The 122,768-nt window shown below is 57.8% G+C and overlaps 1 protein-coding gene across 1 annotated transcript; it reads left to right on the top strand.

The window, feature by feature from the left end:
- Positions 1–53,227: 53,227 nt before the first annotated feature.
- Positions 53,228–121,856, top strand: ELFN1 (extracellular leucine rich repeat and fibronectin type III domain containing 1). The gene is made up of 3 exons (XM_045075179.1): positions 53,228–53,681; positions 92,722–92,859; positions 118,694–121,856. Exon 3 carries the CDS (start codon positions 118,961–118,963, stop codon positions 121,433–121,435), a length of 2,475 nt encoding a protein of 824 aa, XP_044931114.1. The 5' UTR covers positions 53,228–53,681; positions 92,722–92,859; positions 118,694–118,960; the 3' UTR covers positions 121,436–121,856.
- The last annotated feature ends 912 nt before the right edge of the window (positions 121,857–122,768 follow it).

Here is a 122,768-nt window from a genome sequence, read left to right as displayed (position 1 = left end):
GCCCTTCGTCCCCTCTCCCGGGGACCCCAGCCCTTCCTGGGCGAGCTGCGGGGCGGAGGCGAGCCCTCCCCACTCTGCCGAGGTAGTCTGCAGGGCAAGCTTACCGCCCCACTCCCCGGGGGCACCCAGCTCTGCGTGTGTGTGTGTGTGTGTGTGTGCGCGCGCGCACGCGCGCGCAGGCGCACGCGAGCCCTCCATCCCACTCGCCCGTGGGCCCCAGCCCTGGGGGGCCATCTGAGCCAGCCTTCCGGCTCCCATCCATCAGATTCCTCAGGCTGCGGTGGGTGACAGGCATTGTGCTAAGTGTCCTGTAGACAGGCTGTTCAGGTTGGGAAAGCTTGCCCCGGGTCCTAAAGCTGGTAAGGGTTGGATCCGGGCTTCTGTTGCTCGCCCTGAGTTACTGGTCTGAGGGCTCTGCGTCCAGGTGCCCAGGTAGGGGGAGAAGGGGCCAGGGTGGCCCCTGTGGCAAGAGGATGTCTGGTCCACCCCCTCCTCTGAGCGCCCCCGAGGGCTCATCCTTTCTCCACGCTGGCAGTGTGTTGTCAGGGTGGGGGAGTCTTGCACTGATACTGGGGTAGCTTGAGCCTGCCGACCCCTCCTTAGGTGAGTGACAGCACTTCAGCACCCCCCCCCACTCCGAGGCCTTGCCCTCCAGTTTCCTGACAGCTCCTGCGGGGGTGCCGTTCCCCTCCACCTGGTCTGCCCACCCCACTGAGCCCTGGAGGAAGCCTTGGCATCCCTAATCTTTGCTTTAATGACTCCTTAGACAACCCGTGTCAAGTCCAATGAAGCATGTGCCTTCCAAAACGATTTCTGGTGGCATGTATACAAAACATTATCAAAATAGAAATAAAAAAATAGAAATAAAAATCAAAAGGAACCCGCTTTTGAGCTTTCTTGCAGCAGGCTCACAGAGGGAAAGATTATGACTTTCCAGGTGCCAATACTCAAAAAGGAGGAAGGGTATCAATTTCTCTGGAGAGTGTTTTTGTTGGGGCTAAATTTAAACCCACATCCACCCACACACACCTCAAAGCAAATGGCCAATTCCTTGCTCTGCGGTGGTGGGAAACATTCCAAAGGCGAGTTTACTGCTGTTCACCTATTCACGCATTCTCTCTATGCAAATAGACACAAGTTTGACACCCCCCCCCCAAACCCAACTCTGACATAAAGTTCTCACCATAAAAGATGGGCAAGAGCAGAGCGGCGGGTGTCTTGATGACACTTAAGCAGTTATGTCAGGGTCTGTCGCCTGTATGTTGGTCTAGATCTGGGGAAGAGGCTGCATATGAAAGAAAGGAGCTGGAAAGTCTAGGAGGGGCTTCCTGGCAGCGGGAGTGGATGTGTGGGCAGGACGTGGGCACTTAGAGTAACTGGGCCCAGCTCATTGCCTGCAGTTGGCTGTTCTCCAGGAGGAGGCGAATTCCCTTAAGTGAGTTCACTTAAAATGAGAGCTAAGTAGCAATAGTGTCACCGGTGGGGCAGAAGGGTTCGAGAATTTATCTTAAAAAGTGGTGACCAAAGAAAATATCTTGAAATTGTCTTGTATTCAAGGAATTCTAGGTTATGAATGTCATCCTCTGTTAATTTGTGCCACCAAAGAACCAAGCGCTGGTTTGGCAGGGTCATAATTTTTCCAACAAATCCTCCAACAGCAACGTTCCCAGCTGTGTAGGGAAGAGGGTGGTCCAAGGGCGCCATCCATTTACCCCAGAGCCTCTCCTAATCTTGTGATATGCACGTCTGCCCTTGGAATGCTGTCCTCTCACCAGCCGGCCCCGCCGCCTGCCTGTCTGGCACTGCCAGGCCCTCCCACACTTGCCGCCACGTTCCCCGGTATTGACCTTCACCAGCTTTCTGAAATCTCGCATCTTTCCCCATGCGCCGCTCGCCCACAGCCTCACAGCGTGCTTTCCAGAACTTGCAGCTCTGTGCCTGTGCATGGGGTGGGGGAGACGGAGGGGCACTTCAAGGGAGCCCAGTCTTGTAAACGGTCAATGCATTTGGGAAACGCTCTGTGTTGTGATGACTCTGTTTCCCTCCGTGGGCTCATGTGCCCAAGACGTCAGCCTTGGAAGTTTCCGGAATCTACCCCCTCGGCCCTTACTAACGGTGCTGTGGGGCAACTTTCCCTATGGGCCTCAGCTTCTTGGCTCAGAAATGGAGAGGCCACGTGTGCCGGCCTGGCAGTAGTGATTTCCTGGAACTTTATGGAATTAGCTCTGACTTTACGTATTTTCATACTTACTTACACATATGTGCATTATTTATTACCTTTATTATTAATCATCTGTCTTCTCATCATCAGGTGAGTAACATCTTGCTTCCACATGCCCGGTGAGGAACGGCTTGAAAGCAAATCAGCCTCGGGGACTCCGAGACCCTTGATAGGCAGGTCTGCACGCTCCTTGCCTGCAGGAGGCTCTCTGAGCTGCTGTCCCCGGGTCTGCCAGAGGGAGGGTCTCTGCTGTCCATGCTTCCCCCCCCACCCCGAGCCCCGTCTGCCCCAGCGAGGGACTCTGCTGCGGCCCGGGAGTCTGACCAAGGGAGGGGCTCATAGACACAGCAGTGTCTACACCGGCAGTGAGCCGGTGTGACAGGTGGAGGTGTTACTTGTGGAAATGATTGCCCCTCTCACGTGTCCCGGCCAGTCTCCTACGAGGACCTGGGGATTCGGAGAGCTGGAGATCATGCCTGTGATGCAGGCCCGAGACATGGCATCAGATAAGTGCATTTTACCCCCGTGAGGCGGTGGAGACTTAGGACTGCATGAGGGGAGGTGTTTCCATTAGGGTGCTTCCAGGCAGAGGGGACAGACACCTTTGCTCCAAAGGAGGACAGACGGGCTCACTGGGCAGCTGGGAAGTCCCAGGCACTCTGACAATTCTCCCCATCTCTCAACTCCAAGATTGCTGTTGCTTTCTTCCCCACAGTTGCTTTCTTCCCCACAATCTCCGGGGAACATCCAGACCAGTCTCCCTAGACCAGCCTGGGCCACACACCTGTCTCTGAACCAACCACCCTGTGGAAACTTGGGGAAACGAGCTCATGTACGAGCAGCTCCCCCAACACATGAGAGTCAGCCAGTCCTTGTCAGCAACCACATCGAAGGAGATCATAATGGACCCAACCAACTATCTGAGCGCCCCACCCTCCCAACCGCCCGGAAACCATGCACCCGCTTTGTGTTTCCACAGATTTGCCCATGTGGACAACGCCAGCAAGCCCCCCCCCCCGCCTCCGCAAGCCACGTGGCCTTCGTGGCTGGCTCCATCCACTCAGCACAGTGTGGACCAGGGTCATGCACACCCCTCAGGCACTGGGGGCTTCTCTCCTTCAGACAGACCAGCTCTTGGTTGCTCGGTAACTGAGACGATTCAACGAGCTCACATGCAAGGGCCTGGTGGACACCCCAGCTGCGTTCCCTTCACGGGACTTCGTGCGACTGGTGGCCTTTGCACTGGGGGCATTTGTGGGGGGCGGACATCATTGCATGGCCATGTTTACCCATCTGCCCGGTCCCCTAATGCCCCCAAGACGGCTCGGGAGACATCTAACTGCGGGCCCTGATGCTGCCAAGGCTGTGAGGTCCTCATGCCTTGATCCTGTCCCTGGGGAAAGGTGGTGGTGTTTTGGAGGATGCCCGGGCAGGGTTAGGACAGAGTGGGCATGAGAAGCCCCAGGGGTGGCAAGGGCAGGCACGTGGGCATGTCCACCTCACAGCCATCTGCGAATCTGAGTGGTGTCCCAGCTGCCGCCAAGGCTGGGGACACCCTGCCCTGGGGGGGTCCCACATTTACCCCAGCCCACGTCTGCCCTTTCTGTGCCTCAGCAGGGAGTGATGCCATGCATGACGGTCACGGACACCCTCGAACACACAATGGCACGGAATCAGAAGCGGTTCTAATTAGGGTTCTCCACAAGACAGAAATTACCTTCAGCAGCACCCGGTTTTCTGGAAAAACAATGAACAATTAACTTTTTTTTTCCAAACCAGGCTTATCCAAGCAGAGGGAGGGGGGCTGGGGATATAAGAAACACAGGCCGCCAAGGTTTTCGGAGAAAAAAAAAAAAAAGATTAAAGGCAACCAATCGACAATTGCATATATTTTATTACAAAAACAAAACTCCGGGTGACTGTGAAATTCAAATTTTTCCCAAGGGAAATTAATGAATACCATTAAAACTGAGTCCAGTTTATAAGGATCTGGGGAGCGGTTCCTCCAGAAAGGGGATAAATCCTCTTCCCAGGGAGCATTTAAAGATCTTTTCTGGAACGTCTGCAGCACAGGGTAAGAAGGAGCAACATCATTTTCCCTTGGAGGCCGGTGGTGTTCCCCGTTGGGTGTAGCCTCCGCTCAGCCGTGGGAGGCAAGGGCTGTGTGGGCTACCCGGGTGGGACTGTTTTCACTTAACGCCGCACAGTAAACATTAAAAAAAACCCTTGTTTTTGGATCCGGTTCCCTGCCCGCCTGGACCCGGGAGCTCTGGACGGCGCGTTGACCCCCCCTCGAACTCAGTAAAGCTTGGCCGGTATAACGTTCTGTTCCCAGAGCGAGACTTTCTGGCCTCCTTAGAAATGCTGACAACGGCCTTGCACCCATGTATTTGTTTAGCTCCTTAATAAATGAAACCTTAATCCATGCCCAATTTCGGGAAGCCTTTCTTTCAATAATTTAAGCAGTTATTTCCCCCGGCGTGGAACCTGTTGCAAAGCTCGCCTGTCCGCATGGAGGCCCGGCTTCCGCTCTGTTTCCAACCAGAAGAGGGAAGCCAGTGCTGAGTGTCACGGGGCCTCAAAACACGCTTGTTGGACTGGACCGCATTTGGGGGGGGTCGAGGGGCTGCCAAGCCTCGGCTCGAGGGGCTGGGGCTCAGGAGCCAGGAGGACGAGGTTGAGGGAACCCAGGTCTCCAGGGTGGGCTCACTTGTGGCCTTGGACCATTCCCTTCCCCTCCCTGGGCCTCCAGCTATAAACCCTCAACTGTAAAATGGGCACATGGGCCATGTGGCCCCCAGGTGCCTCTCATCCAGTCTTAACGGCTGCGCAGCACAAAAGGGGCCCTGGAGGAAGAGGCAGCCCAGAGACTGTGGCAGAAGGGACCCGGCAGGGACCGGATGGAGCTGGCCGGGGAGGCGGGAGGCGGCCTCATGGCTCTGAAGCCTGTTCCACGTCTGTGGACTGCTCCACTGCTCCAGGTGGAGGCTCGAGGAGGGCCGACCTCGGCTTGAGGACCTGCCGACCAGAAACTCCAGGACCGCGCCTGGGAGGTAGCGAGTATGCTCCCTTTCAAGGGGATGGAGACCAGGTGATCGGTCGGCTGGGGTATGGGGGGGATATCTGCATTTGGGGGGCTGGACGCAAAGTGTTTGGGGGATTTTGAGTCCAAATTGCCTGTAGTTCTGTGCGTGCAGAACTGATAACACAGGGAGACACTTAGTCCTGCTGGAAGGTTCCAGATGCAACAAGACGCAGACCTGAGCCAAGTAAGAACCGGCGGCATGCAGGGCCGGCGGGAACATGGGATGTCACGGGCACTCTGGAGAGCGGGTTAGCAGTTCCCTGGAGAGGTGACCACCACCTCCCATGTGTCCCGGCAGGGCCATTCCTCGGTCTACAGCCAGCAAAAGACCCCCATGCACCCCACGCGCCCTCGGCAGGGGCGTGCCGACACAGAGGGGTGCGTCCATGTGATGGGAGGCTGCTGTGTATTCGCAAGAGGTGAAGGACTTAGTGGTGCTTGCAACAGCACGGGGGACCCCCAAAGCCTGTGCTGAGAGCAAGGAGCCGAGTACAGAATCTGTGAGGCCCGACCACGCCTCTGGGGCTCTGCGAGGGCCCACTTATTAGAACCGAAAGTGGGTTCCCGGGGCTGGTTGGGATTCAGGGATGGCTTTGACAACAGACTGCAGAGGGGACCATCGGCACCTTGGCCGTGGCTGTGCTGACATGACTCTGAGGGTTCGTCTGCACCCGTGAAACCATACCTCGCCAACCAGCCTCAGGGTCTGCGCAGAAAGGAAGAGTGAACACCATGTAGGAGCAAACAGACATGGCCCCTGACCAACAGAAGCGACGGGAGGTCTCACCCTGCCTCGGGTCCCACGTGGAGAACGTGGCCTGCCACTGACGCCAGCAGGGCCCTGCCCGGACCACGTCACTCACAGCCCCTCGGGGCACACGGGTCTGATTCCTGCCGCCGCTGGGGCCTGCCCTGCCTCATGCCCTGAAGGGGCTGCAGTCGTCCGTCAGTCCAGGAGAGAGAGGTTTCTCAGGCTGCCACGGGCTGAGCATTTGCAGCCGGGAGCTGGCGCGAGGGTTCCGGGCTGCCAAGAGAGGGCCGGTGGCGAGCCTGTGGCCGCAGGTCCCGGCAGAGAGGTCGGCACTGAAACAGCGCTGGCGGATCGGGGCTGAAAGAGGAGGAAGGTGCCCGAGGGAGGCCACAGTGGGGGGGCCCTGGGCACACAGGGTCTGCGGCCTGGTGGGAAAGGCCGGTTGTGACACTGTCAGGAGCTGGTCCTGGGGGCGGGGGGCAGCGGGCGTAGATGTGCCGGCATTTCCCGTGTCCATCGGCACACGTGGACCCTGTTGTATTTTGTTCTCATAGTCAGGAAAGGACTTGGGGCAGGAAGCATGCTTGTGACCTCCGTGGCCCGAGGATGTGCCCACAGTCCCATGGAGAACCCAGGCGGTTTGGGTTGGGTCTTGGCCCAGAAGGAGGTGCAGGAGGGCTGCAGGCCCCCTCCAGGGAAGGCTGGGAGGAGAGAGCCTGTGTTACCAGCGAACACCTCTGGGGGGCAGCAGAGGCCACAGAACGCTTGAGGCCTGCAGAGCCTTGTGTGGGTGGAGGGACCCTGGTGCCTGTGCTGTGGTCCTCACTCGCCCTGGGGAAGAGGGGCTTCTGCTTCCCCCGGCGATTCCTGCCCCCTGGTCCTCCAGCCTGTCTCTTCTCTGGGGGGGGGCAGATCCCCGAGGAGCCCATCTGCTCTCTCACTCCCTCCGTCCTTCAGGTCTCAACTTCTCGCTCCCCCTTCCCTCCCCGTCTCTGTCTGCCTCTGCCTCTGTCGTATCTGGGTGTCTCCTTCCCCGCAGCGACACGGTCACCTAACCACAAAGACCTTGAAGCTGTTGTCCCCGGCACCCACTGAGTCCGTCCCCAGGGCCGGACCCGGTGCCGCTGCGCTGTAAGAGGGGCAAGAAGTTCCCCGGGGGGACTGTCAGGTGCGTGCGGCAGGAGGGACGTAAGTCCTCAGATGGGGGCATCTGAAATCAGGAGCAGGAATTGTAAGCTGGACTAGACAGTCAAGGCCACGATGCAAACACAGAGGGGTGCACGCTGGTCTTTGCTCCCACCCCAGACTTGCTATTATGGGGCCTCAGGTGTAGCTCTGACCTTCCTGGGAGCCACAGAGAAAAGGGAGACAGGACCAGGTCCCCGGTGTGTGGGTGGTGGCACAGGGGACCCAGGGCTGCGTGGGGTCAGGATTCAGTCCAGCCTCCCGTTCCCTACCCCGTGCGCCCTCGGTAGCTGCCGGCCCCCTCCCCAGAGCCCCTTCACTGCCTTCCTTCCCCTGTGGATAACCCCTTGGGGACTCCCGCCCACCCTGCTTCATTCTTCCTGACCTGTCTGTTGGATCACAAGCCACATGCTTTTTTTTTTGGAGGATAATTTTTTTTTTTTTTAGATTTATTTATTTATTTATTTATTTGACAGAGAGATCACAAGTAGACAGAGAGGCAGGCAGAGAGAGAGAGAAGCAGGCTCCCTGCTGAGCAGAGAGCCCGATGTGGGGCTCGATCCCAGGACCCTGAGATCATGACCTGAGCCGAAGGCAGCGGCTTAACCCACTGAGCCACCCAGGCGCCCCTGGGATAATTTTTAACTGTGGTAAAATCAATATAAGACTTAACCCTTTAGCCATTTCTTAGTGTTCAGTTCAGGGACACCGTCCTCATGTCCAGCTCCAGAATGTTCCATCCCCCCCATGGAGACCCTGTCCCCGTGACGCACGCTCCCCCAGCCCCGGCCCCACCATCTGCTCTCTGTGTCTGTCAGTCTCATGACTCCAGGTCCTTGTGTGCGTGGGGTCCCTGTGCATGGTGCTGTGGGCAGGGGCTGCTCTGGGGAGGGAGAACCCCCCACTCTAGGCCTTGGACTTGGGGGGCGCCTAGGGCCAAAGGAAGGTGGGCTTGGCTCACGGTGGCGCTGCAGGGGGTCTGGGCCACAAGGACAGTTCGGTGTCTGTTGCCAGCACCTGCTGGTCTCCTGGGAAATCAGGCTGGGCTCTGTCATCGTCCCCGGGAACCAGTCCTGCAACAGCCTCTTGTGCACGAGGGGGGTGTCCCGCTTTCTCTCTGTGCCGCCGTGCTTCTGGTTTCCCTCTGCAGCACCCCCAGGGGCCGCGGCCCCCCAAAGGCTGCACTCGGGGAGCAGAGCGCCCTGAAACCAGAAAAGAGAACACCGGAGATTTGGCTTAAACTTGTTAAAGCCAATGAACCCTCCCGCCAAATGATCCCAGTCTGCGCCAGGCCTTTTAATCTCGTTCGGGCCTCAGGATAATTTGTTTAGCCGTGCTGATCAGTTGAAGGTTAATTCAATTGGACTTGGGTTATTTATTTGTGCCTGGATTTGCTAAGTGTCACTGGAGGTACATGAGGTCTTCATTATGGTGGTAGGATGGCTTCATAAGGGGGTGGGCCATGCCTGCCGGGCCCCCTTTGCTCTTCTCTGAGCATCTGGGCCCCTTCCTGCCTGGGGAGGGGGTGGTGGCCATGGGGGCTGGGGACACTGGGGGAGGGGTGCCGTGCACAGCGTCTGGAGGAGACCTGATATAGCCTCTGCTCTGGTGGCGGCCCTCCTGTGGACACCGAGCTGTCCTCTGTGGCTTTGGGTGACCTGCTTTCCTGGCCTCATCCCCCAGGCAGACCCTAGAGGCAGCCAGGGCCTGAGCCACAAGCTGGGGACCACCGCCGTCTGCTGTCTCGCTGCTGCTCCCGGGGCGGGCTTGGCGGGCTGAGCTGGCTCAGTGAGTGCACCTTCCACACCCACGACTTGTGCACATGGACACCAGGGTCATGGCAAGGGCAGGCTGGGTCCCTGCCCAGAGCTGGGATCTCTTTCTGGGCGGCTGTGAGTGATGGATGGGGCTGTGGTACCCACCCCGGGGGGGAGTGGGGCCTGGCGGTTTGCTGTTTCCTGTGCTGGGATCAGACGCCCCGGTCAGTTGCTCTTCCCAGTACCATGACCTTCTAGCTGGTCAGTCCTGTGGCGCTGACGGTGCGGGCACCAGGGCCTGTTCCTGGGACACATCCCATCCTTGGGCTCTTTGGCAGTGTGCACATGTGTCATGGAAAGATAAGGGGTTCTGGGTGCAGCTGGAGGGCTCAGGTCACAGGGTGTAGCAACTGAAGTCGAAGGAGCTGAGCTTGAGCGAAGGGTGGCAGGGGTCCCCAAGGAGGGCCCCGCACCTCCCGGGGGTCACCAACTGGGTTGAGTGTGGCCAGCCAGGACATACACCATCTTGGATTAGGTGCCCAGAGCAGGGAAAGGTGGGGAAAGCGCTAGAACAAAGATCCACATTCATGTGCCTCTGTCCCAGGGCTCCCCACACAGACCTGGGGGCTTGTCCTTCTGTCCTTTCCAAAGACAAACCAGATTTAGGGTGGAGGCGGTCCTCGGGGCCTTCTTCCTGAGCAAACACCCTGTGTCCTAAGAGCTCGGGGCGGGGGGGATGTCTCGGGATAGAGGCCAGTCCCTTAGCTGAATAGTGGAGGAAGCTGAGGCCCAGGGAGGGAAAGTGACATGTGCCCCAGGAGTTGAGGGGGACCCATGACAACAGTCAGACAGGAAGATGCTGGCAGTGACCCAGGAGCCCAGCCCTCCACGTGCAGATGTCTGCTTGTCCCCACTTCACGACAGCCCTGTGAGGGGTAGTGATTACTGCCCCTGTGGTCGGGGGAGGACAGAGAGGTTCAGAGAGGTTGGGGTTCTGGTCGAGGTCACACAGTTGCCCCACTCTAGAGTTGGCTGGGGCCCTGTCTGCTTTTCCCGGAGTCCTCTCCCTGCCTGTGCTGGACAGGTGTCAGGCTGTCCTCGAGAAGACCTGGGGGTCCCCAGACATAGACCCCGAAGGCAGAGACCCCCCCAGTGTGGGTGCAGCGAAGCAGGGGTGACAGGTGAGGGCCATTGAGGGTCTCTTCTTGGGGTTCCTTCCACCTGGGGTGGGATCCCTCTCTGGACCCCGGTGCTGCGTGGTGTTTTCTTCATGACTGCCCCAGTGACACTGCCTGGTAACCTGCATGTGTCCCCCTATGGCAGGGGATGTTGCTGATGCTCCCAAATGCCCCCGCTTCCCCGCATGTTGTGGTAACAGGGAGAGGGCCTTCGTCTGGGTCTGTGCCTTCACACTCTGTCTACCCTGTGTTCCGGGCACCCCTGCGGCATAACACACCTCTGTCCCCACCCCAACCATTCTGTTAAAGCTCACGGTTTTGCAGGTCTGGGATTTGGGCTGGGCTTGGCTGGGCGGTTCTTCTGCCCCATGGGTCATTGACCAGAGAACACCAGGTGGTATTGAGGCCAAGGGTGGGCAGGTCTGGAGGGCCCCTCCCATGCCTGGCACCTTGGTGGGGCCTGCTGGGGGCTGGGCTCAGCCGGAGCTGTCCCCTGCGGTTCCTGCCTGGGGCCTCTCAGGCTTGGCCAGACTTCCGACGTGGCCACTCAGGGTTCCCGGAGCCCGTGTTGCAAGAGGCGGGAGCTGGAAACTGCTGGTCCCCCTGAGGCCAGGGCCACAGTGCCCATTCCTTACCCTCTGGCTGTTCTCATTGTGGTAAACACAGAGCTCCCTGCCCATGGGAGGCTGACAAGAGTTTGCAGCTGCCTTCCACTGCCAACGTCATGTTTTGCAGAGAGAGAGAGAGAGAGAGAGAGGAGGCTGCTGCAGAGACAGTCGCATGATGGGGGGTAGGGGAGATGGGGCCCCCAGGGTCTGGGGAGGCAGGAGAGACCAGGCTGGGTCTGCAAGGCTAGGCTGGAGGCCAGGCACCGGGCAGGGATGCCCCAGGAGGGAAAGCAGGCCCGGAGGCTTCTGCATAGGGCTGGGGCCTGCCTTCTGGAAGGAATAGGGCTGTGGCTTCCAGGGAAACTCTATAGGGGGTGAACTTGAGTCTCTCGGTTGAGGGGGAGGTGATGAGAGGGGCCGGCCTGGCCTTGCTTTCTCGTGCCCGTGCAAGCAAAGTTGGGGTACATTGGGAGGGTGTTTCCAGATGTGCTGGGGGAGCTGGGGTTCTGCAAGTGGTTATGTGGCCGGCCCTCGTGCTGAGCGGCAGTGTCTGGGGCGGCCCGCGTGGGCTGGGGTTGCTGCTGGGCCTGCGCTCCTCTGTGGGGCCTCTGCCTGCAGGAAACCAGACCAGCTCCCTCGTGGGGCTGTCTTGGAGTGGACTTCCAGGGGCCCAGACCAAAACCACAGGCCTTCTTGAGGTCAAGCCATGGACACGGGGAGCCTCGAGGGAGACCTCGAGGGAGGAGAGAAAGACACTTACTACCCTCTTGGTGGGGAGCAACTCCTGTGTCCATCTCTGAGGGAAGTCTGCCCCTGGGGTCATGGCTGGCCAGTGTGCAGTGACAGGGTCATGGGACCATGTTGCCATGGGGGTGGGACATGGGCAGGAGTGCCCACTTGGAGGAGGGTGGGCAGGGGCAGAAATGCAGACAAGTGCCTGAGAGCTAGAGCCATGGCCTGGGATCCACATGGGCCAATGTGAGCATTTAGGGGACACTTGGGCTATACTGGCCACCCGGGGAACCAGAGATGGGGGACCGGCCAGGCTGGACCCCAGGCAGGTGTGGCCCGGAGCTCCTGCTGGCTGTTGTTCCAGGGACAGCAGCCACCAGCCAGTGTCCTTCCCTGCCCCATGGTGCCCACGGCACAGGTCGCCCCCTCCATATGGCCCACCCCCTTACCCCTCCTGGGCTGGGTCTTCCTGGCCCGTCAGCCAAGCCTGGTTCCCCTGATGGCCTTATCCACAGGGCGAGATGCACCTGGGCTTCTCCCAAGTCTGCTCGCTTCTCCCCCATGCTTCAGTTCTGGGTGAGGCAGGCTTGAGAGGGGCGGTGGACAGGGCTGGGCCAGGCCAGGGCGGCCTGGGAACACTTTCCCTGACCCCGTGTGGGGCGGAGGATTGCGGGTTTCCAAGGGAACCTGCAGGGCTGTTTGCTGGTGATGGTGGGACTGAGCTGTCCATCCCTCTGTCTGCACTGTCCAGGCACTGGGCTCGATCAGGCCGAAGCAGCCCTTCCTCTGGGAAGTAGAGAGCCCATTGGCAGGCCGGGCGCTCTCCACGAGCATCAGTGGACTTATTGCATGGAATCCTGAAGGTTCACCCTCGCCCCTGGGGACCCCATTTTGTCCCCAGGTAACCATGGCTCAGGAGGGCCTGTGATAGCCCAGGTCACCCGGACAGGGATGAGCCCAGGGCGGGGCCAGAGCCTAGGTCTCTGGAATTTCAGTTTTTTCTGGAGGAGAAGACATACCAGCAGGGAGCTGGCAGACTCCGGGGATCGTGGCATTGGGATGGCCTCCCTGGGGGGTAGAGGGGCCTGCCTGGGGCACCAGATCGACTGCAGAGAGGGGGTTGGGCCGCAGATGGGGGCTGCTGTGCCAAGCCAGCTGCTGCGAGGCTGAGGCAGGAATCCTCAGGAGGTTGGATTGAAGCTGGAGCCCAGCCCAGACCGGGCATCTTGGACCTCGAGAAGCTGTCCCCTGGGCAGGGCTGGCAGGAAACCCCACAGGAGAAAAGTCCTGACTGACGCAGACCCCAGGCCCAGAAGCACTTGTGCTCATAGCCCCCTAGCTCCCCGCCTTTCTGAGATGGTCCCAAGGCCCAGCCACAAGAGGGTCAGCGCCCAGGACTAGGGCAGTGCTCCTCCCTTCTGCCGGCCGGCCGGCTTCCTTCCATCCCCTCTATCAGGACCAGGAGGGGCCAGGCGCTGGAGACACAGTGGCGGGGAGAAACCACAGAGGTCATGCCTTGGGAGAGCCTCTGGGCGGTGGGAGAGAGAGCAGGAGCATGACGGCTGCTGAGCCCAATGGGGCTGCTTCCCTGGGGGCCCCGGAGGTGGTGGGACGCAGGCCGTGTAGGGAGGTGGGGCTGGAGTGGGGGTGACCACATAGGACGGAGACCCGGCCCCTCCCAGAGCTGCTAGTGAACGAGCACGAGCACGCAGATATTCGGGAGTCCTGGCCTGGTAGATGGTTCAGGGAGGGAAGAGCCAATCCTGGGGAGGGGAGGGGGTGTGATGATGAAGATAAGCCCTGCCCTCCCCCCCGCCCCCCCTGGGCCGGAAGCATCTCTCTGGTTTCTCAGGCTGACCTTGGGGGGTCAGGCTCTCCCAGGGTGTCTTCAGCCCATTATGCAGATTATTTTGCTCGGGAAGTCACAGTGGGAACTGAGGGCTTTCATCTCTAGAAGGCCTTGCAACCATCCATCAAGGAAAGTTAATTAAAGCATTTTCATCTCCAGATGCCTCCAGGCTGCACTGTTCCCTTCCCGCATCCGTCCACCCGCCAGGAGAACAACAGCCATGTTTGCCCGCGATGGTGGGGGGGGGATGCGCCCAGCCTGCCGTCATAGTTTGTGCTCTGCATGGGGACTGTTCACAGCACGGCACGGCAGGTGGCAGGAGTTTGGGGAGAAGTGGTGGAGCCCGTGTGCTCCAGGCTTGTGCTTTGTCCCCGGGGCTCAGGTGGCCAAGAGTGGGGGTGTGTCCAGCCGTAAGGCCTGGGGGCTATGGGCATCACTGGGCTTCCTGGGGACTTAGGACCCAGCTGTCACTCTGCCCCATCTCCAAGGCGGGGGGTCGAGGAGGAAGGCAGCGACGCTCCAGGCAGAGCAGATGGTTCCCACATGCAGACGCCATTCCTCCTGTGAAGCCTGAAACCTGCTCCCCGCGAGTGAGGGCCTTCTGCGGGGCCCCCTGACCCACACTGGTCCCTGAGTGCACATGCTGTGGGGCACACGCAGGCAGGGTGGTAAGCAAACCTGTTGGACATGGGGATCCCCCCACAAAGGGGCTACCCAGGAGGCAGGCGAGGGTGTCGGGGGTGGTGGGAGAGATGGGTGGCATTTCAGCTGAGACCTAGAGGCCGAGCAGAAGTCAGCTGGGTGCAGGTCAGAAAAACCTTCTGGGCAGAGGGAACAGCATGTGCAAAGGCCCTGAGGCCTCTGTGTCTTCGTTCCCTGGGGCTGCTGGAATAAATGAGTGCAAACCAGGCAGCTAATGCGACAGGAATCCACTCCCTCCCAGTCCTGGAGATCCAGAGAAATCCAGAGAGATCCAGAGTCTGACCAGCGTGTGGGCCCGGTAGTTCCCCTTGGGGGATTTGGGGGACAGTTGGCTCTGGGTCCCTCTCCCAGCTTCTGGTGCTACTGGCCATCCTGGGCTGTCCGAGCGTGCACTGCCCAAACCCCACAGCTGCGGTCACCTTGTGTGCTTATGTCTCAGGCCTCGCTCTGCCCCTCCCTTGTTGGGTTCTCCCAAAACCCAGGGTGGCCTCACCTTGAGACCCTTCACTCGATGATGTTTGCAAAATCGCTTTTTCCAAATAAGGTCCTTTCTGGGTTCTGCACTTGTAGGGTTGGACATACATCTTCAGGGACACCATTGGAATCCCTGCCAGCCGTGTGCAGTCAGCGTGTTGTAGGGATAAGAAGAGGGTCATCTTGATAGGAGGCATGAGTGCGGGGGCAAGCCCAGATGACATCTGGCTGTGGCCCAGGGAAGGGCTTCCCATAGTTCCCAAGCGGCTGGTGGTCGTTGCAGGGTTTGCGAGGGTTGGACCCTATCTGATCTCCCAACACAGACTGGCCTGGCTGGAGGGGGCAGAGCGGCTGTAGGGACGGGACAGCAACAGCGGGGTGACTGGGGCCGCGGCATGAGACCAGAGCCGGGGCTGGATTCCAGACTCGGTTTGGAGGGAGAACTGGGGGATTTGCTGGGGGAGTGGGTGTGGGGAGCTGGGGCCTCTCCCTGTGGCTTTTGGGAAAGCAGAAGCCCTGTGGGACATGCGGACACGCAGACACCCGGCCCCCCGTTTGTGGAGGCGAGACCCAGAGGAGGCTGGCTCGAGGCCCCAGGGCTGGATGGGACGTTGCACGATTTTAATACATTTGCTAAGGAACAAAACCACTCCCGACCCTGAGGGGCCATATCACTCTGCTTCTGCTCTACTCTGGGGGGCTGGCGGGGAGGCAGATGCGCTCTGTGACCCCAGTCTGCTGGGGTCTGCTCCCTCCCCCACACTCAGACCCCATCCCCCCCTACATGCGAGGGAAGCTTCTGGCATACCGCTGCCTGGCTGGGTTTGTGCTCTCGTGTAAAGTCTGTGTCCACGGAAAGGTTGAACTAGTCATGAAGTTTCTCTGGATTCCATCTGCTCTCCAGGTTTCTCTCTCTGGTGAGACCATGAGTGTCAAATGCAGCCTTTGGAAAGTAGAGGGCTGGCCAGGGCAGGCTCAGTGGGTGTCAGAAGATACGAGAAGGTGTGTGCAGGGGACCACACACATGGTGTGCGGGCGTGTGTGTGCATGGGCTCCTTGACCCAAGACTCAGCCCATGTCGCCGAGGCCTCCAGGGCCTGGCGGGTGCACGGGGACCGTCCTCCACAGACCACACGCCCACATGCAGGGTCTAAGCAGAGGGACTCCTTGTTAACATACAAGGAGAGGGAGCAGGACCTGGGACTATCAGAAAAACACACACAGGGCACCGTTCCTGTATGCACCAGGTTGGAGAGAACCCTCCCGGCAAAGTATAGCAGGTGGGGCTACGGGATGGGTCATGGAACATTCGGTAGGTTTCAGGCTGCTCTGACCTCTGGGCAGCTGGCAAGACTGGATCGCGCTTCTGGTGACCGGAAGGAAGTCCAAGGCCAAGGGTCTCCCCTGGGAGGCTGGTGTGAGGCCAGGGTGACTCAGAACCCCTCTGATGATGGTGCCACCACCCCTGGGAGTGACCAGTGATGTCTGTGTGCAAGTCGGGAGTGGGGGTGATTCTGGGGATCAACGGCCAGGAAGGGAGGCCCCAGAGTGATGTAGAAATAGCTGTAGGAAACCAGACCCCAGTGTGGGGAGCCAGGAACCAGAGCCACAGTGATGAGCTGCTGTGCCAAGTCTGGGGTGGGGGAAGAGTGGCCTTTGGACCTGGCGTGGCCTCTGGTCCTGGCATGGCCTCTTGGAGCTGTGCCGCCTGGGGTAAGTCACTCACTGTCCCTGCACAGCAGTTTCCTTGTTGGCACAGGCCGTATGCTCTAAGAGTTAGAAATCCTGTGGGTGCGCAGGTCCTGTCATCGGTGCATGTTTGTGCATGGACCGTGGGTGGGCCCTCTCTGGGGCTGGGGTACACAAGCCTGGGCAGGGTCACCTTCACAGAGCTTACCTCCTAGTTGGAGGACAGACACTCCAACAAGCAGCTTGAATCTAGTGTCCTCAGTGCTGTGATGGGGAACGGGGCTCAGCCTCACTGAGGGCAGGGGTGGGGGTTCTTGGGGGAAAGTTCTGTGAGGAGCTCTGCTAGCGTAGACCTGACTATTGAGTAGATCTTCAGGCGAAGGTATTCTAAGAGTTCTGGAAATGGAGACAGCATAGGCCTTGGCCTGGAAGTAGGAGAGGGTCTGCTTAGAGCATGAGGTGATGATGGCAGTGGTGATGATGATGGTGATCATGATGATGATGGTGGTGATGGTGGTGATGACGGTGGTGGTGATGATGGTGATGGTGATCATGATGGTAGTGATGGTGATGATAGTTATGGTGATGGTGATGATGGTTATGGAGATGATAGTGGTGATGATGGTGATCATGATGGTGGTGATGGTGATGATAGTTATGGTGATGGTGATGATGGTTATGGAGAGGATGGTGGTGGTGATGGTGGTGGTGATGATGGTGATGGTGATCATGATGGTGGTGATGGTGATGATAGTTATGGTGATGGTGATGATGGTTATGGAGATGATAGTGGTGATGATGGTGATGGTGATCATGATGGTGGTGATGGTGATGATAGTTATGGTGACGGTGATGATGGTCATGGTGATGATGGTGATGATGGTGGTGATGATGGTGATGGGGATGATGGGGATGATGGTGATCATGATGATAGTGATGGTGATGATAGTTATGGTGATGGTGATGATGGTTATGGAGATGATGGTGGTGATGACGGTGGTGGTGATGATGGTGATGGTGGTCATGATGGTGGTGATGGTGATGATAGTTATGGTGACGGTGATGATGGTTATGGTGATGATGGTGGTGATGGTGGTGATGATGGGGATGATGGTGACGATGACAATGATGGTGGTGGTGGTGATGATGGTGATCATGACGGTGGTGATGATGATGATCATAATAGTGGTGATGATGGTGATCATGACGGTGGTGATGATGATGATCATAATGGTGGTCATGATGGTGATCATGATGGTGGTGATGAAGAGGAGGTATGGGAATTTGGAAATATGATCCTTCTGGGGTTGCTACAAGCCCTCTGGTTACCGCCTGTGGCCATGGCACAGTTTCCACAGGGAAGGAGACTTTGAGCTTCTGCCTCTCATGGGCCATGTGTGCCCACGTGGGGCCTTGCCGGGGAGGCCGTGGTCCTTCCCCCTGTGATGTGAGCTGGCTGAGAATACAAGGCACGGTCCCCTGCCCAGGATGGGTGCCTCGGTCATTCTGCCCACTGTTACTCATTTTCTTGGGACCCCCTTGGGGTGTCTGGACCCCATTCTGCACCCACCCATCACGTGCTGTGTCAGGGACCCAGCGGGCACCAGACAGCATCTTTTTTACAGGACGCCCTTGGGGCCAAGCGCACATGCTTGCCTTCTTATGACGAGAAAACTGAGGCCGCAGGGGCAGACCTGTCACACTCCAACCCCAGATGCTGAGCCACAACATCACTCATGTTCCAGCTCACCTTGCTCCCACTGCAAGTGATGGAAGAAATGCTGGCACTGCTGAGAAGGTCATGTTCTTGTGTCCCCTCGACGTCTCCATCTCTGGTGCTGAGCCCCACACCTCCAAGCCCCCAGGCTGGGGAAGGAGGGCGGAGCTCATCACCTAGAGTCCTGTTGAGAGTGCAGGGTGAGCTAGCTCCAACGTGGATGTGGCTGCACAGAGGAGGTCCTGGTGGCGGGGGAGGTGGGGACGTGAGGAGGAAGGAGGGGCAGAGAAGTCAGGATCTTGCCCCGCTTTCAAACCTGGGATCCAAGGGCTCTTAGAAGCCTCCAGCTGGGTGTGGGGACCATGGAAACATGGAGAAGGTGGGGTCTGTCCCAGCTGTAGCTCTGGGACACCCGAGGCCCCTTCCAACATGACAGGGCAAGGAGGGTCTGTGGGAGGAAGCCAGGACAGTGGGACCAGAGGGGTCCTGGTTCTGTGTGCCCTGCGTGGGCGTTAAGCGCATCCTGAGTTCCCGAGAGGTCGGCAGGTTGGCAGAAGTGGGGGTGTCAGGGTGCAGAGTCCGTGGCCCGGGAGGACGTCGTGACCAGAGCAATTGGCCTTGAGAGAGGGCGATGCAGGCCATCCTCGTGAATGTGGCTGCGGGGCAGACGGCAGTGCCCCCACCCCCGGATGTCCCTGCAGAACTTGCTGTGCTCATGAACTTGGCAAGCGTCTCCCAGCTTTTAATTTGTGGGAGAAGTGACCTTTTATATTTCAGATCACATGAAGTTAATTTGCACTCCAGTTCAAGAGAGCTCCTGAGAAGGTACGAATGTGATTTCTTAACAGCTGTTACTGTAGGACTCAACATGACAGAAATGATGAGAGGCAAGAATTCATTTTTAGACAGGAAGACGCATACGCTTTCTCCCTGGAGCTCACCCAGGATGGAGCAATCAGACGGGAAGGACCTGAGGGAGTGTTAGGGCCAGCCACTCACCTTGTGTGATGTCCCTGACCCACAGCTGTCCCACCTCTGCTTGCATACCCCCACCAATGGAGAGCTCACTACCTCAGGAGCAGCCACATCTAATGCTGGTCAGCTTTGGCTGTGAGAAAGTCTTTTCAATGTTAGGTACAATCTGCTTTTGTTGATTCTGTTCTGTCACCTGAAGATGCACGACATCACCCCCTTCCTCCTTACGGCAGCCTTTCCAGCGTCTGCGTGGGCTCCACAGCCAGCTGGTCTTCCTCTCCTGCCGACTACCTCTGATTCCTTACCCGTGTGTCCCCGAGCTGATGTCCAGGCCTACCATCCTGTCCTTGGGGATGTCTTGGTTTGCCAGTGTCCCTAAAATGAGGCGCTCAGGACCAGACATCCTGTTTCTTTTTTCCGAATGACTGGCCCAGATTCCCATCACGTTCCTACTTCCGGACACCATACCTCCAGCCAGAGGTCACCTCCATTGCAAGACTGCTTGGCCATATGGTTGGTATCCTTAGAGAAACTGCCGCGTGCCTAGTCCTGTGCCTGTCACCACTGGGGGCCAGAGCAAGGGAGGCGGCCTGCAGGAGGCTGAGTCTAGTCCGGTGTCAGCTGTCGGTGTCTGGACGAACCCCCTAGCCCGTGCTGGCCCAGCTAAAACACATTCCTGGGCAACCACCCTGGGCCCTGCTGCTTGGAGCAGAGCTGGTCACGTGACTCAAGCTAGACCATTCCCCTCAGGAGTTGGGGACAATGGGTCTGTGTTTGCAGGTGGCCATGGGGCATCTGAAGTCTGCAAAGGAAGAAGAGAGTTGGGGGGCGGGGACATAGGAGGCAGAGAAGGCTAAAGCAGGTGCACAAATGCACAGAGAGGGGCGGTGGGCACATGCCCAGAGCCCGCCTGTGACACCTGCTCTCCCGGGTGCCGAGAACCAGGACAACCCACAGTGGGGATGAGGGTGCTGAGGAGCTGGCCCTGAGGTCCGGCTCCAGCCCCTGTCCCAGTCCTCCCCGGTGCCAGGATTCCCCAGCATCCTTGAGAGCCGGCTCAGCCCTGTGGCAAGATCTGAGCCATGACAACAGCCCCCAGCCTCACAGGGTCCAGCCCTCCATGCTGCCCAGGGTGATACAAGTCAGCGCCCACGAGAGACCAGCAGCCCGTCACCTGGGGCTCCTCCTGGCTGTGTTGTCTGTGCCTTTTGTAGTTTGTGCCCAGCCACTCCCTGAGGCCATTGACTGGCTGCTGGCCATGGACCTGCCCAGGTGTGGGGCCAGCCAGGCAGGGTGGCGAGGCCAAAGCAGTGGGATTCCCAGCATAGCCAAGACTGCTCAGTCCCATCTGTGCCCTCTCCGAGCCTCCTCTGTAGAATGGGGACCAGAGTGCCTCCGCCCCACAGACCTCCTGGGACAGTTTGGGAATCAGCACGGGTAGAGTGCCCAGCACTGACAACCGTAGGAGTGTACCTTCCAAGATGGCGATTCATGGGACTAGTAAGTTGTCCTTGGCTGTTGGCAGGGAGTTTGGCCAGATGGGGTGGAGGGTCAGAGGCCTCTGGCTCCTCTCCAGGTGGCCTCCCTGTATGGCCTGCACTCCCAAGGCCAGTGGACCAGGTTCTGTGACCCTGGTGTCCTGGGTCAGATGGCATCTGTCACAGGCTGAATGGGGTCTCCTCCTGAGGTGGCTGAGCTTTGATGAGATCGTTCAGTGGCCCTAACGTGATGGGACTGGTGCCCTCTGGAGAAAAGAAGAACAGGACACAGGGGTGCCCAGAAGGACAACCACATGGGGACGTGTGGAGGAGAGAGGCCTTGCCGGCACCCTGATCTCCTGGCTTCTGGAACTCTTGGTCTGAGCTGCCCAAGCTGACTGGCAGAGTGTCTCTCCACAGCTGCTCTGTCCATCGAGGGGATGACAAAGGCCTGTCCAGGTTGATGGGGGGCGCACAGCAGACCCTGACTCCTGCCGGGGAAGGCCCTAGAGGAGCCTATCGCAGGGGCACAGCGTTTGTGGGGACATGGTTGGTCCCGCGGCAGCTCCCCAGCGAGTCCGAGAGAGGGGTGCGCTCCCAGGGTGGGGGGTTCAGGCAGGTGGTGTCAGGAGAAGGTTAGTGGCCCAGACGCAGCGGGAAGGGACGCGTGAGACCAGAGGGGAGCTCAGAACCCCCTGGGCCAGGCCAAGGTGTCCATGGAACATGGCCTGCTGTGGCGACTGTCACCCCGTGTGATGTGGGCCTTGGGGCTGTGGCTGGGGACACTTGAGAGCACAGTTCTAATCTCTGTAAATGAGAAACGTGCATCTTGGGAGAGAGGAGAAGCTCTCCACCCTCTCGGCCCCCAGGTCACAGTGCCCTGGGGTTCCCGGGGGCCAGTCCTTGGAGGGGGACACCGCTCTCCTGGCTTGGACATGTTCCCCGGGACTGGGGTCTCCTGTGAAGGCCCTCCGGGCGCCGGGTCATAACCACGGTCCGTAGTGCAGACAATGCTGTGTGGGAGGCCTTACTGGAGACACAGGCAGGGGTCTGGGCTCCAGTCCCCAGGGCAGAGCGCAGCCCCAATGTGGGAGACGAGGTGGGTGTCCAGGGGCCAGTGGGAGCAGAGGGTCCTGGACCTCTGAGCGGGGGAGGCAGACCTCAGTATCGCAGCCAAAATAGACCAGCACCCACCTTCACGCCGTTCTTGAGTGTGCTTGCTTTTGTAAAATATATAAAACGGTGCCTGTCACATGCTTAATGCTCCATAAATGATAGCTATTAAAAAATGACAAATGTCTTACGAGCCTCTGCAGCTCTGCCTCCTCCAAGAAGCCCGCCAGGCCTGCACGGGCAGGGGCTTCCTCCCTGCCTCCCATCTGGGGCCACTCCCCCCCTCTCATTTTTTGCGGCATCTCTGTCTATAGGCTCCGCAGCCATCCCAGAGGGGCCTCCCCCCACACCCCACCCCCACCCCTGCTGCCCGTGCCCTTCCAGTCCAGGGGAGGCCAGCAGCCGAGCACAGGCCGGGGGCTGCCTCCGTGAAGCGTGTGGATTTCTGACCCGGAGGACAGGCTGGCAAATCCACGGGTGAACACTTGCAGATATCATTAAACTGGCAGAATGGCTAATAATTCAGATGATATTAAAACTACCCAGCTTCGTCTGTGTAAATTACAAGAATAAATGAGATTTATTAAGGGGAGAGCCAGAGCAATCCAACAAAAAGAGAAAGAATCAGAAATAGAAAAAAGAAGAAATTGGAAATGATGGAAACACAGGGAAGAACCAGGAGGTCGTCTCTGATGAGAAATGGCATGTTAAGCATCGTAAGGAACCCTCCAGGTCCGCCGGGATGTGCAGAGCCCTGGGCGAGCCGGCCAGGGCCTCGAAGCCCAAGGGACCAGAGGTCCAGACAGAGAAGCAGGCCCCATGTAGCGTGTGCCCCAGCACGGTCTTCAGAGGTACAAGGACCTACTGTGCGCAGGCAGGGGCTGGAGAGCTTGGTCCTACATTGTCCAGCACACATTATGGGTGGGGCTCCTTGGAGGCAGCATGTCAGATGACTTGAATAGTTCTCTACGCCAGGGGTGCCCACTCCTAAGTTACGGATGAACAGCCAGGCTCAGAGAAGTTTGCCCACTTGCCTGAGGTCACACGGCCAGGAAGTGGTAGAACCAAGGTGTGGGCCCAGAGTGGCTGGATTCTGGAGCCCGTAATTCTTCTGACTGTTTGACAGCTGAGTCGAGTGCATGTTATGCACAGGGGCGGGGGGTGGGGCAGGCACCGGGCTGAGTGGGGCTCCCGCCCCAGGGGGTGTGGCGGAAAGGGAGACGGAGAAACCAGCAGAGGGTCATGCTATGGTGTGATGGGTCTTCTGCTGGCTAAACCTGGTGGCTTTGGGGGAGCGCGGGAAGGCCTCATAACTCACCCTGGCCTGTGAGTCAAGGGAGGCTGCTGAGCAGAATGGCCAGGAGTTAGCCAGGTCTTGGGCGTGGGTCATGGCAGAACCCCTCTGAGCAGATGAAACGGTCAGTTTGAAGGCCAGGTGTCCTGGGAGGGACATCAGGAGCACATCATTGCTCCTGATGCAGGCCTCTGGCATGGAGGGGACAGTGGGGACAGATACGGCTTGGAAACCATGCCAGGGCGGGAGTGTGGGTCACGTCTTGGACCCTGGGGAAACTTGGGGGTGCTGTTCAACAAGCAGGGCAAGAGGCTCACATGTGCACTTTAGAAAGATTCCAAAGAGCAGACTGAGGGCTTCATTCGGAGGCGGAGAGATGGGCTGGGGGCGGCCACAGAAGCTATCCCTGAGGACTTGCAAACCAGGGGAGATCACCTCCAATGAGAGTGTGTAGAAAGGGGGACCTAGTGGGTCACCTAAGGGGGGACAGTGACCACCAGAAGTCCCCACCTCCCATCCTCCTGGGAATCCTTGTCTCTGGAAGAGAAATCTTGGAAAAGATGGAGGCATGTGACATCCCTGAGCCGGTTGCTACGCCCAGAGAATGGATTCTTCAAGGGTCAGGTTGGTCACCAGCAAGGTGGGGTTGAGCCCGTGGCTGACAGCCCCAGCTAGACCCCTTGGCCCCAGGAGCCCCGAAGGCACACTGATGCCCAACTCGCTGAGGTCAGGGGGGCAGGTGGGAGAGGCCTGGGCTGGCCCCAGGGAGCAGGGCAAGGAACAGCTTCCAGGGACACTTAGAAGGTCTGTTTGGTGGATTCGGAAGGATTGGCAGATGTGGGAAGAGGGTGGGAGCTGGAAATGATTTCTAGGGTGCTGGTTTGATCAGCTAATTAGGTGGTGGGGCTGTCTACCGATGGGGGTGATGGCACGCATGTTGAATTTGAGGGGCCTGCAGACATCTGGGGGGCTGCTGTCCAAAGAGAGTTCCAGGGCAGAGAGTCACGTGGGAGACCATCATTGGGGTGGAGGTGGGTCATAGTGTGTGTGGAGGAGGTCCTCAGGGGCCAGGGAGGGAGGGAAGGAAGGCAGGAAGGGACAGGAGAAGTGCGGGCGGAGACAAAGGGGGAGATTCGGGGGAGAAGGTGGTCAACCAGCTGTCTCATTGCCCAGCAGTGTCCACGCGTGGGCTGGGGACCCTATGCCCACTCACTCCTTCTTGGGACATCTTGGGGGGACTCGCAGCAGCAACAAAAGTTCGTGGGCTCGAGGGTCCCAGGCTGGAGTCTAGCAGATGGTGCTGGTTGCCTTCTGTGTGTGTGTGGGGGGGGGGTCGCAGCATGGCCTGCAGGCCTGTTCTGGAGGGCCTGATCCCAACAGGCAGCCCTGTTCCTCAAGGGGTTCCTCATGGGCCCCTTGTGCCGGGTTCCCGCCGGGCTTGGGAGAGCTGAGCGTGTTACCAGCTTCCGAGTCGTCAGGAACCCCGTTAGGGGAGTCTGAGAACGGGTCAGGCTGCTCTGCCGGTTGTTCAAGCCACGGGGGCTGCACTGGGGCACCTGCTGCAACCCGACCAGCTGTAATGGGGCTTTGCCGGGTGGGAGGCTGCATTCCGTCAGGAACCCAGGGGCACAGCCAGCATGGGTAGGGGCCCTGGTGGATGACTGGCCAGTCAGCCTGGGTCTCGGCACGAGTGTCTTTTCTGCCCAGCAAGGGGGGATGATGGGTGGGGTGATGAGCTGGGCTGCTTGGAGATCCACCAGGAACCAGTCCCAAAGGTTACAGTTCCACTGGACGTGGCCCTGAGGGGCCGTCGGGTTGACCCTGCGGTTTACAGTGGGAGAGACAGAGGTCCTCAAGATGGGGGAGGTGGAAAGGTGGGCCTGGTCCCTCTCTGTCATCCCAACCAAGTGACCGTGGAGCTCAGACCCTTTAGGACGGAGCCCACTTACTACCCAGTTCATTCTGCCGTGTCCATGCTTACCTGCAAACAAGAAGACACCCAGCTTGAATTTGCTGAGACAAGGAAGGGATTTACCGGAAGGCGGGATTCTGGGGTTTTATACACAAAGGAAGGCTCTGTCAACACGTAGTCTCCTGTAGAGAAGCGTCTTCGCCTGGTCTGGGGTGTGGGAGGCGACATGGCCCCGGGCCCACGGTGCCCAGAACCTCACACTCTGCGAGGTCTGCCCCAGGCAGGCTCCGCCCCTAGATCCGGTCAGGGTGCACTCCTCTAGCTGGTTTCCCCGGGAAGAACCGCCCTTAGTCTGGCTCAGCCAGGTGCTCTGCTTGAGGCTGCCGCTGGGCTGTCGTTAGGGCCTGAATCCTGTCCCCTCCCAAGTCGGTGTCAAAGTCCTACATGTGACCGTATTTGGAAATAGGGCCCTTACGTTGAAATGAGGCTGTCAGGTTGGCCTTGTCCATTGCATTCTAGGCAGAAGAAACTGCCCGTGCAAAGGCTCTGGGGTGGAAACAGATTTGGAGTGGGTGCCAGAGGTGGCCTGTGTGGTCCCTGGAATGTGGCAAACACAGGGCAGGCAGATGGAAACAGGAAGCCGGACAGAGTCATTAGTGCCTTGTCCATAGGCCAGGGTGGGCAGTGACGTGAGAAGCCGCTGGAGGTTTGAGCAGGGCAGGCACACGATCTGTGTTAGGAAAGACTGAGCTGACATCTCACTGGGGAATGGAAGGTATGGAGAGGCAGGGAAGGAGGGAGCAGCCGCCAGAGTGATCTGGGGTGATCCAGGGCCCTGGCCCCCTAGCTGGAGCCCTGGGGTTTGGGGGCTGCTTTCAAGCTGGAGACTTTTGGGGTTTGCTTCTGGGTTGGAGGGGAGGTCAGACAGGGGCAGCCACTGAGCTGCGGGGGATGCTGGTGCCCTGGCCCAGATGGAGAGAATGTCCAGTGGCTTCGGGCACCTTCCGTCTGAGCAGACCTAAGGTGTGGACCATTGACTCTGGGGCTCTGGCTTGAAGGAGGGAGTGGGGCTGAGTGGAGCAGAGGGGCAACCGCCCTTGGAAGAACTCAGAGCACCCTCAGTCCGGCTGGGAAGCTCAAGGAGGTGGCAGATCCCTGTGGTCCCACCGCCCAGAGGGAATGGGGAGTAACAGGAATAGTGCTCCACAAATCCCACCCCCCACGGCTCCCATGCATGGACAGCATGGGCTTATATCCCCGCGGCCCATGGAGCTTCATGGAACTGGGTCTCACGGTCCTGCCCCTGGGCACGGGCTTTCCGCTTCGTGTCCACGACACTGTGTGCTCGTGCCTTTTTGCAGGGTCCATGCATGAGGCATGACGGACACGGCTGCAGTGGACTGCCTGGTGTTCTTCCTGGACGCGTGTGCGGGGGTCTGGAGGGGCAGAGTGGGGCCACTGGGTCCTGGGGGTTGTGTGTGTGCAACGGTACGGAGCAGCCTCCCCAAATGAGGGTACCCGGTCAGCCCCTGGCCACCTCTCATGGTTTCACACCTAATGATCGTGAAGAGATGTCTCACGGGGCCGCTCTGGACCACCCACCCCGCCCGGTTCCCTCCCTGCCGGACTGTATAAGGGTGATGAGGAGGGGTCCCGTGCATGCTGGGCATGAACCCTCTGTGGCTGATGGGAGTTCCAAAGCCGGCTCTGGGTCCAGGGCTGTCTTACTGCCTCATGTGGGCCAGGCTTTGTCATACAGACTTTTCTAATTTCACTTTCATTGGATTTAACCATCTTTCCCTGCGTGGCTTGTGTGTTCTTTGTTTGTTTAAGAGATCTTGTCCCACTGGAGGTCGTAAATAGGTTTGCCTGCCCACTGACTTCTCTGGCCCACCTGTAATGGTGTGAGGTAGGGATCTCATTTATCATCTCCCCGCGGCTTAGCCAATTTCCCCAGATCCAGTTATAGCGTAATCCAGCTTCCCCTTCCTGATGGTGTGGCCGTCCCTGGGAGACCCTGTGTGCGCCTCTCCATGTGGCCCTCCTTCTGGGTCTCCCTCTGCTGGGTGCCTCCCCGTGATGAATGGGGTGATTTGCATTTCTGACAGCCGCAGGAGAGGAGCCTGGGAAGCTGGAAGCAGAGGGAGGTGAGGAGTCCACGTGGGCTGTTGGTGGCACTGTGGCAGGGAAGAGAAGTCCAGCAGGGATGGGTATGGGCATCGCTAAACAGCATGAAATGGAAACAGACTATTAGAAGGGATAGGCAACACTGGGGTTCATTGTCCATGTTCTTGGATACAAGCTTCCTTGCCCCCCCCACCCCGCCAGAAAGCTCTGATGAGTCTACTTTGCACACAACAGTGTGAGGCCTGGGCTCACTCAAGTTAGCAGGGTGAGGACCAGCCCCAGGAGCCTGGGCCCCTGGTGGGGCTCCCCAGCCCACCCGTGCAGGACAGCTGCCCCAACCGGTGGGGAGGGGACACTGGGAGACCCCCCGGTGGGGCCCCCTCCTTCCTGAGCACTGTGGCCTCACACTGCAGGGGTCCAGAGTGCTGGCCTGTCCCCCAGCCATCAGTGGGTTGCCCCAGCAGGTTACTAGGACAAGAGCCCTGGAGCCCTGGGATGGGGGTGTCAGCCCTGGGTGTGCAGGGACAGAGCACTGTAAAAGGGGTGGCTGAAACCACAGAAGTGTGTTTGCTTACATCCTGGGGGCTGGAAGCCAGAGGTCCAGGTGTGGGCTGGGCTGGTTTCTCCTGTGGCCTCTCTCTGCAGCGTGTAGATGCTATCGTCTCCCCGTGTCCTCATGTGGTCATCCCCCTGTGCAGTCTGTGTCCTCGTGTCCTCCTCTTATAGGACCCCAGGCCCACTGGATGGGGACCCACACTTGGGACGTGTTTTACCTGAATTGCCTCTATGTTGTGCTGGGGGCTAGGACAGTGACGTGTGAACTTGGGGAAGATACCGTTCAGCCTTGAAGGTGGGGTGCGCCGGGAGGGAGGAGTGTGAGGGTGGTGGGACTTGGCCCTTGTTACCTGCTCTGAACCCTGGTCGAGGTTCTGGGGCTGGGGGTGCACGTGCAAGGTGCGGCAGACTGTGTGGGTGAGGGGGGTCTGGGGTGTGATGGGGGTGGCAGGTAACGCCGGGGAGAGATGGCCTGCTGTCCCCCGGCTGCAAAGCGGAGCAGAAGGAGCAGAGAGAGCCCTGGAGGCCATGTGGCCATGGGGATGAGGATGCCTTGGGGGCCTTTGAGGAGCAGGGCAGTGCAAGGCCCCGGCAGCAGGTGGCGCAGAGAGCCAGACTCTCTCACACACACATTTAGGAACTCAGACCCAAGTTCGTCAAGAGAAGGGAGGGGGCCCAGATGAACTGAGGCCATGGGCCTGCCCCCCAGCCCCCGCCCGGGAAGAGAGGAGCCTCAAGGCTGCCCTTTGGCGGAGTCACAGAGAATCCTAATTGTTCCCAGTTCGGGGCCGGAGGCAGCCCTGCTCACGGTCTGTCTTATTGCTTCTCCTGGGTCTTTGTGTTTGGCCCAGAGCTTGGACTTCAGCCACCGAGAAAGGCCAGTCAGACAAGCCAGGACAGAAGGGTCCAGCATGTGGTGCCTGGGAAGGGAGGAATCCCGGGGGGCCATCTCCCCGCCTGCTCCATCCTGGGCCTGTAAGTGGGTCTGAGCCCCGGGAGCTTTAGCTTGGGGGTAGGGGTGGGGTGGGCTGGGTTCCCAGGGTGGCTGGGTGGGTTTAGACCCCAGTGAGGAGAGGTGGACAGCAGCCCCTTCCCCGGAACCCAGGAGGGCACAGAGTGCAGAAGGGCCCCTCCTGGGCCTGCTTGGGGCTCCTCCAGCTTGGCATGGGCCTGACACAGCTCTCCCAGCCTCTGCAGAGATTAGCAGAGAGGCCCCCCCTGCGGAGCCCCTGGGAATTAGGCATCTCCTTCTGACCTTGACAGGATTTGACGTGGGCTCCTAGGCTGGAGGCTGGAGAGTTCACCAGAGATCCCCAGCGGTGGCCCAGACACTCCCATTGTTTGCAAAGTATAATATTAATTAAAAAATAATAATAAAAAAAAGAAACTAGAATGACCTGCCAAGATTAGAAATGGAGAGATTTTATACTAAAATCTTACTTCTAGCTTCTTTGAGGGAACAGAAACCCAAGGCCTGGGAACCCTGGGGTCATGTTTGGATTCTGTTCAGACCCTCCAGCTACTCACCTGGGAAGAGCCCTTTGAAGGCCCCCTGTGCCCCCATCTGGCCCCACTTCTCTGTCTCCTGCCCCTCCCTCCCGCTCACAGCTCGCACCTGCCCCTTGCTTCCTGGGCCAGGGCCCTGCCGCTGCCTGTCCCTAGCCTCACGCCTGATTCCATTCAGATCATCACTTCCTGTCCTGCTCCCCCAGAGGCCGGCCCTGAGCAGCCTGGATCCCACTTTCCATGTCTCTCTTTCCTGCTCCTGCTCCCTTCCTATGCTTGTCTGCCCTGCATTGGGCTGGCTGGAAGAGACCCAACTCCTCACCCAGATGGGACAGGAGGCAACAGGACATGCTTTTTGGGGGGAGAAGCCCTGGTCCTAAAGACCATGTGGGACCAGCAATATTACCGGGGCCACTTCGGAAAATCGTCTTGGAATCCGCAGTGCTCAAGGAGCTGCTGGCACGTGGACAGCTGGCCACCTGCCGGCTGTGACCTTCCTTCCTGTGACCTGCTGGGCGTCTGAGCTCTTGTACCCACTGTTTGAGAACCTTTGTCCCTTTCTTGCTCCTTGGCAGGGAGCTCTCTCTATGCCAGGTCCTGGGATTCAGACCTCACCTTATGACTTGAACCTCAGAGGCTTTTTGAAAGACTATGGAATTCACCCTTCGGCGTCCAGTCCTGTAAATTTGAAAAATGCAGCCGCGTTTGGCCATTTCCAACGCACCCAAGAGTTGCATCCTGCAGCCTCCTTCCTCCTGAGCTCCAGCCCTTATAATTACCCATCTGTGCCTGTATTCATGGTTTTAGTTTTTGTAGGACATCCTGTAAATGGAATCATATGTGATGTGGCCTTTGGAGCCTTTGTAGGATCTGTAGCAAATTTATGTTGCTGCATTTTAATGGAGTTGTATGCTGTGTGGCCTTCTGTGTGTGGCTTCTTGCACTTAGCATGTGCTGTCAAGGGCCGTCCATGTTAGAGCAGGTGTCCACACATCATCCCTCTGCTCGGCCGAATAGTATCCCTTTCTGGACACATCACAGCTGATGGAAAGTTGGGTTGTCTCTACCCTTTGCCTGGGGAATATGACACCACAGACGTTTGCTCACAGGTCTCTGTTCTAAGAACAAGTTTCAGTTCCTTCATTTTCCCAGGAATGGACTTGCTGGGCTGTGTGGTGAGTCTACATGGAACATTCTGGAACTGCCACGGTGTTTTCCGCATTGGCTGTGCCATCTTGCCTCCGCGTTAGCTTATAAAAAGGTTCGGGTTCTCGGCATCCTTGCCGACACTTGGCATTTTCTTTCTTCTTCTTTCATTAAGGCCAAATTAGTGGGTGTGACATGGTAACTTGTTGCAGTTTTGATTGCATTTTCCTAACGACGAATGACGAGCATCTTGTGTCATCTCGGCCATCTGTAAGTCCTCTAGTGAAAGAACATTTACTCAGATCATTTGTTTAAAAAATTGAGTTGTCATTTTGTTCTTGAGCTGTGAGAGTTCTTTATGTGTTCTGGGTCCTAGACCCTTACCAGACACATGTTTTGCAAATGTTTTCTCCCATTCTGTGCATTGTCTTTTCCCTTTCTTGGTCGTGTCCTTTGACGCACAAAAGCTCTACAATGTGATGAAGTCCAATGTATCTTTTTTCCCCTTTGTTGCTTGCGTTTTTGGTGTCGTATTGAAGAAACCATTGCTAAATCCAAGGTCATAAAAATTCACCTCTGTGTTTTCTTCTAAGAGTTTTATAGCTGTTATATTTAGGTTTTTACATTTTATTTTGAGGGACACCTGGGTAGCTCCATTAGTTAAGCATCCACCTTCAGCTCAGGTCATGATTCCAGGGTTCTGGGATCCAGTCCCACATCGTGCTCCCTGTTCAGTGGGGAGCCTGCTTCTCCCTCTGCCTGCTTTTACCCCTGTTTATGGTTTCTCTCTATCCCTTGGACAAATAAATAAATAAATCATAAAATTTATTTTGAGTTAATTTTGTTTCTATGGTGTGAGGTAGGGGTCCAACTTCATTTTTGTGCATGTGGATGACCTATTGTCCCAGCACTCTTTGTTGAAGAGAATATTTATCCCCCACTGAGTATCCTAGCTTGCTTCTTGGAAATCAGTTGGCTGTGGACATACAGTTTTCCCCTGGCCTCTCACTGATTGTTATCAGTATTGGTATCAGTATCTGTATTGGTGCCATGCTGTTTGATGACTGTGGCTTTGTTGTAAGTTTTGAAATTGAAAACTGTGAGTTGAATCCTCACCCTTTACTCTTTTTAAAGATTATTTTGGCCCTTTAGGGTCCCTTTACAATTCCGTATGGATCTGAGGATTCGCTGGTCCATTTCTGCAAAAAAGGCGGTTGAAATTTTGGAAGGAATTATGTTGAATCTATACATCAATTTGGAGATGATTATCATCTCAATATTAGTAAGTGCTCCAATCCATGAACATGGGATGTATTTCCATCTGCTTAGGTCTTCTTTCATTCCTTTTAGTAATGTTGCTGATATCACTGTACCTGTTTGTACCTCGCTGGTTAAATGTATTCTTATGTATTTTATTCTTGATTTCTTATTCAGAATTGTTTTCTTAATTTCCTTTTTGGATGGCTCATGGTCAGCAGATGTTTGTGTGTTGATCCTGTATCCTGCAACTTGGCTGAACTTGTTTGTTGGCTCTTACATGTTTTTTCAGTTCTTTAGGATTTCTCTACATAGGATCATGTCTTTCATGACTAGAGATAATTTTACTTAGCATCTTGGAACCTTGAAATGCACTTGTGGTGTTGCATATATCAATAGTTTGTTCCTTTTTACCTCTGAGCAGTATTCCATTGAATGGATAGGTCACTGTTATTTATCCATTCACCTGTTAGTGGACATTGGACACTTTTCATTTAGGCCATTTCAAATAAAGCTGCTGTGGTCATTACACAAGTCTCTGAATGGACATATGCTTGTATTCCTCTTGGGTAAATACCCAGGAGTGGAATGACCGGATCCTGTGGCTGTATGTATTTAACTTCTAGCTTTTATTTTCTGAAGTGGTTAAACAATTTTGTATTCCTGGCAGCAGCATGTGAAAGCTTCTGGTTGCTCCAAATCCTCACCAATACTTGAGATGGTTGGTCTTTCAAATTTTAGCCATTTGAATAAGCACCGAGGAGTATCTCGTTGTGGTTTTAATTTGTATTTCCCTAATGACTGTTGACCTTGAGCATCCTTTTAGGTCCTTATTTCCCATTCCGGTATCTTCTGTTCCAAAGTTTCTGTTCATATCTTTTGTCCATTTCTAAGTTGAGTTGCTGGTTTTCTCATCTTCGAATATTGAGCGTTCCTTGTATGAATGTGCATGAATCCTTTATCAGATACGTGGTTTGGAAATGTTTTCTCCCTCTCTGTGAGTTGTCCTTTTCTTCTCTCTCAGTGACTTTTAGAGAGCAGGTTTTTTTCATTTTGGTGGTATGCAGCTTATTAATTTTTATTTTATAGAGTATGCTTTTCATGTCATAGCTAAACAATTCTTATCTACGCAAAGAAAAAGATTTTTTCCTATGTTCTCTGCTACTTTTTTTTTTTAAAGATTTTATTTATTTATTTGACAGAGATCACAAGTAGGCAGAGAGGCAGGCAGAGAGAGGGGGAAAAGCAGGCTCCCTGCTGAGCAGGGAGTGCGATGCGGGGCTCAATCCCAGGACCCCGGGATCATGACCTGAGTCAAAGGCAGAGGCTTAACCCACTGAGCCACCCAGCTGCTCCTCTCTACTACAACTTTTTTAATCTTGGATTCTACACTTAGATTCATGAGCCATTTTGAATTAAATTTTGTATATATGTGAGGTATGAATTTCTACCTGTTCCTAACCCATTTGATAAAAACACCATCTATTAAATTGCCTTTGCATCTTGTCAAAAATTAGTTGTCCACTCTTGTGGGAGTTTATTTCTGTACATATTCTGTCCCACTGATCTGTTTGTCTCTATGTACACCAATACCATACTGTCTATATTCTTACAGTTTTATGATCTGTCTTGAAATCAAATCCTGTTCATGCTCCACCTCTGTTATTTTTCAACCATTTTGGCTCTTCTGGGTCCTTGGCAGCCCATGTGAATTTTACAAATTGTTGTCAGTTTCCAAAGACGCAACCAGACCAAAGCTAAAGCACGCTTGCTATGATGTCAATCATTTGCTCTTGATTCCTTTCTCTCTGGTGGGTTGATCTTTCCAGGAGTGTCTCCTGCTTCTCCCCGATGTGGTCCCCCACTCTCTGACCCTATTCCCTCACTTGTGTCTCCTCCCCATACAGAGACCCCAGGCACCTTGCATCACCCCCTGCATGTCCTGGAGCTGGGGACCGCCACTCTTTCTCTGCAGTCCAGCACGAGCCCCGGAGGCTCAGGTGCCCAGAAGAGGTTTCCAGGCTTTGATTATATTTCCATACAAGTCCTTTCCTTTATATTTTGGACTAAAATCAGGTTACTAGTGGGGATATCTAATGCTACGAGTTCCCACCTATCTGTCCGTCCTCTACTGGCCCCCTTCCAACTCCTGTCCATCTTCCCATTGCCCACCCATCCTGTCCTGATCACACACCATGCTGGACACCAAGGCACAGAATGCCTCCCAGGACCTCAGTTGCCTGTCTTTAATGGAGACGCTTGAATGAACTGCTCTCCCAGGGTGCTTCACACTCTGGTTTTCTTTGACTGCTGTGCGAAGACAACCTGAAGCTCAGGCTGAGGGGGTTACCCTCTTCCCACAAGGACAAGGAGCTGGGCCAAGTCAGAGATACAGTCTCATGCCCATTGATTCCTGGACGGACACAGATTGCTCCTTGCCCCTGTTTAAGCCAAGATCCTGGGAACTGAGATCCCCATCACAGGGGACATTCCAGAGATGGCCTCTAGTGGCTATAGGCAGCACTGACTGGACACCCAGAGGGTTTCCTTCTCTGTCCATGTGTTGCTTGTGTGTTACATCCTGCTGACGTCTGCAGCAACAGGACCCCGAGGAAGCAGGGGGGTGAGCATGGAGGATGGAGACACCAGCAGTGGGGGCCACTCAGGGCCTGGGGGCAGAGTAGGGGGCCTCAGGAAGCCTCAGGCTAATCTTTCCCGGGGCAGGGCACAGGCCCACCATGTGGACAGCCTTTGAGCTGACATCATCATCAGACGTGATGCCCTGCTCTAGCCACTCCCACCGCATCTCTGCCTGTACCTCCCGCCACACCTCTGTGTACCCAGCACTGTTTGCAGCCCCCCACCCCCCGCCACCGTGGCCCAGGCTGGGCTGTGCACAGCATGTGGGTGGGCACAGCTGACATCCCAGGGGCTGGCCTCCAAGTTGAAGGGCATGGGGGGGCAGAGGGGGTGTGGGGGGCAGTAGACCCCCTTCCCATCTGCCCCAGCTGCACCGCCACCAGGATTCCCAGGGTTTGCCCGGACCTCCTGAGCAGCCTGGGCCCCGTGGTGGCACCGTACAGTTTGGAGTTAATAACAGACGTTTTTCTCTGTTCACAGTTTTCTTGTTGCTCTGTGGCCTCTGCCCATTGAATCTGGGCCCCAGCTGCCTCGCGGGGGAGGCAGACACAGCTAGAACAAAGAAATCAATTGACTTTCTGGATGAATTTTTAAAAACTCACAGCAGAGGCCATAATCTGAAAGCAGAGAGGATTTCTTTTGTAAGAGCAGGGCTTTTTGAGAAAGAAAGGGTTTCTGAGTGAGAAAGCAGACATCGCTGGCACAAGCTGCCGAGTGGGGGAAGCCAGCGAGGGCCTTTCTCCTGCCCAGACAGGGGCAGTACTTGGACTTGGGGGGAGGCAGAGATGGGGCCTCTGAGCCCTGCATCTTGTCCCTGCCCACGAGAAGCTGCGTGGAGGCAGCTAATGGGAAATCCATGGAAGCTGGGGGCTGTCAGTGCACGGGACCCATGCTCGCCCCATGTGTGCCTAGGAAAGCCTGCACCTGCCACCATCATGGTGGTCTCCATGGGAGGAGCCCCTAGCCACGTGCCTATGAGATTTTAGCATTGTGATTATCGTGATGTTTGGTTCACGTGGTTTGTGCACCGGCTAGCTCCTGCCGCGTAACAAATCAGCCCCCGGTTCAATAATGTACAACGGGTTACCTCACACAATGTCTGGGGCGAGGGATTTGGGTATGGGTTAGCTGTGTGGCTGCCGCTGGGGTTCCCCTGGGGGGTCCAGCATCTGAAGGCTCGCCTGGAGCCAAGGAAGGACCCCTACCACACACTCATCTCCTCCAAGGTAGCACATGTGTCCATATCTTCCGCTGCTGGCTGGGGCCACAGCTGCACCATGCTGACTTTCCCAAGACGAGGGGCCCTCGGGGGCAACAAGGAAGGGCTGTTTTTTGTGCGCTAGGGGGAAGGTCACACCAAGGCCAGTTCGCTCGGTGCTGGGGAAGGCTGTACGAGGCCATAAACTCCAGCAGGGAGGGTCATTGGAGGCTGCTGCAGGCGACGGCAGCCACAGTTAGTGGTGGGCTTTTGTGATCTCAAAGCACTTTGCGGTTTGCAAAGAACTACCGTCCGAAGCAGAGTTCACGCATTAGCTTGTTGTTCCCCGACATGTTCCTGTTTTACCTGTGAAGGGGCTGAGGTGGGGGCTCTGTGAGTCACTGTGGGCACTGCTATGCCCTGAGCTGGGCCTCTGGGATTAGTGCAGCCCTGGAGGGCATCCTGGAGGAGGTGTCTAGCCCCAGCCCCAAAGAATAAGGCCAGAGCCAAGAATGAAAGGGGTCAGTTCTGGGTCAGCCAGGAGCAGAGCGTGCAGCAGAGCCCATTATGGAGGGCTTGGGAGGCAGGGCTGCGACATCTGCCTGCAGATGTCATGTCTCCAAGTGTCTCCTCCTCTGTGTACCAGCTCCCAGTCCAGGACTTGGCCCTCAGAGCTTCTGTGCAATTTGGGGCCATGCCCGGTTGGGGAGTGGGAGACAGAGGTGGGCTAAGTCTGCTGACCTCTTAGGCTGCTCTATGGCCCTCCTGTGTTGGGGAGGCCCAGAGGCAGGGAGGCCAACCCCCGAGGCACTGAGGTCCAGGCGGGGCCAGGCCTGAGAAGCCCCCTGGGGCGGTGGGGCTGGTGTCCAAGCTGGCCCCAGCAGCGAGGCCTCTCTTTGCCCAACATGTGGGGGCCCAGTCCCGAGGTCCTCTCCCCTCTTGGAAAAGCCCACAGCCTTCTGCTGAACTTCTTCCTGCAGGGGAAGGAGGGGAGTTTCCAGGCTCCTGTCTTGGCTGGATTAGGGCAGCATTAACTGGACGGACTGGGAGCATGCAGCCCTCCCCCAACCACCCAGCTAATAAGTTCGCCATTACAACGGAACTTGCAGCACCCTCCTGAGAGCTCTTGCTGGTTTGGGCTAAATTAATCCAAAAAGAGAGTCATCTGATGCTGAGGCCCATCTCTTCTGGGCAGCCTTGACAGGGGCAGAAAAGACAGAGGGCGGGCGGGCTCCCAGCATCCTCTCTGAAAACTGGAGCCTTCCATTCTCAGTTCTCAGGGCGGACAGAAGTCTCTGCCGCCCATCCCTAGGCAATCCCGGCCTCTCCTGCTCCAGGAGCTGCTCAGGCCAGGGCCGGAGGGGAGGGCAGTGGGGGCCAGGCATGTGAGAGCCAAGCCTACCCTCTCCCTACTATTCCCATGTTCTCATTACCCATTGCCACATACAAAGCACCCCAAACTCATTTATTGGGCTGGCAAGTCGGCTACATGGGCAGGGCTGAGCGTGAGCTTGCAGACATCGGATGTGGCAGCCTGACCAGGAGCACTCAAGCTGGGGCTGCCCACGGGTGTCTCCATGAGGCCCGGGCTTCCCCAGGGCAGGTGTCGGGGGTCTCAGGACAGGGGTCCACAAGAGAGCAGGTGGCAGGTGTAACGGCCCTCATGAGCCAGCCTCGAGGTCAGAGCATCACACGTCTCAGACGTGCCAGGTCTCAGACACCACTGTGCACGGGCTGGGACCAAGACGCCACCTCCGGGCCTGGGAGTGCTAAGGTTCTGGAAAGGGCTGGCTGCATGGGAGAGTGACGTTATGGCCATTTGGAGGTCCCCTGCAGGGACCTCAGGCCGAGCAGCAGAAAGGTCCCCAGGGTCACCTGGCTCAGAGCTCCCCCAGAAGGCCGGCCCTGCCCAGAGCTCTGCAGGCAGTGGGGAAGCCTGGGTGAGCTTTCCTGGGGCTGCAGGTCCCGAGGCGAATGGACACGGCGGGGCTGCGAGCGGGTGAGGAGGGCTAAGACTCGGAGGGGCTGGGCCTGGGAGCGGGTGAGGGGGGCACGGCCTATGGTCCCACAGCTTCGTCCCCCTTCCTTGGAGGTTGAAGTACGTTTCGGGCAGTAAAAACCCTTCTCCTTCCGTGTTGGGCTTCCCCTCTCATCCCCAGACTCCCGCTGCCCACCCCTCTCCTGGGATTGTCCTTGCGAGGCCTGGGCTGGGTGATGCGGGAAGCCGTCATGTGGGCCAGCAGCCACACAGTCACTCTGAGCTCAGAGTTGCTAAGTGTCACCCTGAGCCGGTGAGCCCGAGCCCCGAAGGGTGTCCCCAAACCTGCCCTGGGGTTTTCCCAAAACAGCAAGGCCTTCTAGGGCAGGGCAGAGGCAGGCCTTCCCGTGCCCCTGCCTCGTGCTCTCCCATGCTAAGACCAGGGCCCCTGAGGCCACAGGTCAGGGTCTCCTTGACCATCTGGGGGGACACGCAGCCCGGACACAGGCCGGTGGTGAATCTACCCGTGTGTCGGGCTCCCGGACGTGGTGGCCACGACCTTGCTCAGCTGTGTTCCATGTGAGTAAGACGAGGACACCACGTCCTACACGCTGCCAGGGCCGAGGGGGGTACCCCAGGCTCCCTTTCAGGGTTGACAGGAGCCCCGCATCCCTCGGCCCAGCGCCACTGCCCTGCCAAGTCTCCAAGTTAACAAGTTCCGTCGGGCCTTGGTGATTACATAGATTCACAAAGTTGATGAAAAAAAAGATCCCGATATAAATAAATATTCCTGGAGACACTCCACCCCCTGCAGGCATGAACTTTGAATAATTGCCGCGAATTATGCTGAGGACTAATCAAAACTTTTTTTTCGTTTGCTAATTACCTCTGGGCTTCATCAGCGTCAGAATCTAATCAACTCCAGACATCTTAATCGACCCTCGGGAAACGCTAGAGCTGGGGAGGGACTGGTGTCACACCAGTGCAGCCCGGGGGGCCGGGGTGGGGGGGCGGGGTCCTGGGTCTGGGGCCACCCTGGTCTGGGAGGGGGGGCGGCCCTGCCTCCGCTCAGGGTGAAGGACGCCCCCATCGTCCCTGTCCCCTCCTGTGGAGTTTCTCAGAGGGAGGGGGCCTTGGGGGTGTCCCCAGTGTCGGGCTGACACGTGACAGGCCCAGGGGGCCCTTCGGGATCCTGGGCAGGGAGTCTCAGTGGTGCCTTCAGGGGTAAGGAGGCTCTGCTCCCCCCACCGTGGAGGGAAATCATTTGCATCTGATGAAAAATTCCTCCGTGGAACAGAGCGCTGTTCAGGAGCCTGGGCTCAGAGGCCCTCCAAGCTGTGGGCTTGATCATGGTTCTCTCCCTGGGTCCTGGGTGCAGTGGGCACTCCAGGAGCCCTGATGGCTGGGCCAGAGACATCCCTCAGCCCCTCTGGGCCAGGTGCCCACCCCTCTAAGCCTCCCCTGCTGGCCAGGCCACTCTCCCGTCCCCTCTCTCCTGCCCTCACCAAGAGAGCCTCTGACCAGAATGCCTTCGAGAAACCCAAGCTTTCACCCTGCGTCCCTTGCCCCCTCCTCCTGCTCCCCTTCCCCGCCCCTTTCCCTCAAAGCTCCTAGGAGAGACCCAGGAGGCCCGCTGTTCAGGACAGATGGGCCCCTCCCGGTTCTTTGTGCCCAGCAGCCCTTGGATACAAGCCAGGCGCCGTCACAAGCAACCCTGTGGGAACAGCCTTGTGGGCCCGAGGAGGTAAAATGCCTCTTGAACCCCTGAGTCCCCGAAGGAGCCTGGACTTGAGGTTCCCCCCAGGCTGGCTGGGGAGTTGAGGTGCTGTCCTGCAGCCTTCTCTCGGGGCCCACATCCACCCAGGGGGCGCAGAAGTGGGGTGTCTCAGACATCTCTCTCCCTGGGATGCCAAATGGTCAGGACTCCCCCCACAGCAGGCAGGTGTGGGCCTCCCAACTTCCCAAGAGAGGCCGGTTCTGCTCCCCATTTCCAGGTGGAAGCCCTTCTGTGCCCACTTCTTCAGCCCGGCCTGTGCTGGGACCACGACCCCAGATGCTTCTGCGGCAGACAGCAGGGGCCCAGGGGTGGGGCCATGCCTGGGTCCCAGAGCCCACCGCAGGCTGCCCCTCGGGGTTGGAAAGCAAGTGTCCCTGCTCTGGTCATAGTGACACGAAAGCCAATTGGGGTTTTCACCAGACTTTCCTGAAAGGGGTTGGGATGGCCTTTAGTTTCGGAGCAGAGGGAGGGGAGAGGGTTGGGGCTGTGCAGGGAAGCTGTTCCCACAGGTCCAGCCCTTGTAGGTGGGTTGGGGGCAGGGAGATGGCGGGAGTGGGTACTGAGTGCGGGAGCCCCAGAGAGAGCAGGGGTCCCAGGGAGGCGGGGGGGACAGGAGTCCTGACAAGGGGAAGGTCCCCGAGGGGTAGGGTCCTGGGAGAGGGGGTGTCTTGGGGAGTTTGGGGAAGGGGATCCCAAAAAACATGGGTCCCGGGGAGGCAAAGCGTGGGTTTCCTAGGGTTGAAAAATCTTGGGAGCTTGGGGTCCCATGTAAGTGAGTAGAAGGCAAGAGGAAAGAGGCCCAGAAGGGGGGACCTGGGCAGCTGGGGGCCCCGGGGGGGGGTCTCTGTCTCATTTTTTCTGTTGTCTGGTATGGTTTTGGCCTTTTGAGTCTGTCTCCTCACTTGTCAGGCTCTTGGCCTGCCCCACGGGGCCTTGGGTATGCGGCTGAGCAGGGCAGCCTAGGGCCCTGTGGGTAGAGGGGGGCTGTAGGGAGCTCATGGTGTTTCAGGCGACAGGTTGCCCCAGCCACCTGCCCGAGGGTGCTGGTTGTCCAGGTGCCACCCCCACAGTGCCTGTCAGCCGCCCGCTTCCCAAGGTCATGGGCAGGTGAAGAGAGGCCCAGAGCCCCTGAGCCCCAGCCACTCTGGCCCTTCCCCTACAAGGTCAGCTCGACCCCGGATGTTTCTTCCTGGCCAGAGACAGATGCTGGGGCTGGAAGGGCCACAAGCCCCTTGGGTCCTCTTCTCCCGTCTTTATAGAGGTCAGGACCTGACACCTCATGGGACACCCTGCTCTGGGTCAGGCCCTCTACACATGTCACCCCTTCCCCTCCCAGACTGGAGTTTCTGGAGTCACGCAGCTGCCGAGGGCAGCCTGGGGACCGAACTCAGACGGCAAACCCTGAGGGATTGGGGGTCAGCTTCCCCATGTCGGCTTGCTGGGAGGATGCGGGGGGCTGCAGGGACCCAGGCCTCTCCAGGGGAGGCCCCCTCCTGCCTCGTGCTGACATCAGCTTGCCGTGTGACCTTGGGCACATGCCTTCTTCCCTCTGGGCCTCAGTTTCTCTTCTCTCCTCCCGACCGATCAAATTCCAGGTCCCAAGGGCCCCTCTGGCCCAGACATGGGTAACTCCCCCGGGCAGCCCCCTGCCTCCGGGCAGAGCACCCCCCTCCTCCACCCCCCGGACCCCAGGCCCGGCTGGCCCCTCGGGCTTTCGCAGGAACATCCATCACAGCCGTGATAGATGATCTGTTCCTTATCCTGCCGCGGCTCTTGCTATTTTAGTTGCAGAATAATGTTTATCGCTTCACACAACAGTGGCATCCTGCCTCCTCCCTCTGTCCTTCCCCTGCTCCTGCTTCCTCCCTCTGTGCGGTGAACTCCTAGCCGAAAGCAGGAGATTTCTCAGGCCACTTTCGAGATTTTAATTTTCTGTTCCCCTTCCTCTTGCTTCCCCCTTATTACATTTCAGGCTCTTTCCGGGCTCCTGCAATGAGCATATGTTTTCCCGGTGAGATATATATATATATATATATATTTAATAAAAACCATCATTTATGATTTTTCTTCTCTTCCACTGATGGTCGGCCGTCTTGTTTCATTTCTCAGCAGCGCAGCTGCCCACCTGCTTTGCACCACTCCCCCCCCCCCGCCCTACGGACTGGGGTGTGGGTGCCTGTGTGCCTGGGCTGGAGGAAAGGCTCCCCTGCCAAGAGCCGCGCACAGCACCGTAGCTCCCCTGTCCCTCTGCTCTGCAGGCCCCGCTCCTGGGATTGCGCCTTCCCTCCTTCAAGTAAGTGTCACCTGCCCGCCTTTCTCAGCTCCCCTTCCTAGAGGCACTGAGCTCATGGAGGAGGCAGGCGGCTCTCTGGAGCCTGCTGGGCTCCTCGTGGGCCCTGAGGATGGTCTGTCCACCCTGCGGATGCTATCCAATAAAGCAGAACTTTCTGGCCCACCACCAGGGCGGGTCTCTTCATTTCTGAGACTCAGTTTCCCCATCTTTACATAGAGACACACATAGATAGGGTTGTAGATCATTCATTCATTCAACAAACACCCACTGAGGATCGAATGTGTGCCAGGATGAGCTCCGTGCCTGTCTTAGGGTAGGAACCAGCTCAGATGTCCCCCCTCCCTGCAGACCAGAGCCCCGGGCTTCCCTCTGATTTTGCTGTGTGGCTTGGGCTACTCCTTGGCTCTCTGAAACTTCCTGCATTTCCTTCTCTGGACTTCCTCCACCGTGGACCCGATATGATCCTTTCCCCATTGGGCCCCAGAGGGTCCTGTTTCAGGCCTCCCCCCACCGCCTTCATGGCTACCTGCCCCGTGTTCGGGTTCTGTGACTGGCTGGGCTCTAGAGCCCGTGTTCATGGCCGGGAGAGAGGACATGTGCCTCTCAGGCTTGTCTGCTCCCTGGCGGTCCTTGGAGAGGGGACCTGGCTGGATCCAAAGCCCAGGGCCACTGTCCCCGATTCTGAGGTTGGCCTGAGGGGCGAGACAGAGATGGGCTCTGCCTCACAGCCCAGCTTCTCCCAAACCAGTGGGAGAGGTTTCATGAATATTCACAAACTCATATGAATATTCACGGTGATAATGAGGCATCTCCTCTCTATCCCCTTGACCTTGGGCACCTCCCTTGCTTTCCGGGGTGCTCCACACCTTCTTCCCCCGCACTGACCCCTGCCTGCAGGTAGCTTTACCTCGGCTCCCAGGGGCTGCCTCGGGGAGCCCTTGCTCCAAGGAGACCCCCATGTGGAAAGGTTCCTTTGGAGGGTGGGGCTCCCATCTCCACTCTGGCCCCACTATCCAGGCCTCAGTTCCCTTCTGACCTCTAGGGCCCTTCTGGCCCCGAGAGGGTTCAGCCAGGCTCACTGTCCCAGGAGCAAACAAGTCCTCTCTGATTCCCCGTTCCGAGCACTCCATTGTGCTGAGACAAAGCCAGGAGGCTCAGGTTCCCAAGGACCCACCAGGACCTGACTTCGGTTACCTGTAACCGGAGAGAACTGGGGTCAGGTGTCCCTGTGGCCCTCCACACCTGCAGCCAGGCTCTGCTCAGCTGGCTGTCCCTTGGGACTGGCAAGATGGGGCTGGGGGGTGCCAAGGGCCCTCACCGGCAAGGCTGCATGGGCAGCAGGGAAATGCTCGGACCCGGGGAACTCGAGGGAGGAGGGTTCAGGCTGAGTCAGGACTGGACCATCTATGGGGCTGGCCCTGCTTGGAGGGAGCTGGGCTCACTGCTCAGGCCGCATGACCTTGAGCAGACCACTCAGCTCTATGCCTCAGTGTCCCTCTCTGTGAATGCCTTCCACCCACTGTGCTCCGGGCCAAGCCACCCTGCCCTGAGAACCGGAGGGTCACTCTGTGGGCACTTGGCCATTCGTCCAGAGAGGACCCAGCTTAGGGAGCAGGGCCCAAAGCTTTCAGACAGGGGCCAGCCTGGCCCTGCTGCTGGCTGTGCTCTGTCGGTCCCCCTGTCTGTGCCCCCAGGTGCTCAAGAACAAGCCCATTTCCTCTGCCCAGGCTGAACGCCATTTCCCTGAGTCTCCTTCTTCGCTTACCTGGCTCTCCCTGGGCTGTCAGCCATGAGCGTTTGGGGTCCCCAACGCTTCCTGGAGGTATGGCCCCGTCTCCCACTGGATGGCTCCTCCTCTGGGGGGTGGGTGGTGCTGGGCCTGCCGGACTTGCCTAGAGGAGCTCCGGCAGGAGCAGATAAGTTGCCTGGAATTGTCAGAGAGGATGAGATCCACCCAGCACCTTCTGGAAAGTTCCCAGACACTGGGGCTCCATGGCCTGTGCATCCGGCTGAGCGCTGACTTTGTCCTGGGAGCTTCGCCTAATCATCTGTGAGCGGCAGCTTCTGTGCAGTGCCCGAGTCCTTGCACACAAGCAGATTCAAGGCTCCGGGAGACCCGAACCCTCATCCCTGTGTTTCCGGGTGCACACTCGGACCTCTGTCCTTGGGACTCTGCCCTGACCTCATTGCGCCGTCCTGAAGGAGCCTTGGAGTGTCTTGGTGCTTGTCCAAGGTCACACAGGGAGCAGTGGGAACCAGGCCCCCTTCACTGCAGCCTGTACTTCGTGCCCCTTCCCGGGTGGAGGACAGATGGAGGTCCCTTGCCTGTGGCTCTTGCTCAGGCTGACCCTGTGTGAGCTCCGTGGCTGGGGCCCAGCCTGCTCCGTGCTGTTTGCCTAAATTTGTTCAACCTCGTCTTCCCACGGGACCCACATGGCCACCACCGACATCTGTGGGGACACAGCCGAGGAATGCCTAATGAGGACTCGGCGTGGCCCCACCATGGAGCACAGGCTGGGACAGATGGTCTATCATTACCCATTTTTATTAATTACTGGCTCCACGTGCCTCGACTGGCTCCCGAGCCCCAGGCTTGCCGGCCGTGCGAGTCCCAGCTATTCTGGAAGTAGAACCAGCCCTGCATTTAGCTCAACGTGCGTTTCCTCCCGGCTTCCTTTGAGACCAGACGTTTCTGGCTCCGAATGGTCCCCGGGGTACGAGGCCGGCCGAGGAGAAGCAGGCATGCAGCTGCCACCTGCCCGGGAGGAGGCTGCAGAGGGCCCGGTGCAAGGACAGCCCGCGGTGTGGGGGGTACAGCCAGGCGCTGGGGGGCCCCTGGGGACCTAGCTCAGGGCTGGGGCTGCCCGGAAGCCCTCCTGATACCTTCCGTCTGCTGGCCTCTGGGAACAAGGGGATCGTCCTCTCCATCTTGCCACGGGGCCCTGCGGACCCCTGAAGCTGTGGCAGGCTTGTGCTCCGGTTGGAGTCCCTCCTGGCACTGGCAGAACCTGGCCTGCTCCGGGCCAGCGCTCCAGTGTCTCATTCGACTTCTGGCAAGTCCCTCTCTGCCCACGGCCTCTGTGAGGGGTCCTCGTGTCCTGCTGGAACCCCCGTGAGAGGGAATAGAAAGGGACAGGGACCGCCCCTCCTTTGGGGCTGGGGAGAACCAGGATCCCCCCAGGCCATGTTGGGACCCACGGTTGGGGGCTCGCTGCCAGCCAGGGCACCGAGTTCCTCCGGCTCTGTGTCCAGCCTGTTAGGCCGGGAGATAATGGGACATGAAGCCCAAGATTTCTAGTCAATAAAAAGGCGCCTTGGAGGCTTTTTATATCCTGCTGGTGTCACGCTGGGTAGGCGTTTTATGTGCTGCCCACCTGATGGTCTGTCATAAAGCTGGGTCCTTGCCCTGCTGGAGTCTGTCACCGCCTGTCTGTCCTGGGCTGCTGCCGGCAGAGCCCAGGGAGCGGGGACACCGCAAGAAATGGGTTCTAGGAGCAATGCTGGTGGTCCCGTGACCAGAGGAGTGGGGGAACGTTGCAGAGATCTAGGGGAGGCGATGAGGTGGGGGGAGGGGCACGTGGGACATGCCCTGGGAGGCTTCCGAGGGAGACCTGCCTGTCTGAGCTAGGCTGAGGGCCCGGAGGGGCTGGCCTGAGGAGCCACCCTATGGGGGTGGGAGTGGGTGTTCAGCCCTGTCCGAGACAGAGCCTGGTAGGACATGGGCGGTGCATAAAGCCAGCTGCCTCCAGGGTGGGGCAGTGCTGAGCTCCCTGACACTGGAGGAAATCAAGCAGGCCCGGATGCCCCTTGGCTGAGGAGGTTCAAGTGGGAGAAATAGAAAGGCCAGGGTCACAAGGGGAGGATTTTTACCAAAGTAATTATGGGGTGGGTAGAATGTCCTGGAAGCAAACAGTGGAGGGGATGACCTCTGGGGCGAGGGGAGGGGCCCCTGTCGCTCTCCTGCCTCTCACGTGAATTGGTACTTTAATGGAGGCCATGGGCTCTGGTCCACGGCAGGCAGTGATCTCCACAGAGCGGTTCCAGGTGGGATCAGAGCCTTGTAGCTGTAGATGACAGGCCCGCCACGGGGGGTGGCTCCCAGGGCCTGTGTGACCCCGAGCAGCCGAGGCAGGTAGCGATGGCTGTGACTGGGGGCCATGGCTCCGGACTCTTGTTCCTACGTGTCTCTGACCTGCGATCAGGCCAGAGGAGGGGCTCAACCAGGGAGCAGGGAGGTGCTGGCCTCCTTCCCGAGGAACCTGCTCCCTTGCTCCCTGCAGTGGAGGGAGGGCTGGCTAGGATTTCCTGCTTGTGCCTGGCTTCCCAGCACCGTGGGGGCCCCAAGTAAGTGGCCTTCCTATGAGGAGTTGGGACGGTCTGCTCGTGGGTGGTGGGCGGTTGGCCCTTCTCTGGGAAAGCCCCCGCTCTCTGGATTCCCCCGCTCATCCCTGTCCCAGACTCCCAGCCCATCCTTCCCCAGACTGGGGCTTCAGAGTGGGACCTGATGAGCCCCTCCCTGCAAGGTACTCTCTGACCCCACAACCACAGCCCAGGTGACAGGCCATGCCTGGCACCCTGCCCAGCCCAGGACACCTATGCTTGTCCTGAGGACAAAGAGGTAGGACCAGCCAGACCAGGCGTGGGCACACTAGCTAGACAGAGGCACCACCAGCAGCAAAGTGTGGCAGTGCACAGGGGATTGCCTCTATGAGGGGGATGATCAGTGGGGGCCGAGGCCCTCCAAGGATCCAGGCTGCTTCTGAGGGTAGGGAGGGATTGGGGGAAGGCTCGCTCCAGCCGCGGCATGAGCTAGAGAATCTCCCCTGGGTCTAGGCCGGCTGATATCCTGGGCACACTGGCTGCCCCCACCTCCACTCTTCCCCACTGGGTCTCTAGAACCTGCTTCAGGCACAGTTGGATCTATGTGTCTCATGTCTCCAGGCTGCACAGGGCCAGCCCACAGACCCACAGGCCCCTCCTCGCAACTCCCGTTGTTTCGGGTAGTGACCAACCTCTTGAGGAGGGGTCACAGGGCAGGGGTGGGAGAGGTATTCTCGGGGGTGTGGATTGGGGCAGAGACTCATGCTCCATGGCTAAAGTACCAGATGCTTCCTGAACATCAGGCACGGGATGTCTGAGTTCTTGGGGACAGGAGTCCCTGGGCAACTGTGCTGCCTTGGCCCTGGGGACTGTGGGAGGCCCTGCTCAAGAGAGTGTGGAAGGAAGGCCGTAGGAGGTGCCCCAAAGTCAAGAGCAGGCCTTTCCCCTGTAACTTGATTCTCAGAGCTTTTTCTCCAGTCATTTTGCCACCTCCTCCAGGAAGCCACCCCGGTTGCCTGGGACAGAATTCATATCCTCCCGGCATTTGCAGCACCTGCTGGTGAGAATATTAGGGAATATTAGTGCCCAGGCTGTGTGACCTTGGGCAAAGGGCTGGAGGTCTCTGAACTTCCTTTATAAAATGGGACTAACGCATGGACTTTCTGGGTGACTGAAGTAACCCAGATGGGGATTGTTGTGGTTGAATTGTGTTCCCTCCCAAAAGACATGCTGGAGCCCTAACCCTCAGCCTCTCCAAGTGTGGCCTTATTTGGAAATAGGGTCTTTGCAGACGATCAGGTGAAGATGGGGTGTTACGGCAGGTCCTCATCCAATAGGACTGGTGTCCTTAAAGAAAGTGGGGGACAGAATTTGGTCATGGAAACAGGCATGCTCAGAGGAGGAGATGCCATGGGACTGCAGTGAGGTAGGCACAGGCCATGGCACGCCGAGAACTGCGTGGGAGTCCAGACCCCTGGGGAGCTTCCGTGAGAGCTTAGGGAAAGGACCCCATGTGCTGTGGGCTCCCATGTGGCCCCTGGTTGCTGCCGCCAGCAGGGAGCCTCCAGAATGCACTGGGGACCCTTGTGGGGCTGTTCACTCCCCCCCCCACATCCTTAATCCACCTCCCCAGAAGAGAAAACCTGGTGGTTGAAACTATTTTTAAGAAACAAAGTACATCTCGTGCAAATGCCTGTTCTGTTACCTTCTGATGAAGGCCTGTCTTAGTAGGATGAGTGGCAGAGGGGCAAGGGGGCGGGGCTGGGAGCTTGGGTCCCGGCCCTTCAACACACAAGGGGTGTGAGGCCCTTCAGGACAGAGAGGAGGCAGCCTTCCCAGCCCACCCGGCCCACCACACCTCTGCAGCTCCTGGGGTGTGAGGCCCCGTGCCTCTGCCCATCTGTCTGTCCTTCCTGCTGCCATCTAGCCTATGAGTGTTGGCTGGTCATTGGCCCTGTGCTGGGTCCCGTTGCTCCGAGAGAGCCACACATTTGAGAATTCAGGGTGTCTGCGGGGCGGGGCGCCCGTGTCCTTCCCCATGGCTGCAGCACCCCACGTGACACACATTCTTGATAGCAAAGCCAGACAATTTGGAGAAATAGCGCGGCAGGGGTAGAAAGAGAACCACAAGCACACATCATTCTGCCAAGACTGCCCCCATGTGCCTAGATCCTTTTTCTTCTTACAAACTCGGAATTAGACTTGCTATGCCACAGGAGCCAAAGCCATACTGAAAAAGAACAAAGTCAGGGCATTTGACTCCCACTGTCAGAATTTCCTATGGTAATCAGGACAGAGTGGTACTGGCTGGAGAGAGTGGCAGGAGAAACGTATACATCAGTGGGGTAGAACTGAGGGTTCCAGGGGAAGAATCATTTATTTACAGTCACTTTTTTTTCCAACAAGGACACCAAGACAGTCCAGTGGGGGCAAGAAAGGTCTTTTTGACAGACGATGCTGGAACCACTGGACGTCCACAGGAAAAGAATGAAGCTGGACCCCTACCTCACACCATATGAAAAAAATGAACTCAATGGATCAAAGACCTAAACAAAAGAGCTAAAACTATAAAACTCTTAGAAGAAAATATAGGAGTAAATCCCGGTCTTCGGATAAGTCTTTTTGGATGTGACACTGAAAGCAGAAGCAAGAAAAGGAAAAATCGGTCTTCATCGGAATTAAACACTTTTGTCTGCAGACAATCCCAGCAAGAAAGTGAAAAAGCAACTCATACGAAGGGAGACAATATTTGCAAATTATACGTCTAATGATGGATTTGAGCCTAGAGTATATAGAGAACGCATATAACTCAACAATAAAAAGATGAATAACCCAGTTTCTAAAATGGGCAAAGGACCTGAGTAGGCATTTCTCCAAAGAAGCACATGGAAAGTGCTCAACATTATTAGCCATTGAGGAAACGCGAGTCAAAACCAGGGAGAGGCACCAGGATGGCTAGAATCGAAAAGACAGATAATAGCAAGTGTTGGTGGGGATGCACCATGTTGCTTGGGCTCTGGAAGACAGTCTGAGAGTTCTCCAATAGGCTAGACAGAGATACCACCTGACCGCGCAAATATACCCATAGGTGTGTTCCCAAGAGACAGGACAACCCAAGCTCGTGCAAAACCCTGCTTTTGAACATTCACAGCAGAGTTGCTGGTCGTGACACAAAGGCGGGGACAACCCGAACGCTCATTTGCTGATAAATGGACGGTGTGGTCTCTCTATGCAAAGGGATCTTATGGCACCATTTCAAGGAGTGAAATTGTGAAATGCATGACATTTAGGACTCATGAAAACTATAATGTTAAGTGAGATCAGCCAGTCACAGAGGGTCGCACATCGTATGATTCCACCGATGTGAAATTTCCAGAGTATTGAAATCTACAGAGACAGACAAGAAATCAGTGGTTGCCTAGCGTTGGGGGCAGGTGGTTGAAGTAGGGAGTAACTGCTAATGGGCATGGGGCGGGGGTTCCTTTTGGGCTGAAATGTTCTGAAGCTGGATGGTAGTGATGGTTTTACAACTCTGGTAGACTCAAACCCACAGAATTGTACACTTAAATGGGTGAACTGTATGATGCGTAAGTTACACCCCAATAACGGTGTGGGACAGAGGAGTCTGACCTGGTGCTTGGGAACCCCTTAGGCAAGTCTTGGCCGCCTCTTGATGTTCAGTCTTCTCTGTAAAATGGGGCAGGATGATCTGCCTGCCTTGTTACTGTGGGGACCAGATCAGGTGACAGATAGGAACCCATTTCTCAGTTTAATGTTTCATTTGAAGATTTCATTTTGTATTTACATTTATTGCGAACGGAAATGTACGCGCATTATACAAGATTCAAATGGGGACATGGTGGAAAGTCAGCTTCGTTTTCTGGGGTGATGGAAATGTTCAATATCTCGATAGGGGTGGTGGTTACCCAGATGTGAACATTTGCCAAGACTCATAGAACTGAGCCCATAAGAACTGTGAATTTCACTGTCAATAAATAACACATTAAAACATATTTTTAAGTAAACCTCTTCCCTCTCTCTGCTCTGTGTCTCCCAGCACCCCACCCCCACTTTCCAATTTCCCACAGGATGCACAGTTGTTTCTTTGCACACACAAGAAGAGAAAAATTTTTTATATCCCTTTGGTACACAATGTAAAAAAAAAAAGCACTACATACACAGATCTACCCTTGTTTTTTCCCCCTAAAAACATACCCGGAGATAAACTCAAACACTGGGTTGGGAGGGGGAGGGGAGAGAGGCTCACAGTGCTGCTGAGGTACCCGTATGGCTGTGCTGGGATACGGCTAAGTGCCTCTGTGGTCAGCGGATGTTTTGGATCTTTCCAATCTGCTGTTATTATGAAGAGTGTTTCAGTGAGTGACCTTGCGGATAGGATTCTGTCATTTTTCACAATTGTGAGCAGTATCTGGAGGATAGATTCCTAGAAGGAAATGCTGGGCCAGAGGGTATGTGCATTTGGAATTTTGACGTCGTTTCGGAGGTTCCAAGAGTGTCTGCTTCCCTGCACTATGGCAACGGGGTGAGTTATTAAACTTTTTAGTCTGCCCATGTGACAAGCAGAAAATCTCTCAGAGTAATTTTAATTTGCATTTCTGCTGGCAAGTGTGAGACTGGGCCCTTTTTGGTACATTTCAGCATGCTCTTCATTTCTTTTTCTGTTCATAACCTCTGACCAGTTTTTCCCCCTTGGGTATTTTTCTTATTGATTTGTAAAAGCTCTTTATATATGGGGACATGGGCTCTTTGCTTGGGACATAAGTGGCCGTATTGTTTCTTTTGTAGGTTCTACGGATGTTTGTTGTGACTGTAAAACTCTGAGCACAGGGAAAAAATTGTCACTATTTTTCTCTGAGTACCATTTTTTTAGGATAGGTGTGGCAGGGGTTCTGGTCCATATGAGTCCCAGACCCTTGTGTTCCTGCCCCATGTCCAAGCACACCCTTGGGTGACTGATCGACCACCTGGACCAGTTACTTGCAGCCAGGCCATCTTTAGAGGAGAGAAGAGTTGACTATAGGGGGGCGGAGACCTTGGCAAGTCCTCTTTTATTCTGAAAGCATGCTTGATCACCCCCTCTGTGCTGGTGCAGTCTGTGGTACAGCAAGCCCTAGGTGAGTCAGACTCTCCGGCTCCCCGAACTAACTCACAGTCTGGTGAGAAGTCCTGGGTGGCCGGTCCTTGGCTAGGGAGTGCCAGGGCAACTGGGGGCACCGGCACAGATGGAAGGTGGCAGCCCCAGAGCTCCAGGGCCTCCCTTGCTCAGCTCGCCTCTCCCTAAATGGCATGGGCAGGGTGGGTTGGTTTGAATACAAGCAAGAATCTTGCCGTGCTAGTTCCTTCTGAGGGTTGGTCTCCCTGGCAAATGGGACCTGATAAAGGGGCTCACTTGTAGGGTGGCTATGGGGTGGAACTGAGTTGAAGGGAGCAGCACGCATGTGCCTGACACATGGATGGGCCTGAAACTTACAATTCCTCATGGGCCTGCTAGCCCGTGTGAGGGCGAAGTGTTTGGGGGTACACAGAGCTGGGTACCCCTACGAGTGGCAACAGCAGCGGCGGGTGGAAGCCGGGCTGTGAGGTGGGAGGGGGCGCTGGGGTGTTTCCCACCTGGGCGGTCCTCCTAGCTCCAAGGGGATGGGGTGGGGGGGGCCTGGCAGGGTGAGATTCGGGCTGTGTTGAAACATGCAGTGTGTGGGTATGCAGTGTGTGTCTACAACAGAGGCTGTGTGGGGGGCATTCAGGAGGAGTGTCTGAGAGAGAAGACTGAGATCTTGCCTCACAACAGACACACAGAGGGTGGGGAGGGCTGTGTGTGTGGGGGGCTCCAGCTTTATTTAGCCCAGAGAAGGACTCTCTCCAATCTACCCCCTGGGACCCCTCTTCCCAGCTTGAGGGCTGTCTTGCCTTTTGGGGGGCAGCAACCCAAGTCTGCCCTCCCCGAGAAAACAAGGGCATATTTCAAGACCTCAAGGAGCTGGAGAGGGAGTCAGGGGGTGAACGCAGGAAAGGGCCGAATGCCTGGCGGGAGGACAGTTCCTGGGGAACCAGGTCAGGACTTTCAAGGCCCTGGCTCACTGGGCACAAAGGACTAGGGGAAAGGGGCTGCATGCCGGCCAGGGCTACAAAGGAGCAGTGCACCTCCATTAGGGACCTAGGTAAAAGAGACCCCGAGGCCAGCCTCTGTCTCCACGCCTGTTCCCAGGAGGTCTGAGCGCCCCTGCGCCTAGACTCAAGGACAGCACAGCTCCAGACAGTGGCTTCGTCCTTGACCATCAGCCTCTGGTCCAAGAGTCCAAGCGAAAGGTGGTGGCTTCTCCCCCACGCTCCCAACTATCCCCTTTTAGGGTATCACCTGCAGGGACTTGACGAGGCCAGGGGTGGGATAGGAGGAGCACGGAGGTTGGGCGGCCGGCGCAGCAGGCTAGATGGAGTTTATGGGCTGCGGAGAGGCCGCTGGACCGAACCCGGACCAGAGCCCCGCGCCGATCCTCGGCAGGACAGCCTTGGGCCCAGCTGCTCGAAGCCTCACGCGTAGCTCCCACCCCGCCCCCGGCCTCCTCTTGGGGTGGGGGGGAAGGGCACCCCAGGGAAAACCCCCTCGCCCTCCAACAGACCCCTCCCCTTTGCCGCGCGCGCTCTCCCAGGCACGCAGTCTGGCCCAGGCGCCTCCCTCCCTTCGCCACCCCGGGCAGGAACGCGCAGCAGGTGCGCAGCGCCGGGGGCGGGGTCCGGGGGTCGTGCTGCGCGCCCGCTGGGGTACCCACTCCGCAGCTCCAACGCCGCGGCTCGGGAAGCGGCGCGCAGGCCGTGCCGGGCGGGGGCGCTCTTGAGCCTGGTTTGGAATTTTTACCCACCGCGCAAGCGGCAAGCTAGGGCAGGGGTGGTGGGCAGTGGGCGGTGTGGTCGCTGGGTGTGGGCTCGGGGCTTCTAGGGGGCTGTGGGTTTAGAACCCAGTTTAGAGGCCAGCCGAGTGATTTCGGATCCCCGGGTATTCCGGAGGCGAATGAAAGGGAAGGGGGGATCGGTGGGAGGGAAGTCTGCCAAACGGAACCTTCCGGGAATCGGAAGGGGCCTGGGTGATCCTGCGCCCCCACCTTCTCCTCAGCTGAAGGTGGGGGTGAGCAATGGGAGGGCTGGGGGGGAGATCAACTATTTGGGGGAGGGCACGTCCCTGAGAGCCCGACCACCCTTTCGCCCCCGCCCCCCACGTGCCTAGCCCTCCTCGTCCCCGGATACGCGCGCCCCTGCGGGCTGTGCATTTGCACTCGCGGACGCGCGCGCCCACACAGGGTCTGACTTCAGGTCAACTTTCACGCGGCTCCCGGGTGTGTGTGCACACGGCCGGGTCCGCACGCGCGTGCACACCCTCCGTCCCCGGTGCCCTCCTCCCGTCGCCTCCCAAAGTCTCGACTCCGAGACCTTGGGGGCTTCAGCTCCAAACGGTGGCCTGGGGCGGGGGACGGGGGCGCGCGGGGCGGGCCAGGAGCAGGGGGCGAGGCAGCCTCTGGGCTCCGCACGCCGCCCCCACAGCGCGATCCAACTTCCCCTCCCGAGGCCCCCTCGGGACACCCCCAGTCCGCCGACGTGCGGGAGCCACACAGCCGCCCGCCCTCCGGCCGCCCCCGCCCGCGTCCCCCGCCCCTCCTCCAGCCCTCCCCGCTTCGGCTCCTACAGGAAACCTTCGATCACGCTCAGAAAGAATGTGCTACAATCTCGGCGCTGCCGCGGCCGATACCGCGCCCGCGCCCGCGCCGGAGCCGAAGCCGAAGCCGGAGCCGAAGCCGGAGCCGCCGCCGCCCCGCCTGCCCGGCCGGCCCCGGGCTCGCAGCGCGCGGTCCCCGCCGCCGCCGCCGCCCCGCGCTCGCCCCGCGCTTGACGCAGTGAGCGCCGCAGCCCGGCTCCCGCCGGCTCCGCTCCGCTCCCGGTCGCAGGCCGAGCCCAGCCCGGCGGGCTCCGGGAGGGGCGGGCAGGGCGCGAGGGGGAGGAGATCTGTCTGGAGCCAGCGAGCCCGGCGGAGGAAGAGGAGGAGGAAGGAGGGGAAGCCGCCGCCGCCGCCGCCGCCGCGCTCCGGGGATCTGGGCGCGCGCGCTCCGCTCGCCGGCGACGGTGGCGCCAGCCCCCGGCCCGCACCCGGGCCCAGGTATGAGGGGGACGGTGGGGGAAGGGGTTACGCGGGGCTGCAGGGGCGGGGGTCCCCTCTGCCGCAGCAGCGGGGCTGGTGGGTCCCCGCCCCTGGGGGAGGCGGGGAAGATGCTCTCCCGGGCGTCAGTGGGGGCGGGCGCGGGGTCCCCGGCGGCTCTTGCGGCCCGGGCCGCTCCAGCCCCCGCGCCCTGTCCTGGGCGTCCGCGCCGGGGCCGAGTTCCCCCGCTCGTGTGGCTTCGGTTGCGGCGCTTTGGGTCCGCGATTTCGGGGCACCCCCCAACACACACACCCTGGGTTCCGAGGCGGGCGCACCCGAAGTTAGCGGTCGCCGAGCGCCGGCCGGTCAAACTTCCCTCCCCGACGCCGCGGCCCGAAGGCCCGGGACGCCGGACCCCTCGAGCCAGGAGGCGCCTCGGGGACCCCAAAACTTTCCTGACCGCTGTGAGAGCGAAGGACGGGCTGGGCAGGGAGGGGGACAGGGTGGTCTTGCCTGTGAGTGCGTACTGGTAGCCGCGGTGCCCCAAGTTGGCCCCGGGACTGCTCCCCCAACCTAGAACCCCATCTCGTAGCGGAGGGCGGAGAGGGAGCGGACTAAAGGCGCCTAGCATTCGCGCAGCCAGGATGGGGGAAGCAGCGCTCCTCCCCGCGCTTCTGGAGCCCTGGAAGGGGTGTTGCAGGACACCCGCCCCCCCCCCCCGCCCCGTTCGCCCGGCTCTGCCCGCAGCTGCCGAGCCCGCGGAAAGGACCGGGTTCGCAGCTATTAATAGGAGCCTGTGACCCAAACCTTTCCAGGCCCTGAAAGCTGCGAAGCTGGGCTTGGCTGCGGGGTGGGGCGGGACCCCAGGCCCGGAACTGGCTCCCTTCCCGGCTCTCATCGTCTCTGTCCTGTCGCTCTTCCCTCCACGCCCCCCCCATCCCTGCTCTACTCCCGGCCTTTCCATCCCGGTCTTGGGGTGTCCCCCCCAACTTTTTCTCTTCCCAAACTGCACGGTGTGGCCTGTGGCCGCCCAGTCAGTCGGGGGCCCGAGCCAGATTGGCGCGATCTGAGCACAGTCCCCAACAGAGTCCTCCGCCGGATGGGTGTGGGGTTCCTGGGGCCAGATTGCCAGGGATGAGCGGGGATTTCCTCCCATCAGCGCCTCTTCTCCCAGCCTACACAGTGAGCCGCGACACCTTCGAACGCCCCGCCACCCTGCAGGCCGGTTGCTGCCCCATTTGAGGGGCAGTGGGGAGTGGGGTGGTCGCCCCAGGCAGCCTTGGGGCAATGTGGAGGGCATAGGGACTCGCGAAGCTCGGGAGAGGGTTTGGGGATGTAGCTACAACTGCCTGTGCAGGGGTGGAGGCAGTGTCCTGGGGGCTTCTCTTTCAGCGTCTCTTCCGCACCCCCGAAGGCCCAGGAGGTTTCCGTCTCCTGCCGCCATCCCATCCCAACACTTAGATCCGAGCTTGAGTGGATTTGAGGATTTGGGGGGGGGGGATATGGAATACTTCTTCCCGTCTGCGTATCTGCAGAGCTCAGCTCCCAAGCGGCTTGGGGGTCTTTGTCCCCCGGGCCCGGCCCCGCCCCCTCCATTAACTGGGGGACCCCCAAACGCCTTCTAGCGCTCCCGTGCGGCTCTCGGCAATCTCAGCTTTGGTGGGCGAGGTGTCGCATCCTTTCTCCTTCTCTGGGTCTGGGGGTGGGGTAGGGGGCGTGGATCGCAGTCCTGGGTCCCTGACAGATGTCCTCGCCGCGGCGCCTGCGTCTCTGTAACAGATTTAATGACTTACACGCAGACCGCCAATCGGCGCGGACACGGGGGAGGGGCGACCCAGATGAGACTCAGGGGACGAGGTCACAGCCAGAGGCGCAACCTCTGCTCAGGGTGGGGGACACAGTGGTAAGGACCCTGACCCTAACCATTGGGCCCCACCTCCTACCTCTGCGCCCCCCATTCTGGGCTTTGCTCTCTGCACCTGCCCACCGATCCTCAATCCTCCCATCCTGCGGTTGAGGGACCTTCCAGCGAGGACTTCAGTCCCGTCCCCCTCTTTGCCCCCCATTGACCTCTGAGTCCCTCCGTGGAGCCCTGACACTGGGCACACATATACTTGCTTCGGGGATGGCCAGTGTGGGTCAAGGGCGGGCTGAGGCCTCTGGCCTCTGCTTGCAGGCTGCAGAAATGGGCTCATAGCCCTTGCTACAGCGGAGTAGTGAGAAGGTCCTGATGTCAAGTCTGGGCAGGAGCCTAGTACAGTCCCTGGCACGCTGGAGACGTGCATCAAAAAGCCTGCCTATCCTTCTGGAACCAGCGCCGCTTGGCCAGTGTGGGTCTGGGGGAATCAGTCAGAAAGGGAGCGGTCGGTCACCACTGGCAGGGGTTTGCCTCGGAAAGGCTGCATGGGGATCTCCGGTCATTGCTGTGCGTTTTCTGTGTAGAGTGAGGCCAGAGGCTAGAAGGTTGCTTTCTGAGACCTACTAAGAGGGAGGGACCAGAGTTGTCTCTGGGGGAGGATGAGTTTTGCCCCCATTCCAAGTGGCAGCTGGATAGACCTTGTGAACAGCAGGGAGGAGAGGGGAGACTTGTCACCACGCTCTCTGTCCCCTGTGCTCAGGACTGGTATATCTGAGGCTTCCAGTACCTATTTGGTGATAAATGGGGGGCCTTGGCCTCCACCTGCTGGGACAGGAGTGTGGGTAGGGGGCAGCCCAAGGAGAAAGGCTACACACAGCTCAGATGTCCTAAATGGCCTCTTCGCCTTCTTCCCCATGCTTCAGCCCTGACCCTGGAGCCATATGTGAGTGGGGTACACTGACCCCCACCCCCCATGAGGGGCACCAGCTAACACCCCCTTTATGCATCTACCCTCAACAGAGCTCCAGCAGACAGGCAGGAGGGGGCTACAAAGCACAAATTCTGGCCTGGCAGGGGGTGGCCAGCTCAGAACCTGCTCCCCCCTTTCCTGGTCAGCCTTCTGTGCCTGGGCAGGGCTGGGGGGTGACTCGCCAGTCCATATAGGACTTGCTTGTGCTGTGGACGTTCATTCATATTCCCTTTTCTGTCCCCACACACTATAGGATTTATCTTGATTTGCTGCCTTTGAATTGAGTCAACTCTTTTGTATGCTCGGTGAATTGCCCAGCTGCTGGCGGGGAGCGGAGAGCGTGCCGGGGGTACTGAGGCCGGGAATCATAGGCGGGCGGGGACAGGAAGCGGGGAGGGGGCGCTGCCCTGGCGGGGACTCTAGTGAGCTAGCAGGCCTTGAGCTGGGAACCTGGCTGGCCGAGGGGCATGCTCAGGCCTGCCCGGCTGGAGCCAGAAGTCCGGAGGGGTCGGGAGGCTCTGTCCTGGGGTCGAGGCTGCCCCTCGGCCTCTGCTTTGGATGGGCTGTGTGGCGTGGGGCAAACGTCGGGGTCCCTCTTGACTCCGTTTCCTCGCCTGTAATATGCGGGAAGAGGGGCTTCCACACGCAGGTTGTGAGGGTCAAACTGAACGGGAAGAGTGTGGGAGAACCCCCGGAGTCATCCCAGAGGTGGGGGTGAGTGAGAGAAGGAAGGGGAGCTAGGGCTGGGGAGGGGGGCGGCCCTACCTGTCCCCCCCTCCTACCGCGTTCTCTGCGCCCAGGTCTTCGTCTTTTCCTACGAGGGCCGGACCCACGGGCCCACGCGGGGCCTGCGAACGCCCTGGCTTGGCTTCATGTGGTGGGGGTCGTGGGTGGCTCAGGTCAGCACCAGCAGTCGCGCGCTCCCCTACCCGCGCGCCGCCCTCCGCCCCCACCTGGATGGGGGAGGAAGGGCAGGAGGGATCGCGAGGAAACCAGCCCTCCTTCGCTTTCTAGTACCCCCTTCCCCGGCCTGCCCCACCCCCCTGCACCCTGCCCCCCCGCCCGGCGGCCGGGAGGGAGGGGAACCGGGCGGGCGCAGGCTCGGAGCCGGACTCGCGCGGGGAGCTAGCGGGCGGGCGGGCGCGGGAGGGGCGGGGGGAGGCGCGGGGCGGGGCGGGGCCGCGCGCGGATCGATGGGCGAAGCTGGGGAGGAATCTCAATCCCCCGAGCGAAGTTAGAGCCTGGAGGACGGCGGCGGCGGCGGCAGGCGCAGCCGCGGAGCGCGGCCCGGCGGCAGGTAAGCGCGGCGCCGGGAGCCCGAGGCGAGCGCGGCGGGCGCCCAGCCCGGGACGCGGGACCCAGCCGGAGCCCGCGCGCTCCCCCTCGCCCCGGGCCCCGTGCGCCCTCGCAGCGTGGCGGGCAAAGTTGGAGGAACTTGGGGCGGGCGCGCGGCTCAGCCGGCGAAGCGGGGTCCGGGTTGGGGTCTTGCTCCCCCCACCCCCACCCCCGCCCCTGTCGCTGCTTCCCGTCGCACCACTGCTTGCTCGCGTGGTCTTGCTCCTTCTTCGGTCTTCTCTTGGCTGCACCCTTCGCCGTCCGCGGCAGGTCGTGTGCCCCAGAGCTGCTGCTGCTCCCAGCGGCCCACCCTCTGCGGCCTTGGGTCCGCGACCCCGGTGGGTGTCCGCGGCACCATCCCCGCCCGGTCTGCCTTCCAGGCGTCTTGCTTCTCGCCACCCGGCGGCGGGACGGTCCGGGAGCACTCGGGGGAGGGGCCGCGTTCCGTGGTACCCCCCGGGGGAGTTGAAGCCCCGGTGTGGGGGTCGCCGCCTTTGCCTCTGAACTTGGTGAATCTTCTCCACCCCTCCCCCGACCTTGTACCCGTTCTCATTGTCATGGCTTTTGGGGGAGTGCAGCTGAGCCTTCTTGCCCCAGTCTGCTTCTAAAGACAGGCATCTGCTTTTCATCCTTTAAAATCATCGAATCACCTGCTTGAGGGCCTCTGGCATCAAAATCAGACTTCCAAGCATCACCTGCGTGACTTTGGAGGCACATGACTTTGGAGCCTCAGTTATCACATCTGGAAAATGGGGGTAGGATGATAATGTGTAATTTATGGAGGAAACACCACGATGGAGGCTTAACACTGGGAGGGCCCCCGGAGTCCTTTCCTCCAGGCTTGGGAGACCAACCCAGGTTTGCACTGCCCAGCAAAGCCTCAGGTGTGAACTGCTTCTCTTTGGGCCGGTGCATCATGGAGTCCTTGCTTGGATGCAGCTGTAGCTGCCTTTTCCCTGCTATATTGGGCTGAGGGCTGTGCAGAGAGCATTCCCTGGGTCTCAGATCCTACAAGCCTTGGGGACAGAAGCCTTTGAAGTGTGCGGAGTGCGCGGAGTTAGGAGAGCAAACCTCTCCACTCTGTCTTTCACAGGGGCCATCTCCAAAGAGACCCCCAGCCTCTGCCCAGCCCCAAAAGGGAAGGAGAAATTGGGGCTCTATTGTTTTAAACCACAGAGACTCTGATCTTTCCCACCTAGGCAGTCCCCTGGCCTCCCCTGCCCTGGGTCCTTGCAGCTTTCAGCTTTTAACTGAACAGCCTTGCGGGGTGGGGGTGGGGGGCGCAGAATCATTACCCCATGCCAGGTTTGTGCTCCACTTTGTCTGAAGAGGAGAAAACCCCAGAACTAGAGAGACAAACTTCAGACAGTGGGGCTTGTTAGAAGGGAATGCCTGTCTTTACTCTGGGTTTAGGGTGTTGGAAACAGGCCAGGACCCAAGCCAGCACTTTGGTCCCTCGTATTCCTGGGCACATGCCCCCGGATTGGGGGTGGGGGGCTCTGAACACCTTCCAGTGGACAGACGATGTCGGAATCAGAAAGGTTGGGAGCCATGAGTTCCTGGCATTGGCTGGACCCTCCCCTGGGGACAACTGTGCAGCCCTCCTGATGGTGATAGGCTGGTCGCCTATGTGGGATTGCCGAAAGCAAGCAATTCTCGACTCTCAGAAAAGCCGGGATAGGCACCTTATCTGAAGGCCTGGCAAACGGGGTTGCGGGGGTGGTGGTGTATGCCTTCACCTGTGGCCAGAGGAAGGGAGGAAGAACAATGTCCCTTTCCTCATCAGCCCCATGGAACTCTCTGGAAAGCTCAGAAATTCTTCCAAATGCCTTTGGAAGCAGGTGCCTCACACCTGGCCTGGGGAGAGGCTTCTGCTCCCCGCCCCCCCAAGGAACAGGTGGTCGTAGTCCCTAGAAGAGCCTAGGGCCAGAGCCTGGACCTTCTCTTAGACTCCGGGATTTGACTCTTTGGACCCTAAATGTCTCCTCGTCAGCATCACCTGTTTCAGGGAAGAAGCATTAGGCCAAAACTGTGGCCGTGACTCAGGTCAACGGAGTGAAATGGAACTGTCAGCCTGGGTCCCACATCTGTGTGTCTCTAGCACGCACACGTGTGCACACATGCACACACACCCCATTGTAGGTTTCAGAGGGGTTTTCTAAACACCCAGGAGCCGGGGCCCCTGCCCCACCTCCTGTTTCTTCCCCCTTAGGGGCCCAGGGCCAGTCAGCAAAGGACCCTGTTCCCAAGGATGTCGAAGCAGCAGGGAAATTGAGCAAAGCTGCTTGGATTTGGGGTGTTCGTGTATCTCCGTAGGAAACAGGCAGACCGACCCTGTGGATGCCCACCGAGTGGGTGGCGGAGAAAACATACAGAGGGAGGACACAGGATAACAAATGCCCATGAGTGACAGGCAGGAGATAGATCTCTGGGGCCGGGTGACAGGGCCATAAATTTCCGGGCGTGAACCTGGAGCGGCTGTGGTATTGCCGCGGACGCTGGATCCGTTTATCATCTCCGCGGTCCCTGCCGTGCCCCCCAACAGCTCCCTTCCCTTTTTGTTTGTCGTGGATTCTGATTTCTTCCAACACAGGCTCGGGTGTCCGCTGGCCTTGGGTGTGTGGCCGACGGTGCCGCCCACGAGGCTGGGGGGACTGGAGCTCTGACGTGGAAGGGACCTTGCCGCCATCCATCCCAGCACCTGCTGTACATGTGGGGAGACGGAGGGCGGGCTGTTGTCTGAGGTTGCAGAGTGAGTGGGGGCAGAGAGGGCGGTAAAGGGGTCCCATCTCTGTGTAGTGGTTCTGGGCTTACTGGGCGGGCATGGATAGCCTTCACGGCTAGGGACAGCTCCTGTTCCCTGTGCACCCCTGACCTCCCAAACCCCCTGTGCCAGCCGCTGGCCCTGGAGGGGAGCAGGAATGGGGTGGAGCTGTGTCTGCTCGGTTCCTTTCTCTGGGCCTGCCTGTCCCTCGCCCTCCACCCCACCTGCCCAAGTCCGGCAGGCTGAGACCTGGCTTCGTCAAGCTCTCCTGGGGAAGAGGAGAGGTTATAGGGACTATCCTGGGACCTGGTGACCGTATGGGGGCAGCCCTTCGAGCTGGAAAAGTCCCTGAAGGTTTGCTCAGCAAATATATTGAGGACCTACTGTGCTCTCTGCCTGGAGCCTTGGGACGAGACTGCGACAGAGCTCTGCTGTTGGTGGGGCTTGTGTCCAGGGTGGGGACCCATATCGTAGACACAACCATACAAACGTACACACGCAGGCCTATCTTCCAGAAGGGTCTAGCATCAGCTAGAGGTCACACAGCTACAGGGGGGTGGAGCAGGGCTGGAATCCTCCTGCGAGGGAAGCAGGACCAGGTAGGTGCTTGCCTCCTCCAGGCTGGCCTCAGGCTTAGAGACTAAGCAAGAACAGAGAACCCAGGGCAGCAGGGGCTAGGGTTGACCACTTTCTTAGGGTCAACAATGGGCAAAATTTGGCTCCCTGCTCTGGGGGAGCAGTGGGGAGACTGAGTCACAGAGGCTGGCCCAGCGTCTGAGTACTGGGGCCAAGGCCACACTGAGGCCTTTCAGTGGCAGCCTCCACCCCTCCCTGCCCAGACCCTGGGGCTGTTCCATGGCACTGTCTGTGACTCAGCCTCCCTTCCTGCCTGACAATGAGCCTTAGTTCCTCAGAATTAATGGCCAGCCTTGCCTTCAGGGTTTCCCTCCTCTGTGAGCTGGCCTCCAGCTCCTCCTTGGGGGACTGCCCTGCCCTAGGTCTGGGGGCTCCCAGAAGAGGGGTTGGGCCAGCCCCCTAAATGGCGGGCAGGATTTGGATGACCTAGAAGAAAGGAGCAGACATCTGGGCTCAGAGGCCTTTGGGGGAGCAGTGAGCGGAGCTGGGGGAGGGGCGGACCCCACACCAAGGCCTGAGGATGCCGTTCAGGGCACCTCCCTCCGCCAGGATGGGCTCCCACGGCCATGGGGCTTGGCGCCCCCCATCAGCAGCCGTCAGTGTGGGTCTGTGGCACTCCACGGTGCCTCTGATTTGGCCCTTCCGTATAACAGATGGGGAGACTGAGGCCCAGATAGCACAGCAGGCCGGTGTCAGAGCAGATGGGGGTGTCCGGGCTCAGCCCTGCATCTTGCCTTCGCTCTCCCTTGCAGTGAGCACGGGGTCTTTGCACGGCTTCCCTGCCTCCCAGATGGGGCTGCGGAGGCCCTGCCTGCTGCTCTGTGGGGTGAGGGTCAGGGTGTGCACATGCATACTGGCCTGTGGGCCGCAGCCCCCCTTTAGGTCAGCTCTCTACTGTCTGCCCCTCCAGTGGCTACTTCTGCAGGTCGGCGTTTAGGAAGCCCGGGGCCCTGAGAGCCGTCTGTGTCTGCAGATGGGCACCGTGAGGCAGGAGCCCTGGGCCGTTCCTGGAGACGTGCGGGGGGAGGGCAGCCTGGAGGCTCCCCTGTGTTCACCGACAGAATCTGATTTTGTTTCCAGCAGGATCCAGCCAAGGCACCTCCCTGTCATTAGATCCCTTTAGTTTAAAAACCACGGAGACACAAGGGCAGGGCATCATGCACTGCCCCCCGCTCAGGCATGAGGACCGTGCAACTGGCTGGGGGGGGGTGCTAGGGGGAGAACAGCAATTAGGCAGCGGGCTCTTGGGGGCCCTGACAGCACACTGTCTGAGCCATGGGGAGAGGCTGCAGACAGGCAGATGTCGGCTCCTGGCCCCTCCCTAAAGGCCACATCTACCAACCCGTTCCCCCACGCCCATCCCGGAAGCCCAAAGGGCCGGGGACCCCCCAGATGTGTGTCATGAGCCTGTCCTGGGCCTCCCCGCCATCTGCACTGAACGGTATGCCCTGCCTCTGAGCGCCCTCAGAAGCTTCTGGAAGGACCCGGCTGCTGGTCAGGGGTTGGGGGGTGGCTGAGCCTGGTGCTTTCATCTGTCAAATGGGTCTGAAGCACAGCCCGGTCTTCGGATGCTGGGGCTGGGGTGTCACAGGCCCTGGGCAGGAGGCCCAGGTTGTGCGGTGGCTTTCCTCCTCTCCTGGAGCCTGGTGTTCTCTGTAGTGGGAGGGCAGCTGGGCTCAGCGTCCAGCTGAGTGTGAAGGGATGTGAGCTCCGTGGAGGACAAAGTTGCTGCCACTCACGGGGCCCCCAGAGCCTGTTTTCTCCCGTTGGGGCCTCAGCCCCACAATCCTAGCTTCCTCGGGGAGGCCTTGGCTCGGCTCTAGTGTCCCTCTGTGCCCTGCCGGCTCTAGTGTCCCTCTGTGCCCTGCCGTGCAGAGGCAGGGACAGAGGGTGCCGGGGAAAGGGCCAGGAAGAGCGAAAGCCCTGGGGAGCAAGGTGCCTGGTGTTGGAGGAGGGGCAAGACCAGCGGGCCAGCCACCAGGAGCAAGAGGCCGGTAGGCGGGGTCAGGGGGCCCCCCACGTCTGGGACGGTGGCAGAGCTCTGGGAAGAGCTGGGTCCCTTTCTGTTTGCCTTGGGGAGCTTTTAGGGGAGTTCGAGCAGTAAGCAACGAGGATAGCTTCTCTGTTTAAGGGATCCCTCTGGGGGCAAAGGCAGGGTTTTAGGGGTGCGAGTGGGAATGGGGCACCCAGCTGGGAGTCTCTGATGTCTGGGAGAAATGGGGTGGCCCGAATCAGGCTGATGGCACTGGCGATGGAGAGACAGAGGCATAGGCTGCCTGTGTTTTGGCGTCACCTAAAAAATCAGAGCTGCGTTCCTATAGAGAAGGATATCCTGTAAAGCGAACCGTTGCCTATGAGTGTCCGTTATGAAATGAGGCATGCATTGTGCAGGGAACCGGATTGTGTAAAGCAAATCTTCTTGGCCCTTTGACATCCATTAGCATTTCAGAGAGATCTTTCCATGGGAGCTGAACGCCCCCCCCCACCCCGCCGACACAGATGGGTAGGAGGCCCCCCAGGGTGGACGTGGTGCCCAGCCCTCAGGGGGCCGGGTGCAGGTGAAGTGCCAGAATGTTCGTGGCCACGGGCAGGTGAGCTTCCCCTTGGAGACACGCTCCTCAGGTCTGGGTTTGTGAGTGATCGCCTGTGTGCCGGGGCGTGCATTCTGTGTGCACGTGTGTGTATATGCGCTCACACACGCATCTGCACCACAGCCACCTAGGGGAGCTGCCCCCTCTACCTCCCAAAGACAGGAGCAGGAAGCGGCTATCGCCCGACGAAGGGCACCTTCCCGGCCAAGTCCTCGGGCTCAGGGCTTAGATGCTGGGACATGAATTTGTTGTCTGCTCTTTTTATTTTTTGCAAATTCAGTAGAGCAGACCGAGGGTTTAAAATGAAGGGTGCCTGTCGGGCTCCTGGAGGCCCCCCGCTCGGACTGCCCGCGCCTGTGGGCCTGGGGGAGGAGGGCAGGCCAGACGCGGGCCTTGGAGGCGTCTGCCGTCTGACAGACACAGGCTTATTTTGGTGTCCTCATTATGCTGTCCTCACAGAGAAAGAACATGCTAGGTCTAAAGGAACGTGATTCGCCAGAGACAGCTTTTTAGAAAAACAACTCACCAGAAACCCAGTGTTGCCACCGGCCTTAATCCATACTCGTCGGGGCTGAAGTGGGCAGCTGTGCCCGGAAGGCCAGGACACCCACGCTCTGCCAGGCACAGCGCACACGCGTGCACACACGCATGCACTTACACAGGGCACCTCTTCCACGCTCGTGTGCAAGCACACCACATGCTCTCATCTCTCCGGTGCACGTGCAAACCTGCCAGCCGGCTCTCACTCGGACACAGGTGTGGGGACACATGCACACTCACGCCCAGGCCCTGGACGAGTCTGAAGCCGTCGGCACCGGCTCTGGGGTTCTTGAGCACACGCACTGCCGTGCCCAGCCGCGTCCTCTGTCACACCCCTGTGCCGTTGGACGTGGTGCTGAAGTTTCCACACATCTTCGTGCAACCCCCCCAGCGTGCTCCAGCAGGCACACACGCCAGGTGTGCTCACGCCGTGTGTGCCGATGCACACACAGGGGTGCATTTCTCTCTGGCAGGGCTGGGAGGAGGGCTCCAGTGTGCCGCTGGGTCCGGGGCTGTGGGGAAGCCCAGACTCTCGTGACGCCGGTGCCTCCCCGCTTACACAGCCGGGAGGGGACAGAACCAACCACACAGCACTTACAGCTCCCACCGTCTTGTGAGGGGAAATGTCTGCAAATTCTGAATTCGGGGGACAGTCCCCATTTGGGGGGGGGACAGGAGATGGGAGGTACTTGATGGGAAAGGGGAGAAGCTGGGCCATGCTTCAGAATCAGAGCTTTGGGGCTGTTCCAGCTGGGGACCTGGGCTGGGAGGGGCAGGGACTCAACCCCTGGTGCTCGGCCGCAGCTGTCTGGCTTCCTCAGCACCAACCCCCTGTCATCTCCCAGCAGCTCAGGACCCTTCCCTCCTGTCCCACCTGCTGACCCTAACCTCCATCTCAGGGGGGCTCCTGCAGCCACAGGACCTTGCACCCCGTGTGCTTAGCTCACTCACAGGCCACGCACCCCGGTCATCTTCACAGGGACAGGGAGGGAGGGGCTGTGTGCCCATTTCACAGACGAACAGACTAAGGAATGAGCCGGTGACTTGGGCCAGGCTTGCTGCTCACCAGAGCCCAGATCTGCCCATCACAGACACCTCCCACCCCAGCCCACTGCAGCTGGCCCTCTGCCCATTTTACAGATGCATAAGCTGAGCCTCCCTGAGGAGGGGGAAGAGTCACTGGCTGTTGACAGCCTGGAGCTGGCTCTGGCCCTCGATGCAGAGGAACCAGGCCCTGGGCGAGGGGCCGCAGGAGGTGCTGGTGGGGCCCAGGCCACCCCCTGTCCACCCCGCCTAGAGTTCTTTGTCGGACATGGTCAGCAGGAGTCCGGGACCGAGGCAGCCTTGGATTTCGATGGTGGGGAAGCAGCCAAGATTGTAGGGAAATGACCCCGAGGTCATGTTTGGAGTGAAATCCTAAGGGGGACAGGGCAGCAGAGGCCGATGGCCTTTGGTGACTCATACGGTGTTCTGGAGGGACTCTGGTGGTCAGGAAGGCCGGGTCGAGCAGAGGCTGCGTGGTGTGCGTGCAACATGGCCTTCAGCCGCTTGTCGGAGGGATCATTCACCTACTGTGACATTGGAGGTGCGCGAGCCTCCTGGGGGGTGCTCCTCCTGGTTTCCGCACACTAGCAAAGGTCCCCCCAGAGGTCCTTGTCCTTGAGCACTCTGCCCCCCTGGCAGGGACCCACGCTCTCTCTATAGACTCCCCTTTTCTGGACATTTCCCATCAGTTGAATCCTATAGCATGTGGCTTCCTTCCCGTTTTCCAGGTTCCCGAATCTGTAACCCAGGGTAATAGCTTGTTTACTTTTGGGGCTGAACAGGATTCCATTTTTCGCTGTACCGGGTTTCATCTATCTATGCGCGGATCTCCGGCGTTGGGATGGTGTAGAGTTTGGGACAGGCATGAATGATGCTGCTTCCTTTGGTGTAGAGGCTTGGCGTGGACGTGTGTCTTCATTTCTCGGGCAGGGTCCCTGCGGTGGGACTGTCCCATTGTATGGTAAGTTCGTGTTTAAATTGTTAACATGCAGTCAAATGATTTTCCCATCAACACAGTTGAATGTTTTTCATGCACTCCTGAGATATTCTTCTTACTTTTTGGATACAATTTCTATTGAAATCTTTTGCCCACGTTAATTTGTCTTACTGAGTTTCGAAACCATTCAAAAGCATTGAGTGAATTCTTTCTACATTTCGGATACAAGTCCTTTATCAGAAGTATGACTTGCAAATACCTTATTCCCAGTCTGTAGCTCATCTTTCAGTGTTTTAAAGGTGGCTTTTAGAAGTTTTTATTTATAGTAGACTCTGCTTTTGTCCATTTTTTTTCCCTTTACTGTGTTCCGTTCTCATTTTTGGTACTTGAGAATTCTTTGCTTAACCCAAGGTCACCAAGATTTTCCTCTACATTTTTTGTTGTTGTTCTATGAGTTTTAGAGTCTTAGTTCTTGCATTTGAGTCTGTTGTCTATTTTTTTTTCCTAAAAGATTTTATTTATTTATCAAGAGAGATAGAGCCCAAGCAGAGGGAGGGGAGCAGGAGAGGGACAGGCAGGCTTCCCGCTGAGCAGGGAGCCCAATGTGGGACTTGATCCCAGAATTCTAGGATTATGACCTATGTTTCACCGACTGAGCCACCCAGGAGCCCTGCTGTTGTCCTTTTTTTTTTTTTTTTTTTTTTTTTTTTTTTTTTTTTTTAGAGAGAGAGAGCAAGAGCACACAAGCAGGCAGGCAGAGAGGCTGGCAGAGGCAGAGAGAGAAGCAGGCTCCCTGCCGAGCAAGGAGCCCATATGGGACTCGATCCCAGGACTCTGGGATCATGACCCGAGCCGGGCGGCGGCTTAACCCACTGAGCCACCCAGGCGTCCCACTGTTGTCCTTTTTGAAGTGACTATTTGGGCACAGTGTGTAAAGGTCTGAGTTTAGTTTTCAGTATATGGAGACCTGATTGTCCCCATACCATTTTTATGGAGGACTAACTTCTCTGCATGAAGGACTCTGGGTAGCATGAGGGTAAAGGTTTGTTTGTGGGGTCTTGCTTCTATTCCACTGATGCTCCCGTCTGTTCTGATGTCTGAACAGCCTTGACAGCATTGTGGTCAAGTTTTTCAAGTGTGTAATGTAAATCTTCCACGTTTGTTTTTCTTCCTGAAAAACTGTTCTGGTTATTCTAAGTCCTTTGCATTTCCATGTAGACTTAAGGATCAGATGGTCAATTTCTTTTTTCTTCTTCATTTTTAGAGAGTGAGAGTGGGGGAAGGGGGAGCAGGGAGTAGCAGAGGAGGAGAAATCCTCAAGCAGACTCCCCACCCAGTAGGGAACCCAATGTGGGGCTCTGTCTCATGATGATGAGATCATGACCTGAGCCGAAACCTAGGGTTGGATGCTTAACCTACTGAGCCGCCCAGGCCTCTGAGTTGGTCAATTTCTTAGATAATTTAGATGATTTAGAAATTGAGAACAATTTAGGGAAAAAAAAAAAGGCTGCTAGGATTTTGATGGGCCCATGTTTAATTTATCTGTCAATTTGGGTATATTAAGTATCCCAATCCATGAACATAGAATGTCTCTCCATGAATTTAGACCTTTAATTTCTCTTAGCAATTTTTTGTTTTCCATGTGCAAGTCTTGCTAATTAAATCTCTTTTGTTAAATTTATTCCTCAATATTTTTTGATACTATTGTGAGTGGAATAATTTTCTTAATTTCATTTTCAGATTGTTTGTTACTACTACCTAGGAATAAAATTGAGTTTGATATATTGATCTGTTACCCAACGGTCTTGCTAAATCTAGTTATGAGCTAGTTCCAGTGGACTTTTTGTGGACTCCTTCAATTTTTTTCATACAAGATCATGTCATCTGCAAATAGGAGAGTTTAACATCTTCCCTTTCAAACTAGATTCCTATTATTATTTTTCTCGTCTTACTGTAGTTGGTGGAACCTACAGAATCATGCTGAAAGGCAGATGTGCTTTGCTATTGGCCCTGGCTCTACAGGGAAAGCGTTTGGTTTTCCACTGTTAAGTAAGATGTTGGTCATGGTTTTCATAGATGGTCTTTTTGGGCTGAAGAGGTGCCTTGTACTCCTGGTTGTGCGGTTTTATCACATGGGTGCTGGGTTTGGTCAGGTAATTTTGTTTTGTTTTGGTTTTTGCTTCTGCGACATGGTCATGGGGTTCTTGTCCTTTTGTCTATAGTCGTGTGATATGGGACTGGTTGATTTTCAGACACCAGCCCTAAACCTAGCCTAACTTGCCTTCCTGGGATAAGTGCCACCTATATAATCCTCTTTATATGTTGATGGATTTGGTTTCCTAATCGTGAAGGATTTTTGCACCTATGTCCGTGAGGGATATCAGTCTGTTCTTTTCTTATGATGTCTTTGACTGGTTTTGGTATCAAGGGAAAAAAATGCCAGTCTCAGAGAATGAGTATGGGTTTTCTTCCCTGTTCTTTTCTGAAAGAGTTTGTTAAAGTTCAATATTATTTCTTTAAATATTTGACAGAATTTACCACTAAAGTCGCCTATGCTTGGACTTTTCTCGTGGGGGTATTTTAAATCATTCATTTAAAAATGGTTTAAATCTATCCAGGTTTTCTTGCATCCGTTTTGAAAATTTTTGTCTTTTAGGAATATTGTACTTCATCTAAGTTGTCTAACTTGTTGGCATCAGGTTGTTCATAATATTTCTTGAACCTCTCTTTAATTTCTGTAGGACTGGTAGTGATGTTTCCTCTTTACTAACTGCTTTTATAACTTGGGTCTTCTCCCGCTCTCCATTCTTGGGCAGTCTAGCTAAAGGTTTCCCATTTCTGTTGATCTTCTAAATTAACTGAATTTTGGGTTCATTGATTTTTCTCTATTTTCTTCTGTTTTTTATTCCATCAATCTCAGCATTATCTTTATTTTTTCTTTCTTTTTTTTTTTTTTTAAAGATTTTATTTATTTGAGAGAGAGAGATAACAAGAGAGCATGACCAGGGAGGAGAGGGAGAGGCAGACTCCTGCCAAGCGGGGAGCCCAACACGGGACCTGGTCCCAGGACCCTGGGATCTTGACCTGAGCCGAAGTCAGACACTCAGCCATTGAGTCACCCAGGCTCTCTGTTTCTTTATTTTATTTGCTTTGCATTCAGGTTCCTCTGGTTTTCTTTCTTTCTTTCTTTAAAGATTTTTAAATTTTATTTATTTGACAGAGAGAGATCACAAGTAGGCAGAGAGGCAGGCAGAGAGAGAGAGAGGAGGAAGCAGACTCCTTGCTGAGCAGAGAGCCCAATGTAGGGCTGGATCCCAGGACCCTGGAATCATGACCTGAGCTGAAGGCAGAGGCTTTAACCCACTGAGCCACCCAGGCACCCCTCCTCTGGTTTTCTAGTTTCTTCAGGTGAGAACTTAGGTTATTGATTTTTTATCTTTTCTGATATGCATTAAAATCTATACATTTCAAGAGAAGACCTACTTTTAACTTCTTCTCATAGATTTTGGTACATTTTGGTTTTATTTTCATTGAATTAAAGACATTTTCTAATTTCCTTGGTGGTTTTTTTTTTTTTTTTGACTCATGGGCTATTTAAAACTCTAGTTTACTTTCCAGATATTTGAGGAGATTTCTCATGATTTATTTCTTTTGTTGATTTCATTTCAGTTCCATTGTGGCTGGAGACAATACTTTCTACAATTTCATTCATTTTAAATTTATTGAGGTTCATCTTACAGCCTGGCACATGTCTGCCCTGGAGAATGTACCATGTGTATTTGCAAAGAATGTGTGTTCTGCTGGATGGAATATTCTATAAATGTCAGTTTGGTCAACTTGGTGATGGTACTGTTTGTTTTCTACAACTTTGCTTGTTTTCTGACTATTGTTCTTGTCAGTTATTGAGAGTGGAGAATTGAAATCTCCAACTATTGTTGAATTGTCTGTTTCTCCTTTTAATTTTGTTGATTTTTGCTTAATGTATTCTGGGGCTCTTTCATTATGGGCATAGTCACATAGAATTATGTCCTCCTGAGATATGGACCTGTTTAGCATTATGAAATGTCACTCTTTGCCTTTGGTTTTCTTTCTTTCTTTCTTTCTTTCTTTCTTTCTTTCTTACTTACTTACTTAGCAGGAGAGTGTGGGGAGAGAGAGAAGGGGTATAGTGGGGGGAGAGAATCTAGAGGCTCCAAGCCTAGCATGGAGCCCGACACAAAGCTTGATCTCATGACCCTGAGATCATGACCTGAGCTCAAATCAAGAGTTGGTTGCTTAACTGATGGGGATCCTGGGTGGCTCAGTGGGTTGGGGCCTCTGCCTTCAGCTCAGGTCATGATCTCAGGGTTCTGGGATCGATCGAGCCCTGCATTGGGCTCTCTGCTCTGTGGGGAACCTGCTTCCTCCTCTCTCTTTCTGCCTGCCTCTCTGCCTACTTTTGATCTCTGTCTGTCAAATAAATAAAAATAAAATCTAAAAAAAAATGTTGGATGCTTAACTGAATGAGCCACCCAGGTGCCCAAGCCTTTGGTAATATTTCTTAGTCTATTTTGTCTGATACTAATGTGTTCAGTCCCGCTCTGTTACGTGAACTGTTTGCACATATTTTCCCATCGTTTTGCTTTTAACATGGTTGTATGTTTGAACCTAAAGTGCAACACTTTTAGATAATCTGTACTTGGATCTTGTTCTTTTAATCTGGTCCAACAATCTCTGCCTCTTGATCAGGCTGTTTAGTCCCTTTAAATTTAACATATTTTGTATTTGATATGGTTACACTTTTCTTATTTTCTACATGTCTCCTCCTTTTCCTCTTCTCTTTCTCCTTTGTTGTCTTCTTTTGTGTTTAGGTAAATAATTTTAGTGAGCTGTATTAATTCCTTTGTTAATTTTTAAAACTACATTACTTTAAGTTGTTTTCTTAGTGGCTGCCCTGGGGATTAGAATGTGCATCTTAACTCATTGCACGTGATTTCAGATTAACACTAATTTAATTATGGTGAAATATGGAAACTCTGCTTCAGTGTAGTCCCATTATCTCTTTTGTCCTTGTTCTGTTATTGTCATATATACTACATTAATATCTGCTAAGGCCCAACAACATAATGTTATGATTATTGCTTTATGTAATCTTGTTTTAATTCTAATATATAATCTTTTTAAAAAAAGTTGTTTATTTTAGAAAGAGAGAACATAAGCTGGGGGAGAGGCAGAGGGAGAGAGAGAGAATCTCAAGCAGACTCCACGCTGAGTGTGGAGCCAAATGTGGGGCTCAGATCTCAGCGCTGAGATCATGACCTGAGCTGAAACCAAGAGTTGGATGCTTAACCAACTGAGCCACCCAGGTGCCCCTAATCTTATGTTTTTAAAAGAAGTTAAGGAAAGGGAAAGAAAGACATTTATATACGCTTTTAAAAAATTATTTAAACTTTATTAAATTTAAAATTATCCATGTGCCGAACATGGAGCTCGAACTCACAACCCCGATATCAAGATCTGCACTCTCTTCCAACTGAGCAAGCCAGGCACCCTTTATGAACTCTGGTGGCTGCCCACACATTTGCCATTTCTTTTTTTTTTTTTTAATGATTTTATTTATTTATTTGACAGAGATCACAAGTAGGCAGAGAGGCAGGCAGAGAAAGAGGAGGAAGCAGGCTCCCTGCTGAGCAGAAAGCCCGATGCGGGGCTCGATCCCATGACCCGAGATCATGACCTGAGCCGAAGGCAGAGGCTTAACCCACTGAGCCACCCAGGCACCCCACATTTGCCATTTCTGATGCTCTTCCTTTCTCTCCGTGGATGTGAATTACAGCCATTGTCTCCTTAGAGCCTACAGGACTCCCTTTAGCATTTCTCCTGAAGCAGGACTGCAGCACTGTCTTCTCTCAGTCTCTGTCTGTGATGGTCTTTAGTTTGTCTCCATGTCTGAAGGGTAGTTTCATGGGATATGGAATTCTTGGCTGACATTTCTTCTTCCAGCACTTTGAAAATGCTACTCCACTGTCTCCTCCCCTCCATAATTTTGGATGAGAAGTCAGCCATCAGTCATACTGTCTTCACCCTGCACAGGATGGACCACTTTCCTCCATTTTCTCTATATCTTTTAGCTGTTTGATGATGGTGTGTCTAATGTGAAGGTTTTGTTTTCATCCTCCTTGAGATTTGTTGATGTTGCATTTGTCAGGGTCATGTTTTTCATCAAATTTGGGAAGTTTTCAGCCATTATTTCTTCAGATATTTTTCCTGCTTCTCCCCGCCACCCCATCCTGGGACTTCCATCACATGGGTGTTGGTGTCCCTGATGTCCCACTTGTGTGCAAGGCTTGGTTTGTTTTCCTTCCCTACTTTTTCTGTCTTAGGTTGGGTAATTCCATTTGATCTGCTTCAGGTTTACTCATTCTTTCTTCTGCCATCTCTTGTGAAGTTCCCACTTCAGTTAGCATACTTTGGAATTTCAGAATTCTCATTTTTTGAATAATCTCTCTCTTGGGGGTTCTCTATTTTTGAGTCATTGTCATACTTTGGTTCTTTCTTTTTTTTTAAGATTCAATAAATTTATTTATTTATTTATTTATTAAGATTTTATTTATTTATTTGACATAAATAAAGTTATTTATTTATTTATTTATTTTATTTATTTATTTGATAGTGAGAGAGGGAACACAAGCAAGGGGAGTGGGAGAGGGAGAAGCAGGCTCCCCGCTGAGTAGGGAGCTCCATCCCAGGACCCTGGGAACATGACCTGAGCCAAAGGCAGAAAGCCGACATTCAATGGCTGAGCCACCCAGGCACCCACATACTTCCATTCTTCAAACATAATTGTCTTTCTTAAAAAAAGTTTTGTGATCACTGTCTTGAAGTCTCTGTCTGTTATATGCAACATCTTGTGGCATTCATGGACAATTTTTATTGACAGTTTCTTATTCTGAGTATGTTTTACCCTTTTCTGTTTCCCTGCCTGTCTTGCAATTTGGGGTTGAACAGGGGCATTGCAGATAATATTTTGCAGCAGCTCTAGATTCCGATCTCCCCCATCCTTGACCCCAAAGTTGGTATTTTTGCTGGGTTTTGAATAACTCTTCTGGACTAAAACGTTGAAATCCATTTCCCCGTCGTATAACTGTGGATATTTCTGTTTTGTCCCCCTCCCCATTTTAAGTCCTGCTATTGTATTGAATTCTGGCTTCCCAAGGATCGTCTCTGTGTCTGCTTTAGCCTAGCGGTCAGTTGGTGATTGGTCCAAGGTTGTGTGCAAACACCTGGAACCGGTCAGTCTTCCACTCTCTGCCAATGAATCTGCCTGTGGGTCTAAGAGCACATTTAAAGACCAGGCAGTTTTCAAGCCTACCTGGTGCTTACTTTCTTCCAGAACCTCTTGTGTCTCCTCTGTGTTATGTCTGCATGCTCTCAGTAAGCCAGGGATATGTGAATTTCATGGGCCCTCTCTGCTCTCTCCTGTTCATGTGCACAGCCCATCAGCTGGGTGCACATGGAGAGCTTATAGAGCATTGCTACGACTGTCACATTTCATGTCTCTCTCTGTCAGAGTTCCGACTAATCCACTGGGGTGTTGCTGCCCAGTCAGGATCACAGGCTCTGCCTGGTAGAATTTCAGGCTTTCCCCATTCCCTTGCGCCGAGAGTGCCACTTATCACGGACACCACTGCTGCTGTTCATGAGTCTTCTGCTCTGAATCAAATCAGCCTCTGGCAGTGAAGCTTCTAGTTTCGTTGGCCTTCCATGCCCTTTGCTGCCCTATTATGATGGTGCACCAGCTGAGTTGGGAGTGGGGAGATGGGAACAGTTTCAGGCAATAATGCCCCCTTTACCCTGTCTTATTCAAAGTTCAGCTGTTTTTCATGCTGAAATGCCTTTGGTCAGTTTCTAGGATGTTGAAAATGTTATTTTTAATCGTTTTGACTCTGTTTATAGTTGTTTTGGTGACAGGATTTAGTGACCTTTTCACTCTAGCATGCTACGAGTCCCACCCTGTGGTATTTATTGTCTTTGGAAAACAAAACTCTGAAAAACTTAGCCTATGCAGCTCCGTAAAATCATATGATGGAATTCATAGAAGGAGCTTCTAGATCAAGAAGTGAGACATCACCCACGTCTCATAGTGCTTCTGCTTCTCTGTTATCACCGCTCCCCTTTCCTCCTCAAAGGGAAACACTTCCCTGATTTTTCACACCATAGATTAGTTTTTCCTGTTTCTGTGCTTTATAGGAACAGAACCACACCATATGTGTGCTCTTGAGGCTGGTTTCTTTTGTTCAACAAGATATATATGCGTGGTCCCTAAACGCCGGCGCGACGCTGTATTGTATCACGTTCATCTCGTCTACCATGGACATACATTTGGGTTGTTTCCGGTCTCTGGTGCTTACGGACAATACTGTTGTCAGCCCTCTTGTACTCGCCATTTGTGGGACAGATACCCAGCAGTGGGGTTGTGGGTTTGTTCCGATGTTGGATTTCAGTAGCTACCACCAAACAGATTTCAGAAGTGGTTATGCTGATTTTTACAGGAGTGCGCCTCACCTGCTGGTTATCCTAGGTCCTTGCTAACACTTGATATTTGCCTGTCCTTTTAACATGAGCTCTCCTGGTGAGTACCTTTTCATAAGTAGATTGGCCACTTGGATATTCTCTTTTGTAGTGCATCTGTTCAAAATCTTTACCCATTTTTCCCCCTACCGAGCGGTTTGTCTTGATTCCACATTTGTAGAAATTCTTTGTATGTCTATAAACATGTCTATTCTTGATTATGTAGGTTATAAATATCTTCTTCTATCCAACGTCTTGGCTGTTTACTTTCCTGGTTCTATCTTCTAAAGAGAAGAAGTTCTTGGGGTACCTGGGTGGCTCAGTCATTAAGCATCTGCCTTTAGCTCAGGTCGTGATCCTGGGGTCCTGGGATCGAGCCCCCTATCAGGCTCCCTACTCTGCGGGAAGCCTGCTTCTCTCTCTCCCACTCCCTGTGCTTGAGTTCCCTCTCTTGTGGCCTCTTTCTCTCTCTCTGTCAAATAAATAAAATCTTAAGAAAAGAGAAGAGAAGAAGTTCTTGATTTTATTGTGGTCCAAGTCATCCTTCATGGTTAGTGTTTTTCATTGGCTTATAACAAAATGTTTTCTCATTTCAGGTTCTCAAAGATGCTCTTCCATGCCATCTTCTAAAAGCTTTATTGTTTTACATTTGACAGCTAGATTTGTGGCCCAACCGGCATTAATTTTTTAACTACAGCTGGAGGTAGGGATCAAGTTTCAGGTCTTTCCATGTATTAATCCAGTTGATCTTACATCTTTTATTAAAAATACAATTCATTTTTTATGACATCATTTATAGGAACTTAATCTTGTTTTATGTTGGGGTTACTGTAGAGTCCCATGAAGTCATGAGAAATAATTCAGAGAGATCCCGCATGCCCTTTGGCAGTTCCCGACAGGGATGCCGTCTTGCAGGACTGTAGTACAGTGTGACGACTAGGATAGGGACAGTGACACCGTCGAGATGCAGAACATCTCCACTGGCACAAAGTTCCATCTCATTGCCCTTTATGGCTACGTTTAGCTCCCTGCCCCCAGCCCCGTCTCTGATCCTGGTAACCACTACCATGTTCTTTCTGTAATGAGGTCTTTCCGAGTATGCTCTAAAAGTGGAATCATATTCTATATAAACTGGGGATTGGATTTGTTTTCAGCCAAAGTCCCCAGAGATTCACCCAAGTTGTTGTTTTTATCGATAGTCCACTCCTTTTCTTTTCTTTTCTTTTTAAAGATATTATTTATTTATTTGACAGACAGAGATCACAAGTAGGCAGAGAGGCAGGCAGAGAGTGGGAAGGGGTGGGGAGCAGGCTGCCCACTGAGCAGAGAGCCCGATGCGGGGCTCGATCCCAGGACCCTGAGATCATGACCTGAACTGAAGGCAGAGGCTTTAACCCACTGAGCCAACCAAGCACCCCAGTCCACTTCTTTTCTGACCGAGTAGTAATTTCTGACTCAGTAGTAATGCTTTTTTTTTTTTTTTTAAGATTTTATTTATTTATTTGACAGAGAGATCACAAGTAGGCAGAGAGGCAGGCAGAGAGAGGAGGGAAAGCAGGCTCCCTGCTGAGCAGAGAGCCCGATGTGGGGCTCGATTCCAGGACCCTGAGATCATGACCCGAGCCGAAGGCAGAGGCTTTAACCCACTGAGCCACCCAGGTGCCCAGTAGTAATGCTTTTTGACCTTAGCCTCTCCTTGTAGCACACGGTATATGGTAGGTATGCAGGTGTGTGTGCTTTGGAGTAAGCACAATTTCAGTCACTATCCCCAGCGTATAATGTGTCCGAGGGCTGAGAGTACAGATGAACAAGTGAGGGGACCAAAGCATGGAGGGCCACACAGGGAAAAACACAGATTCCCAGCTCAGTCCCTATAGCTATGGTTGCTAAGGAATCCTGCACGTATTTCTGGGTGTTTGGTATAATTGGGATTTGCCAGCCGAACCAGTTGCCCTGGGATCTGCAGAGGGCTCACCCGGGGAGGCCTAGTCCCACCTTTGCTGGTGGCTGGAACCCGGGGCGCCACAGACTCTCAAGAAGTGTGGAACTGGTGGCAAGGGGGAAAATGTATCTTGTTCCTCTATTTGTAGTCACTCTGTTGGATCTCCTAACCATATCGTCTATTCGTGGTCCTCCGAGCCCGCCCGTTTTCCTGGTGGGGCCCAATTCAAAGCCTGTGCCATCGCGTGCCCATTGTAGGCGGCAAGTCTGAGATTCTCAACCTGGTTCACGTGGTCCTGAAGCAGGGCTGGTGGGGGCTGTGGGGCTTTGCTGGTGCCTTAACTTCCGGTTTTCTCCAAGGGATCTCGAGTTGGGGAGAGGAGCTCTTCCCCAAGCAGGCAGGGCTCGGAGGCAGAGCTCTTGAAGTTCCTGGCATCGTGGAAAGGTCAGGGTCAGGGTTTGGAGACTGGGCTCTAGCCCTGACCCACAGCTGGCAGACTGTATGCTTGCCGCATTCTTTGTATATCTGTGATTGGACACGTGGCTCGGCGAGGTGGTGAGTATATAGACAGGTAGATGAATTGGATGATGGGGGGGCGGTGGACTGTGGAAGGATGAATGAGTGGATGGGTGAATGACTAGACGGGTGCATGGCTGAAAGCTGGATGCACCTATGTGGACGGTATAGATAACAGATGCTCCTGTGGGGATCAGGAGGGACAGCGTCCGTATGGACGTCCAGGGGCTGGAAGAAATGGGAGCAAGAAGACTTGGCTGAAAAGATTAATGTTGTCAAACGGCAGATAGAGACCCTGGGCCCCCTAGAAGTGGCTTGCCCAAGCTCACAGAGCCCAGTAGGAGCAGATCGGGGGCTTGACGCCCCCACTCTGCCCCCTGTCCACACTCAGGTTTCTTTCCACCAGCAACCTCCCTGGAGAGGCGGGGTGGAGACCAGGGGTCAGGTCACCGCATGTGAAAGCTGGCAGGGGTCCCGGCACACAGGGCAGGTCGAGCCCCCCACAGGCCAATCTGCAGATCCAGGGGCTTCGGATTCTGGATTCTGGGCTTCGGAGCCCCATCCATGACTACCACTATGTTCTCCGCACGTCCAGTGAGCGCCTCCTGGCAGCAGATCTTCATTCAGCCCCTGCTGTGTGCCTGGCCCCATATTAGACCCCGAGGGAAGCAGAGTGGGTAAGACGCTGTGATCCTGGACATGAGGGGGTTTATCACTGCCCGCTCGGGTTTCTTATCTGTAAAGGGGAAGGTTTGGGGTGTAGGCAGCTGAAGGTTACACTGAGCTGAGATCCCCAGCTCGCCAGACCTCGTCTACCTTGGCTCTGCATCCACGCGCTGGCTACTGGGGCAGGTTTTCTGTGGATATCAGCGGGCCATGGGAGCTGACCGTGTGATGGGAATCCATGTGGACGACAGCCTCCCCCGGTGGCTGTCTTGGCCCCGCACTGGGGCTGCATCTGAAGGCTGGGGCCAGGGAGCCCGGGAAATGTTTAACTTTGAAAAATGGACCTTCACAGCTCATTAGGCCTCAGCGGCGCGGCCCGGTGCCTCGGGCGGCTGGGGAAGAGGGAGATGCCACGGCATGAAATCACTGAAGTATTTAAAGGCCAATTCTGCATTCCTGAGCAGCAGCGTCGGCTTGCTGAGCCCGGCCGTCCTGGGCCCCAGGATGGGCTGGTGCATGGGTGCCCTGGGAAGCTGGGACAGCTGGGGTGGCTGGCGGGGATGGTACTGGGACCAGGGACTCCTATCATCTGTCCCTGCAGGTGGTGACCCAGTCCCAGGTCAGACCCTCCTGGCTCTGTGACCTTGGATAAGCCATGTATGACTCCAAGCCTCAGTTTCTCCACCTGCCACCTGCACTGTGACTTGTGTGCCAAGCAGAGGACAGGAAATGGACACTGCCCGTGAGTGGTGGGCAGGGGGCTTTGTAGCCTCCTGAGGCCGAAGGAGCCTTTCTCCTGGAGGCAAGGGGGCTGGGCGCACCCTCCTCCCCCAGGCTGCAGCCATATTCCAGCTCTCAGCCCTGCTCACTGGACCCGGCAGCCTGCCCAGCCACAGCTGGGTTCTCAGAGGCCCCCTCATAGCACTCTTGCTGGTTGCGGGGACAAGCGAGGCTGTGCCGATCGGGCCCGAGGTCCCTCCCTCTGTCCTCATGGCCACTCACTGTCCACCCTGGGGCAGTGGCTTCTCTCTCCCCAGCTGGGCCAGAGGGCCCTGTGGCCTGGAGGCAGGGAAGGGGAGTGGGTTGTGGGGTGTCTGAGTGGGGCTGAGGCAGCGAAGCAGCACTAGAGCTGGTCAGTGGTGGCCACGGCTGCGAGCCCAGCCAAGGGAAGTCGTGTTGCATGAGCTGCTCATTGTGTCAGACGCAAAGCGGGATGCAGGAGGCGCCCGGGGCCAGGGACCCGCGTGCCGGTCTGCTGCTGGAGGGGCCGCGTTCCACCGGACTCTTGGGGCCCTCTTGGCCCCTCCTCCAACCCCAACCCTCACGGCTCTGGAACTTTCTGGGGGCTCAGCGACCTTGCATAAAGTGAGCGCTTTCTCTGAGCCTCTGTTTCTTTAATTGGAAATGGGGAGAAGCTTCCTGAATCCCTCTCCCGGAGCTGTGGGGATGAAGGAGAAGAAAAACAGGCCTCCTCCCTTTCCCAGCAACCAGAGGGGACCATGGTCAAGGCTATGGGCGTGTGCCCAGCCTGCGCACTCCCGTGTGGACATCTCCGCGGTGGCCGCAGCTCCGTATGAACACAGACAGGTGTGTCCACACACTCCCCGTGACCCGTCCCCATGGCAACCCCCTGCGCAGAGCAGGTGTCTGGGAGACCCGAATTGGTGCTGACAGGTGGGGCCCACGTGACAGGTTCCCCGGAGGTGGGCCGAGCCAATCAGGGGCCCTGGGCCGGGGCTTCAGGAAGATGTGAAGGTGCTTTCCTGTTCCCAGTCAATGCTGCTCACAGACACAGCCAGGAGCCCTGTTTGTAGTCTCATTCTGCTTTGGGGAAAGGGAAACTGAGGATAGAGCCAGCTTGGGGTGGGGGGCCCTGCCTAGCCCTGCAGCTGTGGGCCCCACCCACCTCCCTCTGGAAAGAGCCCAGACTCTGCCCACACCCACCGCGGGCTCCCAGTCTTGGAACTCCCTCCCCATAGGGCCGAGTTTTGCCTCTGCCGTTTGGCTAATTGTCCAGGACCTTTACTGCAAGACCAGGCGGGCCCAGCCGCGCTTCTCCCTTTCTGCCCTGAAGTCCGGGCTCAGCTGGCAGGGTTCCCATGGCAACCGTGGTGCGTCACAAAGGGCCAGGACGGAGGAGGGGATTCCTGGCTTCTCCGTCCTCCGGTCCCTCCTCTGCAGGCATGAGCTGTGTGACCCTGGAAGTGGGTCCCGAGCATTCGCCTGCTGCCCAGAGACAGGACACTGTCCCCCCCCCCGCCCCGACCAAGGATGCCCCCACCTGTCCACCTGCAGAGACCCTCACAGGATCAAGGCCGGCCACCACACTTGGCCGGCCCAGCTGCTCTTTGGCAAGCTTCACCTGGCTTTGAGGGCAGCTGGCCAACACACCTGATCTACAGGGGTCCCATGACCACCCCAGCGGCAGACCCTGCAGGGCTGGAGGCCTTGGAACCTGCCCTTGAGTTTCTTGGTCTCATTGGAACCGACATAAGATTTGTTCCTGAAAAAAAAAAAAAACCTTTTCAACAGACTCTTGCCTCCCTGACGTCTGCCACAAGCCAGGGTGTGGCTGCTGACCACACTTGCCATGCTGGGGCCCTCGGCTCTGCACGGGGACATAAAGGACCCTAGAAGCCAGCATTGGGTCTGTGCCCCTTCCTTCTCCATCAGCATTCTGAGACATTGCAGGTACAGGTTACTGTGAAGGCCATCTGCGTCCCTTGTGTGCTCTGGGTACGCGCAGGGAGGGACCGGCCCTGTGACTTCAGTGCTCACCTTCCAGCCGGGCCGGGCCTGTGACGTGTTGCTGTCGCTCAGTGGGTCCACGCAGATGCTCCTGCTGACATGGGTGCCGGCAGCCTCTGTTCCCTCCATGCTTGTGACCCCGGGCAGAGCTAGTCCACCTGGAGGGGGGTCCCACTGGCTCCATCCAGCCCCCTCCCAATGCCAGCCCTCATCCTCTCCCTTTGGGTTGTACTTTCAAGGGTCATGGATCCAAGTGCAGGGCAGGAATGAGCTCGTTGATACACGTCTAGGGCAGACGCTGCCCGGAGGCAGAGAAAGGGATATGGCTCTCCCCACCACCACCCTCCTGCCCCCCAACATGGCCCCTGCTTTTAAAGCCTGGCTGGTATTGGCTTAACTGGTCCCCATTCACTCACCCACAAACATATTCCCCAGCAATAGCCCCAGGCCTAGGGGCTGCAAGACAAAGTCCGTATTCTTATGAGGTATGCGTTTATTGAGCTCCTACTGTGTGCTAAGCCCTGAGCTAGTGTAGACCCCGGGGCACAGCCATGGAGGAGAGGGCACTGCAGCCGGTGGGGGTGATGTGAGTGAGGGAGGAAGGGAGACAGATGCTAGAGTGATCGGGCTCTGCAGAGGTCCCCTGGTTGGGCAGTCTACCAGCGGCCATTGTGAGGCTCCTTGAGGTGGGGCAGCCTGGGAAGACATCTTGGAGGAGGTGGCATTGCACCCCCTGACACTCAGTTTGAGACCCTGGAGAAGCCATTGCCCTTCGTGACCTGGGCTCGCTGGCAGGGGTAGGGAGAGTGTGCTCCAAGCTAGGGAGAAGGGGACAAGGTGGCCTTCCTCCTGAGGTATAGAACAGAGACACTGCCACCATTCTTGGCGAGAGAGATGCTGAGAGTCAGGTTCCAGAAGGGGTAGGGACTGTGTCTCACGCCTGCATTGCCACCCGCGGAACGCAGACGAGGCTTTAGACAGTCCTAGGACAGCTGTCTCTACCTCCCCCTACCTCCCCCGCTGGAGGTTATCCGGGCTGTTATTGGGGCACACGGATGGACACCAACCACAGGCCTCTCTGAGCTCCCGCTCCTTCCACAAGCTGGAATGGGTGGCCCCAGGGGTGCAGGGAGTATCTGGTCGGGGTTCCTATCCCAGCTGCCCTCCCACTGGCCTTGGGGCCTCTGACGCTATTACCTTATCCATCGAAAGGATCCACAGTGAGAAGACAGTTGGCCCGGGGACACATCTGTGAAAACCAGCATCTGCCAGATATGCAATATTTTCCCTATGATTTCAGGCCCTTTTCAGGGGTGACCCCCCCCCAGCCCTACCCGTTCTTCTGGGACTACGTAAGGCATTTGTCATCTCCGGTGAACCACTTGTGGATCTGGGAGCAAGGGCACCGTGAGGAGCCTGTGGGCCTTCCCACGGGGCACCATGTCCAACAAGGAGGCAGCCGGTCTAGTGAGGGCTTCTGAGCAGGGTGAGAATTGGGAAGGCAGCGACTTGTTCCTGCTCCTCAGTTTCCCCACCTGTAGAATGGGTCTCAAGAGAGGCCTCACCCCCCTGGGGTCGGGCTGGTGGTAGATGAGAGATGAGACTTGGGCGGTAGTCAAGGTCCCCGACGGTTGCTGCCACCCTCATCACCATCAGCGCTAGCCTGGAGGTCAGCTTGGAGGCGGTGGGCAGAGAGACAGGTGCCCAGGCTGGCTGGATGTGGGCTGGGGTCGAGGCTTCAGTGCTGGCCTGGACGGCCTTTAGGAGGGGACAGGAGGGGGTGAGGGTCATGGCAGACTCCCAGACCTGCTTCCTAGGGGCTTTTCCAGGGTGCCTGCTGTGGGCTCTGCTGCGGGTTTCATGTCCTGTGTGCCTACAGTGCAGTATCTCACCAAAGTTTTACCCAATTACAGTCCAAGGGGACCTCAGCCTCATTTCAGCAAACAAGAAAATTCTCAGCCTCATTTTCGCGTCTCTAATAAGCACGTATCGAATTTACGGCCTTTACATACCACCGGTGAGGCGAGTGCCTGCTGAGAATTCCCGCCTCAGGTTGCTGTGGTCTCTTTTCCCTGCTCGCGCCCCGAGCTCCCTCTGACTTTGCTCGGCAGGTCGGCACGTGGGTCGCGTCGGAGGAAGGGTCCGGCGGCTGTCCGGGTCCACAGTGCGCCGGTCAGCACAAACGCAGGTGATTTGGGCCAGGCGTGTAAATATACATGATAAATAGTCTGTTACTTATTTTTTTATTTCAGAAGGGGTCCCCGTATTTCTTCCCTGAAGGAGGTTTGGAGACGCTGCTGCAGGGTGGAGGCAGGAGTCCTGGTCTGCCGCTGGGCGCTGAGCACGTCTACGCTTTGGAGAATGTCCTTCTGGTCTTTTCTTTCTTTCGACACGAGAGTTTGTTACAGTGTCAGTATCCATCTCTCCTTTAAAAAACAAAACAAGGGGCACCTGGGTGGCTCAGTGGGTTAAAGCCTCTGCCTTCGGCGCAGCTCATGATCTTGGGGTCTTGGGATTGAGCCCCGCATCGGGCTCTCTGCTCCGCGGGGATCCTGCTTCCCCCTCTCTCTCTCTGCCTGCCTCTCTGCCTCCTTGTGATCTCTGTCAAATAAATAAATAAAATCTTTAAAAACAAAACAAAACCCTTGTAAGAAATCGAAGTGCACAGATAAGTTCCCGAACCGCAGGTTACCGCTGAACACATCTTTGCAAGGTCTGACCAGCATCCCGGTCCGGAGGCAGAACGGCCCGGCCCCCGTGGAAGCTTCTCGTTCTCGTGCCTTCCCGGGCCAGGCCCCTCCCCGGGCAGCCATGGTGTCGGCTCACCAGCCACCTTCTGTCCATCTCTGTGTGGAGTCGGACGCTATGTGCTCTGCCTGGCTTTGCTGGTGACATTCACTCGGCCTTGTGGGTTTCCCGTCTTCACTGTGGCGTGGTCCTCCCAGGCACCGAGATACCCACTCTGGGAAGGAGCAGCCCATCTCCCACGGCTGGACACTGAGGCTGTCCGAGACTGGGCTGCCCGGGATAGCCTTGCTAAGAACCTCCTTCCTTGACCATGTGTGCATATGGGTATATGTTTGTGTGTCCGCCTGGGAGCGGACTTGGTGTGTCCGGTTGTTTACTGACCCTGAACGATTTCCCAGTTGCAGAATATCCATCAGCATTACCGAAATGGCCGGGCTGCGTTCAGTAAGGCTGTGCTGCAATTGATTTAGTCATTCTTCTGCTCACTTAGGCTGCTTCTCACCTTTTCTCCTTTTCTATAATAAGTGGCCGTGGAAGTCTTCGGCCATACATTTTTTTTTTCCTCTATGGAGTTATTTCCTTATGAGAGTTTCTTAGGAGGAAGACTGTTGGCTTGAGGATATGAGCTTTTCTCCTACACCCCATGGCTTTTACAGTATGTACAGGAGAAAACAGAAAAACCTCCAGGAAGATAAGGAATGATTATTGAGAGGACATCAGTGTCAAGGGGAAAGCAGAGAGAGCCCGCCTAGCACTCCTCCCCGATCGCAGCCCTATTTGCATCCCGAGCAAGGCAGCCGGCATCCCCAAACAGTTTATCCTGGCTCGGCCCGTTTTTGACATTTACATAAATGTGTCCGCAGCGTACACAGTTTTACCACCACCTTTTGGTCGACATCATCTGGGGACGAATCCTAACCCATCCCGAGGTGCTGTCTGTCCCTCCTCATTGCTCTGGAGTGTTCTGTTCCAGGACTAGCCCAGGATCGTCGTCCCCACTCTGGGGCCAGGATGAGCCTCTCTGTGTCTCTTCTGCGCGTGGGCCACCGAGGCAGGTTTACACCAGGGAAGGGGATCGCCACCGTCCGGCTGTGCGGCTTCGCACCACCCTGTTTCCCAGCACAGGGCACGGGGCTCTCACCTTCCCTGACGCACCGTGTCGCCAGGCTGTGGAAGCTTCTCCGTCTTCCCGGCTCATGAAGTTGAGCATCTTTTGGGGTTTGGGTTTTTTGGCTGTTTGGAGGTCCTCGCTTATGAAGTGCCATTTCAAGACCTCTCCTCATCTTGTTACTGGGGTGTCTGTATTTTATTCATTCACGTGTAGGAGTTCACAGATTCCGAGTGAGAAAGCAAACATTCTCTCCGCATGGAAGGAAGACATCCACCTTGTAACGTTTGTGGCCTGCGGTTTTATTCTTTTTATAGTGTATTTTTAAGAGCAGAAATTCTTCATTTGTGCACAGTAAAGTTTATCCATATATTCTTGTGCGCGTAGGTGGGAAGAAGTCCTTCCTTGCCTCCAAGTCATCAGTGTATGTTTCTGTGTCTCTAAAATACATAGTTCTTTTCCCGTTTGGGTCTGCAATCGACCTGGGATTGATTCTGCGTGTGGTGTGAGGTAGGGGTTCAAGTTCATTTCCCTCCCCCCACCCACACACAACCTAATGATTGGACTGTCCTTTCCTCGCGGGGCCTCCTTTGTCACATCAAGGGTTAATTCCTAGGTCAGTTTCTGAGTTTTCTGTTTTGATCCCTGTGTTCATTTGCCCAATCTCCTATGAAGACCACACTCTATCACTGCAGCTGCATAATAAATCATAATTATCTGATAGAGTGAAGCCCCCGCTCAACATAGTTATTTACGGCTAGAACTCGGAGAATCAGCTTGTCAAGTTCCATGCAAAGAAAAAAAAAATCTGCTGGGATTTTGATTGCAGTTGCTGTGAGTCTATGGATCAATTTGCAGTGTTGACTTTTTAATAAATGTTTATTTTCTACTTACTGCAGATGTATACACATCCAGTCCCTGTTTGTGTATGGGTTTTATACCCAGCGCTCTAAGTAAGCCCTCTTATCCATGACTGTATTTAGACATTCTTTGGGATTTTTTTTTTTTAATGTACACAATTGTAGCACCTGGGAAGAGCTACAGTTTTCTTTCTTCCTTTTGAAGGCGTATCATTTGTGTTTCTTTTTCTTGTCTTACTGTAGTGGCTGAGACCACTAGCAGAGTGTTGGAGAGAAGTGGTGGTAGTGGGCATCCTTGCGTCATTCTTGATCTCAAAGGGAAAGGCCTAGTTCACCATTTGGCGAGTTGTCTGCTGTAGGCTGTGCTCCTTTTATAAGCATTCAATTGGTATCACTGAATGACTCCCAAAGAATTGTGCCGTTTTCAACATAAGCTTACCAGCACTGGGTATTATCTTTAGAGTTTTTTTGTTTTGTTTTGTTTTTTTGTTTTTTTTTTTTTCCTGGAGGGTTGGTTGGTTTTTGTTTTTCGATCATTGTTTCTCTGATGAGCCTAAATGGTGTCTTACTGTATCTCTTTTAAATTTGCATTTTCCTGATTATGCAAGAGGTGGAACATTGTCCTACATATTCATCAGCCACCTGTGTTTTGTCCTGGGCTTCGCTTCCTCCCTCCATTTGTTGATACATTGTTGGTGTTTCCCTAACAAATCTGAGTGCGTTCTTTACAGAATGAAGATAGGTGTCATTTCCCTGTCACATTTGCTACAAATGTGTTCCCGGTGTATGTTGTATCTCTTTTAATTTTTGTTATTTTTCTTATGCTCCCTTTCCTTACTTTTATATGGTCAAATCTGCCTCTTTTATTTTACAATTTATTCTATTCCTCCTGAGCGTGGAAGGCTTGTCTCCCTCCTGAGGACTGAGAAGTATTGAATTCTGTTTTCCTCTAGCTTTTTTTTATGGCTTAATATTTCATATTTAACTGTTTACTCCGTCTGGAGTTGGTGGGGCTGTGGGGTGTGAAGCTGGGAGTTAATTGCTTCTGCTCTTTACCAGGGGAAGGGGCCTCATTTGCACTTCCAAGTCTCAGGGCTCTGGCTTCCCCACATCTAGGCTGAGCGGGAGGAGATTAAAGGGAGGAGGGAGTCAGCCCCCGCATGCAGCCAGCCCTGGGACTGTGGTGCTGTAATTACCTTCGGGACAGTCCCGTCAGCTGCCTCTGCCTCTTTTTAAGTCGAGAAAGCAGAGAGCTGTGAGCCCAGTTCAGCAACATCCTAGGGCAAATCTCTTAACGTAATTGGGACTCAGTTTCCTTATCTGTGAAGTGGGCATACTAATGACGCCCGTCCGCTGGGAGTATATGTGTCGGGTGCGTCCTGCAGAAAGCAAGAGGTCAGGCAGCCCTGTCCAAATCCTGGCTCATCTGTGCGACCTTGGGCATGTGATGACACTTCTCTCTGGGCCTCAGTTTCTCCATCTGGAAACCAGAGTGACAGTACTGTAGTTGCTCCTCGGGGGGCCCTGGGCCATGTGTCTGGTTCTTAGTTCTCCAGCAGCTAGGCATTGCGGGGTTGTCACTGCTGCTCACCTTTGGGAGAGGGTGAGGAGCGTCTTTGTGGGGAGGGGGTTTCCAGTGTGGTCTCTGGGGAGGGCCCTGGCCCAGCTGTAATGGGGAAAGGAGAGTGGGGGTGGGGAGAAGTGGCATGGCACAGAAGGCCCCTCCTCTTGCAGCTCTAAGGGGGTGGGGCATGCCCCCCCCACTTCCCTCCTTACTCCCCCAGCTATGGGGGGATGGGCACGCAGAGCCCAGTCTCTTCTTCCTGATCTGGGCAGAAGTAGAACACGGTGGCACACACACACAGTGCCCGCCCTCCACAGCCACACATGCCCGGATAGCCATGCACACATATCACAGACACACGCAAGCCTGGACACACACGCACAGACATGGAAACACATGCACGGATAGACCCACCACCTATGTAGACTCACGGGTCAGAAACACATGTGCTCTAATACACAGAGGTGCAGAGACAGTGCGCCCAGCACACATGTGTGTGCACGTGCACACAGGCCACGCACACACCAGGCATGCATACAGCCATGCACACAACACAGGCACATGCACACATACCAGGCACACATATACACACATGTGTGCACCATCCCAGATGCATGTGTGCACGTGGGCACACACTCACACCAGGCACACACACACACACAACACATGAACACATGTGTACACAAACACACCAGGCACACATGTACATGCATGCACGCACACCCCGGACACACACGTGCACACACAGTCACACTAGGAACGCATGCACACATGCACATGCAGTGCATGCACACACCCAAGACACATGTATGTGCACACATTGCACACACCAGGCATGTGTACACACATGTGCACACACATTGCACACACCAGGCATGTATACACGCACACGCACACACACGTGCACACATGCATGCATGCACAGAAGTACACACACACATACACACGACGTACGCATATGACTGGCAGAGCTGTGCTCCGGGCCACAGCTGGTTTTCAGCTCTCCTGCTCCCATCATGCCTCTGCCTCGCCCTTGCAGACCAGGGCCCTCCCTGGGCAGCTCCCACTCCTGTCAGCCCTCACCTGCCCCCCTGCCCCGCACAGTCAGGAGCCTGGCTTGTCCTCTCTGGCACTTCAGTTTTTGAGGTGATGCGGATGGCCTTCTCTCTTCTCCTTGCCTCCCCCCCCCCATCCCCCCTTCTCTTCTTACCTCTCCTCCCTCCTGGCATTCACTTTGTAGGAGACACGGCAGGGGTGGGACCTGGGGCAGGAAAGGCCACCGAACCGTCTGCACCCAGGGGCCGCGAGAGCCCATCCAGCTCCCTCCGTAGGGGTCTGCACATGCTCACGATTATCATGAAGATCTGGGACCGGCATGGGACCTGCTCCCTGTGCCTGACCTGCCACCTGGAGCCTTGCAGGGGTGGGTGGAGGAAGGGCCCATTAGCCTCCCTCAAGACCCCTTGGGATGGAGCAAGGTCACTGGGGGGCAGAAGTGAGCTCAGGACTGGCTCTTTCACCATAGCAGCACCATAGGGGTCTGCTTGGAATTCTGAGGAAGACCCAAGAAGACCCTAGACAGCTAGGCTTGCCTGCCCAGCCTTCCCACTTGCTCCATGGCTCCCCTCTAAGTGGGAGGATTCCCCCCCCCCGCCCTCTCCCCCCAGCATTCCACCTCCAGGTGTCAGTGCAAGTCCCCAGCGCACAGTAGGGGCCTCACTAATGCTTCTGAATGGCAGGCAGGGGACTTGAGTGGGTGTATCACGATTGCTGAGGGCCTGTGTGTCCCAGGCTGTGGGCTCTGCTGGCCTTCCAAGGCTCCAGGTCCCCTTAGGCCTGCTGGAGTTCTTGGCCCCAGTGAGGGCAGCCCTACCTGTCCCATCAGGGCGTTGGGGAGGGAACATTGGACTTGGGCCCCAAATGATAGGGATCCAGCTGTGGGTAGATCTGGGAGGAAGCCTTCCAGGCTAGGGGGTACCTATGCAAAGGTCCTGAGGTGGCCACATGCTGGGGGAGGAGGAGGGATGTGTTGGAGAAACAGAAAGGCAGAGGAGTGACGGAAGGACAGAGCCTAGAGGAGTGAATGGTACAACCTGAGGTTGGTAGGTGGGGTGGGGCCCCTAGGAGAGCCCCAGGGCACCCAGCAGCACCCTCATTTCCCAGGTTGGGGCCTGGCTCCTCAGAGGGGAGGCCGAGCCAGGTAGTGGGGCGAGTCCGACCCGACCTGGGATGGGCATCTTTCTGCTCGCTGGGGTTCCTCCCTTGCCCAGCCTTGGTGGGTGGTGGGGGGCGGGCTGGAGACTCAGGGGACCCCGTGGGTGGGGCAGGCACAGCTGTGGGGAGCCCAAGCTGCTGGCATCAGCAGGAGCCCCTCCTCCTTACCTCGCCAAACAATCATTGCACAAAATATGCAAATGGTATAATTACTGTTATTTGTTTTGCTGATATAAGTGTTTGAAATGCAAATGTCAAGTTTGGGCGCATTCATTTTCCCCACCCCTCACCCTGACGTTTGCAAGTCTACTGTTCAGCCCTGGAAGCAGGATTTGGGGCCCCCCCTCCTGCCTCTTCCTCCTTCTCCTCGGAGGCGACTGCTCCCCCGACAGCGACAGCAGCTCCCTCTGCAGCCTGAGGGACACCCAGGCATCCCACTCAGTGGTGTGTAGGGGTTGGGGGAGGCCTTAGAAGGGAGACCTCCCATTCCCCTCCCCTCCCCTCCTTGCTGTGTGATCAGGGGCCAGTTATACTTGGCCTCTGGGAACCTCGGTTTACCTGTCTGTGTAATGGGCCCCCCCCCCCAGCCTCCCGCTGAGGTGTGTCTGATCGCCGTGCTCTCTGGCTCAGGAGTAATTCTATCGATGGGTTTGGGCCTCAGTTTCCCATCTGTAAAATCCTGCACGGATGTGTTCCCAGCTGTCACGTGGAGACATAGGGCTCCTGGACGGGTGCACCCCCAGATAGCATGCAAAAGATGTGTGTGTGTGTTTTCCAGGGTGGGTCCCTGCCTGTGGCTCCTCCAGCCCGGGTGCTCCCTGAGGTTTCAGGGCTTCCAGGCCAGTGGGTTCTGACAAGCCTGGGCTTGTGTGACCCAGTGGGAGGTACCCACCATCATCCCCATTCAACAGGAAAATCTGAGGCATGGCCTGCCGGGGTTTGTGGTGGTCTCCCTCATGAGCGTGGTCGGATGCCAGCTCTGTCTAGTGCCTGGTTCCTTTCTGGCGGCTCCCTGCACCATGAGGCCTGAGGGCCGGCTCCTCCTTTGTGGCCTCAGCAAGCCGCTCCCCCTGGAAACCCTCTCCCCGATCTGCCTGCACCTCGCAGCCCAGGGCCAGGGAGGCCCCCTGTGTCAGATCACCAGCTTCACCCGAACCCCACCCGCCGCAGATCCCACATTATCGACAAGGTGCTGGGACCCCTACGTTTCCAGCTGCATTGCCGAGTGAGGTCTTAAAAGCTCTCGGACCGACTCGGTTCCAGGAGGAGCTCAGCCCCAGAGAGGAGCGAGGCTTCCTGCCAGGCCCTGCGGGTCGCCGGGGCTCAGGGCTTGTGCCAGGGATGGCACCGAGAGATGCCCTGGGTTGGGCCGATGAAGGTGAGAGTGGGTGTGATCCAGGGGCCGGTGGGTCGGGGCGGCCCACGCGCGACCTGCCAGCCCGGCCACACTCTCTGGACTCAGCCCCTCCAGGCCGCGTGCCGGTGGTGGCGGGGCGTGGGTGGTGGGCTACCACCTGGATCCAGCCTAGAGCCGGCATGTGGGAGGCCTGGGGTCCAGTGTGCCCGTGAGGAAAGTGGAGGGTGTGTGTGCGTGCACAGGCGTGCGTACACATGTGTGAACAAGCACGTGGGATCCCAGGGGGTGCTCGTGGACAGTGAGTTCTCTAGCCCAGGCACCTAGTCCTCGGTTCTGAGAACACAGCCCACTTGCAGGCCACAAGGCACCTCCGCGCTCAACTGGTTTCCACTCACACGCGCGGTGCCCCGGCTCATGTTCCACCTTCCCAGCTTTGCCCTGAGGTCTGAGGGTGGCCAGGAGCCCGCATCCCAGCCCTTCCCATGGCCCGCCCAGGCTGCAGCCACGCCTTGTGGTTCCAAAGCAGTTTCCTTGTGTAAAACCTGGGATTCTTGGCAGAGTGGGGCTGGGCATCCCGTGAGCACTCCAGAAGCTTGCATCCCTGTTCCCCGCCGGCTTCACTCATGGAGCGGCTGGGGAGGCCATTTTCAGGCTCCCAGGCCCAGGAGAGGAGAGCAGGCCCTGGCCGGGTGGGCAGCAGGGAGAGGGCCATCCCGGCAGGTGACCCATGCGGGCAAAGGCCCAGGGGGCAGGAAGGAAGAGGCGTCCAGGTGCCTGGGCCCTGGGCCTCAGCCTGGGGGCCTCCTCTGGGGCCCTGCATGCGGAGAGCGCGCTCATTCTGTCCCAAGCACCTTTTCCAAGACAGGTTTGCCCTTATTAGCATATTCAAACGCAGTCCATTATTATTTCAATTAGCTGTTAGGTAATTAGCTCTAATTGATGAGCATTCCCCCACCTCCCCACATATTTTTTGGTTATTTACATCTGCTTCTAAACCACAATTTCAGGTAATTACGTGCCACTCACTCAGACGTTTGCGCGTGCGCACACATACACACACACACACACACACACACACGCACGCACGCACGCACCCACCAGCTCTTCCTCACACCATGGGTTCTTTCTTGCCTTCCAATTCCTGCTCCTGGCCCAGGAGCCTGGGGGTTCTTGGCAGGGGTGGTTTGCACAGCTGGGGCAAGGGGCCCCTCTGGCTCCTGTCCAGGCCCTCCTGAGGGTCACCACCTGGCCTGCAGGGCCTCAAGGGAGTCCCCTTGTCCCGAAGGTGCCACCTGCCCCCTCATCCCATGCTGCCACGCGAGTCGTCGGCATTGTGCCTCCGGGTTTGGTCTGACACTGCACTTTTGTGCTGTGGCCTGGGGCGTGGACACCATTCCCAGCCTCCGCTTCCCTGTCTGCAGAATGGGGACACAGTGTGCAGGAGTGTGGCTGAGCGGGGCATGTATCCAGGTCCACAGTGAGCCTGTGCGCGGCTGCCGGGCCTGCTCCAGGGAAGGAAGGGAGCAGGGAGGGATGCAGCCTCATGGGCAGGTGGGGGAACCAGTGGTGGGCGGACTCACTGGGCCAGCGCGAGCCTCGGCTTCCTGGCTGGTGCCCTCCCATGTCGTCGGGGACCTGGTCTGGAGTCCTTGCCCTCTGCTCCCAGCAAGCACTCGCTTGTGGCGTGGAGGTGGGGCCTGCAGGGAGAGGCCTTGCCCTGGGTCTTTGTGTAGCCCACCTCCTTGGGGGGTGAGGGGGTCAGGGAATCAGAGCTGGTCCCCCACACACCTGGGCTGCAGCAGTTGGGGGACCCACCAAGTGGGAAACAGCAGCTGTGACCAAGGCCCCTCCACCCACTCCCCCCCACCCCGCCCCGCCTCCCCCTCCCAACCCGTCTGACCTGCCAAAATCTTGCCTCAGGCCGTGTTCCTCTCCCTGCCCTCTGCCCTTGGGCCGTGGGCCTCCGTGGTGTTGGTGCGCACGTGGAGGCCGACTCTCCTTGCATGGGGCCAACAGGATGGATGTCCCCGTGGCTCCTGCAGATGGGATCTTGCTCAAGCTGCGATGGCTCCCAGCACCCTTCTCACCAGCGTCCTATTCTGTCTCCCTGCAGTGGCAGCTGCCTGGGTGTCCATGTGTTGTTCCTCTGGGTCCTGGAAGGTGGAGAAGACGTGCATGACCCCCGCAGGGAGGAGCCCGCCAGCCTATACTGCCCCGGTGTGCCGTGTCGCCGCCGGGCCCTAACCGGAAGGTAAGGGGCGCTCTGGCCCATCCGATGCGCTCAGCGTGTTGGGGGTTGGGGGGAGGCCGGTCTTGAAGACCTGTGTGCTGGGGTCACAGTGCAGGCGTTGGGGGAGCCAGGCTCAGGGTCAGGCTCAGCTGGTCCACGGAAACAGAGGTCCCCACATGGAGCTGCTGCCCAGCCGACGGGGCATTCGGGCCGAGGAACGGGCCACTTCAATGTGTGCACAGTGGGGTTGGGGCTCCACCGTCCCCCCTGGTGAGTTGGGGTGCCGTGTGGGTTTCATCCTCTACCACCTCACGGTGCTGGGCGCCGTGCTGTGTGCTTCCGTTACATGTTGAAGGCCAAGTGTACGACGCGCCGTGTATTAATAGGGACTCAGCCCGTGTATTTGAAAAACAGGGTCTCCTATGGAAAAAGTGACCCGGAATGCCGACTTGAGCGCCTCAGGAAGGGGAATCGGGCAGCCTTCAGGTGACACAGTGGGTGTCCTCGCGGCCTGGGGCGCTGGGCGTGCCCAGAGTTAGCTTCCTCAGCACTGTCCCAGGTCACAGAACCCCTCTTGCCCCCTGTGCATTGGACTCCGCCGTTGGGGGCCCTTCCTGCAGGGCTGGGACTGACTTCTGTTTGCAAACCCAGTTCTGGCGCAGGTGCTCCTACCCGGGAGGTGGCCCGTCTGTTGGAGCTGGGTTGTCCTGGCTCGCGTGACCAGAAGGGGGTGAGTGACTCAATACCTTGAAATGTGTGTTTTAGGGTTTGGAGTTTTGCGACATGTTGCTTGCCTGCTGCATCCGGCCACTGCAATCGTGATACTCAGGCTCTTCTAATTCTGATGCACCGAGAGAAGAGAGGGAGCATTTGGGAATACAGGGCTCTGTCCTTGGTAGCAGGGAGGAGCAGAGACTCCTAGAACTTCCAAGGGCATGCCTTCTTCTGTTGGTGTCTTTAGCAGGCTCCCCAGCCTTCTCCGTGGCTTTAGCAGGAGATTTCCAGGAGGGGAGTGCCGAGGGGGGAGGAGAGCCCCCCATGAGAAGAAAAGCGGGGCGTTTTGGGCAGAGGGACTGGCTGGGGAAGCAGAGCTGAGGCGGGACAAGCTTAGTATGTGTAAGGTTCACAGGGAGACCAGGCTCGCTGGAACCTGTGGGTGTGGGAGCCACGGGGTTGCAGGGCGGACAGGGGCTAGGTCACAGGGCGGGTGAAGCTGCCTGGTCAGGTTCCTCCAGATGTCCACGGAGTGCCTGCCATCTGCCAGACACTGTGGAGCTAGAGACACACATCCCTCTAGGAGCGCCGAGTCTAGAACGAGGGAAGGGGTGTGAGGTCATATGGTTCATTCCATGTGACGGCTGCGACCCTTCAGCGGACATCAGGAAAGCCTGGGGTGAGGGGCTGGGGTCTGAACCCATCCCTGCCTCTCATTTCATGGGACAGTGAACAGCACCTACCCCTCCACAGGCCTCAGTTTCTCTGTCTGAAACATGATGGTATCCCCAAGGACCATCCTGAAGGATGTCCCCTGAGGCTAAGAGTTGCTGAGAGGGCAGTGTGTGTGGTCTGGGGTCAGGGTCAGCTCTGACCATGCCAGGACACAGAGACTCATGCAGCAGTGGGGCAGGCAGGCCACCACAGGCTGACAGCACCCCTCAGAGGTGCTGGGGCAGTTGGGTCTAGGCTGGGCGGACTTGACGGTGCTGACCCCTGGGCATGGGCCAGCCAGAGCAGGATTTTGGCCAAGACTCCTGACGATAGCCCTGTGCTTTCCCACCTCTGTGCATTTGCATAGAGCACCCTGTCTCCCCACTCTGCCTGTCCTTGGGGTGGTATGGGTGTCCCATAGACCCTATTCTGATGACTTTTGCATGTAGAGTTTTGAAAGTCACCTACTACTTCTGACCTCCTGTTTCTTATCTGTAAAGTGGAGTAATAACCTCTCCCAGAAGGTGAGCATTCAGCAGGACGTGCAAGTTGCTCGGTATACAGTAGGCAGTTAAGAAATTCTGGTGGTTATGCCCCCCTTTCTGAGCACAAGACAGCAGAGTCTCAGGACGTCATGTCCGAGCAATGTTTATTCTCTGCCTTCTTCGAAGCCCACGCTCAGGCTTCCCTGAGTTGGTCCCAGGTCCCTGGAGCCCAGGGGGAGCCCGGCGGGGCTCAATCCCCCCATCAGCCCCAGACCCTTGCGTCTCTGTCCTCTCCCTCACCTCAGGGCCTCGTGTTCTGCCCCTCCTGAGCCTGGCAGGTGGCAGTTGCTGAGCGAGTGTGCGCCGAATGAATGGAAGGGTGTTTCCCAGCCTGGCCCACCTAGGAGGCAGGTGAGAGACCAGATGGCCTGAGGCTCCTGCAGGGTCCGGCAGAGGCATACGGACACCACACGGCGGTTCAGGAAGGTGGGTGCGGGGCGCACTGTTCCCGAGATCCTGCACAGACACAACGTTTTATCATGCGGCGAGTTGCACTTTCTCAGTTCTATTCCTGCCTCCCTCCCTCCTGGTCCTGAGGCCTCGTCCCTGGAAGTTGCTTTACTGAAGCAATGACTAAGAGGCCAGAAGGAGGCTTCTGTGTGTTCTGATGACCCCAGGTGACCTGCTGGCCCCAACCCAGCCCTGGCCCTGGCCCTGTGTTCAGCACCAGGGACAGAGCCACGGCCAGCCCCACCCTGGGCCCCTGGGTGCCGTAGAAGGCATGCTGGGAAATGGAGTCTGGGGGCTGGGGGTCAGCAGAGGCAGAGCCCAGCCTCCACTGTTAAGACCCCTGCCCCCAGGCCTCAGTCTTCTTCTCTGGGAAGTGGGGGTGATGCTTTCCCTAGCATAGGCTGGCATGACACACGGGGGACTTGCCCAAGGCCACCCACCTTCTCCGTTGCAAGTCCTGCCCCTCCCCCAGCCTTCCGACAGCCCCCCTTCCCTCCCCCCTTCCCAGAGCAGAGTTATTTATCTGCCTGACGGTGACAGGAGGCAGTGGCTGGAGTTAGAGCTGCTGTCGGAGATCAGCTGGCGGTTGCAGAGCAAACAGCCCGAGCTAATTAGCAAAAGGTCACTCCAGCTGCTCGAGCCCCGCTTCTGAAGTCAGGCCTTACAAGTCGGGCTGGAAGGAACCTGGGACTTTGAGTTAGTGGCTTGGTTACCAGGACAGCTTCAAACCCCTGGCCACGGCTCATCGCCTGACTGCCCAGCCCACGACTCTAGGCTTCGTTCGCCTAGAGATTCCCAGCACCAGGGGTCCAGCCGTCTGCCCCCTGCCCCAGGCTGGACAGTCCACAGACCCTGTGTCCCCAACCCATGTTGGAGGGTGGGCCTCCCCCACAGAGCCCAGGGGCAGACTGTCCCCAGCGGTGGAAGTGTGGGGCTGGGCAGTAGCCGCCCATGTGCCCCCACATTCCCTCTGTGTTCTGACTGTTTTTCTTTAAGTAAATTCACTTTTAAAAAACTTAAATAAATACATTTATTTAAAAGGGGAGTTTTATAGCACTACTACAAATGGAAAACAAGCCTCCTTTGCCATAAATAGAATTCATAATCATAAAAATAAATTCAGTGGAAACAAAACAACGTTATTAAATTCTAGTTGGATGCTGTAGCCCAGGGGAGGCTTGGAGCCCAAGGCCTGCTGTTGCTTTATTAAAAAGGGAGAACAGGAAGTGTGCAGAGGTGTTCAACACTTACCAGCCCCAAACCGAGACTTTCTTTTTGATGTAGTTAGAAGCCCTGAAAAGAATTACATTGAAGGTAACTTTCTTCATAAAAGAATTCAGCATTATTTTCTGTTGCATCAGCCAGGGATTTGGTTTGGCTGCATGAAACGGAGACCCTGTCTTATGATTGAGCCCTGCATAGGGGTTTTCCTTTCTCATGGAAATATAGGATGGCTGTAGTGTTGGTCCACAGCCCAAGGAAGCTGTCAGTCATCATCCCACATAGACTTCTTTTTAGACATTCTTAGCATTTGTCCTCATGGTCTCGAGATGGTGGCGGCTTCTCCAGCCATCATGTCTGCATTCCAGGCAGGAAAAGCAGTGGTGAAGAGAAAGGAGTGTGCTGGCTGAGTCGGTTCCTTGTTATCAGGAAGATCATGGTGGGCACTGGAGCCTGTGCTCTCACCCACCATGGTCCACTGTTGCCTCACGGACATTCTCACTGAAGAGTTTGCCTGTTGGCTCTATATTGATGTGCTGTCTGTCATTTTCCAGGCAGTAGACCCCGGCCGTGAGGTCACATGCTGGCATCTGTGGAAAGAGTCACGACCCATCCCAGGACACCCTCCTGGGGCCTCCCCTTCCCCCACACCTGGCTTCTGCTGCCCACAGTGGGCCCAGCTCAGGCTGGACCCTGTGCTGTCCCCACTACCCTTCCCTGTCCTCACCACCTGTGGGGCGAGGTGGGGGGTGTTGCTGGAGAGGGTCCGGGCTCAAGCTGCCCACCTCTGGGCTGCCCTGGGAAAGGAGCAGCCCCTCCCTCCCCCTCCCCCTCCCCCAGAGCTCTCTCGGGGTCCTGGTTCCCCGTTCTCCCTCTCCAGCCTCCCTGAAGCCCCTTCAGAGGGTTTGGTCTCTCAGCTGGCAGCCCAGCAGGCCGCAGGGCTGCATTTCTGCTGCTATAGGTCTTAATTTGTTTTCTCATTTCCCTGTGGAATGCGTATCCTGGGTTCCTGGCTCTAATGAGCAGGAGGAGTGGGCGGGCCTCGGGGTGCCTCCCGCCTCTGGCCTCTCTCTGGCTTGCAGGCCCTGGGGACCCCTTCTCTGTCGGCGCAGGGCTCCTGGCTCGGCCCCTCCTTGCCACAAGCTTTGCTTTTCGGCCTGAGCTGCTTCTCGCCTCCTCCCGTCATAGATTTTATTCCTGCCTCTGGCCTTTGACCCCTATTTTTGCCACCAGTGCAGGGGATCCCACTGCAGACCCCATTGCTAACCAGCTGTGCAGTCAGGGGCAAGCCACTTAGCCTCTCTGTGTTCTTTGTGTGACAGGGACCACAGCAGATTTTCCTCAGATCTCTGATAAAGTGAACGAGAGGCGCCCCGCCTGTGCCTCTCCTGTCCTCTCCCACCAACTCCGGCTTTGTGGATGTCCACGTGCTGCACACATGTGTGTAAGCATCTCTGCGTAGGTGTCCCCGTGGCCCTGGGGGGCTGGGGGCTGCGGTGCCTGTAGCCATCCTGCCCTGTCCCCCGGCTCCACGGGGTCAACGCCAGGGACTCACAGCGGCCTGGCGCCCCAGCCTGTGGACCCTGAATCCGGCATTGGAAGTGGGTCAGGGGGTCTGCGGAGAGGGGGAGGGTCTGGCAGGGAGGCCTGGTGCGGCCATATGGGGTTGATGGGAGAGAGGCTTGGAGCAGCCCAGAGGAAACAGCAGACAGGGACTCACAGCGGCCTGGCGCCCCAGCCTGTGGACCCTGAATCCGGCATTGGAAGTGGGTCAGGGGGTCTGCGGAGAGGGGGAGGGTCTGGCAAGGAGGCCTGGTGCGGCCATATGGGGTTGATGGGAGAGAGGCTTGGAGCAGCCCAGAGGAAACAGCAGACAGGGCTGTTTCTCACAGTCATGATCTGATACGGAGGGACGTGGCCCAGAGCTCTGGCAAGGCTTCTCTGCCAGGATGAGGGGGAGGGCGCAGCGGGCTGGGGGAGGTCTCCCTTCCTGAGCACCTACTCTGCACAGGCTTTCCATCCTAGTCCAGAAGACTCTGCACCACCTCCAGTACTGGGCCTTCCGGTCCAGGGGCCCTGAACAACTGCCCCAAGGTCTGCAGGTAGAGGGAGGTCGTGAGTCCTGCCCAAGGCATGTGCCTGGGGGGTCTGACATGCGCCCACCTTGCGGAAGCATCTGGGCTCTCTGATGGGGAGGAGGGTACACAGGGCTGCCTGCAGGGACTCTACTCCAGGCTGGCCCTCGCCCTGGCACACAGACGTCCCCAGCCTGGCCGCTTGGCACTGGGCCCTGAAATGCGGTGTGTACATCAGCCGGTGGCTCTTCTGGGCTTGCCAGCAGCTGCTCTGAGTCTCCTGGGGAAGGCAGGTGGGGGCAGGGCCTGTGCTGCTGTCCTACTGTGTGCTCCCACAAGCCTAGTTCTGGCTGGGGATACGGCTCAGGGGGGTGCCGACCCTCCCGCCCCAAGACAGGACCATGAATGCACACTGGGCTTGGGACAAGAGATGCTTCCCGCATCTCCACTGTTCCAGGTGGGGCCTGAGACACAGCCCCCACCCCCTGACAGCAGGGCCTCGGGAAGTCTGTCATGTCTTCTCCTGAGCATCTCTGCCTTTCTGAGTCTGGGTTTGAGGTCTGAGGCCGGCAGGGTTGGCCTTCCCCATTTTTGCCTCCGGGAGCATCTAGGCAGGCCTGAGGTGTCCAGGGTCCTGACCACCTGCACAATGTCAGCGAGCTGAGTGCCACCCGTCCCTCCTCACCACGCCCCAGAGGTGAGCTCCCCACCAGTAGTATCCTGTCAGGTTGCCCTGACCCCCTCTAGTGCCCCTTTCCGCATCCAGGGTCTGGTGTGGACACACGTGTCCTGGCGGATGTCTGTGGCTCAGAGATAGCTCCCTTCCCCAATCCCGCCTGCCCTGGTCCTGTCCACAGTCCCTCCGTGTGTGGCCAGGACAGGTCCCCCTGCACCTGTCCCGTGTGCGTGCTGTTGGAGCCCTTCATAGTCGGACTGTATGTTGGTGGCTGGTGTCAGCACAATGGACAGGCACCTGCTATCCATGAGAATGCATCATGATGCCGGCCCACATGTGGGATGGGCCACAGCCCTGACAGCTCCCGGTTATTCCGCAGGGTCTCTGCAGACTCACGGTTCAGGGTCACAGACCACACCTTCTACCTCGCAACAGCCCCTTCTCTGCTCCTGGCATCCGCACTTCTCCTGCCTTGACATGCTTCCTCTCATGTGCCCCCTTAGAAGTTGGTGCCCCCAAAGTGCCTGCCCCTTCTCTTGCTGCATCCGTTGTCCTGCCCTGGGGTCTGGGGTCAGCTACGTCCTCATGCAGACCGCGCTGGTTCTCTGCCCAGTGCGGGCCATGGGGACAGAGGAACCCCAGACCAGCATGGCTCTCTGAAGTTCTTATAACTCTCTCATAAGTTCTTATGTCCCCAGCTCCCAGACCAACGGCCGGGCATCAGTGGCTCCCTGGGGCGGTCTGCACACCCTCCAGGGTAGGGCTTCTCCATGTCACTGCGTCGGGACGGCTTTTGCGTCTCTGTGGCCGCGTGACAGCTTTCTGTCATGGCTGCACCGCTGGGAGCTGTCTGTCTGCCTGTGGACGAGCGTTTGGGTAATGTCCAGTTTGGGGCTATCCGAGTACGGCTGCTGTGTACACCCTGGACTCCGCACAGGTTCCCATGCGCTCTGTCGGGCGTATCTCTGCCTCTCGGCTCCGCCCACGTCCCTCCCTTGCCCCTCACTGACCGGGCTCCTGCCCCCTCTCCCGCGGACTGCAGATGCTTCTGCTCGATTCCCTGCACATCCACGGTTGTTCTGCAACAGTCCCTTTTCCATCAACAGCCAGAGTCGTCATACGTCGTCTGCGCCAAACCTTCAGTGGCTCCCTATTGCCCCTGAGATCACATCCGGTCTCTGGCAGGGGCGCTGGGGTGAGATCAAGGCTCCCAGCAGCCTCTCGGGTCTTTTCACCCCCACCCTCCTGGCTCTTCCGGCCTCCTTGGCCCCTTCCCCTGCCCTGTCTCCCCCACTGCCTTTGTAGGGTGGGTCTTTCACTGTTCAAGTCTCTGCAGAAATGTCAGCTCTCTGGGGGAGCCCTCCTGGGCCCACAAGACCAGGCTGCGTCCCCGGCTGACCCACGTACTGGTTGAAACTTGGGCGTCCCTCTGCAGCCCATTAGCCCTGCCTCTGGCACGTGGCAGGGACTCGCTTGCCAGGTGTGGACTCTGGATGGGCAGGGCAGAGCTGCAGCCCCCATGGTGTGGGTGCACGATCGGGGAGCTCCAGAGTGGCGTGGTCAGTCTCCCAGCCGGTCCGCAGAACGAGGGACCGCCGACACGGAGCCTGTGGGGACGTGTTCTTCCCAAGGCAGCTGGCACGAATACAGAGCTGTCTTGAGAGCCAAGGACATAGCAGGGCCCAGAGGGCTGGCCTCGGACCGTGGAGGGATGGGCACTGTGGTCCAGCAAGGAGGACATCCCTGGGGAGGCCCATGGCTCCTGCAGCCTGGCCCTGGTGGGCTCTGGCCACCCCCATCTCTGTCCCAGCCCCAGCCCAGTCCACAGCATCCCAGCATGCTTTCCCTTGTGAGCCCAGCCTGGCCGGACACCTCTCCTTTTCAACCCCACAGCACACCTGCTGTCCTCCTCAGGAGGAAGCCCGCATCCCTGAACCCGCCCCCCCGCCCCCGCGTCCCCCCCCCCCCCCCCCCGTCTGGACAAAGCCTCTACCCATTACCTCTTTTGGGAAGAAGAAGGCAGAACCAAGGGGGTGGGGTGCGAATTCTCTAGCCTGGTCCGTGAGCTTCCTCCTGCTGCTTTTCATTTCCCCAGAGGCCTTGTGGATTATGTCAAGCCCCTGTCCGTGCAGGGGGCCAGGTGGGGAGGGAGGCCTGTCTAGCCTCCAGAAGGGGTACTGGGCCATCGTCAGCAGCCCAGCCCGACCTGGGGGTGGGGGCAGGGGGTAGACCACATGGCCCTTTGTCCCAGCCTTTGTGTGGCAGGAATGGCAGCGCGGGGCTCTGGCCCCGAGATCCTCAAAGCCCCTTCCTGCTCCAGGTCCCCGCGGGCCCTTGAGACCACCTCTCCCTTCCCAGGACTGGCTCCTCCTCCCCTGAGCCTCCTTCCTGTCTTCGTACTTGGGTCTCTCTTCGTGGGACGGGTTGGTATGGTTATCTTGATCCTACAGTGCGAACGTTGCTTCGTTATTACGGGAATCAACCGCAGCTAAATACCGAGTGCGCTCAGCCGCGCTTTCTCCGGTGGCCCCCGGGGCTGTCCCACTGTCCCATCCACTCTCGGGCCCGGTCCCCGCCTGGCCTCCCCCCAGCCTCCACCTGTTTCCTCCTCAGCAGAGCGAGGACGGTGCACGCTTCTCCACTCCTTCGCGGTGCTGCGCGTGTGCTAACGTTTACAGAAATGTGCGACGGCGCTGGTAAAGTCAGACCTCCGTGGCGGGAAGCCGCCGTTCCGGTGACAGGTTCCCAGCCCTGCGGGGCCGCTGCGGGCCTCCCACGAGGCCGTCACCAGCCAGGTGGCATCTCTGTCTGCCAGCCTGGGCACTCGACCCCGCTGCTCCAAGGCCCCCATGGGTACTGGAACGGCAGGCAGGTGGGGGCAGCCTCCCCGCCCCCCAATCCCTGCCCTGGGCTACGGCACAGCCCCAACGCCCTGGAGCTGCAGGAGGGCTGGAGAGAGCTCAGGAGAGCAAAGCCTTCGTCCTGGTTGTGCTACAATCTTCTGTGTGATTCAGGGAAAATGCCTTTCCTTCTTGAGGCCTGAGTGCACACCCTCACAAGGCTGAGGCCAATGTCGGGAGGTTCTCTCGATGTGGTTCCTCAGGCATCCAGCTTCGTGGCCACCCCTGTCTGCCGCTGCCCAGCCCTGGCCTGGGCCAGGCACACAGCCGCTTTCAACACCATCAGACGAGTAAAGGCCAGAGCTCAAGGCCATCGGTCAGCTTGCCTGTTTGTTGGGCGCCAAGCTACACACCTGCCAAGCTCCATCCATCAAACCTTTCCTCTGCGTGTGGTCAGATGCGGGAGGGGGTCAGGTTTGAGGAGGGCCTTGTGAGGGAGGGACTGTCTCCAGACACCACGGGTCAACATTAGTGCTCTGACGACCAGGACGGGGGACACCCGTGACCGGGGCAGCCCTGGAACAGAAAGGAGATCTGTCTCCCCTCTCTCCTCTCCTGTGACCCTCAGGCTCTTTCTTCCCCTCTCTGGTCCTCAGTGCTCCCGTCTCTGCAAGGGGGGGCCGTGCACACCTCACCGAAGGCCCCACGCCTGCAGCTCCTGGGGCTGGTACCCCCACCTTGTGTTTAGCCTGACGGGGGGCCGAGGAGCTTGGGCCTGGTCCTTAAGGCCAGAGAAAACAAAGCATGAGCCAGAATCTGTGTCCCAACCAGGACAGAGGACACATGGCCCGTGGCACAAACGCAGACACCCAGGCCCTACACTGGGACCTGTTGAATCAGGAGTAGAGATGGGTCCCGGAAGTCTCTGTTTCGTAAAGGCTCACGAGTGATGCTGACCGTTTTCCTGGTTCTAGGCACCCCCCTGCTGGGGGAAGTGCCCTCTCTGACATCCAGCCTCTCCTTGCACACCTCTGACGACGGGGAGCTCAGTCGCACACAGCAGCCCATTCCTTTCCAAAACATTTAAAAATGTATTATAAAGTATTGCAGACTTCTCAAATCTCAAATATTTCACTAATTATGAAATATTTAATACAGCTAAAGGTGTGAAGAGTGATACCCTGAGAACCCGAACACTGTCCAGCTGAGTGTCAGTCCCCCCCCCCTGCCGGGGCCTCTGTGTGCCCCTCTCAGACCACCGCCACCCGCCACCTTTCTTTCTGAACTTTCCATTGTGGTAAAATACACCAGAATTGGGCTCATGGGCTCCGTGCGTCTTGATCTTTGTGCGATGCCACCTAGGTGTTTCCCAGGGAGGCCGTGTGTGTTAAACCTTGGTGAGCAGACTCGGGGAGTTCTCTGGGAGGGTGAAAAGGACCACCCCAGGGCCTGGGGTCCTGTTCTGCAGGCAGCCTCTCAGCCAGACACCCCCACGCTGTCCCTCCCACCTTCGCGTCTGTGCTCCGCCAGCTCCGTCGCTTTCAGACGCGCCTTCCTGGGTCTGTTGGCTGCATCACGTGTGGGTAGGCACTGGGGCTCTGGGGCCAAGGTGCCTGGGTTTCAATCCTGCCCCATAACTAAGCAGCTGTGGAAACTCAGCCAAGTTCATTAACAACTTCGTGCCTCTTCGGTTAGGTGCGTAATACTACTTCCTGCTTCACAGGACTGGCCCCAGTTCTGAATAGTTTGATAGACGAGAGTTTAGCTCCTAGAAGATGCTCTAGGAGTGTGGGCTCTGGTCATGTTCCTTGGAGTCTGGAGCCAGATGCTCTGAGCACAGGCTGAGCCGTGCTGCCTAGAGCCGGGTCATCACCTTCTCTGTTCTCCCTGCTATATCTCTATTAAGTCAGCCAGTTACCTTCTCAGGTGGCCACATTGACCTGTCCAACCGGCTCTCGCTTCATTCTTTTCCCCACGGGTGATGTAGAGCCATGCTGACCCCTTTCTGGCGTGCTTTTTGCCCTGAGATATTCGTCGAGCTGGAGGGAGTGCTTGGCTCCCGGTCCTGGCCTTCAGCCTCCGTCCCCTTCCTACAGGTTCTCAGAGTTCATCAAGGCTGCTGCTCACACGGATGAGGACAGAGCCCGGAGACCTCCCCAGATAGCCCTGTGGGTGCCCCCCAGCCCCTGGATGTGTTCTGCACCTCCCCCGACTCCGCGGTCACTCTGGGTGCGCGGTCACTCTGCCACCCAGGCAACTGCCCTGTCTTGTGCATGCCTGCTAACTGGCCCTATCCCCTGTGGGAGGCTCGGTCCCCAAGAATGTCACACTGTCCTCTAGGAGCCTTTGGGGAGGAGCGATTGGGGGCAGGTGCCCCTGGCCTCCTAGCACCTGCCGGGCAGCCCAGGGACTGGGGTGGTGACCCCTGGAGTCCCAACGCTATGTCCCAGAGTCCTTCCCTGAAGTCCCTCCCCATAGCCGTCACCGGGGCCTGACACTGGGGGTGGGGGGTAGGGTGCGGGCGGCCAGGGGGGAAAGCAGCTCCCTCCACGCACAGAGGTGAGGCCGGTGGCCGGTGGTATCTCTGGCGACAGACGGACAGACGGCCGGCCGACAGACGGAGGCCCAGAGCCAGGAGGGCAGGCGGTGAGGGGGTGGAGGCAGTGTGAACCGAGGCAGTAATGTGCTCGGCGATGAAGGATCGAGTCGCGGAGGGGAACGCGTCCTCACACCCCACTTGGGTGCTTTCCAGCACTGTCAATTACGCCGAGAATTGAATGTCCTCCAGCTGCTCCTGCGGTCGGACTCCTGCCCGCCGCGAGACATTAATTAGACGCCCGTGTGTGCGTGCGGGTGTGTGCGCGTGAGGTGCGGCGGGGGCAGGCAGAGGGCCCAGGGCTGCCGGGTCGCACTCTGGGGACACACATGTGAGGTCGCCACAGACACTTCCTCCCTGCGGGTCTCAGGGGCGCTCGATACAGGCCTCCCCGACCCTCACCTCGAAGCTGCCCCGGGAGGGGGACCCAGATCGCCATCTCAGCCCAGCCCCCTGCCCACCATGCTTCCCGGCTTCCAGTTTCACTGACCTTGGCCCTTTGAAGGCTCCAGAGAGGCTCTATTTAGAACAGCGGCATATGGACCTCGCTGGATTTCTTGCTCAGACATATGCTGGGAGGCATGGCACACCCAGACGGCGCTCCGGTCCCCCTCCCCAGCCACACACGCAGAGGGAGGCCTGGCCGGAGCAGTCCCTGGCCCCACATGGTGGTCCCCAGCACCCCTGGACCTCAGGGACATGGGTGGGACTGTGGGAGAGGGGAGCCCGCCATCCGAGGGCGTCTGCGGTCACTCACCTGGGAAGGGTCCCTGAGCACCTCTTCTCCCAACGGCCCCCCGCCCCCCAGAACACAGACCAGTGTGCTGCTCGGGGGATAGCATTAGGGAGAATGGAGCCTGTGTTCCCCACCTAGAGGAGGGGCGGGGGGCTGCCAGGTGCCCCCTCCCCAGGAGACACAGGACATGTTCTGTATGTTCTTAAGACATGTCTGTGTCCCTCCATGGGTCAGAGGCTGTGCCGCTGGCTGCCCAGCCCCCACCGGAACTTCCGTTCATGTCCTCGTCCAGCTGGCTAACTGCAGGCCCTTCCCCAGGGCCGTCTGGCAGGGGGCTCTGGCCGTGCCCCTGAGGGTTCATGCTCAGCTCCTTGCACTTGGAAGCTCTGCTGTTCGCACAGCAGGGAGAGCTGAGGGGTCGGGCTTGGTCCTTCCCCACCGGGAGCTTTCTGGAAGGAGCCCCGCCCCTTTGCAGTGTCCCTTTGGGCCAGAAAACCAGTGGGAAGCAGGGCCAGACCTAGCTCCCAGGACCCTGACCCCCGGCTGGGCCCCCCAGCAGCCTCCACTCCCCTGCTGTCAGCCCGATGTTGGGGGGCAGGCTCTGGTCGGCTCCATGGCCCCTGCCCCCTGCCCCCGAGCCCCGGCCCCTCCCCACCCTCGCAGAGCGTCTCGATGACTAACAGCAGAGCGGCCCCTTCCAGATCAATCCCATTCCTGGTCTCACGGCTATAATTAATGTTTGCTGTGTCATTAGATTGATTTTTTATGGACTCTGAGAGCTGGCGGGCCCTCAGAGGGACAGCTGTGGGCCGACTGCAGCCCACCCCCTGGGAAAGGGGAACCCAACCCTCCAGCTGCCCAGGCCTGCCTGCGCCCCCTGGACTTTGCATCAGCTCTTCTTCAGCCCTGTCCCCACATCCTGGCAGCAGCCAGAACCTCACGCGGCCCCGTCGGGTGTGGCATGGTGCACGAACACGCGTGTCTTGCCCAGGCCCCTTGGTGAACCTGCGGGCTCCGTGCACTGTTCCCACTTCCCAGAGGAGACAAGATGCAGCTGAGAAAGTCCAAGGGGTCTGGGGGCAGATGGTTTGCACGCCATGAGCTTCTGCTTCCGGGGACACCTGCCACACTGGGTCCTGGCTGTTCCCAGAAGTGGCTGCGTTTACCTGTAAGCAGGGGCCCATGGCCCCGTTGGTCAGGGAGGTAAACTGAGCCTCCAAAGTGAAGGCATCTGCATAAACCTGCTGGCCTGGAGAGCACCAGGGCCTGAGTCTCTCGCGGGTCAAAAACCCTGTTGTCCAGGCCACTGCCCAGGGCCTTCCTTGACCCACACACCGCAGGCCCCGCCCCCGCAACACCCCCCCACCCGCCCGACCTGGCAGGCGCCCCCTCCTGGACTGTGAGGGTGAGGAGCTCCCTGTGATGGGTGGGGTGGGGGGGGGCGCGGGGCTCTCCCGCTCCCTGTCACTGTCCTGCTCTGACACGCGGCATTGTGTCATGTTGCCATGTAACAAACCACGCCGAAGCTTGTCGCTTTTGGTGGCGGCGGCTGCGTCTGCGTGTCAGCGGCCGAGGGCCATGCCCAGGACAGATAGGTCTCACTTCTGGCAGCGCTGGTGGCCAGTGTAGTCAGGACCACCGGATTCAAGGGATGCAGAGACAGACATCCTGTGCAGGGGTAGGTCCGGGTCCCAGCGTGGCAGGCGGACAGTGAGATGGTACCATCTTTCAGGGGTGTCCTTCCTGCCAAGCCCCTCACTTCTGCGGGGTTTCTCCTCAGAGGGGCCATTCTGAGAGGGTCCGGGCCTTCCCTCATTTTGTGTTTTCCGTGCCCCTGATGCCTGACGTGACGTCCATCCGTCTGCCTGTGGGTGACAAGGAACACAGACCAGGAGGCCCTGCAGGGTCCTCTCGGCGGGTGGTGTCACAGTCCTGACCTCCCCCAGGCTGGTGTCCACTTTCCCAGCACATTTCCCTGCCGTGTAACCGGCCTGGAGCTAACCCCGAATCATGAAAATCTGGAACGTACTAACAATGAACGCAGGGTGACAGTCCCTTGACGGAGTGGTCTGTGGTGTTTGCCCACATGGCTTTGGGAACACGTTCGCCGGGGAGGGGCCCCAAGCTCAGAGACCCGGGAGTCTCACCGGAGCGGGAAGCTGCTGTCTGCAGGAAGTCACCCCGGTGAGAGAGGGTGAGAACGGCCCCAGACTGTGAACACTGTACAGAAACGAGACCTCACCCAGATCTCGCCCCGAGGATGGCATCAGAAATCCTCGGTGAGATACACACAGATCCCGCTTCCCAGAACGTTAGGTCATCCGCTGTGATTAGGTAGGATTTATCAGAAGAATTCAGAGATGGATTAATAGTGGGGAAACCTGTTAATATAATACATAACAACCTCAACAGGTTGGCCGTGGGACCCTGTTGAGAAATGACAAGAAGCATCTGACAAAATCTAGCTCTGGTTTTCCGATCTTAAAGGAACTGCTAAAAATGGAACCGGGGATGGTTTCTCATCCCGGTAAAGAAACTGTGTCCCAACTTCACAGCCAGGACCATGCTAAATGATGAGATTTTTCAAATTCCTGGGAGTTCAAAAACTTTTATTTAAAAAAAAAAAACAAACAGCCACCACCAACAGAGCCCTTTATCAATGTCCAGAAATCCTGGACATAGCAATAAGACATGAAACAGAATTAAATGCGCTGTCTCTGGGAAAGAATTGTAATCATTTGCCGGCGGCCTGATCGGAGGCCTGAGGAAACCAAGAAGCCACTGAAGTGGTCACTGGAGAACTTGGCGAAAGTAGCGGGCTGGATATTGAACAGACACACACAAGTCGGTCATTCTCATCTGTACCCGCAACAGCTGGTCGGAAAACATAATGAGATCAGCGGTCCCCACGCACAGTGGCAACAACACACACACCCCGTGGGATTCCCACGAATGCAGTTATGAGAAAACTTTGAGATCATCGTGCGGAACTCTGCGGAGTCTTCCTGGGAGACCAGAAGGACAGCGGGCGTCACGGGACGGCCGTGCCGAAATATTACAATCCCGAAGGTTCTTCCAAAGTTAATTTGTAGGCTCCGTGGGGTCCCACCTGCGTCTTGGCTGCGTGTTTGGAAGAGCTGTGCCCAGTCACCTGGGAGAGGGACGCTGAGCCAAGGTTCTGGAAACGGAGAAGCATGAAAGGGTGTCTATCATCCTCTGTGGGCAAGCTCATTACAGAGTTTATGTCCCAGGGACGTAAACAGGGCCGTTTAGGCGTCACAAGAGGGGCGAGGGGCCACTGATAACAATGGCGCGGTCCCCAGCAGAGGTGTCCATACCAGTGCAACCGTGAGCCACCTGGCAGGGTGTGTGACTGGGGTGGGGGGCTCCACGCATAGTGTCACCGAACAGCAGGTGTGTGGAGACCGTCCAGGGAGAATCAAGACATGGAGCTACCCTCCCTTCCAGGTGACGGACTGAGCACCTCCACAGGCTCAGTCCCCGTCCACTGCCTACCCTGCGCCTGGGAGGGACGCGGAAGAGCCAGCCACCCGTGCCTGCAGCCCCCAGTCTGGCTGACAGGGCAGGACGCACGGGGGCACAGCTGGGCCACTTCGTGCTTATGAGGGGAGACCCCAGCCCCTCTCGGGAGTCCAAGCAGAGACTACAGTGGTGGCTGGGGGATGTGTCCCAGGCTGGGAAACAGCAGCTTAGAGAAAATGCAAGAGAAGCAGGTTGACCATCGTCTTACAGGGCAAGGTGGGGGCAGAGAGAGGTAGATAGGCGGGGACATGATCTCTCTTGAGGGCACTGGAGAGCCATGCGGGGTTACAGGGGGGAGGGCAGGCTCGACCTGACTCACCCTGTGGGGCATCACAGATCAGCCGAGGGAACAGATGATTCACTATATGGTGTTGGACGTTTCATTGCCTGTTGATATGGGGTTGGGGGGACCGATTTTACCCCTTCATCCCAGTGAAATGCTTTCTAGGTGGGACCATAGAGATGTGAGCAGACAGAGGTGATGTCTGCTCTTAGGATGGCTCGGGGCTCCCCAGGCCGCCAGGCAGCAGACCCCGTGCATGTGTGTGTGTGTCTGTGTGTGTGTGTTTGGATTCAGTGACAAATTAAGAACAAGAGTCTGGGCCCAGGCCTGCCCATGGTGCTGGATTCCCCTCCAGAAGCCTCTTTCCTGGGACAGGAGCCTGAGGTCCCTGGGGCACAGGGGCTGCAGAGAAAGGGGGTCTTGTGGTGGCCTTGAAAGAGGAGCCTGGGAAGGATCCTTGCCCCTGGGAGCTGCAGCAGCCTCCTGACAGGTGTCCATGAGGGGCCCTCGAGGGAGGGGTGGCTTCTGGAGGGAGAGGGCCTGTGGGGGGGGGTGGTCCTGGCTGTGGCCGAGGGGGCGCTGGGCAGGCTGTTTGGTCGGAAGCCCTGTGTTGGTCTGGTCATGTGGGGAGAGAGCCCCATTTCCGACGCGGAGACCCCCTGCTTGCCAAGGGACCCTACTGGCTGTTCTTCCCCAATCTTGGACTCTCCCCAGGACCCCTCACCAGAGTGAAGATGCCATCCCAGCATGGCCGGTGACGCCGACACATAGCCGGGGGCCCGGTTAGCCCAGGGACAGAGTGTGTCTCGGCTCTGTCCCTGGCCCGGGTGGGGTCACCGATGCTGCTTTAGGTGGGACTTTGCTTCGGACCTGGTTTCCCTCCTTCATGTGATGTTTGAGGAGCTGACTGCTGTCTTACAACCTCTGCTTGAAAACCATGCCCCAGATCTTTAGTGCAACTCGTAGTGGCCGGAAACTGTGCTCGGAGAGAATCATCACAGCAGCGGGGACTCGAGACAGGACCTGATGGGTGAGCAGGGTGGGCAGCAGTCCCGGTGTCTGGGTGCGTGGCCCCGGCTGGGGAGCTTGGGGACGGGGGCCAGTGTCCCCCGAGGTCCTCCCAGTGGTCTGCGTTGCCCTTTGCTGGAGATGCGAAGAGGGACAGAATCCCCGTGCCCAGAAAGGGCTCCCAGAGTTCAGGGTTCCTGGGGGTTTAGGTTCGACTGGGAAGAGCAGAACCAGCGCATCTCCAAGTGCGGTCTCAGGCTGGCCATCCCTCAAAACAACTGGAGAGATTCAGGTCAGACTAAAGATAGAACTTCCTGGCTGCCAGGGTTAGGAGGGTGTGATGGGGAAGAGTGCCAGGTGTCCCTTGGACACCCAGACCCTTGCCTGGAGTCTGCAACATGCTTCCCGACGGTGGGGGGTGGGGGCCGTGTTCCTGGAGAGGGTCACGTGTCGCCGTCCGGCCTCCCTGGAGGCCAGCCAGCTACCTTCTCCCGGTCCCTGCCAGTGCCTGAGCAGGAAACCATCGCAAAGTGATTTCTCCCTCCAACAGTGCCGTACATCATGTTTTTTTAATTTAAAAAGATGCCCAGTGGAAGCATAACAGACCATTAAATGTTTGGATCCCTAATTAACTCAGAGCAGCCGGGAGCTGCGGGGCCTGGCAGGACAGGGACGGAGGGAGCCCGGCGTTGTGGGGGCCAGACTCCAGCCCCCAGCCTTGCCTGGGGCCTTTGCTGCTGTGTCTGCCCCTCCAGGAACCCTGGCCCAGCCCCGCCCTGGGCTGCAGCTTGGGTTCCAGCTGCAGGGTTTCCCCTGGAAACCCCGGGGTAGGGCTGGTATTACCAAGCGAAGTGGTGGATTCTGATGCCATGTTCCCTTGCCCTTGCTCGGGGGGAAAGCCTGGGCTTGCTGGCTTTCCCTCCTCTCCGTCTTCCTGGGGGTGCTCCCACACAGGAGACACTCGCCGCACGTGGGGTCCTATAGGAAACCGGAGACCACTGCTGTTTGCATGCTTGCTGCCCATCCCGGACTCTAGCCAGGCAGGCTGAGGCACCGGGCTCCGGGGGACGCCCAAGGTCACCGGGTGGGTGAGGTATGTCCTCCCTGTTCTCCCTGGGCCCCATCCCGTCACCTTTCCCGGCTCCCTCTGCATGTACCCTTGTGGGGTGGAGGGCAAGGGACAAGGGACGGTCTCTCCACCGTGGGCCTCCCAGCCTGCCTCCCAGAGGACGAGGGCAGGGCCAGCTGAGGTCGGGGGCTTGCCAGGCCGACCCTGTGGCCAAGTCCTGAGGTTGGAGCCCGGCTGAGTCAGCACTGCGGGCCGGCCGGCTGCAGGAGCCCGGGCTAGCCTCCGTGGGTGAATACGGAGCAGGAGCAGGGAGGGCAGGCTCAAGGTGGGTGATGAGGCTGGGGACGGCGCCCGCTCGGCCCCAGTGCTGGGGGCACCGGGATGGGTAGCTCCTGAAGTCAAAAAACCCCCAAGGCCTGTCCTGCTGGCCTGCTCAGTCCACCCACACGGCCTGGAACAGTGCATTCCCTCCCCTGCCCGCCTGAGGCCAAGGGGCTGCCCTAGGAGGAAATGAATATTTATAGAGCGCGCGTACATGCAGGAAGGTACGGAGGGTAAGGTCATGTTACCCTCGCCGTGAGGCTGTGAGGGATAAGCCCCCGTGATCTCCATCTGCCAGAGGAGGAAACAGGCCCAGAGAAGGCCAGTGACTTGCCCAAGGTCACACAGCCAGAGCGTGGAGGAACCAACATTCGTGGCCCGGCCTGGGGGCCTGGAGCCCCAGCCGGTGGTGTGTCCCATTCAGGTGGGCGGGCCCGGCCCCCCCTTCCACCACCACCACCACCCCACCCCGGGCTCTGCTGGCCCAAGGCCCTGGCATCTGCCCCACAATGGCACTTCCCACTGTGCCCGTCGCGGCCCCGGGGCCTCTGCGGCAGAGCCCGGCTGCAGCGGCAGACAAACGTTCGCAGTAAACATGATCTATCGGCCAAACATTGGAGTGGTAAAAAGTTATCGATCTCTAACTTCCCGCCCATCTCCCCGCCTCCCCGTGTGCCTGGCGCTCAGCCCGTTTCCCTTGGGATGTGAGAGTCGGGCCTTGTGCAGAATCCCCGGGCCAGCGCTGGCCCCCAGTCTGGGCACTGAGATGGAGCAGAGCAATGGTATTTTTAGGCAGGTGATTATGCAAATCTGGCCATGACAAGTTTAAAAGCCTGGAACCACCATATTTCTTTATTTCATTAGCGGCAACATGTCGGCAGGGTTGACATGAGGGAACAGAGGTGGGACCAGCCTCCTGAGCGCCGGCGTCCCCCCAGGCAGCGGGTGGAGGGGGCAGTGTGTGCAAGCGCCAGGTTGGGGGGGGGTTAGGAGCCACCACGTGGGACTTGGGGCACCTCCGCTTGGAGGCACCTAGCTCAACCCTTTCTTTAATGTTATAGGTGGGGAAACTGAGGCTGGGAGCAGGCCAGGCTGGGGCAGGTCCCTGTCCTCCCCCACTGTCGCCAATTTTCCCCACAACCCCAGGATTGAGAGGGAGGAGGGGGTCCCGCCTGCCAGCCCAGTGCCACCATCGTGCCTCAGGCTCTCGGGAACAGGGAGTCTGGGTTCCTCTCCTGCCACCACGCCCTTCCACTCTGGTTCCGAGACCCCTGCCCCATTCCTGGGCACCCTGCACACCCTGCGTGGGGGCTGTGCTCTCATCACACGTGCCTTCTGCCTTCTCCTTCTCACCTGGGATGCCCGGTAACCCCTCTTTGCCTAACAAATTCCTACTCACCTACTAGAACCCTTCACATGGCATCTCCTAGAGGAGGCCTTCCCTGATTGCCTACAGTTTTCCAGCATCTTCCTGGTACTGAGCAGGCCTCCCTCTCGTTCCCTGCTGTTCCCCCAGTGCCCCACCCGTGCCTCAGGGACCTGTTCCTAAATATCCGCTGCCTGGCGCGTGTCCCTGCTGTGGACGAGGATGCGAACGAACGCCAGGGCCCTCCTGGCAGGGGCTGGACCGGACGTGGGTGTGTGTGTGTGCGGGACCGTCACACTTCTGGTATTTTCTGCAGTCAGGCTGGGCCTCACTCTGAGTGGCAGGAAGACTCGTCCCTCCCTGCCAACCCCAACCCCCCGCCCTGGCGCCATCCAGATGTGATGCTTCTTTAGGAAAGTCCAACTTCTTTCTTTCTGAGGGTCCTCTCCAAGCTCGTGCTCTCCCCGCTTCCCTTCCAATGGCCAGATGCTGCATCACCCTCCAGGACAGGCCCCTGCCCTCAGCCGGCCAGCTCCCCTCCCGGATGAATACACCTGCTGGGGGGCTTACACCGCCCGTGGCTCCCAGACAGGGCTTTGCACCAGGCATCCACCCTGGGGTGCCCTAGAGTGCCCCTCTAACAATAGCCGAGCACATTTATAGGGAATCCACCCTCCCCCTCTGCATTCTTGGGGTTCCATCCAAGCCCCCAGCTCTGCACGCCCCGGGGCTGGGGAACGCTGGTCACCCCTGCCATCTGCATCCCCCCCACCAACCAGGCCCGTCCCTGGGTGGCCCCGTGAGCACCGCCCCATCCCTGCAGGCCTGGGTGGGGCCAGACACCCCCTGGGCAGCCAGGGGCTCCATCTGCCCCCTTTCCAGGGGGACCCTCCACGGGGAGCTGTGGGGTCAGTGGAGCAGCTTGGGTGGCCTGAGTCCTGCCTGACTAGCTGAGGCTCCCTGGCTGGTCCTTTCTCCTGGGCCACAGAGGGCACTGTGGCTGTCCCCTGTCCCTGTGGAGGGCAGTGATGAGGCTTAATGAGGTGATGGCTCTGGGACTTGTCCCGATGGTCATGGTGATGAGGGGAGGGGAGCCCCTTTCCAGGCCCTACTGTCTCTCCTGTCCCTCCCCACTGGTATCTGATGACCTCAGGACAGTCCACTTCAGTGACCACTGTCAGATCCCCCAGGCACATGTGAACATGGATGTGCAGACAGGCCTGGGGCCGCGGATACAGTTTGGCACACAGGTTCCTATACACATGTGCAGACACACAGAAGGCTGGCTGTCGTGTGTACGTGATCCGCCACTGTGCAGGGCACCACCTGGGGCTGGGGCGCTTCTGGTCTCTGCTGGGACATGAGGGGGCCCCAGGCTCTACGCCCATTGACTGAGGGCAGAAGCGAGGTGAGCAGGGACTGGCCCCGAGGCTATTCTGGTCAGGGCCAGAACTCATGCCCCGTCCCATTGGGACGTGCCAGGCTGCACCTGGCCCGTCTGTCCTTCCGAGGTGTGGGGTCTCTGTCACACGGCCTTGCAGGGGCCAGCGTGAGGCGTCCGTGAAAGGAGGGGGCAGGAGTCCAGCAGGATTCCTGGGGCTGAGGGAACGTGCTCAGGGTTCTCTGTCCATCAGGCGAGGTGTGCACGGAGAAACACTGCGGGGGGCACTGGGGTGTTTTTGCCAAGTGAGGACGTGAGGCCGACGTGTGTATCTCATCCCGCTGGATGTGTCTGAACCCGCAGGTCAGAGGTGGCTCGGGGTGATGTGGCCCACAGTGACGAGGGGTGGTCTGGATCCCTGCAGGGCAGGGGTGGGAACAGCTCCCTCCCACGGGTCCTGGGGAAGGCGGCATGTTTGGCTCCCATTTCACAGATGAGAAAATAGAGCTGACGGCTGATGCCTGACCCCATGCAACTCCTGCCTGTCAGCTGACACTCTGGGCAGGGGGCGTCCCAGCCGGTGGGACGTGGGGTCTGTGCACTGGGGCTTGTGACCCCAGGGGGCAGGGAGGGAGCCAGCAGTGATCCAAGTAAATAAGCAAGTACTGGGCAGGGGCTCGGAAGGGGTGCTATTCTGATGGGGGAGCTGTCGGCTCTAGGATCCGAAGCTCTTGCTTGGCGGGGAGGGACCAGGCCCTGCAGCCAGAAGGACGGGGGTGGTGCACACGCGGTGGGGGGGGAGGCGGCGGATGGATGGGGCCCCAGCAGGCGAGGCCTGGTAGGTCCCGGTGGAGCCTGGGTTTTCCTCTGCTCCCTCCTGGAAGAACGGATGTCATCCCGGGTTGTGGGCGGGGATGGCGGAGTGGCAGGATCCCATGACCGCGCTCCAAGGTCCCCCCGGTTCCCGTGGCTGCGGTGGGGAGGGTGGATTGTGGGCAGCAGGAGACGAGGTGGGAGCCCAGCCAGAGGGGGCCGTGGCTTGGACCAGCGCGGCCTTGGTGGCAGAGGCCAGGAGACGACCCCAGAGACCCAGGGAGGTGGGGGGGGGGGATGCTTTTGCTTCTGGGCTGCATGTGGGGAGAGGGGAGAGCGTGCTCGAGGATGGCGCACTGGTGTGGGGTTTGAGGAATGGGGGGGTGGGGCACGAGCTCACGGGTGAGCTGTCCGTGAGCCTCAGGGGCGCTGAGATCCCCTCGGGGAAGTGAGCAGAGGCAGTGACAGCTGAGGCCGGAGTCTGGCCTCAGGGTCGGGAGGAGCGGCTGTGGAAACCGTGTGCCCCCAGGGCTGGCGAGATGGGTCGCTGGTGACCATTCGGGGTGGACACTGCCTGGATGGGCTGGAGGGGGTTCTGGTCAAGGTGCTTCTGTGGAATGTAGAACTACGCTGTCCAGGACTACAGTACAGCTCGAGCGGCCAGCGGCCACATGGGGCACCACGAGTCGGCACGGATGGTGTGGAGGGAGAGGTGCTGGCAGGGGGACCCCCGGCCTGCAGGGGTGCGGGCGGCAGGGTTAGGTGGGGGCTGCTGTGACACAGGCTGCTGTGACACAGGTGGGGGCTGCTGTGACCCAGGCCTGTGCCTCCCACATCTGTGGGTACGTCTGTTTCATGAGTGACCAGTCAGGCATGGAGGACGTGTGTGTGTGTGTGTGTGTGTGTGTGTGTGTGTGTGAGAGAGAGAGACGGGGGTGGGGCTGGCGCTGGCGCCCGTTACCGACGATGGCGGTGAGCGAGCGAGTCCAGGAGGAGGGGGCAGGCCAAGGGACAGCACGCCACCTGAGCAGAGCCCTCCCAGCCGATCAGGCCGTTTCCCTGGGCATCCGTTTCCGCTCAGGATGCCCAGTCCCTGCAGCCGAGGGCCTCCTGGAGGGACGAGGTGCCTGCAGGTGTGGACGCCTAGCCCTAACAGGAGGACGGGGCCACTCGCACTGGGACCTCAGACAGGTCTCCCATTTCCCATCTGCACAGTGAGCTGTAGAAGGAAAATCCTGGCGTCCCTCTGAGGCCAGGTCTTAGGGGACCAGCCAGCAGGGTCACACCCAGACTCCTAGCATGTCCCTCCCCCTGAGGCCGCCCATCCCCCCAGAGCCCAGGCTCCGGGGGCAGGCATGGCCCACGAAGGTGAGAACAAGACACCTGCCGGGCCAGAGGGAGCGCCAGAGGCGGGGGGACGTACCCTGTCCTCAGGGCAGGGGGGCCAGCCCTGCCTCCCTCATCACATGGCTGGCCTGGTGGAGGCAGCTCCGGGGGAGGGGGCAGTTCACAGGGGAGACAAGACGGGTCCCCAGAATCATGTGCCTGTCCCAAGATGCTGCGTTCCTGGACGTAGGCCCTGGGGAGGGTGGGGCTGGGCGGGGGGGCTCACACCCACCACGTGGGCAGGCTTCCATGGAGCCGTGTTCTCCCGAAGGCACCCCTGTCTGCGTGCACGGGTGCTAACATGGGTCCCAACATGTGTGTTGGTACAGCCTCCCCCTCGCACATGCAGACCCCAGCTCCCACGTGTGGGAGCCTGCCTGTGGGGTGAGCCCCCCGTCCCCCACCACCTCCCTCACCGCACACAGACCCACGTGTGCGTGCTGCTCCCAGAGCCGCCAAGGGACCCAGCGGCCCTGGCTGGGGGGTGGGGAGCAGGGAGAGGCCGGTAGCCTGGAGGCCATCCCTCCTCCACTGGAGTCTGCCTGTGATAAGGCTTCTTCAGGCCCCTGTAATCCTCCTTAACTTGACTTTGGGTTATTTTGAGCAAGAGATTAAAGGTGATTACAATCAGCATTGCTGAGACGCCGCACTTCCTAGACAGGCTCTACGCACCTGCTTTCAGCAGCGGGAGCCGGCCTGACCCTGTTGCCCCCACCTGCCTTACCCACGCCGGGGGGGCCCCTGGTGGAGGGGCAGGGGCAGGTACTGAGATGCCCTCCGTCCTCCCCAGGGACACCATGCAGGGACCCCACCGTCCCCCCGACAGACTCCCTCCCTGTCCCACCGGCCAGGGGAGGCCCCGTGCTTTGCAGGAAGTCACACAGCCACAGGCTGGCCAGGAGGACCTCGCCCCGGGTCCCTCCCCGTCCCATCTGGCCCCCATCTGCCAGTCACTCTCCTCCCCAGGAGCCAGATCAAAACAGTGCTCTGTGAAGTTTCCGAAGGGGAAGAAAATCCATTTCACATCATTATATTTTGTTCCCTAATTTAAGCTGCCTCAGTGCAGACTAGTTGCAAACGTCAATATCCGTGAAATACACTCAGCTGGCTGCCGGCCAGGCCACAGAGCGGTGACAGAGGCCGGCTATAAATCCAGATGTTAACGAGGAAAGGCATGCCTGCTCTTCTGTCCCGCAGGAGACCTGGGGTGGGGGGCAGAGGGCGGGTCCCCCAGACCAGAGGTCCTCCCGTTGGCGGGAGCTGCTGTGTCCAGCCCCATCTCTCTGTGCGCAGGCTCCCCAGTCTGACCCAGGAGGGACGGTCCCATCCTGGGTCTGTGCAGGGCCGGTGGCCATCCCCTCACACTTGTCTCAGGAGCTGGCTGGCAGAGCTGGGAGAGATGGGGCCTTTCCTAGGCCCCGGGTGGGGGTGTGGGTGGGCACGGGGGCTTCTTGGCAGAGTCACTCCTCTCTTCCCAGCCTTTCTACTGGGATCCACCCACGAGGGGGTAGTGGCAGCCTCCTTTCTCCTGAGACCATCCAGTAGTCTAATTTGGGGAAACTTAGGGTCAGAGGAGTGTGATGTGTGCCTTGACCCAGTGCGGGAGGGCTCAGGCCCCGAACCTGGCCGTCCCTGGGGCTGGCTGCCTCCCTGTGCCTCCCTGGAGGGGAGCCAGAGGCGCCCTAGGCCCTGGAGGAATTTATGTGCTGGGGCTGAGGACCCTTAGGCCAGGGCTCCAAGCACCCTCTGCAGGTGGCTGTGAGTCTGGCCGGGCCCTCCTGGGAGAGGACGTCCCTGATCCCCAACTGTCCCGCAAGTGGCCCTGCCTGTGCCAGACCCATAGTCCTTGAATCTCCAGGGCCCAGCCCAGCAGGTGGGGTTTTGTCGCGTCTGGGGGCCGGGGAGGGCTTGGGATGGGGGCTTCCCTTCACTCCCTCCCTCGAGGCACAACCTGTACTGTGCCCTTCTGGTACCCAACATTGTCCCGTAGGACCATGGGCTCCCCCAACATGCCTTCTAGTTTGACCGGGCAGCCCGACAGGGCCTTGCTCCTCCGCGGTGGGGCCTGCCAGAACCCCAGCCCCTACTGATGCTCTCCCCTCTTCTGTCTTGCCACAGGACCGTGGAGCTGGAGGTGCAGGGTGGAGCTGTCCAGACGCCCGGGCCGATGGGGGAGGCGACCACGGCCTCAGCAGGACATAGGCGCATGACCGGGGGCCTGCGGCACTGAGGGTGGCAGCCGGCTCCCAGTGCCCACACGACGCCAGCATGCGGCCTGGGACAGGACACCCCTGAGCGCGAGCGCCGGCCCCTTTGGTTCCTCCAGGGTCTCCCGGCCGGTCCCCCTGGGCAGGCGGTGCGGGCTGTCCCACGGAGGCCGTCCCCATGGCTGGGTGCCTCTGGGGCGCGCTATGGGCGTGCGTGGCGGCCGCCATCCTGCTGCACGCAGGTGGCCTGGCCCGCGGAGACTGCTGGCTGATCGAGGGCGACAAGGGTTTCGTGTGGCTGGCCATCTGCAGCCAGAACCAGCCGCCCTACGAGGCCATCCCGCAGCAGATCAACAGCACCATCGTGGACCTACGGCTGAACGAGAACCGGATCCGCAGCGTGCACTACGCCTCGCTGAGCCGCTTCGGCAACCTCACGTACCTCAACCTCACCAAGAACGAGATCGGCTACATTGAGGATGGTGCCTTCTCTGGCCAGTTCAACCTGCAGGTGCTGCAGCTGGGCTACAACCGGCTGCGGAACCTGACGGAGGGCGTGCTGCGCGGGCTGGCCAAGCTCGAGTACCTGTACCTGCAGGCCAACCTCATCGAGGTGGTCACGCCTGGCGCCTTCTGGGAGTGCCCCAACGTCGTCAACGTAGACCTGTCCATGAACCGCATCCAGCGGCTGCACGGCACCACCTTCGCCGGCCTGGCCCGGCTGTCCGTGTGCGAGCTCTACAGCAACCCCTTCTACTGCTCCTGCGAGCTCCTGGGCTTCCTGCGCTGGCTGGCTGCCTTCGCCAACGCCACGCACGCCCACGACCGCGTGCAGTGTGAGTCGCCACCACTCTACGCCGGCTACTTCCTGCTGGGCCAGGGCCGCCACGGCCAGCGCAGCATCCTCGCCAAGCTGCAGTCCGTGTGCACCGACGGCGCCTACGTGGCTGAGCCACCCCCTGTGCCGGGACGCCTGCCCCCGGGCCGTGCGCCCCCACCACCCCCACCCCCGCCGCCCCCCGAGCCCAGCGAGCCCCCCTGTGCCGATGAGGACTGCTTCTCCGGTGACGGCACCACGCCGCTGGTGGCGCTGCCCACGCTGGCCCCCCAGGCTGAGGCGCGGCCCCTCCTCAAGGTCAAGCAGCTGACACAGAACTCGGCCACTATCACGGTGCAGCTGCCCAGCCCGTTCACGCGCATGTACACGCTGGAGCATTTCAACAACAGCCGCTCATCCACCGTGTCCCGGCTGACCAAGCCGCAGGAGGAGATCCGCCTGACCAACCTATACACGCTCACCAACTACACCTACTGTGTGGTGTCCACCAGCTCTGGCCTGCACCACAACCACACCTGCCTCACCATCGGCCTGCCCAAGCCGCCCGGCCCGCCTGGTCCCGTGCCCAGCCCGTCCACGGCCACGCACTACATCATGACCATCCTGGGCTGCCTCTTCGGCATGGTGCTGGTGCTGGGCGCTGTCTACTACTGCCTGCGCCGGCGGAGGCGCCAGGAGGAAAAGCACAAGAAGGCGGCCGCGGCCGGCAGCCTCAAGAAGACCATCATCGAGCTCAAGTACGGGCCCGAGCTGGAGGCCCCCGGCCTGGCCCCGCTGTCCCAGGGCCCGCTGCTGGGCCCCGAGGCCACCACCCGCATCCCATACCTGGCAGCCGGCGAGATGGAGCCGTACAAGCTGGCAGAGAGCGGCGAGACACCCAAGGCCAGCAAGGGCAGCTACATGGAGGTGCGCACGGGCGAGCCTGCAGAGCGCAGGGACTGTGAGCTGGGCCGGCCCGGCCCCGACAGCCAGAGCTCGGTGGCCGAGATCTCCACCATCGCCAAGGAGGTGGACAAGGTCAACCAGATCATCAACAATTGCATCGATGCGCTCAAGTCTGAGGCCACCTCCTTCCAGGGCGGCAAGGCCGGCACCGGGGCCGTGTCCGCGGCTGAGCCACAGCTGATGCTGCTGTCGGAGCCGCTGGCCGGCAAGCACGGCTTCCTGGCGCCCGTCTACAAGGACGCCTTTGGCCACGGTCTGCAGCGGCACCACAGCGTGGAGGCGGCCACCGGCCCGCCGCGTGCCAGCTCCTCGTCCAGCGGCTCCGCACGCAGCCCGCGAGCCTTCCGCGCCGAGGCCACCGGCGCCCACAAGGCTGCAGCTGCCGAGGCCAAGTACATTGAGAAGAGCTCCCCCGCCACCGACGCCATCCTCACTGTGACACCCGCGGCCGCCGTGCTGCGGGCCGAGGCCGAGAAAGGCCGCCACTACGGCGAGCACCGGCACTCATACCCCGGCTCCCACCCGGCCGAGCCCCCCGCGCCCCCCGCGCCCCCGCCCCATGAGAGCCTGGGCGGCCGCAAGGCGTCCATCCTGGAGCCGCTGACCCGGCCGCGGCCTCGCGAGCTGGCCTACTCGCCGCTGTCCCCGCAGTACCACAACCTGAGCTACTCCTCCAGCCCCGAGTATGCCTGCAGGGCCTCCCAGAGCATCTGGGAGCGCCTCAGACTGAGCCGCCGGCGCCACAAGGACCACGAGGAGTTCATGGCGGCCGGCCATGCCCTGCGCAAGAAGGTTCAGTTCGCCAAAGACGAGGACCTGCACGACATCCTGGACTACTGGAAGGGCGTGTCGGCCCAGCACAAGTCCTGAGCCCACGGCCCGCGCCCACCCCGCACCTTCCCCGGGACTCGTGACGCCCACGGGACCAAAAAGGACACAAGACCCACTGCAGCTATCGTAACCCAGAGACTCCCACGCAACGCGCCACACACGTACACACGCGTAGACACGCACAGAGACACGTGCACACAGACACGCTCACACAGGGAGACACGCGCATGCGTGCACACAGACACGCTCACACAGATGTGCACATGTGTACACAGACGTGCACACAGACACGCTCACACACAGACACACACGCAGCCAGGGTGGAAGCCTGGGGCCCCCAGAGAGCGCAGGGAGGGGGCGCTGCCAGTCCCAACAGAGAATGAGCCGTGGCCTCCACACACCCACACACACGCGCGCGCACACACACACACACAAGGGACTTGAGAAAACTGTGTCTGGGGATGGGGGTGGGGGAGGGGACTTTTTTCATTCTCTTTCCTCTTGGATTCTTCTCTGCCTTCTTGATCTTACTCTCTGTCTTTATTTTCTTCCTTTTTTAAACAAAAAATAATAAAAGTCAAGTACTCTTAAAGACATAAAACGCTAGACACAGAGTAGCCACCCGGCTCCTCCCACGACTGCCTCGCCCAGGTTTGCTGTGGATCCCTGTGGGTCCCTTCCCCGGTCCATTTCTTTGCTGCCAACTCCAGAGGCCACCAAAGAGGCACAGAGCAAGCGAGGCAGCCGGGTGGCCTCCAGGACCTGCCCAGAGCCCTGTGGGGCACGAAGGGCACTGGGGAGGGCTGTGCCTGGGGTGTGGCTGGAAGGGGCGCGGGCTGGGCGTATGTGCTCTGTCTTCGTCCCCACTGTACGCTGTCGTCCTCCCGTTGTACAGAAAAATATTTCTATATTTGCAATGTTTGCTGTAAAACGAGAAAGAGACTATGTCTACTAAAAAAAAAAAAAATCTGCAAAGGGAAAAACCCAAATGCTTGTACTGGGTTTTTACTCTGGGGATTTAGGGAATGATTTGGGTTTGTTTTATGTGCTGTTTAGTGGGGGTTTTATTGATTTAGGCCTTGGGCTGGGGCTCTGGGGTTACAAGCAGGGTTACCACTAAGCCCTCCTCCCAGGAGAATAGGAGTCACCCCTGGAGACCCAGAGCAGGGGAGACACGAGAGCCCACGCCAGGTTGGAGAGGGGGCAGGAAGTGTGGAGTTGGAGTGTGGACAGGGCAGGAAGGAGCTAGGGCTATGTGTCTGTGACGCGTGGGTGTGAGTGGGTGGCCAGAGGTGATGGGTGGCTGATGCGGCTTTGCCGTTGAGTGGGGGTGAGCTGGAGAGGACTGGTAGGTGAGTCAGAGTCGGGGGTG

This window comes from Mustela putorius, unplaced genomic scaffold (assembly GCF_011764305.1).
Source record: "Mustela putorius furo isolate JIRA1106 unplaced genomic scaffold, ASM1176430v1.1 tig00000139_pilon_pilon_pilon, whole genome shotgun sequence".
Classification (NCBI taxonomy): domain Eukaryota; kingdom Metazoa; phylum Chordata; class Mammalia; order Carnivora; family Mustelidae; genus Mustela; species Mustela putorius.
This window is presented reverse-complemented; position numbering and strand designations above follow the sequence as displayed.

Excerpts from the sequence above, each read along its gene's own strand:
- ELFN1 (XM_045075179.1), top strand. The coding sequence starts at position 118,961 with ATGGCTGGGTGCCTCTGGGGCGCGCTATGGGCGTGCGTGGCGGCCGCC.